Source organism: Ylistrum balloti, unplaced genomic scaffold (genome assembly GCF_031769215.1).
Source record: "Ylistrum balloti isolate Yb309-2 unplaced genomic scaffold, AGI_CSIRO_Ybal_v1 Utg370212, whole genome shotgun sequence".
Lineage (NCBI taxonomy): Eukaryota > Metazoa > Mollusca > Bivalvia > Pectinida > Pectinidae > Ylistrum > Ylistrum balloti.
In genome coordinates, this window is record NW_026782181.1 from 440,746 (window position 1) to 578,228 (window position 137,483).

Here is a 137,483-nt window from a genome sequence, read left to right on the forward strand (position 1 = left end):
TCCTGAAGACATATAGACATATTCCACAACTGGTCCTTGTAGTGTTGAGTTTCCTTTTTGTCCTTTGTTATGTTTTCTTGTTAAGGAACTCTATTGAATCCTATACAAATCCACTCAAGGACACTACCGCGAAGTTGTAAAATCACAAATACAATGCCCATCAGAGAAACTGAAGATCTCCATACAAGAATAAAATGATGATGAAAATAAGAGGGAAATAGCTCCTCCAAAAAAGATGACTCAAACTGTGCTCAAGAAAACACAAATCAGTTATAAATCCAACAAAAATTCAGGGAAGTTGCTTGAAAACTAATCAAAATCTTCAGACAAGATTTATAATAATAATAAAAAAAAAAAAAAACAAGGGGCAGTAACTCTTCCAAATACAGTTATACAAAACTGCCATTTAGAAAGCACAACTTTGTGTCATGGTGATTAAGCCTACCAAATTGAAAGAGATCTGTTGAACATGGGAGGAGTTTATAATAAATGGACAGACATACCATAATACATTCCACCATTGCATAATCGTTAAGGGAATCTGAAGGGTCTGTTTAGGACATGGCTTCTTTCTGAACTTCAGAAGCACAGGAGGAAGCATTCAGTGTGTAGACTCTTGTTCAGTGTAGATTTCAAGGGGTTCATCTGTACGAAGAAGTGTTTTGTGATGTAGAGTTTCATTGGGTATATTTATTAGATAAAGGACAGATTTTCATGTGATGTATCTGTTGGAGGACTTGTTGGAGAGATGACTATAAGGCCTCTCTATGGCAGAACTTGTTCTGTGTTGGTTAGGATTTTTTAGTATATCCATGAGAAGATATATTCAGTGTTGGTGAGATTTAAAGGGGCTATACATGGGAGGAAATATTCAGTGTTGGTGATGGTTTTAAAGGGGCTATCCATGGGAGGAACTAATCAGTGTTGGCAAGGGTATCACACAGAACCCATCGATGGAGGGTCTATTCAGTGCTGTTGAGGGTTTTACAGAGTCTATCTATGGGAGATCTATTCAGCATTGGTGAAGGTTTTACAGAGTCTATGTACGGGAAAAGACCACAGGTAATTAACACTAAAAACAAAACACAAAGTCTTGATCTACATAAATATATATGTATTCATGAGTTTTGTAAAACAAGTGCGAATCAAATTTAATATTTCTTAAATGATAAAATTCCCCAAAACATTTCTCTATGAAATTTCAATAGATTCCTACAGAATAGACTAATGGTATAAGATCACATTATACAGAATCTGTACTCATGTGTAACATTACAATCACCAAACTTACAAACTATATGGTCCTAAATATTCTCGCCTCATTTAAACATTTCAAATAATACACATGTACAAAGTTTTTAAGTTATCAATTTTTCACACTTATTACACAAAACATCAATTCATCAATTGTAAGAAGTTATAAATAGTTTACATTTTAATCTACTTACTGTATAAATCTTAAATATAAATATAACAACCTCTCGTACACATTACCTTAACATGTTGGTAGATGTAGTAAGGAAAAACCACCCATGATTCTATGTTCTATAAGTTCATGTGTATGCTATAACTTCACTTGCTAGCTTTTAGGAGGATATCTAGTCATATACAGAGCTCTCTAAATATGAATAAATAAAACTCAGAAGAGCAGTATCTAAAGTCAAGTTTCCTGACAGTATATTCTTCTTCCAACAACCAGCAGCAGTGATAGAAAATACACTTCTTAGAAACTCGCTACACTATATCATATTCCTTACATAATCATTTTAATTAGTGAAACAAAGAAACACTTATTCATTTGACATAATTGCATCAAATGTAAAGAAACTCTATACTTAATTTTCCAGAAATATATATAAATAGAGTTTTTATCGTCCTTTGTTAGACAGACCAACAATAACATACTTATTGATTATAGCCCAAAGAAAAAAGTATGATACCACAGACAGACTTGGCCAGTATGTAAGGTATAGACTAGATAACTAAAGAAGGACAGGGTCAGACATCCTATCACTTTATAAAGCTACTGAAATACACATAATGTAGCGAAACATTCAGAAAATTACTGTCAGGTACTCATCACAGCACAATCCATCCTCCTCCAAATAAATGTAACATTTCAGCTAATTTAAAAAGTGCTCTCATTTTACCGTCAAATCAGTCCATTTTTATCTTGCTAATCATATTACTGAACACATGCATTTATCTTTTGTTCAATTAACTGATGAAATATTCTTCTTTGCTGTTACATTTTCAAAGTTTAAACAAATATTGTGCTGTTTTATTGACAAGAAACCAGAAAAAATCCCCTTTTTAAAATATTACTTGAATTGGTAACCATATTTTAGAACGAGAAATAAACTACTTAATCTCATCAACCCACTTCATTATTTGACAGATTTCTTATGATAGAGAAAGAGATGTTAGCACTTATTACCATAGAACACACAGAAGACTTGCAGAAGTGAAAATTGCAATGTTGTTCTGTAAGACAATCTAGTTCCGTATCACAATGGTGTTAACATATTGTTCTACTTGTTGGAATATATCAACTTCATGTACAAACACATAATACAAACTGAATTACATCTGAGGTGAAAAATATCTTATAAGATATAATAAATCTATTATAATCCATTGCTTTAATTCAAAATTCAGAAGTTAACAACCTTTCAGCTACCCACTCTTAATTTTACGAGCATTATCCTGATATCAGATTTTAAATCAAACACTACCTTTTGTAAAATAGTGAGATTTTGGATTAATTGTCCTAAAAAGTACAGTATGATAAGATTTTAAATAAAAACCAGCATGCATAATAGTAAACATGACAGACAAATACATATAATATTTAGTGTATCCATTATACAAATCAACTGTTTTACATTTGACGGGTAAACACCCACTAGTTATAAGTGAAGAAATCTTTTCTTCTTTTATTTTTTTCATTCACAATAGATAGATATTTCCCTTAATGAATACTTTTTTGTAGAAATAATTTCTGTTCCACTTCAGAAATCTAAAGACTTTAGTCTAGTGATGAAGTCGAATGACATCCACGTAATAAGTAAAATGTACCATAAATCCTTGTTAGGAATTCCGTATTTTTGTAATACAGAGTTGTCTGCTCTTTGAGAAGGTATCTGTTGTTCATCATTTGTTTGTGAGAGTAATACCATAACTTTGTGAGAAAACAGCAAAATATTCTCACATAAACTAATGACGTAACAACCAATACCTCTACTGACAAGAGCAGATAACTCTGTACTGCAAAACGACAGAATATTTCAATATAGTACAGATAAAATAATTCTATAGGCAGTTTATATGAAATAATGCAGAAACTACTCTGAAGAATATTCTCTTAATCTATTAGGTAATATAACAAATTATCTTGATTATTTTTGAGCCATTTTTTCACAACTCTTTACATCAATGAGCACAGGTCACAATATCTAGCTAAACATTTCATTTCACTTTTCATACATCTTTTTAAACAAGTGAGAAGCTGAATTTGATCAAACTTTCACAAAAGTTTATACATCCGATATACTCCATTTTAATCTGCAGACTTAAATGTCCAGTTATAGATGAAGAGACAGTATATTAAGTGGTTACACAACCTTATTTATACACTAAATATTTACTAAACCTTACAACTTATGATTTTTCTGTTAATATTAAATGTTAAGGTAATAAGAGAAACATCAGAAGTGCAGAAGTAGCAAACAGTTTTGTTGAAAAATATGGCGAAATTCTCCGCACATTTTATACATTAAATATTTTATTTTGGCAGACATTTTAGAAATAGGTACATGTTATTGAATAATCTGCACCACCAAATACATTTCTCCTCTTTGTTGAATACACAGATATGAAATATATTTGGTGTTTCACGGAAAATTATTTAATATCAAATAGATATTTAAACAGTTTATACAATAAAAGAACACGTGGTAGCTAAAACATCTGAATTAAATTGACTTACACTAAGTTCAATCAAATTTTGAATAATTGTTTGGACAATGTTATTATTTCTTGTTTCTGAATATCAAAAGGTTCGAAGATAGATAGAGTAAAACTTTGTGTTTGAGGTGAAGGATTGTAACCACTTTGGCCCTGTTGCTAGTCTTGTACAATGGAATTAAAGATGAGATCAAAATTGTGATCAGTGATGACATAATGAACGTGATCTATCACAGTAAATATGTACTGTTACCACAGGCTTTTTATCAACAGTAATCATCTCTACAAATCTACATCACATTTATTCTAGTAAAAGTTGATTCTCCAATAATAAATACCCATCATCCTTAAAAATATAAACACATGAAATGGAGTGAATTTCTGTGTTGATTCAACAGTATAGTTTCATTAATAGACTGTCTAAGCATGCTCAATGATAAATATTATTCTACTGGCCAAACCCCCTTTTAAAATATAACAAGCCTAAACAGCCATTTAGTATAATAAATACAGTATTTCAGTAGACAGATATACTTATGTAAATAAAACATGCGATTTTTTATCAATACAAACCATCGATCTAAAGAAGCAGTGTTACTGCATGTCTCGACCAAGACACATTCAACACATAAGACTAGTACCAATATTATATACCTTGGTAGGCCCTACATTATAAACTTTAAACTATAAATATGAAATATATTAAACACTATTGCTATGCAATTGAACCTGGTATATGCTTGGCCACATCCTTTGATTTGATGGGCTCGGTATTTGGAGCTAGTTTTACCCTGTCAATAGATGCAGATGTCCTACCATATTCCAGTGGTGACCCTTTTAATTCATGATCTGTATTGGAAACACTAGAGTCTCGGTCACTACTGGATAAAGCACCTACACAGTTGAAAGACACAGGCGAAATAACAGTTGTCTCCCCTTGAGCAAGATCCCCAGCACTCTGGGAAGCTTCAGCTGAAAGGAGTTGAGAATGGAATGTATGACTAGTACTATCAAGTTTTCCCAACTGGGATCCTTTATATCCCCAGTTTGGAGTAGTCCGGCTACCCAGCAAATTTTGGGCACCAACAAATTTCACAGATCCAGTCGATCCATTTAAAGAAGTGATTTCTGAAGATAAAGACAAACCACTAAACAGTCTGCTTGCTTCAAAACTTGGACTAAGGTTTGAGATCTTAGGCTGAGTTACTAATGAGTCAATAGAGATGCTTCTGCCTGCAGGCCTTCCTGGTGAAGGAAAGGGAGACAACTTTCCTAAGAGTCTATCCATTGAGGTAGTATGTAATATCATAGCCGTTGGAAGGCTACGTCGTCGAATGTACTGAGTATGAGGTAGACTGTCTCGACGAATAGTCACACAAGTAATTTCTTTCTGTAAGTATGCCGGAGGCATACTGTGCCTGCGTATCTCTGGGTTCCACTGGTTTTCAGGAATTTCACGTAAAGGAGATAGACTACGACAGCTTCCCCGTCTACTCCCATTACTTGATGAACTGCATTCGTCTTCATTCACCAGGTGAGTGAAAGTTAACGGTAATCGTGCTTCCTGCACAAAGTCATTTTCCTCATCAGTATTATTATTCACTTCTTCCTCATTTTCCTCCTCTTTCGTCTCTCCTTTTTCCTCCTCTACCAGATCTTCCTGAATTTCCACCTTAACTTTTTCTGCAGTTTCCTCTTTCATAATTTCTTTCCATCGTGCTTGATTTGATTTCATATTTTTTAACATTGTCTCACTGAGCTGTGTTGGAAGAAACCGGTACCATTCTTGAAACAAAGGATTCACTACAAACTCTATGAAACCTGTAATATAGAAAAATATATATAAGTAAAGGCTATCTGTATTAGATACATGTAAAATACCTGAAGTATATACGGTACATGTTGTCTTGAAATATTATCCTTCGAGCTGATTTACATGGAGTTGCAAGTTTTATTCCCACACTACAATGTTGATAGAACAAACCTCTGTAGTTGCAGATTTCAGTTAACTGAAGTCAAGCTTTGGGCATTTTGATGAATGATTTCCTACAACTTCATAGACTTTACAGGAAGTATTTCTTATAAATCTGCTTTGGTTTCATCACCCTCAAAACAATAGTTTAATTTAGTTATTGTGAATTGTCACATGGTATCGTAATGAACCATTTTTGCATGATTTAAACGTTTTGTAACTGGAGATTGAAATAACTAAACCTAAGTGTAATGACTGATTATAAAAAAAAATAGGGTCTGTCACGGTGAAGACCATACAGGAAACATTTATCTATCTAAATGGAAAACAAGGTAAAATAACTCTCAACAAGGATGTCCAACATCATATTCAATGCTTCCCATGCTGGTGTGATGGAATGGCAGCTAGGCAACACTACATACAATGAATATACCCCAGCCTATCATAATAATTTGTATGCACTAAAGGGACCCACATTCTGTATAACACAAATTTTATTTGACCAAGTGATGCTGTATGCAACAACAATTGGTCAAATAACTTTGTGTCATCGCACTATATAATTATCTCATGTTCCACAAATGATTTGACTCTTTGTAATTACCATGTTTAATGGCATCAATAACTGTAAACTCATTTGTATTTAACTACAGCTATCATCCATTAGTGATATTTCTATCTACCACGTTTTACTAACCTGCTTGTATTTTGGCGACTGTGTTAGCTTTTCTGTCACACATTGGTGTTACTGGGATGTGAAGACGATATTCATAGTCTCCTGTCAACAGAAATCATGTCATTTAAGCAAATGGAAGTACAGTCATCAAAAACTAAGTCACTTTAATCACGTTTAGGTAGTCAGCAGAAACCATGTCACTTTAACCATATTTAGGTCGCTTTAACCACATTTAAGTACAGTCATCAAAAACTAAGTCACTTTAACCACATTTAGGTACAGTCATCAAAAACTAAGTCACTTTAACCACATTTAGGTACAGTCATCAAAAACTAAGTCACTTTAACCACATTTAGGTACAGTCATCAAAAACTAAGTCACTTTAATCACGTTTAGATATAGTCAGCAGAAACCATGTTTCTTTAACCACATTTAGGTATATTTATTAGAAACTCAATATCTGTATTGGAGCAATTAACTCAAAGGTTCTGTGAAGTACCAACATTTCAAACTTTTCTTAAAGTCACAAGTCCAAGCCCTTTTCATGCTGAATGAAACTCACAGGTCCATTTTTGAATACATTTGTGTATATGTATAGCATTTTTTCTCTATTGGTGCCAAGGACAAGTTAAGTACTGTCATAACACATGTCCAGTACAAATTTTGTTGCAAGATCTTCACTTTTTCATTGGAATTAAAAACATGCAGTCTTAAAGGGCTTCAAAGAATTTTTTGTTATAATAATCTTGATAATGAAAAATGCCTTTAGCCTTTGACTAATACCTTGTCGGAAAAACTCCTCACAGACGTTTTCACTCCACTGACGACTGATGTCCCACATACGACATGGGTTAGAGATATCAGCACACTTAAGGGCTATCTGTAATACAACGAAGTATGTCACATTTACATCAGCATACATGTATGTAATTCCCTTATACTATCTGTTACACATCCATTAGGATGCGGTTCCTTCTCTGCCCCTATTTGTCACCAAACCCAACTAACATACATATATCTTCTACTTGCTATATTCCTTACAAATCCGTACATTCCAGAAATTCCCTTCTCCCATTGTGTACAGCCTTCTACTCCCAATTTCATACAATATTCTGTCCATTCCAGACAGTTTTTCTTACTACTATAAGTACTTCACTCCTGTTTTCATACAGTATCATTAGTCCTCGTTTCCTGATAATCAGTTATACAGTCCAAGAATCTTTAGTTAAACATGAGAAAGAAGTTTTTTTTTTACCTGCAACATAAAATGTCGATGTGATGGATTTCTGACTGCGTCATATTCTCCGCTGTCTAGATATTTCTGTAAACAACAAATTAAACAATGATAAAAATGTCCGCAGAAATGGATACTGACTCTACATCTTATGAGGGTAAGTAGAAAAACATCTTACACAGTAGACCAAAAATGTTACAGTGGCTGATACGTGTCACTTTTCTACCCTAATGTTATATCAGGGCTGTAATTAGAGATGGAAGGAGACCATATTTATATAATGTGTACACACAAAACACGAATTATTCGAAAACAACATAGTTCACCAATTGATGACATATTATATATGAATATGAATTTCTTCTTAATTTCTTAAACGCTATTTAGGTCTTATAAAGGTGACTGTGTGGTCATTGAAACGTCACACTCTAATCTTCTACTGGTTGTGTTATAAGATTTAGGTGACCGTGTTGTCATCTAAACATAATATTCTAATCTTCTACTGGTTGTGTTATAAGATGAAGGTGACCGCAATGAGATAACATGCATGCATACTCATTAAGACTTCTCACCTTTCCGACATGACCAATATGTAAACATCAATGTTTGCAAGTCAAAATTTTAGATAACTGCTCGACGCAGAGGAATTTCAGTCATAACACCTCTGTTTACATACTTTACAGATTGGCCATAAGTACACTACATTTCAATTTATCAGAAGTCAGTACTGATCAACTTGATCAGCTGAAAATTGCATGTAAATTAGCAAGTCAAAAGGTCAATCACATGTAAATTTTTATGTCATAGGTCATTTACATTCAGTGGCAAAAGATTGAAAAAAAGTTTTAGAAATTTAGGATGTAAAAATCCTCATAAAGCCACTAATCTCGTAGAATATTTGCTTTTTCTGTCCAAGAATTTTCCACAAAAGGTTGAGATCAACAATCAGATGATGTAGACGGAAATCTTCTCACAATTTTCAGTTTTGTACTAGACGGATTGTTTATGTATTTATGTATTTTATCTCCACAGAGTTGATCTGGAAATCCTACACCTATTCAGTTCACTTACCTTAAAACGTGTTAGAAATTCCTGCTGACGAGTGATATCTGTGGCCAATATAAGTGACTTGATTTGTGATTCCATCTGCTCCCTAATACAAAGAGTAAATGTTAAAATATTCAAATTACTATGAATACAAACAAATTTTAAGTTTTTAGTAAAAAAATAAGTCTTTTGTAAGCATCAACATTTATCATAATATGAATTTAGGTCGAGCGATATTCTTTTAGCTGTGAAATAAAACGAACCAATAAAAATTTCCTTACCATTCCATGACACTAAGATGACTAAACAACCCTGTTTCGAGAAGGACACCAATTGCTGACCTCCAGTGATGGTTTTCCAGCACAGATGTGTTCTGAAATACACAATATTAATTGATAACACTGCTCAATATATCACAATACTCATGTAAGAGTCTTTAGCAACTTCTAAGACAAATTTAGTATGTTATATTTTGATTCTAAATAATTCATGCTAAAATATCGACAAAAGCCAACATGTACTTGAAAATGAGATATGATAAAAGAGGAAAATAAGAAATATTTGTTTGGTCCATGAACTTTGTTTACAAACAGTAGTTCCAAAGTATGACATATAAAACATAAGGTACATAAACTGCACTACAAAAATTTACAGATCACTTCTATAACATTTATTAAAATATAATATACAGTATTCTGTCGCATTACATAATTGCAAAAATGATTACCATTTTGAAGAAAATCACAGGATTTCATCCTAACCTTTGGCACAATTTATGAAGTAAAAGGTGAAAACATTATCAGAGGAGTTTTCTTTTCAAACATCTTCATTTATCATTTCTTTTTTTCGCTTTTTGTTTTTGATTTTTTTTTCCATAGGTAACTTTACCTCATATAATGCAGCAAGATGGTTAGCAGTGGCTATCAGGAACGCCTGGTTCACTCCAGGGTGATCAACGTCATGTGTCATGGCAGCCAATAAGCTGGTCATGATTTCAAACGGAGGTATAGTATTTTGCAACTGTGAAAATGTAAGACAATTCAATATATTAAAAACTATGTAAAAAGATCATCTATATAAAAAAAACTTTCAAATAATCCTAGAGAGCAATTTTCAAATTTCATAAAATAGCAGATGATGTGACATTGCAGCTCATTTTATCTTCTCCATCATCTTTATAATATAATATATAATACTATCAATTTCAGGTAAGTAGGAGTTGTTTCCCTTGTATGGTATTGAATTATTATAATTTATTGACTGTAATGTAAGTTAATATATTTTATCTTGAACTACTGTGTTGCTATGTGTCAGAAAGGACTGAAATGGGCTCCATTTGATGTCTTACCCTTTGTAATATATGTATTTATGTCAACAAAATTCTTTGAAATTGAAATCAATAAGAGTCCTTCAGTATCCCAAAGTTTACAACAAAGGAGTCCTACAGCATCCCAAGATAGACAACAATACAGTCCTTCAGTATTCTAAGACTACAAACACAGGAGTCTTTCAGTATCCCAAGTCTTACAACAAAGCAGTTCTACAGTATCCCAAGTCTTACAATAAGCGAGTCTTTCAGTATCCCAAGTCTTACAACACAGGAGTCTTTCAGTTTCCCAAGTCTTACAACAAAGCAGTTCTTCAGTATCCCAAGTCTTACAATAAGGGAGTCTTTCAGTATCCCAAGTCTTAAAACACAGGAGTCTTTCAGTATCCCAAGTCTTACAACAAAGCAGTTCTTCAGTATCCCAAGTCTTACAACAAAGGTGTCTTTCAGTATCCCAAGTCTTACAACAAAGGAGTCCTTCAGTATCCCAAGTCTTACAATAAAGGAGTCCTTCAGTATCCCAAGTCTTACAATAAAGGAGTCCTACAGCATCCAAAATCTTACAACAAAACAGTCCTTCAGTATCCCAAGTCTTACATCTAAGGAGTCCTACAGTATCACAAGTCTTACAATAAAGCAGTCCTTCAGTATCCCAAGTCTTACAACAAAGGAGTCCTTCAGTATCCCAAGTCTTACAATAAAGCAGTTCTTCAGTATCCCAAGTCTTACAACAAAGCAGTCCTTCAGTATCCCAAGTCTTACAACAAAGCAGTCCTTCAGTATCCCAAGTCTTACAATAAAGCAGTTCTTCAGTATCCCAAGTCTTACAACAAAGCAGTCCTTCAGTATCCCAAGTCTTACAACAAAGCAGTTCTACAGTATCCCAAGTCTTACAACAAAGCAGTTCTACAGTATCCCAAGTCTTACAACAAAGCAGTTCTTCAGTATCCCAAGTCTTACAATAAAGGAGTCCTTCAGTATCCCAAGTCTTACAATAAAGCAGTTCTTCAGTATCCCAAGTCTTACAATAAAGCAGTTCTTCAGTATCCCAAGTCTTACAACAAAGCAGTCCTTTAGTATCCCAAGTCTTACAACAAAGCAGTCCTTCAGTATCCCAAGTCTTACAATAAAGCAGTTCTTCAGTATCCCAAGTTTCAGTATCCCAAGTCTTACAACAAAGGAGTCCTTCAGTATCCCAAGTCTTACAATAAAGCAGTTCTACAGTATCCCAAGTCTTACAACAAAGGAGTCCTTCAGTATCCCAAGTCTTACAATAAAGCAGTTCTACAGTATCCCAAGTCTTACAATAAAGCAGTTCTACAGTATCCCAAGTCTTACAATAAAGGAGTCCTTCAGTATCCCAAGTCTTACAATAAAGGAGTCCTTCAGTATCCCAAGTCTTACAACAAAGGAGTTCTACAGTTTTATCAGCAAATATATAGTCTTACAATAAAGCAAGTTTAGGTGTATCCTGGTTTACACAGGGTCTTACACAGTTTAAAGTATGTTTAGTCTCACCTGTTTCTCCTGAAGGTAACAAGTCTTACACAGCTGCATGAAAATTGTGGTAGTGTTTCATGGTAATCCCAAAGTCTTACAAATAAAACATAGTAGTTATGTATCCCAAGTCTTACAACAAAGGAGTCCTTACAGATTATGTGCAAGTCTTAAAAATTAAAGAAAAGACACTGAAGTCTATATCTAGATATCATGAGGAATTCAACATTTAAGGAATTTTTATTCAGTTCAAGATTACAAATCGACCTAGTATAAAGAAACAGAGCAGGGAAGACAGAGAAAATAAAATTCCACAGGTCCATAGAAGAAGTTTTCTTCAACTGCCCCTTTACATCAAACTCAAAGAAAGCCACTAACATTTTAGGTGGACCAAACTACAATCTAGTTGTATTAGACAAACATGGATGAAAATAAAAGTCTATTGATATAACAGACTCATACTTCCATGCAAGTATGTTTAATACAACTAGGAAAGGTGAAAACTTATATTGAAGTGAATGGCCTCATGAATAAAGCTGAACATAACTCTGAAATAACGTATCAGGAGATAAGGTTCCATGTCAGATATATTTTCATTACCTTATCTAACTGATAGCTGTGCCTTTTTGATACAAGTTGTTTCACTAACAAAACTATCTGGATGAACCCCAGAAATTGTGCAGGATAAAATGATGATAATTATAAGAACAATGCAAGTTTTTAAATTCACATTTTATAATATCATACATTCAAACATCCTACCTTAAAAAAACATAAGAGACACACAGTGTATGATAATGATTTGGAAATGAAGTAACTGAGTACTATGACAGATTGAAAAACATGGATAACCTCGAACTGTACCACAGATAACTTACTGAGTACTGTACCACAGATAACTTACTGAGTACTGTACCACAGATAACATACTGAGTACTGTACCACAGATAACTTACGGAGTACTGTACCATAGAGAACTTACTGAGTACTGTATCACAGATAACTTACTGAGTACTGTACCACAGATAACTTACTGAGTACTGTACAACAGATAACTTACTGAGTACTGTACCACAGATAACTTACTGAGTACTGTACCACAGATAAACTGTACTGAGATTACTTACTGAGTACTGTACCACAGATAACTTACTGAGTACTGTACCACAGAGAACTTACTGAGTACTGTACCACAGATAACTTACTGAGTACTGTACCACAGATAACTTACTGAGTACTGTACCACAGATAACTTACTGAGTACTGTACCACAGATAACTTACTGAGTACTGTACCACAGATAACTTACTGAAAACTGTACCACAGAGAACTTACTGAGTACTGTACCACAGATTACTTACTGAGTACTGTACCAAGGATAACTTAGTGAGTACTGTACCACAGATAACTTACTGAAAACTGTACCACAGAGAACTTACTGAGTACTGTACCACAGATAACTTACTGAGTACTGTACCACAGATAACTTACTGAGTATTGTACCACAGATAACTTACTGAATACTGTACCACAGACTGAGTACTGTACCACAGATAACTTACTGAGTACTGTACCACAGATAACTTACTGAGTACTGTACCACAGATAACTTACTGAGTACTGTACCACAGAAAACTTACTGAGTACTGTACCACAGATAACTTACTGAGTACTGTACCACAGAGAACTTACTGTACCACAGATACCTTACAGAACTGAACTGTACTGTACCACAGATAACTTACTGAGTACTGTACCTCAGATAACTTACTGAGTACTGTACCACAGATAACTTACTGAGTACTGTACCACAGATAACTTACTGAGTACTGTACCACAGATAACTTACTGAGTACTGTACCACAGAGAACTTACTGAGTACTGTACCACAGATAACTTACTGAGTACTGTACCACAGATAACAGATAACTTACTGAGTACTGTACTTGTACCACAGATAACTTACTGAGTACTGTACCACAGATAACTTACTGAGTACTGTACCACAGAGAACTTACTGACTTCTGTACCACAGTGATATTTCTGATCAGTCTAGCTCTGTACCACAGATAACTTACTGAGTACTGTACCACAGATAACTTACTGAGTACTGTACCGCAGATAACTTACTGAGTACTGTACCGCAGATAACTTACTGAGTACTGTACCACAGATAACTTACTGAGTACTGTACCACAGATAACTTACTGAGTACTGTACCACAGATAACTTACTGAGTACTGTACCACAGAGAACTTACTGAGTACTGTACCACAGATAACTTACTGAGTACTGTACCACAGATAACTTACTGAGTACTGTACCACAGATAACTTACTGAGTACTGTACCACAGAGAACTTACTGAGTACTGTACCACAGATAACTTACTGAGTACTGTACCACAGATAACTTACTGAGTACTGTACCACAGATAACTTACTGAGTACTGTACAACAGATAACTTACTGAGTACTGTACCACAGATAACTTACTGAAAACTGTACCACAGATAACTTACTGAGATAACTTACTGTACCACAGATAACTTACTGAGTACTACCACAGTAACCACAGATAACTTACTGAGTACTGTACCACAGATAACTTACTGAGTACTGTACCACAGATAACTTACTGAGTACTGTACCACAGATAACTTACTGAGTACTGTACCACAGATAACTTACTGAGTACTGTACCACAGATAACTTACTGAGTACTGTACCACAGATAACTTACTGAGTACTGTACAACAGATAACTTACTGAGTACTGTACCACAGATAACTTACTGAGTACTGTACCACAGATAACTTACTGAGTACTGTACCACAGATAACTTACTGAGTACTGTACCGCAGATAACTTACTGAGTACTGTACCACAGATAACTTACTGAGTACTGTACCACAGATAACTTACTGAGTACTGTACCACAGAGAACTTACTGAGTACTGTACCACAGATAACTTACTGAGTACTGTACCACAGATAACTTATTGAGTATTGTACCACAGTTTACTGAGTACTGTACCACAGATAACTTACTGAGTACTGTACCACAGATAACTTACTGAGTACTGTACCACAGATAACTTACTGAGTACTGTACCACAGATAACTTACTGAAAACTGTACCACAGATAACTTACTCAGTACTGTACCGCAGATAACTTACTAAGTACTGTACCACAGATAACTTACTGAGTACTGTACCACAGATAACTTACTGAGTACTGTACCACAGATAACTGTACCACAGATAACTTACTGAGTACTGTACCACAGATAACTTACTGAGTACTGTACCACAGATAACTTACTTACTGAGTACTGTACCACAGATAACTTACTGAGTACTGTACCACAGATAACTTATTGAGTATTGTACCACAGTTTACTGAGTACTGTACCACAGATAACTTACTGAGTACTGTACTGTACCACAGATAACTTACTGAGTACTGTACCACAGATAACTTACTGAGTACTGTACCACAGATAACTTACTGAGTACTGTACCACAGATAACTTTACTGTACCACAGATAACTTACTGAGTACTGTACCACAGATAACTTACTGAGTACTGTACCACAGATAACTTACTGAGTACTGTACCACAGATAAGTACTGTACCACAGATAACTTACTGAGTACTGTACCACAGATAACTTACTGAGTACTGTACCACAGAACTTAGAACTTACTGAGTACTGTACCACAGATAACTTACTGAGTACTGTACCATAGAGAACTTACTGAGTACTGTATCACAGATAACTTACTGAGTACTGTACCACAGATAACTTACTGAGTACTGTACAACAGATAACTTACTGAGTACTGTACAACAGATAACTTACTGAGTACTGTACCACAGATAACTTACTGTACCACAGATAACTTACTGTAGTACTGTACAGATAACTTACTGAGTACTGTACCACAGATAACTTACTGAGTACTGTACCACAGATAACTTACTGAGTACTGTACCACAGATAACTTACTGAGTACTGTACCACAGATAACTTACTGAGTACTGTACCACAGATAACTTACTGAGTACTGTACCACAGATAACTTACTGAGTATTGTACCACAGATAACTTACTGAATACTGTACCACAGATTTCTTACCGAGTACTGTACCACAGATAACTTACTGAGTACTGTACCGCAGATAACTTACTGAGTACTGTACCACAGATAACTTACTGAGTACTGTACCACAGATAACTTACTGAGTACTGTACCACAGATAACTTACTGAGTACTGTACCACAGATAACTTACTGAGTATTGTACCACAGTTTACTGAGTACTGTACCACAGATAACTTACTGAGTACTGTACCATGGATAACTTAGTGAGTATTGTACCACAGATAACTTACTGAGTATTGTACCTTGGATAACTTACTGAGTATTGTACCACAGATAACTTACTGAATACTGTACCACAGATTACTTACCGAGTACTGTACCACAGATAACTTACTGAGTACTGTACCACAGAGAACTTACTGAGTACTGTACCACAGATAACTTACTGAGTACTGTACCACAGATAACTTACTGAGTACTGTACCACAGAGAACTTACTGAGTACTGTACCACAGATAACTTACTGAGTACTGTACCACAGAGAACTTACTGAGTACTGTACCACAGATAACTTACTGAGTACTGTACCGCAGATAACTTACTGAGTACTGTACCACAGATAGCTTACTGAGTACTGTACCACAGATAACTTACTGAGTACTGTACCGCAGATAACTTACTGAGTACTGTACCACAGATAACTTACTGAATATTGTACCACAGATAACTTACTGAGTACCATAAAATAGATGACTGAAACACAGCTGATTCTGTGTTGATGTTTAGAACTTGTATGATATTATTAAATGATCTCATCACATGATAATAATCGTGACATAAACACTTACAAAATGTCCTCAGCAGCTTCATGACATCAAGATTGAAAGTCTCTATCAGGTTGTAATGCTGGAATAGGTGAAAAGCAACATGGAAGAGCGGGCGACCTGAAACACAGAAATGGAGGGGACAATGTACAGGTATGTAAATGCTTTATTAAAACTTTATACAACAGATGTCCTATCAGAAAAGTTATACAACTGCTGTTTGATCAGAAATGTTATACAATTGATTGTCATATCAGGAATGTTATACAATAGTTGTCATATCAGGAATGTTATACAATAGTTGTCAAATCAGGAATGTTATACAATAGTTGTCAAATCAGGAATGTTATACAATAGTTGTCAAATCAGGAATGTTATACAATAGTTGTCATATCAGGAATGTTATACAATAGTTGTCAAATCAGGAATGTTATACAATAGTTGTCATATCAGGAATGTTATACAATAGTTGTCAAATCAGGAATGTTATACAATAGTTGTCAAATCAGGAATGTTATACAATAGTTGTCAAATCAGGAATGTTATACAATAGTTGTCATATCAGGAATGTTATACAATAGTTGTCAAATCAGGAATGTTATACAATAGTTGTCAAATCAGGAATGTTATACAATAGTTGTCAAATCAGGAATGTTATACAATAGTTGTCAAATCAGGAATGTTATACAATAGTTGTCAAATCAGGAATGTTATACAATAGTTGTCAAATCAGGAATGTTATACAATAGTTGTCAAATCAGGAATGTTATACAATAGTTGTCAAATCAGGAATGTTATACAATAGTTGTCAAATCAGGAATGTTATACAATAGTTGTCATATCAGGAATGTTATACAATAGTTGTCAAATCAGGAATGTTATACAATAGTTGTCAAATCAGGAATGTTATACAATAGTTGTCAAATCAGGAATGTTATACAATAGTTGTCAAATCAGGAATGTTATACAATAGTTGTCATATCAGGAATGTTATACAATAGTTGTCAAATCAGGAATGTTATACAATAGTTGTCAAATCAGGAGTGTAACACACCATCTCTGATTTCTGTTTCAGAGTGGTGATGTTGTGTGTACTGCAGCAGCCACTACATCAGGAACAGCTCTGATTGTTATGTTAAAGACATACTAGTTAGTGTAAAATTGCTTTGTAATGATTTACAGCAGAAATACCATACATCATGTTTAACATTCTATACGATATCATGATAACTATTATGTTTAAAACTCCTATTACAGTATTCATATGTTATGAAATGTTATTGGACAGTTTTCATACATGTTATGATAAAGCTGTTAGCAATTTTAATATTAACTAGTAAGATTATTACATAACATTTAGAACTGTTCCCTGAACAATGACTGCTGTAGTACATTACTCTGAAACAGAACACAGACAGACCCACTAATATGTTAATGGAAAGCAATTATCATTTCTAGATAAAATCACATTCACCATACAGCACTTAATTTGATTGATGTAGATAAATTGATGTGTACAAATGAAACAGACTGACATTACATAACAACAATACACAGACCAAAACACCATCAAAGCAGGCATACTTGTATACCACACAGATAATGTTGTAGAATGAAAAATGTTTGTATTCTGAGAAATACAACAGTGACTCAAATATCATCTATTAATGTACTCACCGCACATTGTATATCTGATGTACTCACAACACATGTAAATACTGTACTCATCATATACAGAATTCATGTACTCACAACACATAGAACTCATGTACTCACAACACATGTAAATACTGTACTCACCACATACAGAATTCATGTACTCACAACACATAGAACTCATGTACTCACAACACATGTATATACTGTACTCATCATATACAGAATTCATGTACTCACAACACATAGAACTCATGTACTCACAACACATGTAAATACTGTACTCACCATATACAGAATTCATGTACTCACAACACATAGAACTCATGTACTTACTACATACATAACGCATGTACTCACAACATACATAACTCATGTACTCACCACACATATAACTTTTGTACTCGTCACACACATTACTAATGTACTCATCACATGTATAGCTGATGTACTCATCACATGTATAGCTGATGTACTCACTAACATTTACATAATATATAACTCATGTACTCGTCACTTGATATTATATACTGAACTGATGTACTCATCACGTTATCATACCTACAGAACTGATGTACTCGTCACGTCACCATACCTACAGAACTGATGTACTCATCACGTTACCATACCTACAGAACTGATGTACTCATCATACCTACAGAACTGATGTACTCATCACGTTACCATACCTACAGAACTGATGTACTCATCATACCTACAGAACTGATGTACTCATCACATTATCATACCTACAGAACTGATGTACTCATCATACCTACAGAACTGATGTACTCATCACGTTACCATACCTACAGAACTGATGTACTCATCATACCTACAGAACTGATGTACTCGTCACGTCACCATACCTACAGAACTGATGTACTCATCACGTTACCATACCTACAGAACTGATGTACTCATCATACCTACAGAACTGATGTACTCATCACGTTATCATACCTACAGAACTGATGTACTCATCACGTTACCATACCTACAGAACTGATGTACTCATCATACCTACAGAACTGATGTACTCATCACATTATCATACCTACAGAACTGATGTACTCGTCACGTTATCATACCTACAGAACTGATGTACTCGTCACATTATCATACCTACAGAACTGATGTACTCATCATACCTACAGAACTGATGTACTCATCACGTTACCATACCTACAGAACTGATGTACTCGTCACGTTATCATACCTACAGAACTGATGTACTCGTCACGTTATCATACCTACAGAACTGATGTACTCATCATACCTACAGAACTGATGTACTCATCACGTTACCATACCTACAGAACTGATGTACTCGTCACGTTATCATACCTACAGAACTGATGTACTCGTCACGTTATCATACCTACAGAACTGATGTACTCATCATACCTACAGAACTGATGTACTCATCACGTTACCATACCTACAGAACTGATGTACTCGTCACGTTATCATACCTACAGAACTGATGTACTCATCATACCTACAGAACTGATGTACTCATCACGTCACGTTATCATACCTACAGAACTGATGTACTCATCATACCTACAGAACTGATGTACTCGTCACGTTATCATACCTACAGAACTACCTACAGAACTGATGTACTCGTCACGTTATCATACCTACTGAACTGATGTACTCATCACGTTATCATATCCACAGAACTGATGTACTCATCACGTTATCATACCTACAGAACTGATGTACTCATCACGTTATCATACCTACAGAACTGATGTACTCATCACGTTACCATACCTACAGAACTGATGTACTCATCACGTTACCATACCTACAGAACTGATGTACTCATCATACCTACAGAACTGATGTACTCGTCATGTTATCATACCTACAGAACTGATGTACTCGTCACGTTATCATACCTACTGAACTGATGTACTCATCACGTTATCATATCCACAGAACTGATGTACTCATCACGTTATCATACCTACAGAACTGATGTACTCATCACGTTATCATATCCACAGAACTGATGTACTCATCACGTTATCATACCTACAGAACTGATGTATTCGTCACGTTATCATACCTACAGAACTGATGTACTCATCACGTTATCATATCCACAGAACTGATGTACTCATCACGTTATCATACCTACAGAACTGATGTACTCATCACGTTATCATACCTACAGAACTGATGTACTCATCACGTTATCATACCTACAGAACTGATGTACTCATCACGTTATCATACCTACAGAACTGATGTACTCATCACGTTACCATACCTACAGAACTGATGTACTCATCACGTTATCATACCTACAGAACTGATGTATTCGTCACGTTATCATACCTACAGAACTGATGTACTCATCACGTTATCATATCCACAGAACTGATGTACTCATCACGTTACCATACCTACAGAACTGATGTACTCATCACGTTATCATACCTACAGAACTGATGTATTCGTCACGTTATCATACCTACAGAACTGATGTACTCATCACGTTACCATACCTACAGAACTGATGTACTCATCACGTTATCATACCTACAGAACTGATGTATTCGTCACGTTATCATACCTACAGAACTGATGTACTCATCACGTTATCATATCCACAGAACTGATGTACTCATCACGTTATCATACCTACAGAACTGATGTACTCATCACGTTATCATACCTACAGAACTGATGTACTCATCACGTTATCATACCTACAGAACTGATGTACTCATCACGTTATCATACCTACAGAACTGATGTACTCATCACGTTATCATATCCACAGAACTGATGTACTCATCACGTTATCATACCTACTGAACTGATGTACTCATCACGTTATCATATCCACAGAACTGATGTACTCATCACGTTATCATATCCACAGAACTGATGTACTCATCACGTTATCATATCCACAGAACTGATGTACTCATCACGTTATCATATCCACAGAACTGATGTACTCATCACGTTATCATATCCACAGAACTGATGTACTCATCACGTTATCATACCTACAGAACTGATGTACTCATCACGTTATCATACCTACAGAACTGATGTACTCATCATACCTACAGAACTGATGTACTCATCACGTTATCATACCTACAGAACTGATGTACTCATCACGTTATCATACCTACAGAACTGATGTACTCATCATGTTATCATACCTACAGAACTGATGTACTCATCATACCTACAGAACTGATGTACTCGTCACGTTATCATACCTACAGAACTGATGTACTCATCACGTTATCATACCTACAGAACTGATGTACTCATCACGTTATCATACCTACAGAACTGATGTACTCATCACGTTATCATATCCACAGAACTGATGTACTCATCACGTTATCATATCCACAGAACTGATGTACTCATCACGTTATCATACCTACAGAACTGATGTACTCATCACGTTATCATACCTACTGAACTGATGTACTCATCACGTTATCATATCCACAGAACTGATGTACTCATCACGTTATCATATCCACAGAACTGATGTACTCATCACGTTATCATACCTACAGAACTGATGTACTCATCACGTTACCATACCTACAGAACTGATGTACTCGTCACATTATCATACCTACAGAACTGATGTACTCATCACGTTACCATACCTACAGAACTGATGTACTCGTCACATTATCATACCTACAGAACTGATGTACTCATCATACCTACAGAACTGATGTACTCATCATACCTACAGAACTGATGTACTCATCACGTTACCATACCTACAGAACTGATGTACTCATCACGTTATCATACCTACAGAACTGATGTACTCGTCACATTATCATACCTACAGAACTGATGTACTCATCATACCTACAGAACTGATGTACTCATCACGTTACCATACCTACAGAACTGATGTACTCGTCACATTATCATACCTACAGAACTGATGTACTCATCATACCTACAGAACTGATGTACTCATCATACCTACAGAACTGATGTACTCATCACGTTACCATACCTACAGAACTGATGTACTCATCACGTTATCATACCTACAGAACTGATGTACTCACTAACATTATTTTAACTACAAAACTCTGTACTTACCACAAGTGATTATATCCAGATGGAACATGTTCACGCTCCAGCAGTCCAGTCTGGTCATCAAACACTGACATTCAAAACAGAATATGATTATACTCAACTTACAAAACTATTATCAGCAATGTACAAAAACTAACTCCAACAAAAGTATTCAATCTCATGTGTTTTTAGTAAAAGATTTTTGCAATATAACTGTATGATTTCATGAAATAAATGCAACAACACTTGCTGAAATTTAGTACATCAGCTTGCCAATTAGACAAATAGTTGAAAAAGAATAAAGTTTCAAATGACAGGAGTAAATTTTTACATTTGAGGAACTTGAGTTAAGACAATCATTAAGACTGTGACTGACTGGTTGAATGTGATAAGTATGCCTACCTGTGCCTGTTTATCGTATAGCTGGTCCAGCAATGAATTACTTTCTTGTGTCATTTTCAGCATCGGTCGATGTCGTCGTCTTGTTTTATGTAAACTCTGAAATCTGGATCCCCATCGTATTTTGAAGTCTTTCGACGATACTTCTGTAACAATAATCATTATCATGAGTGTAATGAAGGTGTTCATTGCTGCCACTTTAATTTGTTTAAGTTTGCTGTCATACTACAAGAAATCAATAATGATTTTTTATGATATCAATAGTACACTTGACAGCTAAATACCTGGAAGGACTTTTACTTATAGCTGTACAATAGAATACAACAAAACAATACGTCTACAATATATATAAATGATCTCTAACAATAAAACCATCTTGCTAAATTTGGTGACTGTTGTTTAATGATAGGCATCATTTGAGAAAGCTTTTCAAACATAAACTTTCAACATTACGAGATGAACAAAATATTAGTTTCTGTGTACCAATAAGAATATTAATATTCCTTATCAAATCAATTTTCACAAATGAAACAAAAAAATTAAGATTTTTTTTATATATTCTGCTAGATAAATAAGAATCTAGACCAATGCTGAAGATATTTCTCCCAAAAGTAGAATTATCAAATATGAAATTTTTTTGAAAAGATATATACAAAATTATATCAAATATAGCATTTCACCGTACTGACATTTAATTGTTGGAACAATCAGAAATGACTGGGGCTGTAAGTGTGCAGATGTCCAAAAGGGTTGGTTTCAGTTTTATAATGTTTAATATCTTATACAGTCACTAAAGGATGCATCCAAATGAAAGAAAGAAAAAAACAAACATAAAAAAGTCTTAAAAGATGTTGAAATATAGCAGAATTACTCTAATAATCCACTGATTTTTTTTCAATTTGGATTGGTTTATAACTTTTATGTCCTATCAACAGCTAGGGTAAATTATGGACCATCTCCCAGTGTTTGTCAAGTAAGTATGTAGTTGTAGGAAGCTTCGATATATACAAATACTATATTGACGGTGGGCAAACTCTACGCCAAAATGCTAATATAGAGAAGTAACTACAATTTTGAAAGATGCTGGTATTTCTCAGTCAGGAAACAGAACCAAAAACTTTCCTCACATGGGAGAATGATCAAAACAAGGCAGAACAGCAGTGTGAAGGCATTAGATACCTCATATATCATACAATAGGGGGCAAAAGGTACAATTCTTATGCTCTACCTGCAGGGCAGCTAATTATTTTGAATGGTGCATATTGTTATATCAATATCAAACAGCAGTGTATAGTATCAACTCTGCCCTTGATCCTCATTTAGGACCTCGCTTGAATGAAATTAATTTATTGATTAATTAATTAATATAATAATTATAATAATAATACAATAAATTAATATTTATTTTTATTTTTCGAAGCTGCCTCCAGGCATTGTTATGGTGCACAAGTTCTTTCAAAAGTTCCCAATACTCATCTTTTCAGTTTGAACACCTATCTTAAACTACTCACTGTCCAATAGTTTGAGGTCGGACACAGCCACATTATTAGACCGCCGTTCTGAATAGCATTCCAGCTTGGATTTCATCTGGACATCGCCTACAACACAAAAATTAATCAAAGTTCAAATTATCTCCTATAAGAAATTGCCTACACCACAGGCCAATGTAATGATCTTGGTAATAAATTTCTGTATCGTCCTTCCAAAATACCAGCGATAACCACCATATGTTCACATAAAATTGATAATGACTGCTGTTAATACAATGTACTAGTGTGATGTCACAAAGGAACCACATTTCAGTACACAATGTACTAGTGTGATGTCAGACTAAGGAACCACATTTCAGTACACAATGTACTAATGTGATGTCAGACTAAGGTACCACATTTCAGTACACAATGTACTAATGTGATGTCAGACTAAGGAACCACCTTTCAGTACACAATGTACTAGTGTGATGTCAGACTAAGGAACCACATTTCAGTACACAATGTACTAGTGTGATGTCAGACTAAGGAACCACATTTCAGTACACAATGTACTAATGTGATGTCAGACTAAGGTACCACATTTCAGTACACAATGTACTAGTGTGATGTCAGACTAAGGAACCACATTTCAGTACACAATGTACTAATGTGATGTCAGACTAAGGAACCACATTTCAGTACACAATGTACTAATGTGATGTCAGACTAAGGAACCACATTTCAGTACACAATGTACTAGTGTGATGTCACAAAGGAACCACATTTCAGTACACAATGTACTAGTGTGATGTCAGACTAAGGAACCACATTTCAGTACACAATGTACTAGTGTGATGTCAGACTAAGGAACCACATTTCAGTACACAATGTACTAATGTGATGTCAGACTAAGGAACCACATTTCAGTACACAATGTACTAATGTGATGTCAGACTAAGGAACCACATTTCAGTACACAATGTACTAATGTAATGTCAGAGTAAGGAACAACATTTCAGTACACAATGTACTAATGTGATGTCAGACTAAGGAACCACATTTCAGTACACAATGTACTAATGTGATGTCAGACTAAGGAACCACATTTCAGTACACAATGTACTAGTGTGATGTCAGACTAAGGAACCACATTTCAGTACACAATGTACTTGTGTGATGTCAGACTAAGGAACCACATTTCAGTACACAATGTACTAATGTGATGTCAGACTAAGGAACCACATTTCAGTACACAATGTACTAGTGTGATGTCACAAAGGAACCACATTTCAGTACACAATGTACTAATGTGATGTCAGACTAAGGAACCACATTTCAGTACACAATGTACTAGTGTGATGTCAGACTAAGGAACCACATTTCAGTACACAATGTACCAGTGTGATGTCAGACTAAGGAACCACATTTCAGTACACAATGTACTAGTGTGATGTCAGACTAAGGAACCACATTTCAGTACACAATGTACCAGTGTGATGTCAGACTAAGGAACCACATTTCAGTACACAATGTACTAGTGTGATGTCAGACTAAGGAACCACATTTCAGTACACAATGTACCAGTGTGATGTCAGACTAAGGAACCACATTTCAGTACACAATGTACTAGTGTGATGTCACAAAGGAACCACATTTCAGTACACAATGTACTAGTGTGATGTCAGACTAAGGAACCACAGTTAAATATATATAGAGTGTCAGCAAGTGTGAGTACATACGCACTAGAATTTCAGAAGTTAATCACAACACTTACAACAAACTCCAATTTGCTAATTACAACACTTACCATAAATTATGATTGTCTTATTGCCACACTGCTAACAACAAAGTACATTTGTCCAATTAGAACAAGTACTAAAATTGTTTAATTTAATATTACACAAAACTGCAATTGACCAATCACAGCACTTTCAACAAACTACAATTGGTTCATTAAAACACTTTCAACAAATTACAATTAGTTAATAACAACACCACTTACAACAAATTACAACACTTTCAACATCTTACAATTGTCTCATTACAACACAAACTACAATTGTCTTATTACAACACACACTACAATTGTCTTATTACAACACAAACTACAATTGTCTCATTACAACACAAACTACAATTGTCTTATTACAACACACACTACAATTGTCTCATTACAACACAAACTACAATTGTCTCATTACAACACAAACTACAATTGTCTCATTACAACACAAACTACAATTGTCTCATTACAACACAAACTATAATTGTGATTGATTACAACACCACTTAAAATTGACACAAACTACAATTGTCTTATTACAACACAAACTACAATTGTCTTATTACAACACAAACTACAATTGTCTTATTACAACACACACTACAATTGTCTCATTACAACACAAACTATAATTGTCTTATTACAACACACACTACAATTGTCTCATTACAACACAAACTATAATTGTGATTGATTACAACACCACTTAAAATTGACTATAACTACAATTGTCTTATTACAACACAAACTACAATTGTCTAATTACAACACAAACTTCAATTGTCTTATTACAACACAAACTTCAATTGTCTTATTACAACTAACTTTTCAGTAGCTACAACACAAACTTTGTCTCATTACAACACACACTACAATTGTCTCATTACAACAAACAAAATCTAAATCAGCTAAAGAAACAAAATCTAAATCAAAGACGAGATGCTCCATGCTTATCAAACAATGTAACTTAATATCCGTTTAAACTGATACTATCAATCTAACTAATGAAATGTTTGTGCAAGCTGCAGCCTAGAAATTAACCCTGTATCTTATGATACAGAGCATCAAACATGAACTGAAATGCCACGAGTGGACAGAGTTAATAATTCAGACTATTAATTATTACTAATTTGTTAAAACAGAAGCTGATATCAATTAAGGCATTTACAAACAAGTTGTTTAAGACAATTCAAAATCTTTCTGCAAGGAGGTAAAATACAAAATTTCATTTATATAAGTTACAGACCCCCAACGTTTTCAAATATAAATGCCCACAGCATACACATCTGCACTAAAAATGGCAAGATGGATCGCTTGTGGGATTTATGTGGTGACAGACAGCAGTATAAAGTGGAGATTGAAGACCTAGGTGCCTCGTGATAAAACCACAATTCCTGATAAATAGGTATCACAAAGTTACCAAAAGTCATCAATTCATCAAAACATCTACAGCTAGTTCACAAGGTACTAGATACGTACCTGTTCCAGTGTTCCATGTACTAGCAGCATTACAGGTGGAGAAAGAAGTTTTACCCTTACCTTAACTGCAGTATGTGTAATTAGATAAGAGTGTTTCTTTGTTGGATTTATTGACATAGAGTGAGCTAGGATCATTTTGAGGTGGGATCTCCTCGTACACAGTAACTACCTCACAGATCACTGATCAACATAAGGGAGGCCCATATGTCATTCAGATCAGCTGTAAAATATGGCAGGCTCATTGCATGCCGTTTAAAACCAATTTGTCTTGTCCATCGGACATAATCTATAAGATAATTTCAGACGTGATCTCTATAGGATTTCTGTGAGATTATCTCCATACCTATAGAAACACTACTAAATTACATAACAATTTGGTGGCTTAAATGTGAAATTTATGTCTCTTTAGACAGGTATGAATACAATTGCTTGGATTTTAAAGACAAATTTATGACATAAATGCCATAATATGATCAAATCATAAACCCTCCACATTATTAAAACGTAGTAAAATTTTAGTCCTTGGATTTAATAGTTCTCATATCAATGTGCTTGCACTTGCAAGCCTTTGAGTATAAACCTAGATGTAATGCCTGACTGGTTTGGTTGTGTGTATGACGTCAGTTCCTATTGTTGCAGGTCTACAGGTATACTGTAGTTAATGACCTCAGAAGACAATCTACCTCACAGATTTACTATGGCCCTGAGAGATAGGCTGGGCTTACCATTATCTGTATACACACAAGAAACAACACTGTTTTGGGTCTTTGTGATATACTGAGCACCTGCTCCTAGTCTTGTTACTGTAAAAAAACCCTGATTACCATCATCAATTGTAAACTCGTATACATGATGTATGTGTTTGTCACAACCAAGTCAAGTACACAATGTGCCCTTATGATCAACACATTTTGATATTTATACGTGCCTCACTTTAGATAGGTCATTCATTTTGTTCATTGGCAAAAATCTTATTTAGATCAAACATAACATCAACTGTATTCAACAAAATGTAAATATCTATTTAATAATCACTTTCATGTCAATGATAAGTTTTGATAAGTTTTAATGCATCTTGCTTATAGTACCTTATTCTTTATGTGTGACTGATAACTATTCTCAGCCACAAACTGATGAGAACATGCCATATCTGATTGTGGTAGACGAGCAAACATTAGTGAAAAAGACCAGTCTTACTGATCACAACACCAGGCATATGTTTTGTTGATAACCGACAGGTTTTTTTAAAAAAAGATTTATGAGAAATGGACACAGTGAGATGCCCTAGATTTCACAACAAGATGTCATAATTTGGCACTGATTTGTAAACAGAGACAAATAACCATATTTTTGAACAGAAACGTATAATAGCAGACATCCTCAAAATTACTTCACAAACAAAATGGAGGCATCCTGTCCTATATCTGTGTCATTATCTGCTCTCTGATTTTGGTTCCACCTGTAAAATCTGCTTTGTGCTTCCTTAAGGGAACTCATTATTTATAACAAACAACCATCCCTTTCATTGTTTCCTATGGTTAGATGTAATCTCATTTATAACTACAACTAGATGTAATCTCATTTATAACCACAACTTGATGTAATCTCATTTATAACCACAACTGATGTGACCTCATTTATAACAACAACTTGATGTAATCTCATAACCACAACTTGATGTTATCTCATTTATAACCACAACTAGATGTAATTTCATTTATAACCACGATTAGATGTAATCTCATTTATAACCACAACTAGATGTTATCTCATTTATAACCACAACTAGATGTGACCTCATTTATAACCACAACTAGATGTGACCTCATTTATAACCACAACTAGATGTAATCTCATAACCACAACTAGATGTAATCTCATAACCACAACTAGATGTGACCTCATTTATACCCAAAACTGGATGTGGTCTCACTTATACCAATAACTACATGTATACATTTCACGTGTGATCTCATTCATGTCTACGACTAGGTTTGACCTCATTTATACCCACAAGTAGATGTGACCTCATTGATAGTCACAACCAGATGTGACCTCATTGATTCACAACTACATGTATACATTTCACATGTGACCTCATTCATGTCTACAACTAGGTTTGACCTCATTTATACCCACGAGTAGATGTGACCTCATTGATAGTCACAACTACATGTATACATTTCAAGTGTGACCTCATTTATGTCTACAACTAGGCTTGACCTCATTCATGTCTACAACTAGGTGTGACCTCATTTATACCCACAACTAGATGTGACCTCATTGATAGTCACAACTACATGTATACATTTTATGTGTGACCTCATTTATGTCTACAACTAGGTTTGACCTCATTTATACCCACAACTAGATATGACCTCATTTATACCCACAACTAGATATGACCTCATTTATACCCACAACTAGATGTGACCTCATTGATTCACAACTATATATATACATTTCAAGTGTGACCTCATTCATGCCTACAACAAGGTGTGACCTCATTTATACCCACAACTAGATGTGACCTCATTGATAGTCACAACTACATGTATACATTTCACGTGTGACCTAATCCATGTCTACAACCAGGTGTGACCTCATTTATACCAACAATAAACAGCAGCTAACAAATTTCCACACTTTCATGAAAACTGACTGTAACAGGAGTGTCTAACAATACAAGCTGCTAATACTCCACACAGTCACTCCATGTATACCTACAACACAGACACCAGCCATGTTGGCCGACAATGCTGAAGTAGATTTCCATAAATTTGGCACTACGATATAACGGTGGGAACTGGCTTGGTTTTACTGGGTTTAAACTAAAACCGTAATAAGACGCCAGACGCATGCAGAAATCATGTTTACAAAATACATTTTTTTACTTTTTTTTTCTGCTAACCTTCTGCTTAAACTAGCTATTTTTGTTCAGTATATCTACCAGCCTATAACATTCAAAGCTTTCTAAATCAACAACACACACAACGCCATGACCCAAAAATCTTTACTCATCATTAGTACCTTTTTCTAACTACCATCAATACGGGTGATGTCTATATTTAATGTTTTGTTGTTCTTTCTGTTTTGTCAAATTACATTTAGTCTTAAATTCATCTGAATCATCAATGAATTTTTGTATGTTATCTAATGTTTTATGTACATGAGCGATATTATCAAGTTTTATAATCAGTACTGACAGTCATACAGGTTTTTCCTTAATCAACATTAGATTTACCTGGCCAATCTGACTGGAAACACCTCAAGAAGCTTGAGAAAGACTCAATAAATTCTGTCTTCAATTTTTTGTTAAAATAGTTTTTGCTTTTATTTTTCTATCTATTTACGTTCTTTTTTTTTTAAGAATTTCTTTGATTTCCAAACTCAACATTTATTTTGAAGCTGCAAAGTCATAAACAATGTCTAAAAGAGTATAAATTTACAAAAGTTGTTTACAACAAGCAAAAGTCAAGATACATAGGTACATGAAATACAAGAAATTCACCAAATTTACTGCTTTTTATGGGACACATAAAATACAAAGATATCAAAATGAGACTGTCTTGACTTTCTGAGGGAGTTCCCAACCTGATAAAAGCCAAAATAAAACCCAGAGTTTATCCTTTAAATTAATTAACTTCAGTAACGCACACTGCCTTCGACACTTATCTTACAGAATATTATGGTCCTGGATTATTCACAACAGTATCATTACAAGTCGCTGAACTAACAAGGTTCTATATGAAACATAAATTATTCTATATTTTTATTAAATCACAAAAAGGTCTACACTGTAAGTATAAGATGGTAATTCAAATGTTGGCAGAGAGATGCCCCGACTACCAGACGCAGCTTCCTAGCCTAATGGCTGCATATTACAGCCTGATAATTACAATATCATGTATAGACTGCTAGTTTACAGGTTGTTTTTTGTTGCAGTACTAGAGAATATACACTGATCATGACGAATACACAGTGTTATTTGCTAAAACACAAATTTCCATGTATGTCTTAAAGGCTATGCATTGTATATGTACAGATGGTAGTGATAGATAGGAGGAAGGAATAGACATACAACTCATTTAAACATACCTAAGATGTTAGGAGATACTGTAGAGTAGCTCCTGGGATCAAGTGATCCTTCCAAAGTGTTGGCACGCTCTATTACACTAGATCTCTCAGCACTGCACATCTACTCCAAAGTAAGTGCAGCCACCATAATTCCATTGACCTCCACAGCTTCAGATTTTTGTTGACAGGCTATGATTTATCTTTCCTCGCACTTGTTCACTGCTGACAGAACCCTATATGAATGATTCCTGTTCTCTTACAGCAGGCTACCCCGTTGATATTGCTGCTTGTAGTCAATGGCACACTTTTGACCAGTGGGTCAGTTACTGAGTGACCATACCACATGCAGATCATCTACAGGTACTCAGATAATTATGATTGATGCCCCGCCTGTCAATGTGTCAAAGGTTCATCACTTTAGCAGAGGTAGATGTAAGTTTGCAGGTCAAGGTCAATACACTGGCCAACCATCACTGCCCTGGTAAGTCCAGCTAATACTACTGATAGGAAACCAAATAGTACATCCTTGTCAGAATAATGGACATCAGACTAGTCACCAGACACACAGGTGAAGGGCAACACCTGATGGGTTTAGCTGTCCTGACCAGTGTGATTACTACATTGCCTATAAGGTGCTATCAGCTCTATCTTGCCTATAGGTACACGTTAGTCGGTTATCGTGTATTGGTCCTTCGCCCATCTATGACGTACATACAGGCACTGCTTACTGCATTGTAGTATTTTCATGCCTGACAATCAAACGGCTCCATAACAGATAACAAACCCCACACATACCCGACGACCCATGCGTAATACTTACAAACTCTACACACAACAACCCATGTGTAATACACTCATGCATAATTACTAATAAACCCTACAAACACACAACAAGCCATGTACACTAATAACAAAACTTACATACACAATCAAACACCCATGTGTGTAATAAACTCATGTATAGTACTAACAGTCCTACACACATCCAATCACACATGTGTGTAATACACTCATGTGAAGTACTAACAGCCCTACACACATCCAACCATCCATGCGTGTAATAAACTCATGTGTAGTACTAACAGTCCTACACATCCAACCACTCATGTGTGTAATAAACTCATGTGTAGTACTAACAGTCCTAACACATCCAACCACTCATGTGTGTAATACACTCATGTGTATTATATTTATGTGTTAAACTAACATTACCTTGCACACACCTGATCACCCAAGTGTAATACACTTATGTGTATAATACCAACAAACACTAAAAACACCTGCCCACCAATTTTAGTAAAATATGTTCATGTGTAATTACTAACAAACTTTAAACACACCTAATCACCCATGTGTGTAATACTGACAAACCCTAAACACACATGATAACCCATGTACGATAAATACACTTATGTGTAATAGTGAAAAACCCTAAACACACATGTGTAATACCAGATCCCCACCAACAGCACTAGGGTTATAACAGACCAGCTCATTGTTTTTACACCAGGTTTAAATATCACTCTGTGTATTTCAGACATACATCACCAACAGCTTACCCACAGTCTTGAGTGTGATATTACATGTATTGCATCACAATAGACAGATACAGGTCACACAATGTTTACCTTTAAGCCATAATCCCCGATATAATTTGTATTTTAACTGATTCTATTGCCCGTTTTTTCACATCCACCGTATTCATCTATGATGAACAAAAATAGAAATGTATGTCCTAACACTCCAGCTTCATTTTCGTAAACACATAAAATTCATAATGTGTACATCTTCAATTATATAAACCTTATATTAAAACTTAGATACTTTTATAAAGAAATTATACAAAATCTTAACTGGTACACTTTGATGACATCACAATGCATCGTTGTGATAATTGATACAATCCCATGAACCTTCAGCCAATCACAGCTCTGCTAGGTCATAAAACACATGAGTAATAACACAATTTTATAATATGGATATTATTACACTGACATCAGGACGGATATAGATTCCTGTAAGGCTTATGTGCAGAAAATATTTTCATATATTTAGATGTATTTTTATGCCGTCTTTGTAATCACAGAACTAATTACCGACTAAGGTTGATAAGTAACCACAAAGTAAAATTTTGCTTTACAGAGTCTGGGTCGTGAATGAACAGGGTAAAGTTCATTAACGGAAATATTTCAAAATAAGACTGAATACATACAGGAAAAAGTATAAGTTTATAAAATTGTCTACAACTAATTTTACTGGATACATGCTTCATATAAAAGTCAAGAGTACAACTGATCCAATCAATACAATATGTAGGGAATCATTGAATGGAAAAAAAAATCTTATAAAACATTACCAACCCACTAATGAGATACGGTGAACTTTGTCCCATTTCAATCTAAACTTGACACAAATTTTAAAATAAGAATGACATCTTTTCTGTTTCAATAGGCAAATTTAGATTTAAAAATAAAATGGAGAAAAGTATTGTTAACATTTGTGTATAAATTCCTTCAGGTCTACGCTACTTTTAGCGATAGACATCATTATACCTTCCCTCAAAATGTATTTTGGACACAAATCACATAAACAGTTATCAACATGTCGGCTTGATCTTTTACAAAATAGTGTTATTTCTGTCTCAAAAAAGCACATTATAATTTTGTACTTTCAATCATACAATTGTTTAACAATCAAAAGTAGATGATATGAATGAAAAAAACAGGTGTAAAAAATTGATCTGAAAGCCGCTATAGTATGAGGAAGTTTATCATAGAATAACATGACATTTGTAGACACTGGTACAGATTGCATTGGTAAATAAACTGACATTAGAAGAAGGCTGGGAAAAGAACAGGTGATTTGGTATTTGATTGTCTCCATTTTATCAATACAATCATAATATATTGTTTACACCTTATCTGACCGTATGTCCACCATCCGTTTATCAGAGTTTAATACATTATCACTCCCCACACACCTGATGTCAGTTATTTAATACGTTAACATTCTCAGCCTACGTCCATGGTCAGTTGGCTGACACATTCTCCCACCAGACCTGAAGTCTACAGTCAGTTGTCTGTCATTCTCCCACCAGACCTGATGTCCACTGTCTGTTGTCTGTAATCCTCTCACCAGACCTGATGTCTGTCATACTCTCACCAGACCTGAAGTCTACAGTCAGTTGTCTGTCATTCTCCCACCAGACCTGAAGTCTACAGTCAGTTGTCTGTCATTCTCCCACCAGACCTGATGTCTACAGTCAGTTGTCTGTCATTCTCCCACCAGACCTGATGTCTGCGGTCAGTTGTCTGTCATTCTCCCACCAAACCTGATGTCTCCGGTCAGTTGTCTGTCATTCTCCCACCAGAACTGATGTCTGCGGTCAGTTGTCTCTCATTCTCCCACCAGATCTGATGTCTACAGTCAATTGTCTGTCATTCTCCCACCAGACCTGAAGTTTACAGTCAGTTGTCTGTCATTCTCCCACCAGACCTAATGTCTACAGTCAGTTGTCTGTCATTCTCCCACCAGACCTGATGTCTACAGTCAGTTGTCTGTCATTCTCCCACCAGACCTGATGTCCACAGTCAATTGTCTGTCATTCTCCCACCAGACCTGAAGTCTACAGTCAGTTGTCTGTCATTCTCCCACCAGACCTGAAGTCTACAGTCAGTTGTCTGTCATTCTCCCACCAGACCTGATGTCTACAGTCAGTTGTCTGTCATTCTCCCACCAGACCTGATGTCTACAGTCAGTTGTCTGTCATTCTCCCACCAGACCTGATGTCTACAGTCAGTTGTCTGTCATTCTCCCACCAGACCTGATGTCTACAGTCAGTTGTCTGTCATTCTCCCACCTGACATGATGTCTACGGTCAGTTGGCTATCACATTCTCCCACCAGACCTGATGTCTACAGTCAGTTGTCTGTCATTCTCCCACCAGACCTGATGTCTACGGTCAGTTGTCTCTCATTCTCCCACCAGACCTGATGTCTACGGTCAGTTGTCTATCATTCTCCCACCTGACATGATGTCTACGGTCAGTTGGCTATCACATTCTCCCACCAGACCTGGTGTCTACAGTCAGTTGTCTGTCGTTCTCCCACCAGACCTGATGTCTACAGTCAGTTGTCTGTCATTCTCCCACCAGACCTGATGTCTACAGTCAGTTGTCTATCATTCTCCCACCAGACCTGATGTCTACGGTCAGTTGTCTGTCATTCTCCCACCAGACCTGATGTCTACAGTCAGTTGTCTCTCATTCTCCCACCAGACCTGATGTCTACGGTCAGTTGTCTGTCATTCTCCCACCAGACATGATGTCTAGGGTCAGTTGGCTAACACAATATTCCTACAAACCTAATGCTAGCACTTATCAAGAAATGAGATATGTCATTACACTACACCATCGATCATGTGTATTTGACCAATACCATATACAATGTTTGCTTGACAGGTATGGAGACCTATTATTGAATAGATTTGGCTGACCACCAGTCAAATTAGCACCTGGAATGATTTTGTTTTGAGATGAACAAAGGACAAACAAACAGGTGAAAATAGGACAATTAGAACCTACAATTAGACACGGTAAATGTCTAATGATTGTCTTGGTTCATACTAAAATGGTATTGGAAGAATATTTCTTTGTAAACAAGTGTCACCAACCACCTGTCCTGCTAGTCAGCGAGTGACAATTGTCTCATTGTTTGGTAAAATATTCTCATGAAAGTTTGACATGTAAAAGGTCTGGCTGAACTAAATTTTATTTGATAAATAACAGCTTCATTTTATTAAATGGGGAGAAAATCTGATATCTTTTATAAATAGTTTTAAATCATAGCGAGAAGTTTTTTTTTCATTTTTTTTTAGTTTTTAATGAATAACAGATGCACTCATTAACTGAATAAAAACTCTGATCTTTCATCAAGAGTGCATAGCCAGAATAAACGCATGAGATTTTCCACCCAACAATTCAAATAATGAATACCAATTTTAAAAAGGTCAACTGATTGTTTTATAGTGTTTCATGTATCTCATAGTAGGCTTTATCCAATATGGCTAATTCATACATTATACACCATTGTTTTATAGTGTTTCATGTATCTCATAGTAGGCTTTATCCAATATGGCTAATTCATACATTATACACCATTGTTTTATAGTGTTTCATGTATCTCATAGTAGGCTTTATCCAATATGGCTAATTCATACATTATACACCATTGTTTTATAGTGTTTCATGTATCTCATAGTAGGCTTTATCCAATATGGCTAATTCATACATTATACACCATTGTTTTATAGTGTTTCATGTATCTCATAGTAGGCTTTATCCAATATGGCTAATTCATACATTATACACCATTGTTTTATAGTGTTTCATGTATCTCATAGTAGGCTTTATCCAATATGGCTAATTCATACATTATACACCATTGTTTTATAGTGTTTCATGTATCTCATAGTAGGCTTTATCCAATATGGCTAATTCATACATTATACACCATTGTTTTATAGTGTTTCATGTATCTCATAGTAGGCTTTATCCAATATGGCTAATTCATACATTATACACCATTGTTTTATAGTGTTTCATGTATCTCATAGTAGGCTTTATCCAATATGGCTAATTCATACATTATACACCATTGTTTTATAGTGTTTCATGTATCTCATAGTAGGCTTTATCCAATATGGCTAATTCATACATTATACACCATTGTTTTATAGTGTTTCATGTATCTCATAGTAGGCTTTATCCAATATGGCTAATTCATACATTATACACCATTGTTTTATAGTGTTTCATGTATCTCATAGTAGGCTTTATCCAATATGGCTAATTCATACATTATACACCATTGTTTTAGATACATTTGAGTGAAATTGTTTAACAGGTTTATTACAACATTTAAGTACATTTATACAAAATTCAAATAAATGTTAAAGTCTCAGTGAAATCAAAGTTACATGCGGCTTTTGCAATTTTTGACAAAATCAAAAGTTAGTTCCAATAAAAAGAATAATGTCCTTGACATGTTACCATGATTCAGATAAAAACAAACATACCAAGCATTCTGACATAGATGGCATTCTTGTCTTTTCTATCAAAGGAAATCCCTCCTCGTCTCTGGAAAAGAAATTAAATACACATGTTAAACACTATTCACAATATTTGTATTGCACTACAGTACTTACAATGATGCATGCAATGAAAACCAGAGTGTCAGGGGAAAAAAAATCACACAATATTACAGCAGGTCTCTACACCTGTTCAGGACAGCTCTCACACAAGAGGCCCACAAGGTCTGTATCGCTCACATGTCTTTGTTCAGCTAAAACTGTTCCATCCTAACAAAAGGAAAAGGAATTCTATGGGTTTATATATGTATTTCTCCATTGGGCTCCACTCTTCTGCCTCAGTTGATTCCCTTTTACAGAAGGATGCTTCAGTGCAAAATAGGGACAGAATCCTGGCATTTCCATAAAGGAGGAATGACTTTGAAGAATTTCTCTATTTCCCTTTATGTGTGCAGCCCCTACTACGCCAGGGATTAGATATCTACCATTTATACAAAATTGATTCCCCTCCACCCAAGGCTGCCTCAGACCAAATTAGGGACAGAACCCTGACAATCCTAATAAAGAAGGATATTAAAGAATTTCCTCTTTTGTATTTGAACTAATTAGCACACCTGCCCCCATACAAGCACCTCCCACCTTCTTCGAAGGAAAAAAAATGAGTGTGCTTATTAAAATCTATAGCTGACCTGGATAGACGATTGCGTTACTTGCTCAATCAGTGTGTTGCATAGAAAGGATATTGCACACAAAATACATAAACATCAAACATAGAATGAGAATATTTAACTCATTTGCTAAAACAGTCTTCTGTTCTGAAATTGTTTGGTTTTTATAGGGTTGTTTACGCTAACAACAAAATGGTAGACTTGTTTTTACTTTCTATTTCTGGTCATACTGATAATGGGAAAAACTGAAGATTACTAGTAAAACATCTAAATATAAACAAATCATGTGCTAATCAACAAAATCAAACAAGACCGTATCAAAATGAGTTATAATCGTCGGTTGATTGAGTCATAAGTTTACCCTATCTTACATTAAGTGGTACAGTGAGCTGATAAACACTCCCACTTTCTGTCATTCTAATGAACAATTCTGTTGTATTTTCTCATAGATATTAAGTAAGTATGTTTCTACTTAATTCCTTCAATAAATAGCAACAAATAAATGGCAATATACCAAACCTATAACACAGCTCTAAATCATCCTTTAATCAGAACAGATTCATTTCACCATGTGCTCTGTAAAACATCATATGTAGAAGACTACCTTATAATCACTTTCAGGAACAAAACGGAAATGAGTACAGAAAATGTTAATCCAGAGCACTCATTTTGTGTTTTCACAAATGCACAGAGCACTAATTAGGTAAAATACGGTATTTCCTCTCTTGGGGCACTGTCCCTCACGTGCCTAGCAGGAAAGACCCATTGATCGTTTATAGAAGACTGAATCCCCTTTACCAAAGAATTTTCAGACCAAATCTGAAGAACCCATGCAGGACAACTCACTCACACAGTAATACAACAGGTTTCCACTCCAGTATGAGGACAAATCTAACACAGTAATACAGCGAGTCTCTAATTCTTTATGAGGAAAACTCTCACACAGTAATCCAGCAGGTCTCTACTCCTTTATGAGGAAAACTCTCACACAGTAATCCAGCAGGTCTCTACTCCTTTATGAGGAAAACTCTCACACAGTAATACAGCAGGTCTCTACTCCTTTGTGAGGAAAACCCTCGCATAGTAATACAGCAGGTCTCTACTCCTTTATGAGGAAAACCCTCGCACAGTAATACAGCGAGTCTCTACTCCTTTATGAGGAAAACCCTCGCACAGTAATACAGCGAGTCTCTACTCCTTTATGAGGAAAAGCCTTGCACAGTAATCCAGCAGGTCTCCTTTCCTGTATGACGATAATTCTCGCACACTATTACAGCAGGTCTCCATTCAACTCACAACTAATTATAAATTATTGTATTTGTATTCGGTTTTAACCGAGACCTGATTTTGTTGAACGATATATACCTGACCATATGTAGGTGAAGAGCTTGGTCAATGACCTCATGAGGTTAATCTTTTTACAGGTAATTGGTCAATAGTGTATGGCAATTAGAGAGATTTTGATAGTGTTATTTCAATAATGCGGCGACAATGAAAAAGTTTAAGTATTATCTGATTAAAGTTGTATTATTTATACCATTCAATTCCTTAACCTTTTTTTATCAAAGCAGACAAAGAAAATATATTAGTTGAGTTTTAGTGAATATATCATCCAAAATGAGACTCAAAACCAATTTTCATTTATATGAGAGTTTTTCAAACAAGTATATGAAATTATTTTTTCATGAACATTGCCAAACTAAAAAAACAAAACTTCCTGAATCTCATTTGAAATAAAATAAATTTTTATCACATCCCTCATTTTGAGAGGTTTTAAAGGTCAAAATGTGGAGAACAAAATCAAGCAGAGGCAGTCAGTTTGTTGTGCCATTCTCAAATCATGATGTACCAGTTCAGCCAATGGAAAACGCCCTAAGGTATCATTACACTACCAACATATACACAAAATATTACAGAAGTTATTATCTGGATAACAGACAGATTAAAGGATGAAACTGATTTTTCTATTTAAATAAGCTCTGTTGATAAAGAGAATGATATACACTCTTTGGTACCTACTTGACCAAACAAAGTGGGAATACCTAGATTAGAACTTCCTTCTGTTTTCTTCTTAACTAGGGCCCATTATACTGATCAAAATCAACTTACTATAGCAAACTTACAGATTATGGATTTCATCTTTCTCTAAATATTTTTGGTGTCTTGTCAGAAAGATTAAGGACTAATATTTCTTGTAACAAATACTGGGAAAAGTATGCTAGTATGTAGCATCACAGCATGTAACATCAAAGTAACACACAAGAATGAAGTAACACAACTCCATGTAGCATCACAGCATGTAACTTCAAAGTAACACATAAGAATGAAGTAACACAACTCCATGTACAATCACAGTATGTGATTCCATTAATACAGTACTGAAAATTTAAGAGGTGAGTAGCATATCACATACAATTTATAGCACCATTTAGTATCACAAGTCTATAGCACCATGTAGTATCACAAGTCTATAGCACCATGTAGTATCACAAGTCTATAGCACCATGTAGTATCATAAGTCTATAGCACCATGTAGTATCACCATGTAGTATCACAAGTCTATAGCACCATGTAGTATCACAAGTCTATAGCACCATGTAGTATCACAAGTCTACAGCATCATGTAGTATCACAAGTCTATAGCACCATGTAGTATCACAAGTCTACAGCATCATGTAGTATCACAAGTCTATAGCACCGTGTAGTATCATAAGTCTATAGCACCGTATAGTATCACAAGTCTATAGCACCATGTAGTATCATAAGTCTACAGCACCATGTAGTATCACAAGTCTACAGCACCATGTAGTATCACAAGTCTACAGCACCATGTAGTATCATAAGTTTATAGCACCATGTAGTATCATAAGTCTATAGCACCATGTAGTATCACAAGTCTACAGCACCATGTAGTATCACAAGTCTATAGCACTGTGTAGTATCATAAGTTTATAGCACCATGTAGTATCATAAGTTTATAGCACCATGTAGTATCACAAGTCTATAGCACAATGTACTAACACAAGTGCTGCAGCACCATGTAGTATCACAAGTCTATAGCACCATCTTGTATCATAAGTCTATAGCACCATGTAGTATCACAAGTCTAAAGCACCATGTAGTATCATAATTCTATAGCACCATGTAATATCACAGGTCTATAGCACCATGTAGTATCACAAGTCTATAGCACCATGTAATATCACAGGTCTATAGCACCATGTAGTATCATAAGTTCATAGCACCATGTAATATCACAGGTCTATAGCACCATGTAGTATCACAAGTCTATAGCACCATGTAGTATCATAAGTCTATATCACCATGTAGTATCATAAGTCTATAGCACCATGTAGTATCATAAGTCTACAGCACCATGTAGTATTATAAGTTCAGAGCACCATGTAGTATCATAAGTTCATAGCACTATAAAAGTATCACAAGATTGTATGATGTACAGTACCTTTCAGCATAAGCCAAACATTTCTTACAACTGAATTAGAAATAACCACATGCAATATGCACTAATAATTGAGCCAACTCATAAACAGCTTCTTTCTCTTTTCAACATCTGTCTTTTAAGTAACAGGGCATAAGATACCACAATGTTACCTAGCAGGATCACACAGCTGGTAAGTGATATTAGTCTAGCCAGCATCATCTATTGGTCATTCATGTAGAGGTTTGCTCTGAAGTCTCCATTAAACATCTTGAACTAGGTGCCTATATAAGTTATTGAACAGTAGCTGCAACTTCTATTTAGTACTATCATGCATGAATAACCTCAAAATTAAGCAGAAATATATTTTATTTGAGACAACCAATTCAACTTCCAATTGAAATTGGGGTTTTTTTTTCACAATTTAATGCTGTTAACAATTAAGTCTCCCCATGAATCAATTTTTAGTTTACAATTGCTGTATAACATGTTCTCATTTGAGACTCTGACACGACTTGGATTTACCAAGATTTACATGGTGGGTGACACCAAGTGTAATCGAATTTGAATTATGATTTATAAATATGTTGACATGTTGGTATTGTCTTGTTGTTTTTATGTCAAAATCAACCTTAGAATGCTAATATTCCTTTGTTGACGGAAGTCCAAAGACAGTGGTGTGACCCTCTCTATATATCTACGGTAAAATTAGAGTATTTATGCTATTCCAATGTTCAAATCGATCGTCCTGAGGTTAATATAAAAATTTTATTTGATAAACTTGCTTAGAGGGATTAACGTCTCCCGCTGGTGAAGAATTATCCTCATATTTACATACGAAAAGCTAGAAATTGTATGTATACACAAGGATTGCTTATAAATACAATAGTACTGCTTACATAATATCATACATAGGATCTTCATGAGGTTCCAGTTAATATGAACATTTTTTAATTTTTCATATTAGTGAGCATTTAGCAAGCTAAAAACAAAAAACACATGAGTTTCATCAATCACATATCAAATGGAAACAAACTTTAGATCCTGTTTATCACAAGATCAATTTTTCAAGGTAATATGAATCAAAACAGATACTTTTAACATCAGCTTTGAAGTCGTGTCTGCTCTTCATCTATGGTGTTAATTGTACGTAATGTCTATTCATTATGTGTATTCACCGAATAACAAGACACTCCTGATAATATGGAAATATTTCATGATACAGAATATGTGTAATACGATATTTTACAATAGTTACATATAATCACTATAATACTTCATACTACAGATATATCTTCTTGTTTGTGATTAGACAAAACCATATCATGTGATCAAAATTTCTTGTTACATATCACTGAAAAAATTCTAAAGATCCTCCTATTAATCAAAAATTTCGAAAATCAAATGTCCCATCTTCCATTATTAACCATCTAAATCATGTTGACCTCTTGAACCTCTGATGCCTTGTGTTCCCGAACCTTCAGAACTGTAAATTCAATCAACTCCCCTCATATATGTTGTAAAGATGGCAGCAGTGGGCATAAGGCTTTGCAAGAAACTTTTGGATCAATGAAGACTCTCAAAAACATGAAAAAGAGTCATTTCTGGAGCGATGGGAAGTTTCTTGTTATCTACAGGCCAACATCTAGAACTTTGAAATGGAAACACTACACAGTCACATTGGTGAATTTAATGGTGAAGTGTAGGCATTTGTTGGCAGATCTATCTGTGATAGCTTCAAAAAAGAAAGAAAAAAATTATCTATATTTTGCTGGATAAAAGGGTTGTTTTTCAGCACAATATAACAACTATTGCTTCTGTTCTAGAGCAATCAAAATAGTGTGAGTAGGAGTTCACAAAGACATACCCTGGCTACCATCCTCACTTTCCTTTTTCTTACTGTATCTGTTGATGGAATCATATCTAGTATATAAGTATCCATTTCAAATGTGATCAAATGTTACCTTTGACCTTTAAGCTTGACCAATGAGCACTAAAATCTAATCAGGATTAAAACTTGATGGTGTGATGCTATTGAATAGGAACTTTATCTGCTAAGGCGTTTATACATACATATTCTCATTGACTTCTTATTTCAATGACCACTAATATCTACATCACTTTATATGAATAACCTTGTAAGGCATTGAAAGATGTTGCAAAGGTCAGAAAGGCTTACTAACTAACTTACCCCATACCTTTTCACATCCAATCAGGGAATCCAACTCATAGCCTAGGTTATAGGCGAGTGTGTTACCACTGCACCATCTATATAGTACCTGTTTCTGTATTGTTTTTTATAAAATGACAACGAAATGACATTACACCTGGCAGATCACACTGACTTGATATCTAAGCAATAAAAAGGAATAAAGTGAGTTTTCCATGATATTTGAAAAAATAATGATACTTTGATAAAACAGATCTTATATTGATTTCATTTCATGCAAATTAAGTGAAAATCATCACAAAATTAGATAAGTTTCCCATTGAATCATTTCTACAGAGCTTTATCATAGTTTTCAGAAAAGATCATGTTAGGTTTAATGAAAATAAACACATAGTATACAGTAATGCATTAGGGCATCCTCAGCAGCAGAACCACCACATTTTGAAGATGGCAGTTGTTATGCAACGTCAGATTTCCTCATGAATCATGATTTCCTCAATACAAAGTATGGAGATCAAATTAATAATCACCCAAACGGGCTGTTTATTAAGTATTTAAACTATCAGACTTACTAGATCATCCTCAGTTGATTCATAGACAATTTTTGCATTGCCTTGCACCACCCTCCATGCACGAGATTGTCCCTTACGCTGACGGTAACAGAAGCACGACATGAAGGGCATCATATTGAATTTGTGGTGCTGAGGATCAGATTGTTAATGGTACCTATATCCATCCACTACACACGGAGACTATCCATCGCTTAACCACTTTTTCACACCAGTACAAAATAACAATGTTACCTAATGTTTGCCTCGGTGTAGATGTGCTGGCATTCCTATCAACCTTGTTTACAGTGTATCAATCCACATGTACTAATGAGTTCACATCCATACTAATGCCTGCACTCGCTGACCGTTTGTCTTTTGATCTTTAGTGACAATCTAACTCCACTTCATCAATGTAAAAAGCCTCGGCCAATTCTACACACAGCCATTGCTGTGGTGAAATTATAACACAATTTGCCACCATGGTGTAAATTCCATTCATATGATTGGGATTACTGAGGTAGGGACAAGTGGATACAGCAGCAAGTGAAAATGTGTGGTGTGTGTGGTATGTGTGATCCACTGTGCTTCTCCAGGCTGATCACCCTACCAGATACACACAACATCCACACCTAAAGCCAACATTACAAAACAACCCTTCCGTCAATAAGACTCCTCTTCAAGTGGAATTTTCTGGTGGAATTTATTATCTTAAAACCAAGAATGACCTAACGTCTCTGGTCCAAACATGGTTTTAACAAAAACATCGGTGTACAACAGAGATGCGGCAGGTACTATGGGGAATAGTTCGTAGTGGTAGACAAGTGTATAAGATGTTTCAGCAAATTAATTATACTGTACGACTGAATAAGTGATTGATTTCCAATTCAAGAATCTTAAAATGTGTCAAGATATGATGAAAGACAAAGAATGTCCCGATTCTAAGTACACATTAATTAACATATTTCATTTTAGAATCATTTCTGTTCACTAATCTGGTAAAACTTTACAGAGAAGTGTATCTAATTTGTTTCCTTAATCAATAAGCTGATATTCACTGTCCAACAGTGTAATACTATGTGCTGTATCCAGACTGGGTCATGATGGGAAAGCACTGACTGGTGACAATGCTAACTAACACTATTTAGCCACCACAATGGCAGCCTGCTGCTCAGCAATCCACCACACTTCCTATTTATTCAATCACAATGAATTGACCATACATATTTACCGTTAGCGGCTTCTGCTGTCAGATCACTGTTACATACATCATTACTCAACACTCTCCGGCTCTCTGTAAGTGTATACTACACACTTTCATTTCACATTTTTTTTTAATCATCTAAGCACACAATTATATTATGAAATATTAGTAACTTACAGTGAATATCAAACCGAGATCCAATTAAAACATTAATAGAGAGAGCCAACAAGATGAATTATCTACACCTCCATGTTGTTGTAAGAATATGTATATCACAACATACAATACATTTTATCATAATGACTTACTCCTAAAAGCTGAATTAATATTCCTTTTCTGTATTACTAACTTTAAATTACGTTTAAAAAAAATAAAAAAGTACCTGAGGGTAAAGCTATGTAAGGTTAACTTTGAAGTCCAGTTGATACTTTAACCCCAATTTCTGGGCATCCCTGGAAACCCCAATTTCTGGGCATCCCTGGAAAGAGTCTAGTAAACGCTAGACAGATTGACATAGGAGAGTAATTATAATTCCACAAGTTTTAAACAACAGCTTTTATAAAGAAATCTTTGTGTCCTCCACCACATCGTCTGTATTAGTTTTATTAAATTGTACAATTTCTTTTCCTTTAAAATTATCTTACCTCATAATGATTTGTTTGTATTCAATTATATTCATTGTTATTATTGTTGAAAAACCATAATCTCTTTACTGTAAGTTTAAAATTACCCCTGAAGTGCACTTAAAGAAATATTTAAAAAGAATCTTTGTCCAAATTCAACATAGCCTCTTTCTGCATCTCATGCAGTCGCAAAAATGAACATGGAAGACTAAGTTCTAAAGTGAACTCATTAACAGTATCTGCAAGACAATTGTTCTTTGTGACAAAAAAATAGGCAATACAAAAATTAATAAATGTCTAAATCCAAGATAGTAACCTGGCAGTAATTTCAGCTTTCTGACCAATCTTCAAGTTCTTGAGATGGCCCCGAGGGAAACTAACGTATGAAATTTGAAAAAGATCTGTGCAATCTGAGAAATCGTAAGTAAAGGCTAATTTTGTTAAACACCAAGATGATAGGATATCAGCTATTTTGTTTTTTTTTTATGATCATCGGTCCAAATATTAATAATGATTAACTAGGAACAAAGCCTTTGAGAATGATTTAAATAGAATTCCTCAAGAAAAAGCAAAAACAGACTTTTAACAGAAAATATCCAAATGGTTAACCTTTTACTCATGCACCAATAGACCAAGGGGAATATATATAAGTACAGTATATGAAACCAGAGAATGATCGTGCCAATAATTCCCAAGAAATGATGGGCATTCTATTCTTCTAATCATAGTCATAAAATTGACTATGCACAATCATGGTACCCAGGGGAACCCACAAATGAAATTTGAAAATAATCCATTTACTGCTATAATCAAGTGTGATAGTAATCTATGTGAATTGTCAATATCTAAGATGGCCACCTGACAGCCATTTTGTTTTCACAATCAGTCCCCAAGAGAATTCATCCATTGCTCCTAGTGATAATGAAAATTGCTCTGATCACTAAATCGATTCCATTACATATTTAAGCTGAAATTATAACTATTGTGTCATCTAACAATATAAAATAATGCAAGACATGTTTAAGAAAGAAATGTTTCCCATGAAGAAGACTACAGATTCCATTTCATGTGATATTTAAAGAAATAAGTGTACAATTTTTTTTCCCTTTCTTGAGCCTCTGTTGAGATGCAAAAAAAAAAAATTTGCGACAACAGTTTCATCAATCCCACTTGAAATGGAATTGGAAGTAAAATTTTGTATATCACACGATTGTGATATTTTTCTCCATTCATTAAACTTATGTAAAAATCTGAATTGGAGATATTCTTTCTCTATTAATGGTTTGTCTTATTAGGTGACATCACGAGACATTTGATGTCATGATTTTATGGTGTAATTACAAGCGTAATCATACTAAATTTATGTCGAGAGTGTCATTACGTTCCAAACAGGACAGTTAAGTGATAAGTAACATTATGCAATGTATATACGAAATGGCACTATATATCTTGTCTTTGACAATCATTGCTGACAATTCTGGACATACTCAGTCGGCCATCAGAGTCATTTACATCCAGCTACTTATAATACAAATAAATCATCTTATATCAGACAATTAATTAAAACCAGGCTTTTTATACGGCTGTATATGATAAAATGATAAAATAGTATTACTTTTCAGTAATTTTTATTGAAACTTACCTCCTCAACAAACAGTCAACACTCTATCATCCATCACAGCTGAAGCACATCTTCAAACCTAAGTTTTAAATTAATGATTTGAGAATAACTTTGAATCAGATTTCTATGTTTAACCAATTTTACACTGTTTTCTTTCACATTACAGATGTCCAGTCTGTGATGTGCCCGTTATCGACCAGTCCCTTTAGTACAAGTCAAACTAAGTATAGGGTGAGGCGACTTTTGTCTCTTTATCTTCATGTAACCTACGTTAAATAGAGGAAGTTTCCTTTACTCTCCACCGAGGTCATGAGAGATTACCGTGATTCAATATATAACGTGTAGAAATGTACCACACTAAGAGGCCGATAGCTCAGTGTTTGGCACTCTCATACTTACCAATGCAGGTATATTCATGCAGGTAACACCATATCAACTTCATATCTTACAGTTCTAAAGAGGCTTAAATACAAAACTTCTATGTGTAAACCTTGTACACCACTGGTCCATGCAGGTTACAAGGGTCAGTATGTAGACTTATTTATCCCACATGTTCCCTAGGTCAGGATACACATGTTATCATAACCTTATGTATGCATTTTGTATATAACTGCCAAATTGTATTACCATATTTCACACAGAAGCAAATTTTTTTTTTAAACATTTACATAAATTAATATGTTTATAGAACTCCAATAGGAATTCCTATCAATAGGAAAGAATTTGATTAATATTTCATAACATTCCTTTTTTAAATGTGACAGGAAAATAAAATTGTAATGTGATCAATCTTTCGGCTCTTGATTGCCATTAATTTATGAACCATTGAACTTCTCTATGACTAATTTTAAATAAGGAATTCTGAACTTGTGCTCTATTTACATGTAAATGAATACGGTAAAGAAAATGCGTAAAAAATGAATAGCCACCAACCTGATCCCTTTACAGAACCTTTACCAATATTTTTGACAGGAAACTGCCTAGTCATCAAAAAAGTCAGTTAACATCGATAAAAAGAAATAAAAAGTTATAAATTTTTATTTAATAAAAAGGTCATTTGCATCCAGAATGACAGATCTACATTTTCAAATGATCACACACAAAATCATGTTTTCTTTATTCCTTATAGCTAAAGTGTGTTGAGACAGTATCGTCACCAAATACATTAAACAATACAGATATAAACATGACTATGTAAGGCTGAATTAGAACAGAATAACTAATGAATATCTTAAAATTTTGTTAAAACAAGTTTTAATAATAATATGAATCACATTGTCCAAAATCGACCCCTGACAGTCCTAAAACACAGGGCCATCTTAACTCCAAGCAATCAAATGTTTCAGCACCTATACTGAAAGTGTAGTGATAACATGCCCATGAATGCTTGTGTTTCATTGGTAGAATCTAAATGATCATAAGTAAAACAATTGTTTGCACTTACCAAATATGAAGATGAAAACACGTTATCTAATTTGACATCAAAAAAGTAGAGCTGTGCCTTTGTGGAAACTAATAAATATACACTTTTCAACAACAACTGTAAAACAATTACCGCGGTATTTATCAACTAAGGAAGAGTGGTGAAACAAATATTAGAACTTTACCAAATAAATACTTATTTCCTGAACATTCGAATTGTGAAATGGTATTTGAATGTTTGGAACAATTTACATTCCACTATCGAAAACATGGAAGAACCTTTAAGATGGGTCTGGTAAATTTTTCTGATTAAATTCTGAGAAATCTAAAGCTCAATATAAGCTTTGCTGAGCAATTTTGTCCGATGACAGTTTGTCATCTCCAGGACATCTGCCCTATCAATTCAGGGTAATGAACATCAGAATGACAGAAATGCTTACGTTTAGCCTAGTTTGTTACAAGCATCTAACTGACTGATGAATATTCACCACCAGCCACACAGGTGCATGTAATAGAATCAATATGTAAATGTATGGTGCAGATTTTATTTCCCGAATTTAAAAACAAATCGCTCTTTTGACAATGAAACAAAGATGAGCAAGTCGGCCCCACAGGTAGACCTCTGATGAACAATCCACTTTTGGTCTTGCTTATGTGTTTCCTATTTCTAATTAAAAAAAATTTTTATTGTAATCAAACGTGAAACCTCTGACATATTTTTTTCCATTCATAAGATATATAAAGAAATAACAATTAATTTTTTTCTTTGTTTGTATGAAAAATGCAGCTGTCTGATTTGCTAATTTTTTCTTTTTGTTTCTCAATGAAACAAAAATTGAAGCTCCGCCCACTGCCACCTTGTGACAAGTCTGTATGAATGGAATATCTGTAGACATACACCTGGTATGTGGATCTCTGTTATTCAATGATGTAAACAAAAAACAAACTACTACAACATCACACAAGAAGCCAAGTAACCAAAACAGTCACCCGAGGAAACTCACAAACCAAAACGATTGGGATGAATGTGTAGTATAGAGAATGAAAATGAGAAATGCCATTTGTATAGGGACAGAAGAATTTTATCTCAAGACCATTCCATCCGTGATGAGTACATGATTCTATTCTATTTTGGTATTGAAAAGATTTTTGACATTTCAGTCAATTTTTGTCTTTTTGGTCACACCCATCAGCCCCTAGGGTAAGCCAGTGTAAAGCAATACCATACGACGCTTCCATACATTTATTTTATTTTTTCATATTTTAGTATTGCAAAGAAGATTTTTGAAATTTCAGTCCATACAACTTTTTGGCCCACCCTTAAGCCCCTGTGGGTTGGGGACCACATAATTTACAATTCTTATTTAAGTTTGGTCATGAAAGTTACAGCTGTTTCATTAAAATTGGTCCAGGGATTTTACCACAAGATGTGAATAATGTATCAAATCTATGGACACATGATTAATGATGGACAATAAGGGATGGATGCCGTAGGACAAAAGGTCTTTGCAATAGGAACACGTCGTCATGAGTGTTTGTCTCACGTGACCTAAAAATGTTTATATATCTTATAATGTACATGAAAAATAAGCAACAAAATCCAATAAATGCACAATCAAGGGAAAAAAATCTGTGGTTTTATATTTTGACACATTTTGAACTTCAGACCGAAAGTAAGGTTACATTACCGTGTCTTTGGCTATGATGCCAAGAACAATTTTCTGAATGGGGAATTAGATGATGATCTAGCAAACATCAGCAACACCTTGTGTCAGGATCAGCACGGAGTGTTAGCCAAGTTGTTCTTCTTCCACTCACCACTGTCACAAATCACTACTGCTTACCATTCAACATCACTATTTCTGACTAACGATGTAAACAAACCACCTGTCATGCATGTGCTCTCAGAGTCCCTTCGTCCACTGTCTGACACTATACAATTTCATTTGGAATGTGACGAGCCAACTCATTAATGAATCCTGAATGACTGAATATGGCACGAATAAGCTGTCAATGATAACACGTTATGTCATGCATGCTCTTACATAGTAATTGGTTATAAAAATAATCCTTCATTAATATAATCAAATTCATACATTTAGGACTTATTTTTGTTGTTATTTATATGTCTATGCACATAATTGTCAACATACTATTCAAATATTCGAATATTATTTGAATACATAAAAACTAATATTCGAATAACAAAATATGCCATTCATTTCAGCCCAACTAAGAAATCATGCAGAGGTCTTTTTATGGGATTCATGAATATTCATGACACATAATTATCATGAACTCACTTTGAACTTTGATAAATAGTTAACAGATTCAATAACACTTATGGAAGGTCTTGAGTAACGTGATTATGAACAATTATAAGTAATTGAAATTCATCAAAATTAATCAAAGTGAAGTAAATCTATCTGATAACAATTCAAATGAATTTTAATGAATTTTAATGAAGCTAATATACAAATTTTTAAGAAAGTATGAACAAATTGTTGAAAATAACACTATTATATTCACTTAAATAAAGCAAGCTCTTTTTATTCATCTAAACTGACATCAATGGAGTATTCTTTTGATAATATCACGATTATAAACTCTTTTTCCCTTATCTATACTAACATCTCTGGAGTAAGCTCTATTCCTTTGTCTATACTGATATTATCACGATTATAAGCTCTATTCCCCTATCTATACTAACATCTCTGGAGTAAGCTCTATTCCTTTGTCTATACTGATATTATCACGATTATAAGCTCTATTCCCCTATCTATACTAACATCTCTGGAGTAAGCTCTATTCCTTTGTCTATACTGATATTATCACAATTATAAGCTCTATTCCCCTATCTATACTAACATCTCTGGAGTAAGCTCTATTCCTTTGTCTATACTGATATTATCACCATTATAAGCTCTATTACTTTATTTATACTAACATCTTCAGAATAAACTTTACTGATATCTCCAGAGTAAGCTCTAATCCATTATCTAAAAAGCCTTCCCTCAGTAAGCCTTAATCCCAAATATACATGAACATCTCTGGAGTAAGCTCTATTCCTTTGTCTATACTGATATTATCACCATTATAAGCTCTATTCCCTTATCTATACTAACATCTCCAGAGTAAAATTTATTCCTTTATCTACATAGTCATCTCCTTGTAAGCTCTATTCCTTAATCTACACTGATATCTCCAGAATAAGCTCTATTCCATTATCTAGACAGTCTGCTCTCGGTAAGCCCTAATCCTAAATATATACTGACATCTCCATAGTAAGCTCTATTCCTTTAGCTAAACATACATCTCTAAATTTAATTCTATACCTTCATCTACATGAACATCACTGGAGTAAACACTATTCCTACAGCAACACCAATATCTACGGAATAAAATCTATTCTACATGTACACTAACATCTCCACAGTAAAGTCTATTCTACATGTACACTAACATCTCCACAGTAAAGTCTATCTGACATCTACACTAACATCTTCACAGTAAAGTCTATTCTACATCTACACTAACATCTCCACAGTAAAGTCTATCTGACATCTACACTATCATCTCCACAGTAAGCTCTACTCCTTTATATCTATACTGTGTTCGGAGTAATTAGCTTAATTATGTCTCTGTTAATAAACGCTGCTATTTATCACAGACAATAGAGGTATTTTTATGATGGCAGAAAGACTTGATTCATTGGAACACAGGTACTTGATAGTTTGCTATAAATGTCACCAGTCATTTTCACGTTAAAAATTAAATATCATCTGTAGAAAGTATTTGAAGAACCTTCAAGTAAAATGAAATGTAAATTAAGGCAACATGCAGATAAAATGTTGAGTCATTCAAATATGATAACTTTAACATCAAACCTTTTCACAGGAGAAACATTCTAAAGCAAACAATAATTCATTTGGTGAGAGCAAAGGTCTACGTAACCTCAGGTGAAAGGTCAGAGGTTAATGAATTGACACTCCTTATCCATGTCAGTTTGTGCTTCAGGAAGCTGAAAAACTGACCTGTCTGTGCTGACCTTGGTTGTGTCCTTGGGCAAGACATTTAACTCTAAATGTTCTGGATGGCATGTAACAAGCCTCCTGTATGTGGTCCAGTGAGGCAGCTCTACAACGACTATAATCAACCACCTAAAAATTCCCACAACTACAGGGTGTTCAATCCTAAAAATCCAGCAAAATTTTTCCTGTATGGAAACCATCCATGAACTCCAGAGATTCAAGGAAAGGAAATTTTCTGTTCTAATTTAGGCAGAATGAGCAGTTTCATCACATTATCCCTTGATAATTTTATTAATAAATGAAAGCATGTATCCAATTAGACCTAATTACACTACCTGGTACTTATGATTGACAGAGATGTTTTCGTCAAGTTTAGAAAAACTAATCAGAGTGGATCTCTATGGTATGTCTTTGGCCACTGACCTTTGGTTTTGTTTATGATCCTGTGAGCTGAAGCAATCTCTGAACTTGATTCAAGACCATTGATTGATTAAAAAAAAAAATTTATCCCACAAAATATTAAGATAGGATCATTTTGCTAAATTATTGTTTTCAACATCAATGCAGGCTTTACTTACATTTTAAGGCAAATAAATATAGGCAACAGTATTACACTTAAAAGACTGTTGACATGTTGGCCATAGGCTCGAAAACTTTGATAAAGGTAGCCCTACTTACTATCATCAACTGTTATAATGGACAACCTACAGGCACGGACATCTTGATAAGTATTCAGACAGGCAGCAATTTCTCCTGACCTCAATATTTAAATTTACCTCTTTATCATTTATGTGATAAATATTAAATCTGACAGTTTCATGATTATGAAGAATGAATATCTATACATACCTAGTGCCTAGAGATACATGTTTAGTACCCAACTACGAAACACAAACCTTTTGTCGTTAACTGCGAGCATATGGCCAAACAAACCTGTGCTAACTCCATGACCCAACCCTCATATAATGTCAACTTTCATGGGTGTCATAGTTAGAGTTACATGTATATAAGTATGTACCTAAAATAGCATAGAAAAACCAGAGGGAAAGGTGTGGAAAATGTAAATCTAGTCATTAGGTACTTGTTGTTATTTAAATGACAGAACTTTTCAGAAAAATCTATTGATAAAAGTTTTTCTGCTGCAAAGCTTTGTCATTTATAACAACTATGAATACTGTTGGACGATTTAAATGCTAAGAACAAATAGCAGGATGTCTCAGCAACTTGGATTTCGAATGAAACATTATGCTTATACAGTGCAACTTGCCCAAACCGATCCTTCTCAGAACCGATCACCTTTTGAAACTGAAAGAAACAGTGATGTACAGAGTGATTTCCCCTTCATCGTTAGTACCAAAAGGCTCATGGGCCTGAACAGTCATCTGACTATGAAGACATCTATATGATATAACAACAGGATTGTCACGATCTCAGGATTATCTCAGACAAGTTTAAGCTCAATCCTGTTAGAAAAACTTAAGTTTAAAATAGGTTTTGTTCAGGGAACTACCACTATTGCATGGTCATGTTACAACTAAATGACTGCCATGACTACCATATTAACTTTTGACGAGGATGAAAAATTTGGAAAATCTGTAACTATGTTGGTTTCCCTTCCTTAACATTCCCACCAATTTTCAGCTCAATGGCACCAGTAGAACTTGAGCAGAAGTTTAAAATATGTTACTGAAGATGGTGGTCATGGCAGACCAACCTGCAAAATATTTATATTTTGTCAGAATTGTCTCAGGATCAGTTCTCTTAAGTTTTAGCTCAATCTCATGGGTTGAAGTTGAGAAAATTAGTGTGCGGTTTTCAAGATTACAACCATTGGTGGCCATATTGGATTTAATACCAACCCCCCCACAAAAAACAGGACTTGGTCAGGGCTATCTCAGTATCATTTCAGGCAAGTTTCAGCGCAATCCCATTAGTGAAACTTGAGATGAAGTTTAAATCCTAAAAAGTTTATGCACAGTAGATGGCACACGACAAAGGACAAAACATGAAGGTTATAGTCATCCTGACCCTTCAGGTCAGATGACCTAAAATCTACTTAATACTCAATACATTTCCAGTCTGAACATCAAACAGATATTGTGTCAAGTTAAAATGATCAAAAGATACTGAGAATTAACTCTGTAAACCAATCTTACCTGAGCAATCAAAAACAAGAGTTTCAACCAGCGGACCGCGAAATCAACAACTGAATCAACAATCTTAAGCTTAGTGCCTTGGGCACATATTTAGTGCAGGCAGGCTTTGTACACAATACCTACCTGGATCAGGAGGATGATATTTAAAATGATATATAATTATAACAAATGACAAGATAAAACCATGTCAAACGAGTACATTATTTCAATAAAGTACAGAAGGAATGAACAGAGTAAAATAAGGACTTAGCAAAGCTAGAAAGCCTTAGGGTCAGATTCATAGCTAAGATTTGAGTTATGGGATATGATATTGTAACACATAAGTATTAATAAAGTGCTGTTCTAAAAGAAAACTTCATCACACTGACCAATGAAAACAAGAGTTCATCAAATTTATTGGTTGTGAACACTTTCAGATAAACCATTCTCCTAACAGGTAGCCAAATTAGGTTGGGTCGAATTTGCCAACTTCGCAGTGCAATGCGCAAATTTCTTTTGTGGGTTAAGTCACAAATTGTATATATGTTTCCCTGTTTTATTCATTCTGTAACGAAGCTGGACATATGAAGGGTAAATGCTTAAAGTGAACAGAATGGTAAATGTAATGTATACATCTAGATCGGAATCCGATCAACTGGTCAAGTTTGTTCACTTCTACAAACCAAACCCTCCCTAAACCAACCAAATATTCATGTCCCATGCATGACCAGTTTGGTGAAGTTCTGCTGTAATACCGAATATAAACCAGAACAAATTTTAGAAAAGATATTTTTACAAATACACTAATGAAGGTAGAAAAATAATAATTCTTAATTGGATATGTTTCTGATCAAAACCAAATATGTTTAATTCATGAAACTAATCAATCAGTTTCTGTATAACATTTGGAAAAATGTCAAAAAGCCTTACTAACTTCTACCCATAAATGAGTAATGAATTTATTCACTATGATTCATCACAGGTGTCATACATCAAATAATGGTTAAATCAGAGAAAATCTAACATCAATCATAATGTATACTTTCAAACAAAAGTAAATGCATTATCTGTCTAGATATAATTATCAATTGGCACAAGGTCAAAGTAGACAAACAAGGTCACTCAATCTATAAACACACACAAGATCTGTGTCAATAAACAACACCTCCTCAGTACACACAAGATCTGTGTCAATAAACAACACCTCCTCAGTACACACAAGATCTGTATCAGTAAACAACACCTCCCCAGTACACACAAGATTTGTATCAGTAAACAACACCTCCCTAGTACACACAAGATCTGTATCAGGAAACATCACCTCCCCAGTACACACAAGATCTGTGTCAATAAACAACACCTCCTCAGTACACACAAGATCTGTATGTATCTCCTTGGTACATACAAGATTTGTATAAACAAACAAAATCTCCTTGGTACATGCAAGATCTCTGTGAAAAAAACCAAATCTCATCAGTATACAAAAGATCTGTGTCAATAGTCAATAGACAAAATGATGTCAGTAAATCCAAGATCTGTACAGAGAAATACAGAATCCCACACCAGAAGCTATATGTAGTTGCAAATTTGCTTTCATAATTAGTCCTGAGCCTTATTATGAAATTGACTTTTTAGGAACTGACCAGAAGCTCTTTTGATTTAGGCTTGTAGATACTTAAAGTCACCTTGGATTTGTGGGTAAAGACTAGAATCTTGTGACCTCAGATTATGTCAGTTCAGAAGTAAGGACCTGAAGCTTATTGTGACCTTGGTTTGTAGGTTACTAATTCTGAAATTTACCAAGATCTTCAATAAGTAGGTACAAGCCTGATGCTTTCTGTGTCATTGATTTTGTTGGTACAGTCAGGAAGCTTTTTGTGACATTGGCTTATTGTGACATTGGTTTGTAGGTACAAAACAAAAACTTACTGTTATGTTAACATTTTACATACAGTTCTGAAGTATATTGTGGCCTTAGCTTGGTAGGTGTTGACCTGAAGCTTATTGTTATCTTGGTTGTTAAGGTAACAAACCTGGAGCTTATTGTGACCATGCCTTTGTAGGCACAGACCTTAAGCTTATTTTTATCTTGGCTTTGAAGGTAACAAACCTGGAGCTTATTGTGACCATACCTTTGTAGGCACAGACCTGAAGCTTAATGTTATCTTGGCTTTGAAGGTAACAAACTTGGAGCTTATTGTGACCATACCTTTGTAGGCACAGACCTGAAGCTTAATGTTATCTTGGCTTTGAAGGTAACAAACTTGGAGCTTATTGTGACCATACCTTTGTAGGCACAGACCTGAAGCTTAATGTTATCTTGGCTTTGAAGGTAACAAACCTGGAGCTTATTGTGACCATGCCTTTGTAGGCACAGACCTGAAGCTTAATGTTATCTTGGCTTTGAAGGTAACAAACCTGGAGCTTATTGTGACCATGCCTTTGTAGGCACAGACCTGAAGCTTATTATAACACAAACTTTAACCTTAATTATTGTTACTTTTAGCTTTGTAGGTACAAACCTGGAGCTGCTTACTTGTAACATTGGCTGAGATGTAATTATTAACTTGAAGCTTATTTTGACCTTGACTTTGAAGATATGGACCTAAAGCTTATTGTGACCTTAGTTTTGTAGGTATTGACCTAAAGCTTGTTGTAACCTTGACTTTGTATGTACAGACTTAATGTTCATTGTGACATTGATTTTGCAGGTACAGACCTGAAGCTAATTTTGACTATGCCTTTCTGGGTATGGGCCTGGTACTTATTTTGAGCTTTGTTTTAAAGGTATGAACTTAAAGCTTCTCTTGACCTTGGCTTTGTAAGTAGAGACCTAAAGCTTACTGTGGCCTTGGTTTGTAGGTTACTGATTCTGAAATTTATTGTGAAATTTGCTTTGAAGGTATTGACATGAAACTAATTTGACCTTGACTTTATAGGTACAAACCTGAAGCTTATTGTGACTCTGGTTTTGTAGGTATTGACCTGAAGACTCTGCGGCCAAGACTTTGATATGGGAACTGACCAGAAGTTTATTATACAATGACAATGTATTGTTGTAGTTTACCTTTATATGAAATATCTATTAGAATACGGTGTATGATTTGAGGTGTAACAGGAAGGAAAGACATGGCTAACCTTACAACCTCCATAAAGCAGAGTGGCATAAAAACAATATTTATTGTACAACTGTGTATCTAAATACCAAAAACCTAAATCTGAATTCATTCACTGTGAAAAGGTGCATCAGAGAGAAGGAAACATTGACAGTATATATCTAAATAGGTTTCATGCTGAAATATCACTAAAGAAACCAGCTATTCTTTACATCTCATTTATTTGCTGTTACAAAAATCTATTTAATAAGCATAACAATATGCTTTCAAGATATGGGACAGCATATAATGTTTACACAACATATCTGTCTCTGAATCAAATGACAGGTAAGGTAATGATTACACTGCCTTCTGTCACCAGTCTGATAGATGACATAGTACATGCTATGTTAACCTTGTTATCAATTGTCACATTCTTACATCATTCATATTCCATTTAGTAATCAAATCTAGCACTACAGGAATGGCAGGAATGTAAAGGCAGTGTTAACCTTATTCAGAATCTGGAAAAGGAGGAAAGGAGAAACAAATGGGAGGTATAAGGTGGAATTATCCTGATGGAGAAACACAAATGGGAGGTATAGGGTGGAATTATCCTGATGGAGAAACACAAATGGGAGGAATACTCTTATACTTGTATAGGGTAGCATTATCCTTATGTAGGATCAGTGAAAGGTAGTTATATGGTAGCATTATCCTTATGTAGGATCAGTGAAAGGTAGTTATATGGTAGCATTATCCTTATGTAGGATCAGTGAAAGGTAGTTACAGGGTAGCATTTTCCTTATGTAGGATCAGTGAAAGGTGGGGGAGGGTAGCATTATCCTTATGTAGGATCAGTGAAAGGTGGGGGAGTGAAAGGTGAAAGGTAGTTACAGGGTAGCATTATCCTTATGTAGGATCAGTGAAAGGTGGGGGAGGGTAGCATTATCCTGATGTAGGATCAGTGAAAGGTGGGGGAGGGTAGCATTATCCTTATGTAGGATCAGTGAAAGGTAGGTATAGGGTAGCATTATCCTTATGTACATGTAGGATCAGTGAAAGGTGGGGGAGGTATAGATTATCCATATGTAGGATCAGTGAAAGGTGGTGGAGGGTAGCATTATCCTTATGTAGGATCAGTGAAAGGTAGGTATAGGGTAGCATTATCCTTATGTAGGATCAGTGAAAGGTGGGTATAGGGTAGCATTATCCTTATGTAGGATCAGTGAAAGGTAGTTATAGGGTAGCATTATCCTTATGTAGGATCAGTGAAAGGTAGGTATAGGGTAGCATTATCCTTATGTAGGATCAGTGAAAGGTGGGTATAGGGTAGCATTATCCTTATGTAGGATCAGTGAAAGGTTGGGGAGGGTAGCATTATCCTTATGTAGGATCAGTGAAAGGTAGGTATAGGGTAGCATTATCCTTATGTAGGATCAGTGAAAGGTGGGGGAGGGTATATATTATCCTTATGTAGGATCAGTGAAAGGTTGGGGAGGGTAGCATTATCCTTATGTAGGATCAGTGAAAGGTAGGTATAGGGTAGCATTATCCTTATGTAGGATCAGTGAAAGGTGGGGGAGGGTATAGATTATCCTTATGTAGGATCAGTGAAAGGTAGGTATAGGGTAGCATTATCCTTATGTACATGTAGGATCCGTGAAAGGTGGGGGAGGGTATAGATTATCCATATGTAGGATCAGTGAAAGGTGGTGGAGGGTAGCATTATCCTTATGTAGGATCAGTGAAAGGTAGGTATAGGGTAGCATTATCCTTATGTAGGATCAGTGAAAGGTAGTTACAGGGTAGCATTATCCTTATGTAGGATCAGTGAAAGGTAGGTATAGGGTAGCATTATCCTTATGTAGGATCAGTGAAAGGTAGGTATAGGGTAGCATTATCCTTATGTAGGATCAGTGAAAGGTGGGGAGGGTAGCATTATCCTTATGTAGGATCAGTGAAAGGTGGGTATAGGGTAGCATTATCCTTATGTAGGATCAGTGAAAGGTGGGTATAGGGTAGCATTATCCTTATGTAGGATCAGTGAAAGGTGGGGGAGGGTATAGATTATCTTATCAATACTTCTTTTCTCACTCAAGTCAGAGTGTGTGTTAAGAAATCTAACAGACATGGACTTGATAATTTCCAGATAAATACAGGCATGCTCGTTGTGTATAAGTGAAGAGTGTTAGCAAACACATCTCACATCTTTGAACTTTTAAGTGGACCAAATTAAAAAAAATATTTAAATAAATTTGATAGTGAGTAAACTCACACTACATTGGCCAAATATTATGCTTTTCACAATCACCATGAACCTCTCGTTACTTGTGATATTTAATCTTCAAACAAAACAAATGCCAACCATTTATTGAGTATTCTGTATGTACAGTCAGCCCTTTACTGACTATTTCATATGTACATTGTACATATAATACTGTTTCAGGGTTAGCAAACACTCCTTTTATATCACCAAATTGTTTACCTTGGTTTTCTTTACTATTTTCATATCATGTTCAAAAGAAAAGAATCTAACTCCAGGTAGATAGGTTATATACCATTAAGTTCACAAAGTAAAGATCTTTGTGGGGTAGGTGAGCAGGGATGAAAATTAAAGTACATACATACTTTAACTTACATATTTTTATGGACTCCAAATGTTTGGCAAGCTTTTGAATGTTTCAAATAAGGTTTTTATAACATACCTTATCAACATGCAATTGCATGCAGGAGTCAGTCTCCTATCATGAACTTTGTGTCTGTTCCATGTAGACCCTGACAGTTCACAGGCTGATAAACTCAGCATCCATGTTCCACGATGAACTATCATCATATCATCATCTCATCAAAAATTTAAAAATTTAAATCGTATCATTTAGAAATTCAATGAATTCATTAATCAAATGAAATTACTGTACCCAAATCAATCAACCACCTAAAATATTTATATGCTTATCATAATCTGCATCGTAACTATTACACGCAGCCCCAGGGCTTAAACAGTCACCTGGGTGAACTCACAAATGGAAACGATTGGAAAATGAGAAATGCAATTTGTACAGGGACAGATGAGTTTTACCATAAGACCAGAGCTTTCATCCATCAAAAGTATTTGATTCTACCATATTTGGGAATTGAGAAGATTTGTGAAATTTGAGTCCATATGACGCTTTTTGTCCAGCTATTCAGCCCCAGGGTGTCAGCCAAGGTCAATATACACGTGACATTGAAAAGTCATCCTGTTACTAACAATTCTAACCAAGTTTGACCTATTTCCAATAGAAAATGAAATAAAATTCTGCTCAAAAATGTAATTCTCCTTTATCACCTTTGGTTTACCTTTACCCCCTCACAGGGGGAAATGTGAGATCCTGGGGTTATGAAATTTACAAATTTGGCAAAACATTTTGAGACACTTCCATATATGAAGAATATTTGATTCTACCTTATTTCAATAATATGAAAAGAAGATTTTCAAAATTTGAGTCAATGTGACCCTTTCAGAGCCTTGCGGTTTGGGACCAATTAAAAGGTACAATTTTGGTTTACGGTTGGCAATGGACTGTGAAATTTTGTTTTTTCTGTTCGTATCTGCAAAACCATTGAAGGTTTCTCATATGTTTCATTGAAATCGGTTCAGGGGTTTCGAGACGTCAAGAAGAAGTCAGAAGTAAAAAGTTTACAGATGCATGATGCACACTGGACGAAGGAAGATGGTGGACAAAACAGTATCACCATAAGTCACCATGAGACCTTGTCTGAGGTGACATAATAAATGAAGGTTATAATGCAGATACATTTCAAACAGAATTTCTTTCCACCTGAAAAAGTGGAATAAATAAAGTGCATTAAAAACAGTTCAAGGCATTAAGTGAACATAATTTTACATAACATCACTAACACCATTTAGTTCAGCAGGACTTGTCTTTGTAATATGTGGTAATCTCTTCCTTCCCAGAACTAAATAATGTTACCTACAGACTATATGCAGTTGCCATTCACCTCTCTATAAACATAATTAAATTTTCGGTTATAGTTGTCAACCTCAAGTCATTCAACCTCAATTACTGTTTTTTATGTATTATTAAAAAGGCTCTTTTAAACCTTGGTAATATATTGTCTTTTTAGAATTCCATCCATTAAGAATAAAATATACCTGCTGTTAAATATTTCATGTGGCGTGATGAATTTTATGCAAGAAATTTTAACTGACATGGACATTTTTCAGAATTTATTATCTCATGCTATAAAAAGGGGCCGAATATTGGTACTCAAAATGAATACAAGATATTTCAGCAAATTACAGTCCCCAACAGATGCACTACCTTATCCAGGTGAACCCATACACCAAGTATGATGAGCCAGTAGTGACCAATAGTGTATGAGATAGAGCCAGGTCAATCTTTATCTTTTATATAGGTCAAAGGTCAAAATGTAAGTCAGGATGACCTACTTTTGATACATGGTACAATGCCTCACCAAGGTTAACCCATGCACAAAGTATAACGTTCCAGTGACTAGTGGTGTAGGAGATACAGCCCAGACAGACTTCTTGTTGCACTGAGAGAGATCAGGCTACGAAAGGGGGGTCCAACACAGGTAATCAGAATAGGTAGAATGAAGGGATACAGAGGGTCCCAATACAGCAATGCAGAAGGGATAGGATAAAGGGATACAAGGGGGCCCAATCCAGTGAATCAGAAGGGGTAGGATAAAGGGATACAAGGGGGCCCTATCCAGTTTATCAGAAGGGGTAGGATAAAGGGATACAGGGGGGGGGGCCCTATCCAGTTTATCAGAAGGGGTAGGATAAAGGGATACAGGGGGGCCCAATCCAGTTTATCAGAATGGGTAGGATAAAGGGATACAGGGGGGCCCTATCCAGTTTATCAGAAGGGGTAGGATAAAGGGATACAGGGGGCCCTATCCAGTTTATCAGAGGGGATAGGATAAAGGGATACAGGGGGCCCGATCCAGCTAATCAGAAGGGGTAGGATAAAGGGATACAGGGGGTCCCATCCAGTTTATCAGAAGGGGTAGGATAAAGGGATACAGGGGGCCCGATCAAGTTAATCAGAAGGGATAGGATAAAGGGATACAGGGGGCCCGATCAAGTTAATCAGAAGGGGTAGGATAAAGGGAAACATAGGGTCTGGAACAGGTGATCAGAGAAGGCAGGATAAAATGATACCAGAAACATCCCAGTCATAATGAGAATATTTTGAAGGGTAGAACATGTGAATTCAGTAAATGAGATGCTGTTATTTAGATCATGATAATGATCTAGCTATGCAATGACGTTAGTATGACATTTACCAAGTAATGTAATACAGGAGCTACACTTTAAAAAAATTACACACAAGTGCAGACCCATACAGCCTTGGAAACACTGCTGCATCATGTACAAAAACCTCCTTGTTACTTACATACATATGTACAATAAATGATTACAGTTAAATCCTAGTGAGCTTAATAAGTTTAACTCAAAGATCTTGATTTCGATAATTTAAACCGAGTATTATATCCTAGATGAAATACATTTAAAAGATTACTTGTTTAGCAAACTAATCAGAGATCTGACAAGTAGGAGTGTAGAAAATGACTACATCACATTGTAAAAATTTATAGATACTAACAATGACTGTCACCATGACGCATGACATCACAAACAGCAGCTCATATCACAGACGGGAAAAAAATCACCACAAAAGATGTAAAATCCTTGACTAGACACATGTCATCCACTGTCAATACATACCCACATGATATATAGACTTCAGTGGTGTTAAACCTTGGAACCACACAAAACAAGATCTACAATAATTCACCACAAGTTATCACCTGGTTTGACAATGAAGCCATTCACGGCCACAAATTGACCAATCCCAATCAGTTTAACATTGATGTGCTCTTAAGACAATATCAACTTGATATAGAATTTATCAAAAACGTGCTTCAGGGACCGTTTCAAATCTTCAGATACTGTTTCAAATCCTAACTTATTGCACCACAGAAGCACAGTGTTTAGTTGATAGTTTTTGACTACAACTTTTGTGAGGTTGTCAGCTGCAAAATATTGACATAAGGGTGGCTATTATCCATGTAGCAATATTGAAATTTATCATTTTCTTAAGCACATACCTATCACAACTTCAACTAAAAAGTCTGCAGCAGTCAAACCAAGTGATTTGTATACAGAAAGATGAGGATGTGAAAACGATTTAGATATTCCACCTGTGTACCTGTGTTAAAATCCTACCTTTCATCATAGCAGACGTCCCAGTACTGAACTAATCCATATATGTGTAGGTAGGTTTCCTACCTATAACCTGAGGCCTTGATCGGGATGAACTCTTGAATGATGGGTGACTTTCCTGTGTGCCAAATAAACATAGAGTGTCTTTGTGTAGACAAATTATATACCATACCTTTACAATGGCATGCTTGTACTTACTGTGGATTCAGATCATTTCCGCATTGGAAGGCAATGCCCATGAAATTTATCAAATAGATAGGCACACTCACACACATGCATATATATACATAAGCTCAAAGTTGTGTTAATGATGATATATACACACTGACCTATAGCCAGGGGCAAGGATAAAGGTAAACTTTTAGCTACAATCTAATTTACATCAAGTCCTGAAACTCTACATTGTACAACTTTCTCTTTACCTTTCACCTGATAATAACTGAGCCCGAACCTATTGTTAGACAAATTCATTTAGATAATGATGGGGAAAATAGGTTACCCAAGAATTCAATGAGATGTTATACCTTAATACTTGTATGTACATGAAACAGAAATGACCAGGTTATCAGGAAACTGACCATTAGTGCTTGCCAGTTAATGACAGTTGTCCATCACTACGTCATTGAGATAAACACACCTTGGTCATAGAGTCATATCCTGCTATAAGGTCAATGATAAATCTACATGGCAGTCCCCAATTCCGGACTTGTAGAAATTTAACTGAAATTTCTTGAAATACTAAAATTTTACATTGCGGGATCCATTGATTTTAGCAGTTAAGTTGAAAAGGATTCCTGATAATAAATTGTAGACTGATCATGTCAACTTGTTTCTCTCTCTCTCTCTGTCTCTCTCTTTCTCTGTCTCTTTCTCTCTCTCTCTCTCACTACTGGTATTTTGTGGTATTTTTATCTTAGAACGCAACACAATTGCAAAGTAAGAGTCTCCATGATCATGTAATAAAATTCTGAACTTTTTGAAAAATTTTACATGAAAATCTTCTAATTTTCATTACAATCAGATAAAAGAAAATCAATATGCTGTATCTGGTAAAAAGATTGCCAAGTCTCCTAACCAAACCACTCTTTATAAAATTTACTAGCTGGAGAAAAAAATCTGCCTTCAATGAGTTGTAATTCATTTAGTGTTTGATATATGATGTGTCTGTCATAGGTGTAAGTAGTAATCAGATGTGATCTCACATGTATAAATGCCTGTCGTTAATAACAAGGTGAAGAGACACTTCATGATACAACTTTATGGTAGATATATATCCTTCTACAGTCGTAAGTAACATCTCAAAGTCGTTAAACCCTCATGTGATCACAGGTACACGCTCCTCAATCTCGTCCTAATAGAGCCGCATGTACAGAATCACTTCAGTAAACTGCAAAACTTTATCCAAAATTTTGTGCTTGGTAAAAATTTTATAGAAATTAAAGAGCTATTAAGAAAATTGCGGTTATATAAACCAATATATATATTAAAAGAGAGCTGGACTCTACATTATGACCACTCTCACATATATATGTCAGGAATGTATGGTAGATGACCATAACTATACAAAATAGCATATGTGTCACGGACTTAATGGGATGTGGATGTACTTCTGATAGGTCTATCATAAATAATAAGAGAAGACATGTCCCACGGAATTAAGACACTGTAAGATATAACAAATCTACAGGATGTCATCTATTATTTCTACGTCAAATAAAAACGTTTTTTTTCATCTTCCTTAGTAGATGACCATCTATAATAAAACATGTTTATTATAAATTCCACAGGACCTGAGGAAATAGTGTGCTATAGCTCTAATTTGTTATAGGTTTGAAGCAGTTAAATAGGACAGTTCTCAAAAAACAAAGGACCAAAAATATAAAGACATTTATCAAATTTTCTTAAAACAGTTACTGATCTTTGTTTTTCACATTTTTCTTTTTCAGAATACAAAATTATGCAAACTTTCAATGCATTTTAAAGCAAACTTAGTTTTTTATGAAAACAACAGGTTCATCGTTGTCCTCCTTACTCATTGTGTAGCTAGTTCTGTTCTTGAACGATGTAAATTTCTCATTGTCTCGCAACCAAAGGAGGTTACAACATTACCATCAATACAAACAGAATTATCCTGACTTAACTCTCCTTCTGTCGTAAAACATTTACCAATGCATTCTTCTGTCAATCATTAAATTATGCATTGTTATGTACCCTTTCTTGGACACTAACTTTCACTTTCAAAGTGAGAATAGAGTTAGAACTTCCAGAAATTCGCTAAAGGTGCACATATTTTCAACCATGGGAATATTTTACTTCGTATCAACAGAAAATTTGTTATATTTTGCAAAGTAAGTAATGATAAAGAAGAGCCAAATAAGGAAATTCAAATTTATTTTGTATTGGACTGAAATTTGTACTTGTCTTTGGAATTTTTTAACTTCACTATAATGCCTAGGTTGTCTTCTTCTCAGTTTGACACTTTTAAGAAATATGTTTATTGTAACATCAAATATATAACTTCAAACTAAAAACAACACCCTCTAATTGAAAACTTGAGAACAAAACAACACCCTCTAATTGAAAACTTGAGAACAAAACAACACCCTCTAACTGAGAACAAAACAACACCCTCTAACTGAGAACAAAACAACACCCTCTAACTGAGAACAAAACAACACCCTCTAACTGAGAACAAAACAACACCCTCTAACTGAGAACAAAACAACACCCTCTAACTGAGAACATGAGAACAAAACAACGCCCTTTGACTCTAGTTATTATTCAATAGTATTCACTTGATCCAGGAGTTATTATTCAACAGAATTCACTAGACCAAGGAGTTATTATTCAACAGTATTCACTTGATCCAGGAGTTATTATTCAACAGAATTCACTAGACCAAGGAGTTATTATTCAACAGTATTCACTAGACCAAGGAGTTATTATTCAACAGTATTCACTAGACCAAGGAGTTATTATTCAACAGTATTCACTAGACCAAGGAGTTATTATTCAACAGGAGAATTATTATTCAACAGTATTCACTAGACCCAAGAGTTATTATTCAACAGTATTCACTAGACCCAAGAGTTATTATTCAACAGTATTCACTAGACCAAGACCAAGGAATTATTATTCAACAGTATTCACTAGACCAAGGAGTTATTATTCAACAGTATTCACTAGACCAAGGAGTTATTATTCAACAGTATTCACTAGATCCAAGAATTATTATTCAACGGTATTCACTAGATCCAAGAATTATTATTTAACAGTATTCACTAGACCAAGGAATTATTATTCAACAGTATTCACTAGACCAAGGAGTTATTATTCAACAGTATTCACTAGACCAAGGAGTTATTATTCAACAGTATTCACTAGACCAAGGAATTATTATTCAACAGTATTCACTAGACCAAGGAGTTATTATTCAACAGTATTCACTTGATCCAGGAGTTATTATTCAACAGTATTCACTAGACCAAGGAGTTATTATTCAACAGTATTCACTAGACCAAGGAGTTATTATTCAACAGTATTCACTAGATCCAAGAATTATTATTCAACAGTATTCACTAGACCCAAGAGTTATTATTCAACAGTATTCACTAGACCAAGGAGTTATTATTCAACAGTATTCACTAGATCCAAGAATTATTATTCAACAGTATTCACTAGACCAAGGAGTTATTATTCAACAGTATTCACTAGACCAAGGAGTTATTATTCAACAGTATTCACTAGATCCAAGAATTATTATTCAACAGTATTCACTAGATCCAAGAATTATTATTCAACAGTATTCACTAGACCAAGGAATTATTATTCAACAGTATTCACTAGATCCAAGAATTATTATTCAACAGTATTCACTAGACCAAGGAGTTATTATTCAACGGTATTCACTAGATCCAAGAATTATTATTCAACAATATTTATGAGACCCAGGAGTTTCTAGATACCCTAAAGTATTTACTAAATGCAGGCATTCCTTGATATTCACCAATAACTACCAGACCCAGTAGGCCCTAGATATCCACCACTATTAATCATATATTCCTGGAAATCTGAAATACTTGACTGTAATGCTACTGGTAATATTGACACATGGTACTACCTATTGGTGAAACAAAATTCATGGTTTTAAGAATCGATAATGAACTTTAAAAAATGTTCATGAACACAAACTCCAGTAGATCTATGTTCATGAAAGTCCATAAATGTTCATGAACTGATTGGCTGTTGAACTACTTGTTCATGAACTAAGTGGTCACTTCTTTTTCATCGGACTGTTCATGAAAAATTCATGAAATTTTCACTGAGGTTAAAATATCAACCCCTTGTCCCTGGTACTACAGATTCTGAGGAGCTGACTCAGTTTCTGATTATGGGAGAGACATCATTTATAAAATTCTGAGTACAGAATATCCCATTTGAACTCCTACCAATAAAAAGAAAGGGCTGGAGATGTTTTTTATTCCCTCAAATACCTTTAAACAACTTGGCTCCTTTCCTTCGTGTAAACCCGAAAAAAAATGTCCTCTTGATTAATGATTTCCTGGACACCACTATCACTGAATGGTTTTGGGACAGAAATGCTGATGTGTACTGATTGTATGTACCACAAGAAATCTGATAACAGAAATATTTTTATTAATTTAATTTATCAATTAGTGCAGATTTCTGATTCAATATTTAGTCCATATGGTAAGCATCACATTAATAACTACACTCATAATTAGCATCACATTTTCAAGATAATCATAATCACATTATTGCTTAAATGTTATTCTAACTCAGCTATGAACAATTGTAAACTTTCGTTCTATGGTGATGACTAGCTGTAAAGTAAAAATACAAAATATAGAAGCTTTAAGATGTACTCCTTTGAAAATTACAAAAATATCTGTATTAACTTTCCGTCTGGTGATGATTTTCTGAAATGTTACACTTTTGAAAGAAATTAAAAAAGCAAAAATTCAAGATGTTGCTGCACTTCTGATACAGGCCTCAGAAAATTTGTAACAGGATATAATTCATTTTCTGGTATCATTCTTCACTTTTCACTAAATAACAAGACATTCTTTCTTATTTTGGCTACTTATCTTTTCAAAATAAATGTTTTTCTTTCGTTAAAAGATGATAATATGATATGTACTTGGATATTAAGTAAAAATAATGCGAAAATTCTAATTTTTCATTTGATTTAATAAGCTTTACAGCTGCATAGCAGCCAAAAATGAAAGTTTTGAAAAATGGAAAATCTTTCCTTTGATCATCTTCTAGTATATATAAAAATAAGATTTTGTGCTTAAAGAAATTTATGATGGTATTTTCATTTTTTAAAAAGAGGAAGTCACCATGCCTTCATTTTCGCAATTTCCATTCAAATAGTCAGTTTTTTAAACTGTAATATTTGTTTACAGATTCTAAAATCAGGAAAAGTGGTTCATCAAGATGGAATTCATGGATTTGAAACCTCTGTAATATGGAGAAAAATTGTGCAAAATAAGGCTGAATCTACATACAAATTCAATAGTTATACCGGTATTCAAGAGAAGAACCTTAGCAACGAGAAATTGTTGAAATCGTTGACGATATTTACTAAATCTTGCCGTTCACTATGTCATCATAAAATGTACTGTATTATCCTGTATTATAAGCCACATCTTTTTTCTTTGTGTGAGTAGTAGTCCACGAGCAAAAGTTCTTCAAAACATCGTATAAAGTGCCCAAATAGGTTTATAAGTACAACTGCAGATAACAAAGTGTATAAAATCACCAAAGTCCATTGTATTACACAGGAATTCAGTAAATACTGAATTTTGTCTAACACCAAGTCAATCATCAGAAGGGTACTTCCTTAATGTTGATACACTTCAAGTCTATATATTTATTATATTTTACTTGTAATTGTATATGTCTACATATCAACGAACAAAGGTATATGATAAGTGCAAGTACTTAACATGTGCCTTTAAGTCTTTAGATGTTATATACATGTATATATATATATGTCACCGAAGTAAAACAATAAAGGTTAAGTAGTGATTTTGACCTTTAACCTCAACCAATGATCATGGCCACCAAAATCTTAATCTTTAAGTATAAAATTTGATGCTTTGGTGTAAATATCAAATACATCTTTCGAGATAGAGATCAATGAGAAATCTTCAGATTTCATTTCAAAATCAGTTAAGTGTGACCATTGACCTTTGACCTTAACCATGACTGATGATACACTACAATATACCATAATTAGGTATAGAACTTGATGGTATGATGCTATATGTTACGAATATGAACTAAATCTTTTCTGCAATTTATGGAATTTTATCATATATGTTTTATAAATATCAAAATTGGTTAATAGTGACCTTTGCCCTTTTAGCCTTGACCACTAAATCCTAATTAGATGTAGAATTTGATGGTGTGTGGTATGATGTGAATACAAACAAAATCTGTCCAGGAGTTCACGAGAGTTCAAATTAATGTTCAAATATCCACTATAGTGTCAAACGCATAATACACATATCACATCATAAAATATGCCCAGCCCAAACTGGCTTACTATAGACATTTCATTACATAGTAAAATATCAAACAGTATCAACACTTTCCATATGCATTTGATTCATTCTAACGTTATCATAATAGGAATAAAACATTAAGCTTGACTTATAATTGTTTTCCTCCACATACCCAACGGTAAGACAAAATTTGTTTGCCAAGTTTCTGAATATCTAGCTCTGACATTATATATCTTACCTATTCAAACTGGTTTATATTATTAAAATATTCACACAAATTGCTCACTTCAGATAAAATTGCAAATCAAAGATCTTCTGACTTAATGATCTATACAATCCATTAAAAATGATACTAAATTTTCTGTATCAGCATAACATAATTTACATAATTTTAATAGTTAACAGGTAACCCAATCACTGGTATCATGAGATACCATGTACACAAGCTTTGCACACATGGATTCAAAAACAGATGAACGGACTGAGGCACAAATTCGATCAATGTAAAGGTAAACTCTTCTAAACTTAGTGGAGAGCAAACACAATTCAACCATCAGTTCAGGCGGTGATGTGACATTTAATATTGGGACTGTTTAGTATTGCTAATTCACATAACCGGGGTCTTTTCATACTACAGAGTTATCTGCTCTTGTGAGAAGGTATTGAATTTTACGCCACTTATTTGTGAGAAAACAAGTTCATAAATTTATGAGGATATGATGTCATTTTCTCACACATGCTAGTGATATACCAATCAATAGCTGCTCACAAGAGCAGATAACTCTGTATTACAAAGAGACAGAAGTTTACCAGGTGACATGGATACATATTTGATAATAAATTATTATAACTTGTATGGATTCAACATGTGCTCTAGACATTACCCAGATATACTTTTCAAATGATCACTGATGTTCACTTTATCCTATGATAAAATGGCATGGCTAATTTCCAGGAGCTCTGATTCAGAGTCTGATTAGAATGAAAGATCCATCATTTTGTCATACCTTGTTCATTATTTGATGTTGCTGATGTCAAGTATGTATTTTCTAGATGATTGATCGTGATCCTTTACTATTTCAAAGCCTTTCTTTTTTAAAAACTTTTCTAGTTTAATCATGTTTCTTGAAGTTTTAATTTTTTGTTTAATGTGTGTGCTTGGTTTTTCATTGGACTTTTATTGTTTAGTTTTTCCCACTGAATTCAAACAAAGCGAAACAATAATGGGGAAGTTGGCAATAAATTATATCATTATCATCCTATTCAATTTGTCAAAAATGTTCAATGATCCCATAAACTACTCGGTCTTCACCTGCAATTTAAAGGTTATGACGTTGATATTTCCTTACTTATTATGCAGTGATGCTAAATCATGTATATGTAGATATTGCTATAGCCTTGAACAATATGTACAAGACCTCTCAGTGAGGTAGGAGTTGAGAGTACAGGTCAGGTCGTGTGAATTTCACTTTAATCAAGCAGTAGAGTGTCCGGCTAAGTCTCAAAACATGCGATTTTAAAATTTAACTAAAACAAACAAAAAATTAAAATTACAAATTCTCTTTTTCCAAGGAAAAGAATTTTAACTAGAGATGAATAATACAGATACATTATATTGTCTCGAGATTGGTTGATGTCCACTGTATATATCGGTGTAGCCATTTTGTTGAACTGTATATTACATAAACTATATACATATGTGACCATGTGATTATGGTTCCTGTATCATTGGATGCTTCTCAAAAATTGTGATTAAATCCATTCATCGTAAAACATTATGACTATTTGCTTCATTGGAAAATTTAGGTACTTTTTCTTAATGTACATATTTACATGCTAAACATCCTTCCAGCTCACTGTCAATCCATATTCAAATGTCAGTATTTTGTTGTCATCTATCAAGGTAATAAAATCAGCCATGAATAATAGGCCACGCCTCCTTGCAATTTTTTTGCCACAAAAGTCTAACCATGTGCATCTTATATCGGGAAAATGATGATTTTAAAAGGATCACTTTTGATGACTTTCTGATTTGAATTATCAAATGAGTTGTAGACTGGCTCATGAGAAAATAACCTTATTTGTAAAGGAAGAAATGTGGCACAATTAAGAAAAAAAATTTTTTAAATGAAATCTTAGCCTTTATAAAAGGTGCACACATAGACATCGATAACCACTATTTTCTTGGCATGATTTTGTTTTGATTTTTTTTCATTGAAATGTCATTTTTTTTCTAAATGATAATTTTACGTGAAATTTGTGCACTTCTGGGCCACTGTTAAACTGGCTCTAACACCTCTGTGCTTAAGTTCTATCACCAGAAATAGAATGGAAGATATGTTTCCAATACACATGTCTGTCATTTCAGGTGAACGAATTTAAGGTCATGTTTGTGGATATATCTTTTAGGAAAATATCGGTGTTTCACCGATTAATTTAATGAATACATTTCAATACATTTATGTATTTATTGGGTTGCAACTCATCAACGAAGCATTGCTACTGAGATACAATTATCCTGGTGTCTGAAACTAATGCTCATACCTGCCAGCTTTCCTGATTCAATTGGGAGTTTTTCCAATTTTCACTACCCAGCCTCGCACCCCGATTGTATTGATCGAAATCGGGGTAATATCAGAGATCCTGCTGGGTAAGTCATAAGTAACCTTTCTATATTTGTCAAATTTGTAAGGCTGAACGGTATATTTAATACAGATTTGTGGTCCATTTTGGCACTTTTTAGGTCCTTTTCAGTCATTTCGGCACAGTTCATTCATTGCCATATCAGTATAGTATATTGTACATCACTTTTTAACACTGTAATTTTTGTAATATGTGACAGATCTTTACACAAATAAAATCATTAACTATAAGTAACTGCATTCGAGAAAGAAACGACGATTTCTACAATAATCTGGAACTGAAGTGTGATCAAAGTTTCTTTTATGTCAATTATCATGATAAATTTTCATTTACAGTGTTTTACCGAAAACTTCAAGGGAGATAATCTTCGTATCTCGTAAGGGAAACAAGGAAATCCCCCACCCCTCGTTCGCCTACTAGTAGTCTGTTTAATTGAAGTTTCATTCTTAAAACTGGTAAATTGACGACATCGATAAATTTGTTGTCAAATTAAAAGAAGTAAGTGGATACTTACCCCAAGTCTTGGTCTGTAATGATGAGTGCTACTGGAAGCATATGATATGCCTCCTCGTCTAGTTAGAAACTGTGCAGGTACGTTTACGTCTAATGGTAATGCAGGGAGGTTGTAAACATTCAGGACACTCATTTTGCGTAGTTGCATCCTATGTCAACTTGTTAAAATAATTCTTGATGAGTGCATTAGCGAAAACAGACGGGTACCATCGGGTACCTGTCAATACACACTAGCCGATCATGGTCACGGAAGTTAAGCGGTGTCAGGGGAAATTCACACCTAGAGACACTGTAGAATATATATTTAAGGTTTCTCACCCCGTACTTATGCTAAAACAGTCTAAATATATTACAACGTAAATGTCTATATTTAACAATGGTTATATTGAAAATGTTGTTCTAATTCTATTTTGAGATACATAAGACACTGGTAAAGTAAATGTAACATATACATTTATGTAATTCAGAATTGGGATCTATACTGTGTATACTCTGTATATATAAGGTATTGTGCTCACCCACACTACCCGTAGGATATAAATAAATGTACCTACACATGTTATGCATATGCATGAACAGTCACGTGACTGATCTACATTTGTGCTGTCCAGCAATACAAGCATTTTCCATGTCTTGTACACATGATGTATATATATGAAGTAATATCGACAGTACGGACAAGCGAATGATCAAATTTCCGAGGCAACCTGCCCCTTTACCAAATCACAAATATTACATAAATTGCATCTCGTACATAGAACATAGAACAAATACAAAGTTATATATCTAAATCGAGAGAGGTGGTGTAAATTAAGGTGTCTTGATAATCCCTTCGGCCGATGGACGCCGAAGGCTCTTTGTAACGGATAAAAAAAGCCATCCCAAGTTGTTGTATGGAAGATGATGATTAACATTTCAAATAGGTTTTATATCAATCTCGATATGAGCGTATCTGAAAAATCAGAAGTAAGGGGACTGTGGCGAGAGTAAGAGTGTTTGTGTCACTTTAACAAAACCTAGAAGTGCTAGATACATGATAATGGTAAGTTTCTTTCTTTTTATAATTAATATCATTTAGTTGTCTAATGGCGGTAATGATGTCATTTAAAACTGTAAGGTGGCTGAATTTAAACTAACATTGAATCTAGTGATTTATTAACAAGTGGTTGATTGTGACCGTAATACAACAAAGAAAGTCTCATAGTAATGCAAGAAACAAAAAACAAACAAAAAAACAAATTTGTAGTTACTTTTTAAAAGTAAATTTTTATGGTTGTTGAAGCATTGAGACTTGTTTTACCTCGATGAGGTCAAATTTGATGTAAAATTACTGATAAATGATTTTCTTTGATTTTATAGTCGTTAAGGTAACAACCATTTGGTCATTTTAAGACTAATCACAGTGATCGGTGGTGACCCTTAACCTATAGTCCGGGTAAGTAACGTTTCTATCTTAACAATGTTGAAATGGGCCGTTATTATTTTTCAATGCTGTCATAGTGTTATGGAATATAATTTGTATGGTTGAAATTTCTAGTAAGTTTCGATCATATTACAACAATATAGGCTATTATCTTTTACCTATCAATGAAACAATTTTATTACCTCCCCTTGTTGTATCCTATGTGATATTCTGCATTACTAGTCTAACAGATGAAGATTAGTGTTTGTAATTTACTATGTGTGTGAATGTAGGGGGTGGGGGTGGCGTGGGTTACAGGGTAAGTATTATGGAAATATTCGATTTTTTTCCTGATGTACACAAATACAAAACAGACTGTTCTCAGTATTTTCAGAACAAATACTGTCGTGATGTCATCAATTTCGAGCTTGGATTAAACATGTCTATATAAACTAATGTGAATAACATGCATACTTAGTGTCCCTCGATCATACCACATATAACTAATTAAGAATTCAATAAACGGATGTTAAAAAGGCCTGTTGGAACCACGCATACAGATTAACATCATGCACAGAAAAGAACGGAAATAAATTGATAAGTACCATAGACTAAAGACAAGTTTTACAAGCCTACACAAAAACCTCAAGAGCGTATCGAAATTCAGCAGAATGTAACGGACTTAGCACGTCCGAATTCTTAAAAGCAAGCGATAAGGAATATAGGTACAAAAAGAGCACAATATTCGGGAGCTTTGTTCATGTCACAACCCAGACTTGCCAGGAAAATCACACTTGGCTTTGTTATGAAGACGTTTTGAAAATCTGCTTTAGTATTCTGTATATACAACAGGAAAAAATCTTAAAGGCGGTGTTTCAAACCATCCATGTCAAAATACACTATTTTAAGAATCCTAACGAAAGGTAACGTATATTTCACGTATGTAAAACACATCCACTTCACCAGAATCAATTATCTTCAAAATCTTCCCATGCTTCAGCTTTTTTTCCCCTTTGATTTTTTTTTTGCAAAAATATTGCTACGTAGTTGTTTTTTCAAACTTAAACACCTCTCAAAAAGTTGCTTTTATTCGTTGCATTGAATTTTAAGTGGAACAGCACAATGTATGCTAATGACTCTACACCAACATACACGTCTTTATGAAAACAATACGAGAAATACGCCTAAGGGAGGACGGTAGGAGTTACTTTGTCTCAAAATGGAACATTTAAACGTCACAAATTATACAACATATTTAAATGAGTTATTTAAATATGCAAATTCGATTTTAACCGATATTTCCGGTCGACGCTGGATCGGATAATACATATTATAAAAAAAGGTAATTAACAAGGACTAGAAAGGTTAGTTTTTAATTTGCGAGTGATTGGAACATGTGTATGTGTGGAAGAGCATGTCAATCCGAGTTATTGATGCATAGATTTTAATATGTTATTGATATACATGTAGTTTGACAATAGCCCTAAAGGTTTCATATTGCATGAAGACGGCTGTTTGTCATTAATGTATTTTTAATAGAGTATTGCAAGGTCATACAGTATACAATATTTAGATCTGCATTTCATATGTACCGGAAAAACACGATGATGAAATAAAATCATCATATTTAGTTAGGTCATAATGGAACTAAAACAAGTTATCAGGTCTCTTTGATCCTTAAGAACTCTACCAACTGAGCCGAAGAAGCATTTTCTGTCATCTGAGTGAGTGCTAGAGACGGTGTTTATTTATTTACCTCATTTCCATATAAAACATTAAGAAAACTACGCCATTTCATCATAAATGATGTTGACTGATAAAGGTGATGATCATATGTTCGTCAAACATTTAAATGAGTCGTTCAATATTGACTATGATTATCAGAGAAGGTTCAAGGTTAAATTAGTTGAAATTTTCACACACAGTTTCATAATTTACACATCGTCACACACAACTTCATCATTTACACATCGTCACACACAACTTCATCATTTACACATCGTCACACACAACTTCATCATTACAACATCATCACACAATTTCATAATTTACGCATCGTCACACACAACTTCATCGTTTACACCTCATCACACACAATTTCATCATTTACACATCATCACACACAGCTTCATCATTTACACATCATCACACACAGTTTCATCATTACAACATCATCACACATAACTTCATCATTTACACATCATCACACACAGCTTCATCATTACAGCATCATCACACATAACTTCATCATTTACACATCATCACACACAGCTTCATCATTACAGCATCATCACACATAACTTCATCATTTACACATCATCACACACAGCTTCATCATTACAGCATCATCACACACAGCTTCATCATTACAGCATCATCACACACAGCTTCATCATTACAGCATCATCACACATAACTTCATCATTTACACATCATCACACACAGCTTCATCATTACAGCATCATCACACATAACTTTATCATTCGGCAACGATTACACAGAATTTTATTTTTAATTTACGCGTTATCACACACAATTTCATAATTTACACACGGTCACACACAGCTTTATCTGTCACACATGGTCACACACAGCTTCATCTGTCACACATGGTCACACATAACTTCATCTGTCACACATGGTCACACAGCTTCATCTGTCACACATGGTCACACACAGCTTCATCTGTCATACATGGTCACACAGCTTCATCTGTCACACATGGTCACACAGCTTCATCTGTCACACATGGTCACACACAGCTTCATCTGTCACACATGGTCACACAGCTTCATCTGTCACACATGGACACACAGCTTCATCTGTCACACATGGTCACATACAGCTTCATCTGTCATACACAGCTTTATCTGTCACACATGGTCACACACAGCTTTATCTGTCACACATGGTCACACACAGTTTTATCTGTCACGCAACATCACCAACAGTTTCATTGTATTTTATTGTAAATATACAAGCCAGGACACATGATACTATATTTTACATCTCTGGCAAAACTGACCTCGCCTCTTTTACTGTGAAACAATTGAAAGCTCAGTCCTGAAAAAACACGATCTGTCGTAGATATCGGAAACAGATAAATAAGATATATTTTTACGGGTGGTCATACACTAATTTCCTTTTTTATGTCATTTTCCTGACTCCATATAGTTTTGATATTTTGGTTCAATTATGCCGTTGATATGCGTTGTCTAAGTAACATCGGTGTGACACGTACCTGATAATATCAACATTGTAAAACATCAGTAATTTCACAACATATTTTGGACCGATTCCCATATTCTTGCACATCCCTACGAGAGAAAGATTTACAAACAACTAAAGGTATCATTCGTCCTCCTGCGTTAAATTTGATGATACAATGATACCGATGATATCATAAAACTGAAGACTTTGTATTAAGTAACATGACAATATGTCGGCATTCCACACAAGTGACACAGGGCGCTTTCAGCACAAACAGACGACACAAAAATATAAAAATACAAAGGTAATTAATTAATATTCAAATGCTTCAAAATACTATATGTTCTCAAAGACTATTAAAGTAATTAATACCTAGCATACGAAGCGGTTCAGTGGCTAATTCATATTTGACTAGGGATCTCTGACTGACCACGCAGGACGATCGAGGTCCAAAGTGAATGCAGCCAAATTTGTCGTGGAAAATCAGAGAAAGGTAGGCAAATAAGATAATAATAACTGCACGTGTGAATTTCTTGTTAAAGTCGTTGTCACCGAGTTGATTATTTGTGACGGGACGATGATTCTGGTGGACAGGAAATGGGTTTTTTTTTTAATTCCGTGTGTAATTTTTCCTATCTCAGAGCTTCTAAATTATGTCCACCTGAATGCTGTATTTTTTTTATCGTCAATGGAAATCATATTAAACAGGTGTATGAGATATTTGGTCGTGACGGTATCCCCGACCAAGTATTGATGAACAGTGCGAAGGCCTTGTTGATATTGACCAAAGTATCATTATTTATTGAATACTATACATGGATTGAATAAGAGCAAATGTTTCATCCGTCTTCAAGAAAAGGGATTTGCATCTTGTCAAGATCGACCGCAATATATCATTGCATGCCACATGATTATTGAACACATAACTTGTAAATATAGATATGCATCTATAGATCGTTTTGCCGAGACCCAATGCTGGACAAGTTATAAATCTCCGCTTCGGTACAAGATTTGTTTTTTGTGAGACACAGCTAATAAGCACAACACACGATCATCTGAATACACGATATGTGTGTCTTTACTGGTATATAAGTGTACACTCTTCGAAAGCCATTGACGTTGTGCTTTATCAAAATAGAGTTTGAATCAGAAAGCTGTGATATCAGGATGTCATTTGCTGACTGAGACAACCTTTCACAACATTTATATATTGGTACAGGCCGAATAGAGAGACAATCAGAAAAAAAAACTGATTTTACAAGATTACACGAGAGTTACATGTCCCTGTAATTTATATATTTGATTCAGTCGTGCACTAAACTTGGTAAAATTGATAACTTACATATAATTTCAAGTTATTGCGATAATAAAGAATTTTTATACACTGTTTTACTATACAGAAAAGAACAACCCACTTTTCAGAAATAAGCAAAATTTAATTAAAGACTAAGATAATGCATTTCAGGAACTAGTAGTACACAGCAAAGTTCAAAACAAATGTACGTGTTGATGCACGGTATATTTAGGACATATTACGAAGATTCGTGTTATACACTAAATGGGCCCGTATTATTATCTGGTACTGTAATGACCCTCATATATGAGATAGTAAAACTACGAAGATGGAGGTAATTAAGGATTCATATGCATTTTAAACATTGAAGATAACACATGCACAACAGTAAAGTTCAAACATGTTCCATGGTACACGATACCGGTACCACTTGTAAGGATCCTATCTTGGCCCCTAGCACCTGCGAACAACCGTTGTTTCAAGCAGGGTTTGTGCCATGCATATGGACTGTTGTTCTCTTACTTTGATTGTAGATTGCGTTGTTTTCTCTCTTTCTAGATTCTCATCGTGGCATGTTTAAAGACGAATATCATAAATATTTATGAAAATGAAATTGAAGGACTTGGCAAGGACTTTGTGCTGTTGATTAGCTTTTCGATAAAGCCAGTCTTGTATGAAATCATAAACAAGTCACTCAGAGAGGAGAACGATTTGTTTCCATGGTAATTCAATTCATCTGCTGGAGAATCTTTTCACCAAATTAAATACACACATATATATATTGTCAATCTGAAACTCGAAAATTCTTCCAGTTTTATCTTAGGTGTATTTCCTCTTGACTCTAGACGTACTTTTTACGAAATATAATCCAGTAAATATCAACACGAGGGCATCAGTACAACATATCCTGGCACCGACAGTAAAATGGCAAATACACAGACATTAAACATTATTCAAACCAATGTAATGTTGAACTTCTTCTTCGTGCAACCAGAACATGCTCTTCTTAATCTCCTAATTGCTTTTGGTTGCAAGTGTAATGACTGTTGAAAACATGATATGTATTTTGAATGCCAACAATGCCAATTCCTTTTCTGTTTTAATAAGCTATATATGTGTTTGCCCCTCTCCCGACCGACTTGTCTGACTTTATTGATAAGCGTGATGAATTTGATTTCCCTTTTGTGAATTTTCCAGTTCTAGACAGGATCGTGGCCGCACCAAAGTACCAAATTTAGAGATACCTATTGCAGTTTGGACAAGTTGAATCCGTTGTTCCTGTGTATGTTGAGTAATGTGTGTTTGCACTGGCGTTAGTGTCATACGCCATCGTACCAACACTGAAAAAGGTCGACGTTCAAAAAAAATCTTTCCGTATATAATCAGGCACAAACAGAACTGCAGTAAGAGAACTACAGATTTAATTATCGACGATCGTTGGAGGTAAAAAAATCACGGATGATGAACTTTTAGGTCTAAGTATGGAAACAACTAAATTATTACACAAAGGTGAAACTTTCTGCTATTTGTTGTAACATGAGGGAGAAGGCAGTAGACTCTTAGAAAAAAACGTTATTACCAGGATAGCATACACTTTACTGACGGCAGTGTAAAAGTTACATCCCAGAACACTCGGGTTATTGGAACTGTCAAAAAAAGCTTCGCCATCAAGATATTCTAAGTACACAACAGACAAACCATTTACGCGATGTTAATGTGAGTTGTATTCAGCATCGTTTTCGAAAACCTTATCTAAAGATGTTTAAGATCAAATAAACAGCTTAACAAAGGGATCGAAGAAGAGATCATCAGAAACATTGCCCTTAATGTACAATGGAATGTACGGACAAAAACAAAACATCTCTTCACTCTGTTTTGGAAAAGAAATTCGGAGGGAGAATCTGAGTGGATTTCCAAATCCGGACCTTGCTTATATCCGGACCTTGCTTGTATCCGGCCCTTGCTTGTTTTCCATCGCTTTTGTTGCGTTTTGCGAGATTTTATTACTACAACATGATATCAACTTAGCACGCGTAAAAGATGGCAATCATCCTCACTTCAAACGTCTAAAGACTTTTGTTCAAGGATTCTTATCCAAGATTTATTTTCTGTTCATCCAAAGTACGTAATGGGCAAACTTGCTCTTCACATTGTCTTTTGACTAGAGATTCTTCTGAATCCTTGTCGTTATAATTTTTACAACGTTTATTACAAATATGAATTAATGTTACTGAAAGGTGCCAATTTCCTTCTCCTCTTTCACTGACCTCATACACTTATTGAATTTGACCTAGTGGTACACCATGTCCAACATCTCGGACATTGTACATCCATGCAAGCGGATACGGTTCATTTCCCAAAGTCGTTGTATTACGGAATTTTCATCCGGCCGTCAGCTCCCAGCTACTACCAATAAGTCTCAAGAGATGACGTGTCACACATCAGCACATACTCGTGCATCATCTAATTGTCCTCTTAAAGTAATTGGTTTTATGGTGGTTTGCTTCATCGAGAAACAAAGCTTGTACTAGACAAATCACGAGACATTTCTCTATCAGGATAACGTAGGTTTAGTTAAGAAAACATTTAAAGATCTTATCTAAGGGACAATGAGGCAAGACCAGAATCCTTACGTTTTCTAAAGTACCACAAACCCATTAACATAATTATTAAAAAATCGAAGTTCAACTATGCTGTTCTGAAGTATCTTTTCCCATAAACATATCTACATGTGACGTTGATGTGTTCTTTTGATACATATAAGTTTTCTTTCTGTCAAGCTTTGTGTGAGGGGAAAAAGACATTTCGGAAGTAATGTCATCCATTCCAGATTTAGAACAATATTAATTACATCAAGCTACATTAATGTTTCTAATGCAACATTATGAAGTAAAATATTGTAATGGAACATACAAAAAATGTAGATTCACATGTAAATACTAAAACCGTCCTGTTTCACAAAGATTTTCTCAAAAACTTTTAACGTACTTCAATTCTCAGACCGCCGAGATAGCTCATTAAAACTGATTCATTTTCTCCAAAATTCTTCAATCTCCCATTTTTAGATTAACAATGAGTATTTGTTTAACAAGCGACATCTTGGTGTGTTTCATCTTATGAATTTATCAAGACGATGCACAAATTTTTTTCATGGCTTTCTTAAATCAAAAATAACGCCGTCGGCATCAAGTCTGGCGTCATTATCGCTTTGCTGTTTACTTCAGTATTTCAAACCTTAAATGAATTTTGGTTTCAAAATTGAAAATTTTAAATGACGAAAGATTTATAACAGTATTAACTTGCCATATCGGAATTCTGATCCCTACACTATTCATGTATACTGCATTGATTCAGCGATAGAAATTGTATCGACACCGTTTGCCTGTCGACACCTTCATTTTAGCGAGATTCTCCGGGGAAATTGTGAAGCAACGTCAGCGTTCTAATCGTGACAGTGACGTGGTTTGGACGAATAATTGCCCCAGAACCTCGTGCCATCGATTGACATGCTATGTTTTCTGCATTAATTACTTAGCAGTACAAAAATCAATAGGACTTCATTCATTTCAGTTTCTTTAATGAAAGAATTGAAAGCGATATCATTCGATATATATATACTATTTAATTGTTATCATTCGTTAATGACAATTGTCGTATATATACAGTGTGTGTGTAGTGTTGTAACCACAGACACGTGTATCTACAATCAATATCGGGACAAAAATCATGATATCACCGTTGATGACTAAACGTTAATGTACAAGTGTGGTTGATAAACATCTAACTTGATATGTCATTCATTTACGTTGTAAATGACAGTCCAGCGGAAATAGACATAAACCATCATTAATTATGTCGAAATCGTGGCTTTTGCTGTTTCATCTTTTCTCATTTGATTTGAATTATTATATCGGTTTTGTGATTCTGTGAATGGACAGTCATATTAAGCCCCCAGGTATCCTGGTAGGAATAATCCACGTTGTCTGCTGTACCGCCACTGTTTCTATGGCTGCAATAATGACGCCGGATAGTCAGGAGAGTGGCTAGTGGCGAAATATCAAATAACAGACATGTAAATATTGGAGGATGAATATGGTTATCAATGATGAGTAAATACGATCGCCACGACGAGCGCGTGCGATAAACAGCAGTTTTATCTCACGGACTTGTTAGAGTGGTTATCACGGGAATATGTGTGATTTCTACAGGAATGTACGTGTGTTTATCACGGGAATGTAAGTGTGATTTTCACGGAAATGTAAGAGTGATTATCGCTAGAATGTAAGTGTGATTTTCACGGGAATGTAAGTGTGATTATCACGGGAATGTAAGATTGATTATCACGGAAATGTAAGAGTGATTATCGCGAGAATGTAAGTGTGATTATCACGGAAATGTAAGTGTGATTATCGTGAGAATGTAAGAGTGATTATCGTGAGAATGTAAGAGTGATTATCACGAGAATGTTAGTGTGATTATCACGGGAATGTAAGTGTGATTATCACGGTAATGTAAGTGTGATTATCGTGAGAATGTAAGTATGATTATCACGGGAATGTAAGTGTGATTATCACGGGAATGTAAGTGTAAATATCACTGGAATGTAAGTGTGATTATCACGGGAATGTAAGTGTGATTATCGCGGTAATGTAGGTGTGATTATCGTGAGAATGTAAGTATGATTATCACGGGAATGTAAGTGTGATTATCGTGAGAATGTAAGTATGATTATCACGGGAATGTAAGTGTGATTATCGCAAGAATGTTAGTGTGATTATCACGGGAATGTAAGTGTGATTATCACGGGAATGTAAGTGTGATTATCACGAGAATGTAAGTGTGATTATCACGGGAATGTAAGTGTGATTATCCCGGGAATGTAAGTGTAATTATCACGGGAATGTAAGTGTGATTATCACGGGAATGTAAGTGTGATTATCACGAGAACGTAAGTGTGATTATCAAGGGAATGTAAGTGTGATTATCACGGGAGTGTAAGTGTGATTATCAAGAGATGTAAGAGAGATTATCGCGAGAATGTAAGTGTGATTTTCACATTAATGTAAGTGTGATTATCACGGGAATGTAAGTGTGATTATAACCAGAATGTAAGTGTGATTATCACGGGAATGTAAGTGTGATTATAAACAGAATGTAAGTGTGATTATCCCGGGAATGTAAGTGTAATTATCACTGGAATGTAAGTGTGATTATCACGAGAATGTAAGTGTGATTATAACCAGAATGTAAGTGTAATTATCACGGGAATGTAAGTGTGTTTATCACGGGAATGTAAGGGTGATTATGACCAGAATGTAAGTGTGATTATCACGGGAATGTAAGTGTGATTATCACGGGAATGTAAGTGTGATTATCACGGGAATGTAAGTGTGATTATAACCAGAATGTAAGTGTGATTATCACGGGAATGTAAGTGTGATTATCACGGGAATGTAAGTGTGATTATAACCAGAATGTAAGTGTGATTATCACGGGAATGTAAGTGTGATTATCACGGGAATGTAAGTGTGATTATCACGGGAATGTAAGTGTGATTATCACGGGATTGTGAGTGTGATTATAAACAGAATGTAAGTGTGATTGTCACGGGAATGTAAGTGTGATTATCACGGGAATGTAAGTGTGATTGTCACGGGATTGTGAGTGTGATTATAACCAGAATGTAAGTGTGATTATCCCGGAAATGTAAGTGTGATTATCACGGGAATGTAAGGGTGATTATCACGGGAATGTAAGTGTGGTTATAACCAGAATGTAAGTGTAATTATCACGGGAATGTAAGTGTAATTATTACGGGAATGTAAGTGTGATTATCCCGGGAATGTGAGTGTAATTATCACGGGAATGTAAGTGTGATTATCACGGGAATGTAAGTGTAATTATCACGGGAATGTAAGTGTAATTATTACGGGAATGTAAGTGTGATTATCCCGGGAATGTGAGGGTGATTATCACGGGAATGTTAATGTAATCATCACGGGAATGTAAGGGTGATTATCACGGGAATGTTAGAGTAATCATCACGGGAATGTAAGTGTAATTATCACGGGAATGTAAGTGTAATTATCACGGAAATGTAAGATGTAAGTACGTAGGTATGAACTATCAATATTTCCTTTTTTTAATCGGGTCAATATGGCGTTTTTAACAAGACTTATTCTTCCGTACCTATCAGAATATCTAGTAAAACTTGTGTCACCAGCAGAACTAGCGGTATTAATTACGACGTCATTGCACACTCGTTAATGGTTAATTTTGAAAATAAATTTTAAAAAATCCTTTCACTGCTTTACACGCTTTAATTAAGATGGTGATGTCTGGAATGAAAAGAAAGTGTTCCTGTTGAACATGAATCAGATTTCCAAATTTAACATGGTGAGATGTTTTAAATGTGACATGTATGTAAATGTACGTGCCTCGGTAAAACACTTACAATCAATAATATGTTAAATACATCTCTATTGCTATTATTATTACAAAAATCAAAGATTGGTTTTGTTTCTTTATCTTCAAAATTACTGATTGTCAGTTTTGATGTAGAGAAATTCCCATATTGCTGCTCGAAAGGTATCATTTTTCCGTAAAAACGATACTAATAATTATAAATCTATTGCTTTAAGTTTTTTTTCTAAAATAAATGTATTTACAGGTGTTGTAAACTAAAGATTACTACAATGGTCCGAGCGGCATGACATGATAACCGATGTCCAGCTCAGGTTTAAGCTGGTGATGGCATCAACGATATTGTTTTTGCTTGCAAAATTCGTGATTTTTACAGTTGTTTTGTAGAATACCATAAGGCTTTTAACAATGTAAACAGAACCAAACTGTTATTAAAAGTGTCGATAGCGTGAACAGAAATAAATTGTCGACGATTTTTTTTTCGAGGGAGAAAGAGGAAAATCATTGAAAGTTTTGAAATACGTTTGTGAAGGCTTAAAGTCGTGCTTTAGATACAAAGAGTTATCTTAAGTAAATATACCGACAAAGTTTGGTGGCGGACGAGGAGTTACCTCCCCTGTCACATGATGCACTCGTTAGAAGGATACGTCTTCGTTTTTGTTGAAGTGCGCTGATGATTCTGTCCCTTTGTCCAAGTCATCTTCTGGTTTATAAAAGGTGTTAGACTCCTTAAAACGATAAAGTGAGAAATGACAATTGACTTATAACTGAAATTGTTGTATTATGATAGAATGTAAGATAGGTATTTCTATTACTAATAATCTTCTTTTGAAAACAATGAAAATTGTGAAAGGTTTAAGTTATATTGGAGTCATACTGAACCTTAATCGTAAAATGTGTTAAAACTCGGTTTACGTTTTCTAATCAAGGATATAAAGTTATGTTTATTATCTTAATATTTGCTGCAAACTAGTTCTAAATGTTGAAACTAAGCTGAATGGTTTTTGTGTTTATGTTTCTGCTGTCCTTCATTCTATTGTGAAGTTTGGAATGTTATCCAAGTTAATCAGATAGAAAAAAGAACAATAAATTCTAAAAATAGTACATCATCTTTTATGGTATACTTCCAGCTATAATATATGTTTCTAATTTGCATATTACCCGGAGGTATCGAATAAGTACAAACTTGTTGAATTTAGTACAGTCAAACCTGTCTTAAAGGTCACCTGTCTATGAAGGCCACTTTTTGTTTCCTATGTAATGCAACCCATACTGATTAAACCTTTATATTAAGGTCACTCGTGCATAAAGGTCACCTGTCTATGAAGGCCACTTTTTGTTTCCTATGGAATGCGGCCCATACTGATTAAACCTTCATATTAAGGTCACTCGTGCATAAAGGTCACCTGTCTATGAAGGTCACTTTTTGTTTGCTATGTAATGCAATCTATAGTGATGAAACCTTTATATAATGTCACCTGTGTATAAAAGTCACTTTAATCTGCTACCTAGAGTGGTCTTCATAGACAGGTTTGACTGTATAATGAAGTTGGTATATGAAAATATGACGAATGTAAACACAAGAAATCTAACTTGTTTGACAGGTCATAAATTAATTATTGTCAACTAGTTTGGGTTAAGTTTGATTAAAATCATCGCATCAAGAACGAAAACGTGTTTTACAATACCTGAATCAACGCTTACATGATATCCGTGTTTCAACACATACTGAATTGATTTAAAGTTCGTCGAGGGTATATTTGCATGAATTCTTGATAGAATCTTTAGTAGAAAACGAGGTTCATTTCATTTAAATTTGTCAAATCTGTAAATTTGACGGAAAGAGATTACCAAAAATATTATTGGAAGCGCCCGTCATCATTCAATCTTGTTCAATTGGAAACATATCATATTGTTTGCGCACTGACTTTGTAAATGTGAAAAACTGGTGTAAAACAAACAAAATGGTTATAAATACAGACAAAACCAAAGTTATTCTTGTAGGCAGTAAACAGGAAAAAAATCAAAGGAATTATGTATTGAATGTACTGATTCTAGTGATCTTACGTTGGAAAATGTTAAACATGGAAAAACTCTTAGGTGTGTGTATTGATGATACCCTTACTTGGAACAAACATGTCCAGGATGTCATCAAAATGGTCAATTTCAAAATATATCAGTTATGCAGAATTAAAAAGTTCTTACCTGTTTCATCAAGAATCACCTATTTCAATTGTTTCATTCTACCTTACCTAGATTATTGTTAAAATATTTGGGGACATTGTTCTCAGACATATATTAAAAAGCTAGAAAGATTACAAAAAAGAGTTTTACGTATAATTATGGATGCTGACTACTCTGTATCAGGGGATGAAATATTCACCAAACTCAAATGGTTACCTTTTAGCAAAAGAGTGAACTACAATTATTGTATACTAATGTATAAAGTAGCTAACAAACTGTATCCAAACTACTTGGACTGTAATATGCTTGTGTCCAGTGTACACAGTATACAAACTAGGGCATCTACTGCTGGTAACTATATCATACCTAAACACAAAACTGAAAAGTTTAAAAATTCCTTCCTGTATACTGGGCCAACTTTGTGGAATCAGCTTCCAGAAAATATCAGACAATATGGAACCTTACCAACTTTTAAATTTCATTGTAAAAAATTCATCTCCAATTTACCACCCTAGATCCACATTTTTATGCCAGTCTTATTTTAGCCCTAAGATAATATGGTACCTTTATGAATGTTGCCAATTAATTGTTTTAATTATCAGTCCTTTATCCCTTTTATTATATTATTAGTCACTCTATAACCATTTTATATACCTCTTCACAATGTGCCTTTATCATTACATTTGTTTTATTGATGTACATCTTAGTCCTTCATGATTATGCTAGTTTACTGTGATATTTGTGATTTTTATATCATATGTGGTGCTGTAATCTTAACTCTTAAATAAAGTCATTTATCATTATTATTATTATAAAAGAAGTTCGTATGCGACTGAGGTAAATATTTAAACCAAGTTTACTTTATTACGTTAAACATATGAAGTTTGATATAATCTTTAATCATCCTGTAATATTTAATGCTAGTTTCCTCCTGACAACAATAATAATATACGGGGTGATATTGTTTTACTATTATTACCTTCCCGTCTTTCAAAACATGCTTGATATGGTTTTTGATTTTCATAATAGCACATAAACCGGCGATTTTCTTTTATGTATCTTGTAACCTATAAATAAGCACTCAACTGTCTGCCAATAAATCTCAACTTTTCTTCCTTATTGACCAATAATTCGTATGCAAGTGTTTCCTTAAGTGACATCTTTATATCTCAAACAGAGCTAAAAGTACCGTATAATTCTTCAAATTTGTCCGGTATAAAATATTTAGTTTGCATATACAGCGTCTTCGAAAAAGCAACAATATCCTTAGCTTGTATGCCGGTTGAATGGGAAAAGTTTGCTCAATGTCGTTAGAGTTATCCCCCTTGGATCGGAATCCGCCTGTTTGAATTGTTAAGAAACTCTCATAAAGTTCGTTTACTGCATCGGTGTGTGATTTACCGTTTGAGTGTTGAGATAAGGTTACACAAATCCATCACTCAAGTTGAAACTTAATTTAGAACCAAAAGAAACGACACATGGAAAATGACATCATTATTTACATGTTTGGAGCTTACGTGTATCATTTAAACCATAAAGTGAAAATTCAATTAGTGAAAGCGATTTGTTAATAACATATTCTTTAGAATTTTTTATTTGATGGCTGAGGCAGCATATAACTAGTCCAAGGGAAGGAACATTCATAAGGTACTTGATTCTTGTGGTTTTCTAGAGACTCGCTACGGCGGACCGCGCCATTTTGTGTGAGCTTGGCTTACAAGTTCGTTTGACAACCCAACGAAATTAAAATGACAGCCATTGAAAACGATGTAATTAAACAGTAGATTTAATGGATATAAGTAGATTGCAATAAAAGATATTTCACAACTCAATCATATTCAAATCCGGTAGCCATAGATTTTAATTTAGTCTTGCAGAGCAGGTGAGATTATCTTACTGTCTATCCTTTCATTCCCTGTGTTTCTACCAAACCTACACCCAGTCCTATCACATCCCTTTCTAGAAAGACGTGTCATAAGTGGTTTATTATTATTATTATTTTTTTTGTAAGACAAAGTATACAAGATGTATATTCTTTCCTGACTGGCACAATGAAACGACACTTAAGAGGAGCGCGAATGTACATTTTAGCATGGTTATTTGGTACGAGCCTATATATGGACAATTTGAACAGACGAAATGACTGGAATGTGTAGTTAGTATAAGACAGACATATCTGTTACATGTTATATATGACTATGTAATACATATTGTTGTACATGATGAGAATTGTGGTATAACATTCTTGCCATTTCGCTGCACTTTCAACCTGTTTCTTCGTTCTCTCGTATAAAACACACACACACACACACACACATATATATATCTATTGTTAAAGTCACATTGTTAATTAAATTGTAGAGAAGAGGGTTTCTATAAATTGTCCTAACCCAGTCATCTTGCTTATTTTAGAAACAATATAATATGTTTAAACTAAACTCAATAATATAATATAAGACTTTCACGTATTCATGGTCAGGATAAAATTGATCGATTTTGTAGTATCGATGATATCGATCTATCATTTAACCATGACTACGCTAATCGACCGTCTAATCTGATGTAGATGTTCTTACTGTGTTCCACCGTATTGTTACCAGTATCATTACTGGATGTTTGAATATCATTGTAATTGACTTATAGTGTTAGATATATCACAGGAAATTGTTATTATATGAAATATATTTATTTTTGCAAGTTGTACATAGCATTACAAAATATAGTAAACATGTAAACAACATATCGATTGGAAATGATCAAACTCCTGATATTTTCATGTAGTCTGATCAACACATTCAGTTATATAATATCTTACATCGAGTATGTTTTGAGGAATTCATTATTAAAAAGGTAATATACATGGTGTCTCACTCTGTTGAAGTACGGAGGCATATTGGCATAATAGAAACTGTGTAGTTGACGAATCTGTGTACATTGAAGAGATTCTCTCGGCGATGGTTAAACACATAGTTATCACATTCACCGATACGGTACACAAATACACTACAAAAAAGTACTTATGAGTTTCCGTAATTAATGACAAACTCTCCACAGATTGTGTATATAAGTTACACTGTTTTACAATATATTACTCTACCTAGTATCACATAAGATTATCTAACTTTTGCACATTTTTTTTATGTTTCTCTATCGTACAAATCTCTTTACCGAAGAATAAAAGAATTGATTGACTGATTGATTAAATCAAAAGAGAACACCGGATCCATTACACAATTATACAAACATTGATTAACATAACAATACTTATATGATAATTAGTCACGTGGTATTTAACACCATTACAAAGGAAACAAGCCTTTCATATGATAATATCCTGCCTGTCATCGATTACTTTAAACACTGTCTACAATGATGAAGGATTATTTTAAGGGTAGCAATGTCGTTTTTCATCTCGTTAGACTAAATGCATTTGATTGAATACAAAAAAAAGAAAAACAGTTTTGCAATTAACAACAGGCATATTGATAATATTTTTCTTAGCTGAATGTAGCACCATTTCAGATTTTGGGCGTCGTCAATTAACTTTTGAAGTAAAACGCACACTTACTGATCATGCTATTTTTCACACTAATCTCTTTTGATATCTCCGAGTTAACTCCCTTACTCCAGTGTTCATGTTTGCCGTGACTTTAACACTTGTTATTTGTCTCGTTAGACCGCAATAAGATCATTGGCACGTTTTATCGAGACACGTGACTTGTTTTAACAAGACAGCTACGTCGTTTCCACCAAATAAATACTACGTTTTAACAAAATAACAGGTTTGAAAAGGTAACTTAGTCGTTTAAACAAGGCAACTACGTTTTAGTTCGTTATAATTAATTTTTAAAGTTTGATAATTATCGCGTTCAAACGAAAAGGGTTTTTACTTCTTAGAAAGCTGAGAAACGGACCAGTCTGTCTGTGCTGAAGTGGTTGACACATGCGCAAAACACTTAACCCTGACTGCTTTGTACAAGCTTGCGACGGGCCTTCTGTATGTTATTCAGTGAGGTAGCCACCAGCTACCACTACGTAACTTCGCATCAAAAATCACATTGGCTGTTCACGGGGAAATAAACCCAGAAATAAAGAAAAAGATAAAAAAAATCACAATTACCGTTATATTTTGTAATGTACACGGCGAAATCATAACGAGGTCTGTTCGTTTATCACGTGTACCAACACAGAGCCTTGCTTGGAGGTCTGACTTTCACATGTTTTGGGAGGAGACTCTGTATCTTCGTCATAATTCAGCTGCAATCCCGAATCATTCGTCTCATCACTTGCACTGTTTGCACGAAAAAGCAACTCCTGTCTCTCCTCATTCACTCCCTCAATCAATTTTGTTGGTATTTTCTTTTTTTCAAATTCCTCTGCGAAAGTATTCTTCTTTGTAGTGAAACTGGAGATTGTGCCTACCAGCTTTTCCCTCCTATCGTTTTTGCGTAGCACCGCCATTTCCTTTAAGTAGACCCGAAGCTGGTTGTCCTGCTTATTTTTACGAATATGCGACGCGATCATCATCACTATTGAAAAACCATAGATAAACACAACGGCTACAACATAATAAAGAGCTCCGATATCATCCGAATCACTCTTCCGAATGGTTTCAACCACAGCTTCCATTGTATGATTGTTTGTTCGAATGCGCAAGCGCAGGTTACTCGTGAAGTCCATCATATTTCTGAAATGAATAAAATACGATATTTTAAAACAAATATAAGCGGTTTAATACTATCTAACGAATGACTGAGGAAATGACGGAAATGAGAAACGGACAAATAAAACAAAATGATACTGAAACAACATGAAGAAATAAGTAAAATTCCACCATAGAAATCTGCGATAATATTCCTATCAACCAAAGGTGTTCCTATAATTCAAAATATGACAAAAGTACTGATGTATTAAATAAAAAATGTAAAATAACAAAGAAAACAACATGTCAACAGAATCTTATTTCAAATTCAATAAGGGAAGGTTAGGATATAAACAAAACTAATATATTTACACGGAAACTACTGAAAAAAGTTCAAACAGAATAGGAACACGAGTTCCAGAAGAGTAAGCGTCTTCTGCTTCATTGGCGACACCAGCCGTGTAATTCTTGGTCAACTAAGTAGGTAATGTCACGTTCCTTACTGAGAACAAAACATCACTCTGTCTTAAAAAGTGGTCGGTACCTTGACAACGACGACGACGACGATGACGACGACGACGACGACGACGACGATGATGATGATGATGATGATGATGATGATGATGATGATGATGATGATGATGATGAAATCAAGTAAACAAAATAACTTTTAGAACCAATTGATGTTCGAATTAACGTTAGTTCCAAAAGGGTAAATTTTTAAATCATACAAGAGAATGTAATGGTTTTTTACACTGCACTTATCCTTATCGAGTTCTGTCTAGTTTCATGTTGACACCTCTTATAGTTTTTGTGATATGCTCTGGACAAAATTATGACGAATGGACGAACGGACAAACGGACGAACGAATGGAAGGACAACGCAACAACAAGAGTCCTAGCGGCCTTGATGGTCACCTGAAATAAGCAACATTGAATATAAAGGTTAAAGGGTAAGTAGCTGTCAAGTGCCATGAAACAGAAATTGTACTATTGATGATAGTAAGCCAATGTCAATAGCTGCATACTATCAAAACTGTCATCCAAATTTACAATAAAAATACAGTTAAGTTTACCTCCTCCCAAGCAAGAAACGTGAGACCCATGCTGGTGATTGAAGTGCCTTAAGATTATACTCCCATCCACGAAGAGCATTTGATTCTATCATTCTTGGCTTTTTGAGAAGAGTTTTGAACTTTAAGTAAATCTGACCCCTCCATTCATATCGTCTAACCGTCATCCCTCGCTCATAATTGTAAACAAGTTTGAAATATTTAAAAATTTCAAATGGAAATTAAACAAATTATGCTCAAAATTATTTTTCCTATATAAACCATGGTAATCTTTACCCCCTCCCCGCGGTGAAACATGAGACCCTGGGGCCATGAAATTCACATTTTGGTAAAGCAACTAAAGATGCATCCATCCATGAAGTATATTTGATTCTTCAATATCCGGGTGTTGAGAAGTTTTTTCTTGTAATTTGAGTCTCTTTGACACTTATGGCCTCCCTCTCAACACTATGGATAGTGATAACACAACACGGGGAATATTGATACAACAACACTAGGGGATATTGATACAACAACACTAGGGACATTGATACAACAACACCAGGGACATTGATACAACAACACTAGGGATATTGATACAACAACACTAGGGATATTGATACAACAACACTAGGGACATTGATACAACAACACTAGGGGCATTGATACAACAACACTAGGGATATTGATACAACAACACGGTGGATCTTGATACAACAACACTAAGGACATTGATACAACAACACTAGGGATATTGATACAACAACACGGGGGATATTGATACAACAACACTAGGGATATTGATACAACAACACCAGGGACATTGATACAACAACACTGGGGATATTGAAACAACAACACTAAGGATATTGATAAAACAACACTAGGGATATTGATACAACAACACTAGGTATATTGATACAACAACACTAGGGATATTGATACAACAACACTAGGGATATTGATACAACAACACTAGGGATATTGATACAACAACACTAGGGACATTGATACAACAACACTAGGGATATTGATACAACAACACGGGTGATATTGATACAACAACACTAGGGATAGTGATACAACAACACTAGGGACATTGATACAACAACACTAGGGATATTGATACAACATTACTAGGGACATTGATACAACAACAACAGGGACATTGATACAACAGCACTAGGGATATTGATACAACAACACTAGGGATATTGATACAACAACACTAGGTATATTGATACAACAACACTAGGGATAGTGATACAACAACACGGGGGGATATTCATACAACAACACTAGGGATATTGATACAACAACACTAGGGATATTGATACAACAACACTAGGGATATTGATACAACAACACTAGGGATATTGATACAACAACACTAGGGATATTGATACAACAACACTAGGGACATTGATACAACAACACTAGGGACATTGATACAACAACACTAGGGACATTGATACAACAACACTAGGGATATTGATACAACACTAGGGATATTGAAACAACAACACTAGGGATATTGATACAACAACATCAGGGATATTGATACAACAACACGGGGATATTGATACAACAACACTAGGGATATTGATACAACAACACTAGGGATATTGATACAATAATACTAGGGATAATGATACACAACATTAGGGAGATATTGATACAACAACACTAGGGATATTGATACAACAACACTAGGGATATTGATACAACAACACTAGGGAGATATTGATACAACAACACTAGGGATATTGATACAACAACACGGTGGATATTGATACAACAACACTAAGGACATTGATACAACAACACTAGGGATATTGATACAACAACACGGGGGATATTGATACAACAACACTAGGGATATTGATACAACAACACTAGGGATATTGATACAACAACACTAGGGATATTGATACAACAACACTAGGGATATTGATACAACAACATAGGGATATTGATACAACAAACTAGGGATATTGATAACAACACTAGGGATATTGATACAACAACACTAGGGATAGTGATACAACAACACGGGGGATATTGATACAACAACACTAGGGATATTGATACAACAACACCAGGGACATTGATACAACAACACTAGGGATATTGATACAACAACACTAGGTATATTGATACAACAACACGGGGGATATTGATACATCAACACTAGGGATATTGATACAACAACACTAGGGACATTGATACAACAACACTAGGGATATTGATACAATAACACTGGGGACATTGATACAACAACACTAGGGATATTGATACAACAACACAGGGACAACAACAACTAGGGATATTGATACAACACTAGGGATATTGATACAACAGCACTAGGGGATATTGATACAACAACATGGGGAATATTGATACAACAACACTAGGGATATTGATACAACAACACTAGGGATATTGATACAACAACACTAGGGGATATTGATACAACAACATAGGGATATTGATACAACAACACTAGGGATATTGATACAACAACACTAGGGGCATTGATACAACAACACTAGGGATATTGATACAACAACACTAGGGATATTGATACAACAACACGGGGGGATATTCATACAACAACACTAGGGATAGTGATACAACAACTTTAGGGATATTGATACAACAACACTAGGGATATTGATACAACAACACTAGGGATATTGATACAACAACACTAGGGATATTGATACAACAACACTAGGGATATTGATACAACATTACTAGGGATATTGATACAACAACACTAGGGATATTGATACAACAACACTAGGGATATTGATACAACAACACGGGTGATATTGATACAACAACACTAGGGATATTGATACAACAACACTAGGGATATTGATACAACAACACTAGGGGCATTGATACAACAACACTAGGGATATTGATACAACAACACTAGGGATATTGATACAACAACACGGGGGATATTGATACAACATTACTAGGGATATTGATACAACAACATCAGGGACATTGATACAACAACACTAGGGATAGTGATACAACAACTTTAGGGATATTGATACAACAACACTAGGGATATTGATACAACAACATCAGGGACATTGACATTGATACAACAACACTAGGGATATTGATACAACAACACTAGGGGATATTGATACAACAACATGGGGAATATTGAAATACAACACTAGGGATATTGATACAACAACACTAGGGGATATTGATACAACAACACTAGGGATATTGATACAACAACACTAGGGATATTGATACAACATTACTAGGGACATTGATACAACAACACTAGGGACATTGATACAACAACACTAGGGATATTGATACAACAACACTAGGGACATTGATACAACAACACTAGGGATATTGATACAACAACACTAGGGATATTGATACAACAACACTAGGGATATTGATAAAACAACAGGAAAATAGAAGTTCACGAATACATATGGTACAGCAAAACTAGAGATAAAGGTGTAATAATACTATGTACAACAGTAGGAATGATGTCGAAGAAACAGTAGACATTACAGTAAGACAGATTAATAAGAAACGTTGACTTTAAGGGCCACAAATACTAGATATATCTGGATTTCGGCAAAAACATTCTGTAGTGACAAGCACAATACACGCGAGAGAACTGCTGTTTAAATTACCAAGGTCGACCCAATAAACATCCCTAACAAGATACGATCGTAACCTCCATACACTTACCGCAGACCTCTAACGCACAGCTAGATGTAATCAAAAGAAGAACACAGTCCAATGAAGTAAATGACGTGGTATGTTTGTCACCCAAGTCGTTAGATTGGCACAGCAATGGAATCCACAAAACGTGCCCTGTCCATTACAGCACGTTATAAATTGTCGGCAGAATTATACCTCATACTACACGCTTTGATTTCAGTTTGTTCAATATCTACGTTCGCTGTCAACGCCAGTCACTGACGACAGGCGACACCATATATGTCCAGGTTAAGCGTCCCTATATTATATCGGATAACATAATTTACTAAATCTTGTTTAAATGATAATGCTGGAGTCTGAATTTTTAATTTAAAATAATCTATCATTTAAATGACAAATTGATCAGGTTCAACGAATAAAAACACAAGTGAATACCGTTTGTTTACAATCCGCTTTTTCGATGGTCTTATAAATGCTTTGATCATTTCATGAAGTTGGTTGTAGGAAGAGATGTGAGAAACAATTCCTTGATAACTATTAGAAATCGACCTTAATGCATGTTCCAGACTAAACTGCCTTTTAACAGTGCCAGGATATTTTCAGTTTTATTCTTTGGCACGCCTGTGAGACAGTCAATGTGATATTTAAACAAATAACATGGTGAAAGGTTCCTGATGAGAGCATTTGGTTTCGAGGACAACGGACGATTGTTCGCTGTTGGACAATTATACCAAGTGGCTACTTTGCTAGATATTGGATTTTCTTTAAAAGAAAAAAATGACAGTCGTCGAGCAATATCTAGCTAAAACATAAACTTAGAAGTTAAAGCATATACTGTATCATGGTAAACAAAGGAAGAATTTTTTAAGGATGCCTGGTCTTATACAATTAAGTACATCTATATCTTTAGTAGTACATGTACACTGGTTTAAAGTACATACAAAGTGTGTCTGAAGAGAGGGTTAGGACAATGACATGTCTCTAGTGATTACTAGTACATGTAATTTAAGTAAGTATATCTGACGATCTACATGCGGGTCGTGTAACGGCGTTCAGCGACACCTGGCGTGAGTTTGCGTGTTTGTTATTAAGATTGAAGAATGATTAAGATTTTTTTTTGGAGACACTGTGTTATTTATACCGGTTCAAATTCGATCTATCAGAAATCAGAGGGAAAATTATTACTTATCACAACCACGTTGGCTGACATATGACCGGTGTAACAGCCCGTCTTCAGCTCAGATGTCTATGACGTACCGTTACAGCCATAAAACAATGAATACACTTATGAACAACACGACATATGGTTGGCATCTAATAACGTTTCAGAGCTTCTTTCAATCTGATTAGAAGACTGAAAAAAATGCAGAAATAAAAAGATATATTCCCTTCTTAGAATGTCAAAATGTAGCATATCCATTCTTCATGACAAAAGTAGCATTTAAAAGATTTTAAAGTGATGATATTCGTGTGATAGGTTACCACTAAAACAATCAGATTGGTGGTTATCGCTATCAAATGTGGCCGTTATATAGAACCACTACATGAAACATCACACCAAATCAATAACGCACTCAAAGTGAAATTGAAATTTAAGTAGGCAAAAATATGTACATACAGTCTGAAGTGTTTAAAATCATACGAGAAATTCATTGTGTAATGCACATACAGTGTCATAATTAATGGTTCTGTACAAGAACGTCTCCATGTACAGGCTATTTCCATTTATTTTGCACTGATATGTTTTTTCTATAAAATTCTATCATTCTCCACTGTATCATGATATAGAAAAGATTAAATCTTGCGAGACTGTTCCATTTAAATCAGACTTTCTCATGCACGCAACAGATTAGAAAAAATATTCTGCATGTCAACGACGTCATTAACACTGTGAGATTGTTTTCAATCAATCATTATTTCCACATTGTTCGAAAACAATCTCAAAACTAGATTAATATTAATTAGCTTTATACGCGATAGAGGTGAAAAAGTCAAGGGTGTACCGAAGGGACGGTAACTGTAGTTGGTTTACACCTTAAATGGGGATAGGCCGATATTTAAGATGTACATGGTATCTTTAAAGCAACATAGCTTGCCACGCATGACATCATGGAACTCATAGTTATCACAGTCGTCAAGTCCTAGAAGGATGTAAGGCGCTACTCGCTTTTGTGTCATGTTAACACATTTAGGAAGAAAATGTGCAAAATAAACAAGTGCAGTGAACTCTAGATTCCCCAGATAACCATTCTTAAATATTAGAAACATTTTATAAAATGTTATCAATCCAGAAGCGATTTACAGTGTATCCCTAAAATTAAACCGTGATTTATATGTAAATACTCATACAAAAATATATTTCGACATATCCAACTTGAGTAAAACAGTAACCACTATTCCAAATAAAATGACAACATATTATAAATAAAATATTATGCATTATACCGCTCTACATTATGGACAATTATTTATTTAACTGCACGATAAGAGTGATAAGTTCAATTTCCAATTTGTGAATTTACCATTTCCACACAGTAACAATCCCTCTTCCTCAGTATATGGTGTTAACATGTAGCGTTTCATTCGATGTTATAGGACGTGTTCCTATTATCAATATCTCCATAACAGATGTGGACAGCTGAAGGAGAAGCATACAACACTTGTCCGCATGATCTCTTGTGAAAAAAAAAGAATCCTGGTGCGGTATAACGTTTGATGTGTGTGATGTTTGTTTATATCGTGACATTACTTAATTTTTTGTGTTGCCGATGAAGTAGAGGCACTTCAGCTTTCGGAGCTCCTGGTCTAATCTTTCTTGTACATTTGCTATGGTCTCTGAATCACACATATATAAATATAAATCTCGTTTTATTCTCGTTTAATCGATATTTCTCTAGTTGATTTTGTGTCGAATTAGAAAGGTGACGCTGAAAATATAAGCAACGTATTCTTTATAAGAGGCGAATTATAATGTAGCTCCAGAACTGGAGGTCATGGAAGGTGTTCTTATTGCAAATACTATGTTACGTATGACAATAGAATCGACAAAGTAATAACACACAAAGAAGGCCTGAATACTTCAGACTTTTTATGCTTCTAAATAAACCTAAAAAATAGGAACCATTTCATCTGCTTTATCTATTGTTCGTGTACTTTACGATAAAACGCGTCAAGTAAGATGCTATCTTTGTTAGCTGGGCGAATGTCTGATTGGAGAATTACAAGCTTTGGCATTACATCTCGGCAATCAATCGGAACTAAGCCATTGTAGCTCTGTTTTAGCTGAATATGGTGAACTCTCTAGACTGTAAAATCTTGACATTCTAGTTTCTTATGTCATCAATATTTCATTTTTTAAAAAGCATCATTTGATTACATGCTGTAAAGGATATTTTTTGGTAAAATCTGATGATAAAACGACAGGCAGTAAGGTTGACTGAAGCGTTTTAAAAAGTGAACAGATGCCCAACAGGAAACAGTGGTGCTCTCTGTCAATACATTGTGATAATTCCATTGTAAAAAGTCTGATACCGAGGCCATTCACTTCATCATCAATTCATTTCCATGCTTTAAAAATCTTTATACAAACACCGCTATAATGGGAACAGAACAGGGTAATGATAAGCCATTAATGGCCTTCTGACTCGTCTGTAATCTGAACAAATAAGCTCTCAATGAAATTAGGTCAGACCACGACACAGTAAAAATTACTGAAACAATATCAAAAAGAAATCTGCAGTTAAGTTGGATCTTTTGTATCAAGTTTTAAGTATGAATCGGTTGGTTTTTGGCTTATAGATTGTCAAACTTCAAAAAAATTGCAATAAAGCTTTGTTAAGTAATTAGTTTAAGATACAGGTTTTAAAAAACACTAAATTAATTTGTAGGCGGAACCTGTACCAGTGTGGCTAGTGAAGATCTGTAAATTTACAGTCTGATCAGTATCACAAAAATGCATACGAATTATGACAACTGACAATTCGGGCAGATTTAGTTACAATGAAATAATCAATTTCGTTTTCTCTTGCTCTTAACCTGGCAAGCGGACCTACGCGATATCTTTTGATTTCAATTTTTTTTTTAAAGTTTCAAGTCTCAATATAGGACAAAAAATGGAATACATTAATCATAATAACACGAAGACGTTGGAAAAATTGCAAGGAGCATAATAACACGTGTCCCGAATGTGGCTTATTATCCACGAAACCAGCAAGCATCAAAATGAGCATTGAAAGCGTCAATCTTCCAATCTCACGAGGAAACAGTGACAATATCATGGCAACCATCATACATTATTCTCATGAGCTTTATATATCTGCATCTCTCGAAATAGTGTTTTTTTTTTAAATCTCAGCGGTCGACATTCAAATATGATTTTCGAAACAAATCCGTAGATTTCGAACCAACTGCTGCAATTAAACTCTCTGTGATATAAAAGCGGGGATATCACTATCAAGAAAAGGAAATCGCGCTTGCCAGATAACTTAGTGAAAAGCTGACGAAGTTGGATGCATTGTAATTAAATATAGAGTTACCTGCGCTAAATCTATTTGATGATAGGAAACCATTTCGTTATTTTCATTCTGTTATCCAATATAGCCACATCCTTTTGTAAATTTAAACAATTCTAGCTGTGTCGTGCTTAAGAAATGCGCACTTGTCATAAAAGAAAATTTATAGAGAATAAGTGGTCAGTGTATATAAGCTGGCTTGGGTGAATAGAGTCAAAAGTGGTTCGCCAGAGTTCCGAGTCAAAATACAGCTTACATTTTTAAGACACTGGTCATGTATTCTATTTATACTGCAACATTGATTGAAAATCAGACTATTGAAACAAACACTTTTGTTTAATCTGTGTTTTCCTGGCATTGACATTACGTTGAATTTTGCCTGATGATAGAAGCCAAAATAATTGCTGTTTTCCGTCACTGGCGAATACAGCATAAATATATGTGGCAGGTGTATTCCGACAATGGCAGTGCCAGTTGCAGGATAAAAATATGTGTGGATCTATAATAGCGAAAAAGTTCGAAAGATAAAAAAACACATGTACGTTTGCAAAAATTAATCCCTCGGAAAAGAAATCTACCTACGATATTTTGGAGGTATGAAAATCTATATGTAATGAATCTGATTGTACCAATATCTACACTTTATCTTAAATATTCCAGTGGGAATATTTCATTGGAATGTAATCTCTATCATATCGATAATTCATCGTATTACTGTGATCGTATTACTACCAATAATATAGATTATAGATAATCTATCTCCATATGTGCCCATGGTGGAAGGTTAAGTGCCTGGCATTTCACCAAGCCCTTAGGCCAACAATACCGATTTAACTTTAGTGGGGTGCTGACCTCATCATGTCTTCGTCATGCCAGTAAATAAGGCCACTAACGAGGACAGTTCCCCGCGCTACATCAAGCAACACCGAGCAGGTACTTTATTCCATTAATAATGGCAGCATTTACACGTGACAATGGGTCTCTAAAACCAATAAAATCGGAAACGACTCGGGATTAGGAACAATAGCACGAACTCCAGAAATAATAATGCACTTCAGTACATTAAAATTATTTGTTATCTTAGTATAACTTTCTTCATTTAAAAAAATGCGATGTCTTTACTATCTTCATTTACACACTATTCAGAAAACAAACATATATTGCTTATGGCATTTTAAAAACAAACAAAATAAGAAATAAGGCATTCTAATGTACGAAGACATTTTGGTTCCAATTAGCCAAGTGTTTTTGGTTAGCATGTGTATTGCAACATTTATCATCAAAATCCAATTTAAATTTCCATTTATGTTTACTTCATATAGATTCTTCAAAAAACGCGTTTTCTGTACAAGAGAATTAGCAGAAGGATTGATTTAAAAGAGGAGGATAAAAATATGGGCAATGGAAGGAAAGGTTAGGGTGGTATTTTGCTTTTGTATTTTGACAACTTGGTTCTCTGTCTGAAATGGGAACGGGAAGATCAAATCATATTTATTAAAAACAATACATAGAAGATAAAAACAGAATGGCAGTGCTTCCTTCTAAATAAATAAATCTAAACTTTGTATCATTTCTTTTCGATACATGTGTATGAGTCTGTGAAGCTGTTACCAGTATAAATAGTAAGTGATACTTATAACAATCATACGACTGGTGCTTCAGTACTAAACGTACCAAGGCGTCTTTGCAAAATGTGATTAGTGCTTCATTGCAAAATGTGATTGGTGCTTCATTGCAAAATGTGATGAATGCTTCATTGCGAAATGTGATTGGTGCTTTATTGTGAAATGTGATTAGTGCTTCATTGCAAAATGTGATTGGTGCTTCATTGCAAAATGTGATGAATGCTTCATTGCGAAATGTGATTGGTGCTTTATTGTGAAATGTGATTAGTGCTTCATTGCAAAATGTGATTGGTGCTTCATTGCAAAATGTGATGAATGCTTCATTGTGAAATGTGATTGGCGCTTCATCGCGAAATGTGGTTACTAAACGTGACAGGCTCTGTAACTGGTGCTTCATTACTAAATGTGACCGCCTCTGTAACTTGTACTTCATTAGTAAATGTGATTGACTCTGTGACAGGCTATGTAACTAGTGCTTCATCACTTAATGTGATTGACTCTGTAACTGGTGCTTCATTACTTAATGTGACAGGCTATGTAACTGGTACCACATTAGTAAACGCAAGGAAATCTTTATTAAGAAATGTTGCCAGAGATATACTACTTTATGTGACTGCTTCTTCTAAATGATTGGACTTGTGTTTCAGAAGTAAATGTGGCTGTTGTTTAGGAACTGAATTCAAGTCTGGCTTCATTACTTAAAGTGACTGGCACTTTCATCACTAAATGTGACGAGAGTTTTATCATTAGATGTGACTGCCACTTCCTGTACGTAGGAAACATTTCCGTTTACATGCAACACATTTATCTCTTACCAATGTTTGAATGGGCAATAAAAACAGCCAGACGCATAAAGCACACCGATGCGGTCGTAGAAAAACGAAAGGCGATGTTCACCTGAAAATAAAACGAGAAATAGGTTTCAGGACTACAAGTACAACAAGGGGACGTAACTCTATTATAGTCTCTCTCTTCTCACTGGTTATTTAACAACTACACGTCTGTTTGATTTAGGTAGAATTTTACAAAATATTTTGTGAGTATACCACTGATTGGTTGATTTCATTTGAATATAAAGAAGAGAAAGAGATAGGTAGAGGTTTCATTTTGTTTGCAATTTGTTTTCTTTTGTTCGTGCAAATTAAGAAATAGCTGACTGACTTGGCAATCATAAGAACGAGATATTCTGCCAGCGTTACTCTACTAGATCGAGGGTCTAATACGGTTATACTCGTGTTCATCTCCGGACCAGATTACAGTAAAGCGTGTCGTGTCAGAACAAAGGCACCACATTTTAATACCGGTATAAGGTCTCATTTTCACCGTAATTCAATATCACAGTTCTGTCACCATCTAGTTATTGTCTGAGAAATATGAAGACTTCAGTTATAAATCAATATACAATTTGTTTTAATGGATTAATACCTAATCCGTCTATTATTTCAATCCATAGAGGGAATATAAACGAACATAATAAAATTATTTCAATTTATTAAAACAGCTTTTACCATAAGGTACATCCAAAATATCCATCGTATATATTTACCAGAATTGGCAAATAAAGGACACGACAGATTCGTCTACCTAAATCGTTTACCGACTGGGATAACTTTCCACCAAACGGCTTTATATAATGGTGATTTCAATATTCTTTTTCTAGATAGCAACATACCTGCATCCCAAACCTATGGTGTTTACATACAATAATTGATTCAATATTCAAGTACCAATTAACAAAATCCCGATTTTCGTGTAGGATTCGACAGCTTACAGACACACTCACGTCATAAGGTTTCAAGAGGTAGGTGGATGAAGATTATTGGAGGGTTTTACGATCATCATAATGATCTCGATGAGAAAAAAACATTTGTGTGACATTGAATCGGACGTATTTAATTCTCATTAGTTTGCCTGGCTGTTCCGTTCTTGTTAGCCTAATCATCACCGGGAACAAGACATTAATTATAATTTCGACTGTTTGATCTAAGATTCTACTGACATGTCGACATTTTCTTGTTTTTTTTTTCTCTCCAAAAATACGATCATAAACAGTGTTCAAAATAATCTTGTTTGTAGAACGTTAATGCCTCTTTGTAGGTGTTCTTCTCACATAGACGTTCACAGTGTTCTTCTCTTTTCTTTCGTAACAGCTAAATGTATCTATATATGTTTCCTATATATGTAATCTTATTGTACCTATATTTTGAATTAAAGAAAAAATTACATAGAAACAAGATATCCTCCGTTGCAAGAGGAAGCCACACACTACACGTTCAGACGACGAGAAGGAAGCACTATAGTAAGCGAAATCATGTAGCTAACAGAACAGCGCTAACATTTCCAGGGCGTCAAACACAAAAATGCCATTTAATTATTGCTCGGAAACAAACTATCATAAGACTTCATCCCAGTGAAGTACCGATGAACACTTCAAGGTCCTCAGCGTTTGTTGCACGCTAAGTGAACACTAACAATGGCGATTAGAGATAAATACGTAGATGATGTTTTCTACGGATAGTCATAGATACAAACACTTAATCGTTCTGAACAAAGTATTTAAGGGAAACATTTTACATTTTACTAAAAAAATCTTTATAGAATTTCGTTGACACAGTTGCACAGAATGCAATTTTCAAGCAATGCTGACATTGCTTTTTGACCAGAGCATACAGAGAAGCCATTTTCTGAAGGTGCTTTCTACAGAAAAACGAATAATAATATTATATAAAAGTAGAAGTCAGACGCGTAAAAGAGAAAGAGACTTCCGGTAATTCAATCGAATTCGCAGAATTAAACAGAATTTGAATAAATTCCATTTACGGTAATATTGACCTTTGATCTTTTGTATGAAAAACAATCTCAGCTTCATTGGCAAGCCTTTATTTGGTTTATTGTGTGAATACCAATTTTCTTTCTTGATAAACGTTTATCCATAATTGTTCAAAAGTCACACATAGTAGTGCCAAATAATGAATTAAACTGTACCATACAGCTGATTCGTCCTTCTAGGACTCGCCAGTGATGATAAAGGCACAATTTTCCAAACCTAGAGGCTGACTGAGGAAAATTAAACGTGACAAAAAAAACCCACAAAAATCTAAATTTAGATTTGGAGGTACACTAGCCCCTTAATTCAATAAACAGAGTAATTTTAATACGTCACAAAAGGTCATCTAATGGCCGTGTTGATCACCAAATCTCGAGAACATGATGGAAAATATTTAATAGGAGTTACATTTAGATGAGGTTTAAGAGGCATATTATCAACTGACTTCAGATATTGATACGTAGAAAAAGTCACCGATTACAAAAACTGGATTGCATCACCGCAGATCTGTTTCTTCTTCCTAACGCGGTTACTCTCGTTTTATGGGACAGTAGAACCGTACTATGTTATTTGGAAAATTGAAAAACATATCACAACGCATAAACCACATTTATTCAAATTAAAGTTTTGAAAAACAAAAAACAAAAAACAAAAAACGACGTCACACGAACATCAGAAGGAAAGCTGTTCGCAATAGTGTGGTGACTATCGATTGGTAAATCGTGCAAACAGGAGATCCTATGACTTACGGAACAATCATTACCGGGAATCGTGGTATTTGGTTTGGACAAAGCAGAGAGACGGGAGTTAAGGGTCCATAGATAATAGATACAGATTTGTTAACAATGAAAAAAAAACTTACAATGATAAATTGGAATTTTGATACTTTAGACAAGTATTAAACAGTAATGGAGTGAGCGGTATATGTATAAAACGTGTGATTTGTTTAATAATGATTCAGTCGTTCTGGTGACGTGGTAGTACACGTGCAGATACTATACATATATCAGCGAGTCTTACTATCATTGGAACGAGAAAAGTGGAAAGAGCGACTTAAAACCAAATGCAATGTGACTCTATGAGATGTTAAATTATGTTTTTATTATAACCGTGACTGTTATCTCGATCTTTGTCTCCTTAAGATACACTAACTATCTGATGTTAAATCGGATACAAGTTATTTTCGGCAATAAATTACATAAATTTACACACGTACACACCAACACGCACATACATATAAATCAGAGTGTGAAATAGGGGATAGGATTAAAGTAACTGAATTGAATATCTGACATGTTAATAACATGGCACCATAATTCGTCTCTAATGCATGCATTTGCATCACAATTTAGAACAATATGAGTTATAGAATCATTGTAAAATTTTCCACAAACATGACACAATTCCGTATTGGTAGATCTGCGAGAGGTTACACACCATCTTAAAATACAATGTATAGATCTAGAGTACTGAGGATATTTTGCAGCAAGTTTCCATAAGCAATGTGACTCTAGCTTGTTATGAATCGACGCGAACCGGAAGAAGTCACTGTCATTTGACATTCTTTGTTTATATACGTACTTATTTACCAATGTTTTCCACTGTTGTTTACCAGGTAACGAGCCCGTTCATATACAATCTCATTTTCTTCATGTAAATTTATCCATTTCGCTTTAAACTCTCTTTTTCTGTACTCTCAGCTTTGAGGAATAAAGAATGATGATGTATACTTTCGTAGGATCCGTACAATATCTGGTATGAACCCACTTTGTTTTGCAGTACTCGTATTAAACATAAAAAATCTAGTGGCAAATATTTTATATACCAAAGTGCTAATGTTCATACTATATATTCGCCTCAAAAATAGTAACTTTCTTATATCAAGATAAGCCTCCAAGAAAGTTTTTTTTATAAATCAAATGTTCGTTTGATACAGGAAGCTAATATCAATGTTTCAATAATTTGAAATATTACCAATCAACTTATAACAGATTTGGAGACACCAAACTGCTTGGTAAGTCCGTCTCATAACGTCATCAATTCAACATAGTAATATTATATCCATCCACACACGTAAACAGTCACCTTGTACATGCTGTGAAGGTCACTGCATGCTGTCAAAATTACAGAAACGTGAGGTCTCAATCAAGATTGTGGAAAGCCAATTACCATATGATTATGTAGTTTAAACAAGAATTAGGCAATACACAGCTGACGGCTATATATAATTAGGAGGGAGACGGGGATTCCGATAACAACAACAAAATTTTCGATCGTTTTGCCAAACAAAATTCGAGATATCTGTTTAAAGCTTTCTCGATTTTGACACATTGAAATATTCAACATTTGTGAAAGGATATATTATTTAAATTTCGATTTTTTTTTGGTTATTTTCTATCTTACATCAAAGTTTGTATTTTCTACTTTAGTTAAATATCTCTCTTTATGACCAACTATTTATGAACTGATCAACGGAACCCGACTTACTCGCTCGTTAAGAAATTGGTTTCACGAAAATAAAGGAATGATATGAACTGATATTACGGAAGCAGTTTTGTGCAAATGCGATTGCAGATTCATGAGGAGATGTCCTTGTATCAAAAAGTCGCGAAAAGGCCATCATTGAAGTGATATTTCTCCTCGTTTTAATAGTAAAAAATTATCATACTTGAAATTTCAGTTATAGAAACTATGCCTAATTGGTATAGTAAACAAATATTTCATGTTCTTAGCCTAACTTTAAAACGTTACAATGATCGCCAGGCAATGAAATGGTTCACAACTGAACCAATTAATGTACCTTTGTCAAAATAATAACAAAATAAATGCGTTTTCTAGATTCTTCCCTAAGTTTTCATTATCTTGAGAACAGCTTGACAGAAGTCATTATTTTCCTTACATTATTATGTAATACGGTGTATGAGTATCCTTTACCGACACTCATTAACGACAATTAGCGATTTTTTTTCATACTCTGCGCAAACAATTTTACTCTGGAGTATTTGTGATAATGTATAATTAAAAGTGAAATCAAAAGTCAAGAGTGAAAACCTTCTCCGTAATCGTCATTATTTCAAGACATGGATATTAGCTCCGGGGCTTTGATCTTACATCAACCACTGGACTAGAATCTCATTTCCTCATCGAGATCGAGAATAAATTCGACTCCATTAGAGAGTTTAAAAAATCGACAACAAGTGGTTTACCGATTCTCCGTTTTGGAATAATTACGGTCTGTGGAAACATTCCTTCATTTAATAAAAACAGAATGATGTCAACCAGAATCTCGTTCACGTTGGTACATTACATGCGTTTGTTGTGATATCGCCGCTAATGGGGACACACTATTTATACACAAAGTTTAGTCTGTATCCAGTAATTATTTCTGTTCAGTATTGTGGACCCTACCATGTTTATCAAATTTTCATATAATGGTCTTTTTCAGGTGTTCCGTATTTAGACTACAGGTCGTAGAGGCTTTCCATATTGGGACTATTGTGCCTACAAGTATATCCACATTTACAATTGCCCCTGCTTCCATATTCAGACTATTGTCTCTAATATAATTTCCATATTCGGACAAAAGTTTCAATCAGGTTTGAATACTCATATCATGGTCTCCATCAGACTATAGTCCTAATCAATTTTTCCGTATTTAGACTATAGTCCCTATCAGGTTTCCGTATACAGACTAGTGTCCCTATCAGATTTCCGTATTTAGACTATAGTCCCTATCAGATTTCCGTGTTTATACTATAGTCCCTATCAATTTTTCCGTATTTAGACTATAGTCCCCATAAGGTTTCCATTTTAATACTATAGTCCCCATCAGGTTTTGTATATCTACAGTAAAGTCCCTTTAAAACTTTCTGTATTTAATACAGCCCCATCAAGTTTTCCATATTCAGAATATAGTCCCATCAGATATTCCATATATCAAATTCTCCATATCTAATACAGTCCATATCAAGCTTTCCATATTCAGAATATAGTCCCATCAGATATTCCATATATAGATTATAGTTACTCTCATGTTTCCCATATTTACTTTTACCTCATTACGTTTCCCATATTAACCCCATCATGTTTCCCATATTTACTTTTACCCCATCATGTTTCCCATATTTACTTTTACCCCATCATGCTTCCCATATTTACTTTTACCCCATCATGTTTCCCATATTAACCCCATCATGTTTCCCATATTTACCCCATCATGTTTCCCATATTTACCCCATCCTGTTTCCCATATTTACTTTTACCCCATCATGTTTCCCATATTAACACCACCATGTTTCCCATATTTACCCCATCATGTTTCCCATATTAACCCCATCATGTTTCCCATATTTACCCCATCATGTTTCCCATATTTACTTTTACCCCATCATGTTTCCCATATTTACCCTATCATGTTTCCCATATTTACTTTTACCCCATCATGTTTCCCATATTAACACCACCATGTTTCCCATATTTACCCCATCATGTTTCCCATATTTACCCCATCATGTTTCCCATATTTACCCCATCATGTTTCCCATATTTACCCCATCATGTTTCCCATATTTACCCCATCATGTTTCCCATATTTACTTTTACCCCACCATGTTTCCCATATTTACCCCACGATGTTTCCCATATTTACCCCACCATGTTTCCCATATTTACCCCATCATGTTTCCCATATTTACTTTAACCCCACCATGTTTCCCATATTTATCCCGTCATGTTTCCCATATTTACTTTTACCCCATCATGTTTCCCATATTTACCCCATCATGTTTCCCATATTTACCCCATCGTGCTTCCCATATTTACTTTTACCCCATCATGTTTCCCATATTTACCCCATCATGTTTCCCATATTTACTTTTACCCCACCATGTTTCCCATATTTACCCCACGATGTTTCCCATATTTACCCCACCATGTTTCCCATATTTACCCCATCATGTTTCCCATATTAACCCCATCATGTTTCCCATATTTACCCCATCATGTTTCCCATATTTACCCCATCCTGTTTCCCATATTTACTTTTACCCCCCCATCATGTTTCCCATATTATTTACCCCATCATGTTTCCCATATTTACCCCACCATGTTTCCCATATTTACCCCATCATGTTTCCCATATTTACTTTTACCCCATCATGTTTCCCATATTTACCCCATCGTGCTTCCCATATTTACTTTTACCCCATCATGTTTCCCATATTTCCCATATTTACCCCATCATGTTTCCCATATTTACCCCATCATGTTTCCCATATCTACTTTTACCCTATCATGTTTCCCATATTTACCCCATCATGTTTCCCATATTTACCCCATCATGTTTCCCATATTTACTTTTACCCCACCATGTTTCCCATATTTACCCCACGATGTTTCCCATATTTACCCCACCATGTTTCCCATATTTACCCTATCATGTTTCCCATATTTACTTTTACCCCACCATGTTTCCCATATTTACCCCATCATGTTTCCCATATTTACTTTTACCCCATCATGTTTCCCATATTTACTTTTACCCCATCATGTTTCCCATATTTACCCCATCATGTTTCCCATATTTACTTTTACCCCACCATGTTTCCCATATTTACCCCATCATGTTTCCCATATTTACTTTTACCCCATCATGTTTCCCATATTTACCCCATCGTGCTTCCCATATTTACTTTTACCCCACCATGTTTCCCATATTTACCCCATCGTGCTTCCCATATTTACTTTTACCCCATCATGTTTCCCATATTTACCCCATCATGTTTCCCATATTTACCCCATCATGTTTCCCATATTTACCCCATCATGTTTCCCATATTTACCCCATCATGTTTCCCATATTTACCCCATCATGTTTCCTATACATATTTTTGCTCTATCAGGTTTTCCATGTCTTCTATATTCCCTATTAGGTTTTCCGTATTTAAACGATAGTTCTTATCAGTTTTTCCATATTCAGACTTCAGTCCTTATCAGTTTGTCTGTCAATCAGATTCACTAGTATAACATTAGTATTGTATATAATCGATAGATTTAAAAACGGCAATTAAGTGTTTGCGTGCTAATTATCATGTACAATATATGACTACTTTCAATTATGTATTACTCACAAATGAAATGCAACGGAAAATATGTCCCACTAACTCATTCTTTTCATGCTGGGTGATTATTGCATTTAATGTCCAAACTTTTATCAATAGTAACATTTAATCTAAAGTTATATTTCCAAATGAACTAACTATTCCCGATTTATAAAACATTATCAAGATCTTCATATGCTTTATTTATTGGTATGCTTTCCTTTAACTTACCTTATCTCCGACATTCTAGCATGATTTGCTCACTGAAAGTACTTTTTTACGTATCTTCGAATACTTCAAACAGGAATCCCTAAGTATTTACCGTTACTATATATAGTTACATATGTATCTATCGGTACTGTTATCGGAACTACCGTTACTATATATAGCTACATTTGTATCTATCAGTTCTCGTTATCGGGATTACCGTTACTATATATAGCTACATATGTATCTTTCGGTTCTCGTAATCGGGATTACCTCTACTATATATAACTACATATGTATCTATCGGTTCTCGTTATCGGAATTACCCCTACTATATATAGCTACATATGTATCTATCGGTTCTCGTAATCAGGATTACCTCTACTATATATAGTTACATATGTATCTATCGGTTCTTGTTATCGGGATTACCCCTACTATATATAGCTACATATGTATCTATCGGTTCTCGTTATCGGGATTACCTCTACTATATATAGCTACATATGAATACATCACGTTTGTTTCAGTACATCCATCCAATTACCGTTAATGATGTATTATGCTGTTTTCAAGACAGTTTAAATGCTGTTATATTCGAAATTATCTCGGCTTCCACAGATTGCATTAGCTTACATAAGATCAATCACGGGTGAGATAAGGGCCGGTTTCCCCTACAGCTTAGACTACCTTAAAGTACGGTAATTTTCTTATTATTGAAAGAGGAAATTAAAACTGCCCCAAAAAGAACTGTACTTTTTGTAATTCTCAACAAGGGATCTTAGGATCTGACTCATAAAGAGCTGTGTCAAGCAGCATTAAATGCTGAAATCTAGGTCAATGTTTTCAACAGAAAATAGTAATGCTCTGTTAAGGCCAGCTTTTTGAATTGTACAAGCTTTGTAAAGGTCATCAACACGAATTGTACAAGCTTTGTAAAGGTCATCTACACGAATTGTACAAGCTTTGTAAAGGTCATCTACACGAATTGTACAAGCTTTGTAAAGGTCATCTACACGAATTGTACAAGCTTTGTAAAGGCCATCTACACGAATTGTACAAACTTTGTAAAGGTCATCTACACGAATTGTACAAGCTTTGTAAAGACCGTCTACATGAATGGTACAAGCTTTGTAAAGGTCATCTACACTAATTGCACAAGTTTGTAAAGGTCATCTACACTAATTGTACAGGCTTTGTAAAGGTCATCTACACTAATTGTACAAGCTTTGTAAAGGTGTAATGTTATTGAGCTAAGAATACAAACGCTTCCATCAGGCACCTCTCTTATGCTATTGAGCTAAGGGTACAAACCTTCCATCAGGCACCCTCTTATGTTATTGAGCTAAGAGAACAAACGCTTCCATCAGGCACCTCTCTAATGTTATTGAGCTAAGAGCACAAACACTTCCATCAGGCACCTCTCTGGTGTTACTAGGATACGAGTACAAACACTTCCATCAGGCACCTCTTCTACGTTACTAGGATACGAGTACAAACACTTCCATCAGGCACCTCTTCTATGTTACTAGGATACGAGTACAAACACTTCCATCAGGCACCTCTCTGGTGTTACTAGGATACGAGTACAAACACTTCCATCAGGCACCTCTCTGGTGTTACTGAGCTAAGAATACAGACACTCCCATAAGGCACTTCATGCCTTTTGACAAAAATCACACGCAGACAGACTTCAAACATAACTATTGTGTCACAATTTATTCAGAATCATTCAATCGTGAATAATAATCAACATAACGTCGGATGTTTTAACCATGATAAAATATTCTGATCTGTTGTACAGTACTTATGTAAAACCGCCGAGAAAATACTACATTGTAAATAAAAGTTGAAACAAATCGTTCGACAACAACGAAATTAAGCCGCTAACTCATTAGACCATAAAATCAAATTAAACTTTTAACGGAAATTCTCCTAGTAATTACGGACTGACGGCCACAACTCGAAACTTGCGACTACAGATGGCGCACTCCCGATCCCGCTAAAATATCTATTCAACCAACTGTCAAAATCTTTTTTATAGAACCTATCAAGATTTGAAAGCAGCCATTCAGAAAGGTGTCGCCAGACACAGCATGCCTCCAGGAATCTTTGGGGTACACATCTCGCGGCGGCTCTAGCTGTAAGTCGCCACCAATTCAATCGACGATGCTATGCGAGACGCTCGTTAATGTTGATGAAAACAATTACTGCAAACACTTTTTGGCGGTCGGTGACATTTAGCTCCTCCAAAGCACATTTATTTCTAAATAAGCAGCCATTAATCGACACATCAAATCAACGAAAGCATTCCTTAAAGATTAAGAGAAAATGTCTTAAATTCTGTGTTCGTTGTAAAGTCAACAAAATTGAGCTGTTTTCTCAGCAGCAGCAAAAGCTCGTGTGATCAGCATGGCTCTGTTAGATCGCTCTGCTAATGTCGCTTCTAGTTCGTATGACACATTTTACTGTATTTTTACTGTACGGATTTCCCTTAAGGTTATCTTAATTATGACACGTATATATCATTTAACTGTGAGAGAGATAGTGAGATATTCATCCTCTCGAATGGCCAGGTGGCATTGGTACCTGTACTGTACTTTGTTGGTGCAGCGTATCAAATTAACGGGATTGTGTGGTGACGAGAGATAACCGGACGGGTCACGTGTATTGGAGGGAGACAACATGATAAGGATCACATGCGGTGACAGGAAACAACATGGCCGTGTCACGTGTTGACGAGAGACAACAGGGCTGGGGTCAGATGTGTTGACTGGAGACTATATGGGGGATCAAATATTCTGACGGAAAACAACATGACGAGGATTGCATGTAGTGACGGAACCCAACCTGACGGGGGTCACATGTAGTGACGGGATACAACCTGTCGGGGGTCACATGTAGTGACGGGAGACAACCTAGCGTGGTCACATGTAGTGACAAGAGACAACCTGACAGGGGTAACATGTAGTGACGGGAGACAACCTGAAGGGGGTCACATGTAGTGACAGGAGACATTCTGACGGGGGTCTCATGTAGTGACAGGAGACAACCTGACGGGGGTCACATGTGGTGACAGGACACAACCTGACGTTGGTGACATGTAGTGACAGGAAACAACCTGACGGGGTCACATGTAGTGACGGGAGACAACCTGACGGTGGTCACATGTAGTGACGGGAAACAACCTGACGGGGTCACATGTAGTGACGGGAGACAACCTGAAGGGGGTCACATGTAGTGACAGGAGACAACCTGACGGGGGTAACATGTAGTGATGGGAGACAACCTGACGGTGGTCACATGTAGTGACGGGAAAAAACCTAACGCGGGCAATGTGTAGTTACAGGAGACAACAGAACGAGGGTCATATGTGGTGACGGGAGGCAATAGACAAGAAACATAGGACGACAACGTGACGTATGGTGAGACTTTGCGTTATCGTTAAAAAAGACACGATGTCTTCATTTCAGATATATCAACCGGTATAAATAAGGATTTTGGGATAAACAGTGGGTATTCAGTATGCTCTAGGGCATCAAGCAACTCTGACGCCTGAAATCTCATTTACTTTTTGTATTCCGTGTCCTCTAGAGCCACAGCTCAGGTCGATACAGGCGTGGTCGAGTATGTACATCACAGTGATTAACAAGGCGGAGATGGAAAAGACACATTTTTCATAATGATACCTGTCCTATTGGATTCGTCAGCGGTGTTATTCCCTTGACGTTAAATCGGCGACATTGACATGTTTAGCGGAAGAAGAAAAAAAACTGAAATCCCACCACACGTAATCTGGTTAAATGCTGGATATCTGAAGTCACATGCCGACGTTGTCACCGAGGACGTGGCAATTAATGCTATTTCCACGTGCCACCGTAGTGACATGTAACTACGGTCTGTACTTCAACTACCAGGTCTGGAAATGTCCACGAATTGTCACCTAGAATGAAAGCTTTTGATAAAGATTCACTCAGAAATTTTTATTATCGTCAGTCCTTTCCTCTCCAACAGACTCCTCAGAAACTGATATTATCGTCAGCCTTTTCCTCTCCAACATACTCTTCAGAAATTTATATTATCGTCAGTCCTTCCCTCTCCAACAGACTCTTCAGAAATTTATATTATCGTCAGTCCTTCCCTCTCCAACAGACTCTTCAGAAATTTATATTATCGTCAGTCCTTTCCTCTCCAACAGACTCTTCAGAAATTTATATTATCGTCAGTCCTTTCCTCTCCAACAGACTCTTCAGAAATTGATATTATCGTCAGCCTTTTCCTCTCCAACAGACTCTTCAGAATATATATATTATCGCCAGTCCTTCCCTCTTCAACAGACTCTTCAGAAATCAAAAACTTTCATGTCATGGAGACTGATGGCACTGTGCGTTAAATGTCCAGAAAGTATTTTCCTCAGTTACCGGAAACATAAATAATATGTTTGCATGGTGAGCGTGAAGACAACATCAGTAGAATGATATTGCGGTATTGTGTGATTATAAAACATAACTTGATTCTATAATTACATATATATAACGTACGTATCACTAATATTGATATTAAAACGGATTTCAGCATTTCATCTGAGGTCCGTCATTTTCGTGAAGACATCGAAATCAAAGAGCAGATGAGAAAACCTCACATCAACTATTTGATATTTGATCATCCACGTTAATTTGTACGTGGACCTAAATTTACATGGTATCATTTTCATGGTACACCATTGATCAATTGCCATTGCAAATTGTAACCTAAACCATTTTGTTGCATACTTCATACCTCTCACAATGAAAAATCACTTGCTTCCACAGTCCATTGCACACATTATCCCCTTTAATTGGTAATCACGATTACATGACCATGAAAGTCGCTGTGTACACTGGACTGTGGTAACAAATATGTACTGAAGTGGGGTACATGATTATCAATACAACTAGCAATGATTATGTCCGTCATTACAGAATCAATTTCAATAATACCATTTATACATGTTCATGCATAACAATAACATCATAATTGATTGATTTTCAGATATTTTACACAGGGTAATCTTTAACATTTCCTTATCACGGGTATGATAAACATCCCCCTTCTCTTTTGTCTGGATAAGCGTGTTAAAATCCACAGAAACTAGGTTGTTAGGGGGTAAGGTGTAGCAATGGTAACGCCCTTGCCTGTCACCTCGACGTCCGGGGTTCGATTCCATGGACGAACGTAAAAAAGAATGACTGTCCACGTGGGTTTTCCCCAGGTACTACGGTGTCCTCCCACGGTAAGACCTCTCGCGCGCTTACATTCGAGCCAGTAAGAATGATTGGTCTAATCTGACAACTTGTTTCGCAATAGTTGTATTATTATAAGTAAATCTTATATTTTACATTTCAATCCCCATGTACTACGAGCGGAAAACCTCGTGTAGGTAAATATTCTGCATCTCAAACTCAGCGTGTACAACGTGCTCCTGTTTTCCTCTCTGTTTCCACCTCGATAACAAATTGTTCCCTGTAATATCCAATACTTTGTTCTTTCTCTAACTCTGGTGTTTCTGTTAATGCAATTAACCAGACCTCATACTTTCATATTTTCATCTTCTCGAAATTTTTTTGTGATGAAACATTCATTTTACATCTACCTGATCTTTAAGCTCCAAAATTCCACAAATCATCCTTTTTGGAAAATAATCCTTGTCTATTTCATTTAATAAATGACAAGAGTTCTCTGGTAAAGAGAAATACTCACCCATACATGTACAGATAAATCATACAAAAAGCAATTTAGAGTTGGTATATAGAGGTGAGTTTTTTCACTTCCTCTTTCTGTTTGTTCGAGGTGAGAAGATGGGGACAATGTGCGTGTTTTTCAAGAATTGTTGCATTATTTTTTGTCACTCTCCAATATCTATTTTTGGAGAAATCATAAAAAAACTCCCAAGATTTGGGTATTAATTTTGAAACGTTGATGTAAGTCGTTGGATTAAAGGATAGCCAATTTCAACTGAATGACCTCTTGTTCGAAGATGAATTACACAGCTGTTGTTTTAACTTTTACTGGATGTTAAAATAAATATATGTATGTGAAAAAATAAAAAGGCCACAATCAGTTAATCTTATCCTACTGCAGGATTAAAGTAAACATCAAACGTAGAATGTGTCGTTAAAATCGATCTTGGTCGTGCTGATACTAATAGGACCGGAAACAGAGTTACGGAAACGCCTGGTTTGATAGGGCTATTGTTGACTGACTTCCGGTTTGGAATTATGCAGTGTAATTATCCGAACGTGACGGCGTTTGATTTTTATCCCAGATATTTCTGAATTGAAAAAAAATCACGACTTGGACGATAACAATCAAAGCTCGGCTTAGACAATATTACTGCTGGCGTTCTTCACTGACTGATTAGGAAATCCATTTGAACCAAGCATCGACATTGTTGTAAGGCAGATCCAGTAATGACGCCAACACACGGACATATACAATGTAATATAATTACTGGACATAAAACATACAGAATATAAACAACTGTATTCCCAAGTTCCCTATGATCTGTACATTGCAAATGTTTATCAAGCAGCATCGAGAGTAATTCATTAATACATCTGATACGCAGGCCGAATGACATTCGTTGTCGGCTACACTCAAACGCAATTATGTTCTTCCATTATGTACAATGTATTTCTTTTTAAAGAATACTATATCCCGGAATAGAAATAGAATTTTGGTAAAGTTGAAGTCTGCATTTAGACTGTAAATATTTAGGGTCTGCAGTGCTAAAGGCCTGACAACGCTAGTCGTTTGTCCTGGATTTGGTCCTGCGCTAGTCTTCACTCGTGTAGGGTCCAGTGGTCTCCTGTGTTGGGTGTCCTGCTCTAGTGGTCTCTCGTGTGAATCTTGTGTGGGCGGCTCGATTCTAGGCGTCTGTTGTGTTGACAGTTCCATGCTATTTGTGTTCTGTGTGGGCGGCTCAATGCTAGCCGTTTCCTGTGTTGACAATTCCATGGTAGTCGTCTCTCCTATATTGGTCTAACACTCTGTTTTTTTCTTTGTTTTTCTTGGCGGCCCGATGCTGTTCGTCGCCTATGAAGGCGGTCAGACCCTAGTAGTCTCCTGATTTTACGGTTCCGTAGTAATCACTTCCTGTATGGGACTGTTTTTGGCGATCCCATGCTAGTCGCTTTTAATGACGATGGCCTCATTCAATCCTCTCTTGTGCTAATTGTCATAGGCAAGTCTTCAGTGGTTGGTCCCACAGTTGTAGTCTCCCTCGTGAGGTTTCATGTTGTTTTTTGTTCTGTGTTGGTGATCTCACGTTTGTCGTCTCCGTTCATGGCCGGTCCATGCTTGCCCTGTCCTGATTTGGCGGGCCCACGCATTCCCTGGGGTGGCATCCCGTGCTTGTCTTCTGTTTTATTGGCGATACAAAATGTAATGACTCCTATCTCTTTTGTTTTTAGATATTGTGTTGGATTTATCGATGAGAAATCGGGCCAGGACTCTATAACGGGTAATACGATCTTGTGCGTATGAAAATTGAAATACATTATCTGTGAAAAACAAATCAAGGTAACAACGAGAAATGATGTTACGGGTAGACAACTGTGCTAGGTATTTGAATTGATGCCTAGATACAAAATTCAGTTGAACGAGATGAATCAAAGGACACTGTATCCTCCCTGGGTACTTCTGACAATTCTCTAATCATAGATAATGCAATTTAGTTTACTCGTGATAATCATACCGATGAGAGGACAAATTGATTAATCAATTCCTGATATTATCATCCCCTAACGGTTATCATTGGAAAGTTCTCCATTAATACAAATAGGTTTACAAACGAATTCTCTCCTTTGAACAGAGACAATTTTATACAGTATTATATTTCAAGTTGTTCATGAAGCGCTATGGCCTTCATTATATAATGTTGATTTTCGTTTGCATGTATTAGAATCAGTTCCCTTAGGTAGATTTTTGTGACGTGAATTCTACTGGAGTGGTAACATAGTGGCTGCCCATACCGATGTCTCCACGGACCCTGCACTAGTTGAACTTATTGAAATGGAAACAATGAAATTTAAGATCTTCAGTAATAAATTGTACCTACAATACATTGAACCTACATAACCATTCATTGTACCTACATTATTATACATTGTAGCTACATTATCATACACTGTACCTACATTATCTACACTGTACCTACATTATCACACACTGTACCAACATTATTATACACTGTACCTACATTATCTACACTGTACCTACATTATCATTCACTGTACCTACATTATCTATACTGTACCTACACTGTACCTACATTATCATACAGTGTACTACATTCTCTACACTGTACCTATATTAACTACACTGTACCTGCATTATCTACACTGTACCTACATTATCATACCCTGTACCTACATCATCTACACTGTACCTACATTATCTACACTGTACCTACATTATCATACACAGTACCTACATTATCTACACTGTACCTACACTGTACCTACATTATCATACACTGTAACTACATTATCTACACTGTACCTACATTATCATACACTGTACCTACATTATCATACACTGTACCTACATTATCTACACTGTACCTACATTATCATACACTGTACCTACATTATCTTCACTGTACCTACATTATCATACTCTGTACCTACATTATCATTCATTTTACCTACATTATCTACACTGTACCTACATTATATACACTGTACCTACATTATCATACACTGTACCTACATTATCATACATTGTACCTACATTATCATACACTGTACCTACACTGTACCTACATTATCATACAATGTACTACATTATCATACACTGTACCTACATTATCTACACTGTACCTACATTATCATACACTGTACCTACATTATCTTCACTGTACCTACATTATCATACTCTGTACCTACATCATCATACAGTGTACCTACATTATCTACACTGTACCTACATTATCAACACTGTACCTACATTATCACACACTGTACCTACATTATCTACATTGTACCTACATTATCATACATTGTAACTACATTATCATACACTGTACCTACATTATCTACACTGTACCTACATTATCATACAGTGTACCTACATTATCATACACTGTACCTACACTGTACCTACATTATCATACAATGTACTACATTATCATACACTGTACCTACATTATCATACACTATACCTACATTATCTACACTGTACCTACATTATCATACAGTGTACCTACATTATCATACACTGTACCTACACTGTACCTACATTATCATACACTGTACCTTCATTATTTACACTGTACCTACATTATCATACACTGTACCTACATTATCTACACTGTACCTACATTATCATACACTGTACCTACATTATCATACACTGTACCTACATTATCTACACTGTACCTACATTATCTACACTGTACCTACATTATCATACACTGTACCTACATTATCATACACTGTACCTACATTATCTACACTGTACCTACATTATCATACACTGTACCTACATTATCTACACTGTACCTACATTATCATACACTGTACCTACATTATCTACACTGTACCTACATTATCATACATTGTACCTACATTATCATACACTGTACCTACATTATCTACACTGTACCTACATTATCATACACTGTACCTACATTATCATACACTGTACCTACATTATCTACACTGTACCTACATTATCATACACTGTACCTAAATATCTACACTGTACATTATCATACACTGTACCTACATTATCATACACTGTACCTACATTACCTACATTATCTACACTGTACCTACATTATCATACACTGTACCTACATTATCTACACTGTACCTACATTATCATACTCTGTACCTCATCATCACTGTACCTACATTATCTACACTGTACCTACATTATCATACACTGTACCTACATTATCATACACTGTACCTACACACTGTACCTACATTATCTACACTGTACCTACATTATCTACACTGTACCTACATTATCTACACTGTACCTACATTATCATACACTGTACCTACATTATCTACACTGTACCTACATTATCATACACTGTACCTACATTATCTTCACTGTACCTACATTATCATACTCTGTACCTACATCATCATACAGTGTACCTACATTATCATACACTGTACCTACATTATCATACACTGTACCTACATTATCATACACTGTACCTACATTATCTACACTGTACCTACATTATCATACACTGTACCTACATTATCATACACTGTACCTACATTATCATTACACTGTACCTACATTATACACCTACATTATGTACACTGTACACTGTACCATTACCTACATTATCATACACTGTACCTACATTATCATACACTGTACCTACATTATATACACTGTACCTACATTATCTACATTGTACCTACATTATCATACACTGTACCTACATTATCATACACTGTACCTACATTATCTACACTGTACCTACATTATCTACACTGTACCTACATTATCATACAGTGTACTACATTATCATACACTGTACCTGCATTATCATACACTGTACCTACATTATCTACACTGTACCTACATTATCTACACTGTACTACATTATCATACACTGTACCTACATTATCATACACTGTACCTACATTATCATTCATTTTACCTACATTATCTACACTGTACCTACATTATATACACTGTACCTACATTATCATACACTGTACCTATAATATCATACACTGTATCTACATTATCTACACTGTACCTACATTATCATACACTGTACCTACATTATCTACACTGTACCTACACTATCTACACTGTACCTACATTATCTACACTGTACCTACATTATCTACACTGTACCTACATTATATACACTGTACCTACATTATCTACACTGTACCTACATTATCATACACTGTACCTACATTATCTTCACTGTACCTACATTATCATACTCTGTACCTACATCATCATACACTGTACCTACATTATCATACAGTGTACCTACATTATCTACACTGTACTACATTATCATTATACACTGTACCTACATTATCATACACTGTACCTATATTATCTACACTGTACCTACATTATCATACACTGTACCTACATTATTTTCACTGTACCTACATTATCTACTCACCTACATCATCATACACTGTACCTACATTATCACACACTGTACCTACATTATCTACATTGTACCTACATTATCATACATTGTAACTACATTATCATACACTGTACCTACATTATCTACACTGTACCTACATTATCCACACTGTACCTACATTATCTACATTGTACCTACATTATCATACATTGTACCTACATTATCATACACTGTACCTACATTATCATACACTGTACCTACATTATCTACACTGTACCTACATTATCTACACTGTACCTACATTATCATACACTGTACCTACATTATCATACACTGTACCTACATTATCATACACTGTACCTACATTATCATACACTGTACCTACATTATCATACACTGTACCTACATTATCATACACTGTACCTACATTATCTACACTGTACCTACATTATCAACACTGTACTACATCATCATACACTGTACCTACATTATCATACAATGTACTACATTATCATACACCGTACCTACATTATCATGCACTGTACCTACACTGTACCTACATTATCTACACTGTACCTACATTATCATACACTGTACCTACATTATCATACACTGTACCTACATTATCTACACTGTACCTACATTATCATACACTGTACCTACATTATCTACACTGTACCTACATTATCTACACTGTACCTACATTATATACACTGTACCTACATTATCATACACTGTACCTACATTATCTACACTGTACCTACATTATATACACTGTACCTACATTATCATACACTGTACCTACATTATCATACACAGTACCTACATTATCATACACTGTACCTACATTATCATACACTGTACCTACATTATCATACACTGTACCTACATTATCATACACTGTACCTACATTATCTACACTGTACCTACATTATATACACTGTACCTACATTATCATACACTGTACCTACATTATCATACACAGTACCTACATTATCATACACTGTACCTACATTATCATACACTGTACCTATAATATCATACACTGTATCTACATTATCTACACTGTACCTACATTATCATACACTGTACCTACATTATCTACACTGTACTACATTATCATACACTGTACCTACATTATCATACACTGTACCTACATTATATACACTGTACCTACATTATCTACATTGTACCTACATTATCATACATTGTACCTACATTATCATACACTGTACCTACATTATCATACACTGTACCATTATACACTGTACCTACATGTATCATTATACACTGTACCTGCATTATCATACACTGTACCTACATTATCTACACTGTACCTACATTATCTACACTGTACTACATTATCATACACTGTACCTACATTATCATACACTGTACCTACATTATCTACACTGTACCTACATTATCTACACTGTACCTACATTATCATACACTGTACCTACATTATCATACACTGTACCTACATTATCTACACTGTATCTATATTATCTACACTGTACTACTAGATTACCTTTATACCACTGCCCGGTATACTATAGTTGACGTGGAGACTTGAACTCGCGTGATGCTACAATCTATGAAGAAATTCTTGTGACCAGTACCCTAAAAATTCTTGAACTGGACTTTTACGTTCTTACAGATATACATGTAACGCAAGCTTAATTTGAGAAAAGGTTGACTGATGTCCAATGACATATCATGTGATGACTTTGGCGTTCTGGCTTATACATACATGTATGCTATCGTCCTCCTTTTATGTAACCACTGAAAAAAAGTTATTTTTTTACTTGACATGTCGGTAAAAACCACTTTTTAAAACTGTTTTATACCCCTTCTTTCCTTTCGATAAAATAGCCTTCTGAATGTCCACTTAACGGTCCCCAAAGTGGTAAGATCGGCTCTCTTGTTAATAACACTACAGTTTTCGTGTGTTGAAGTAATCAGTACTATTGGTAACCATGATAACGATATTGACGTTTTCAAACTAATTCATAATTAACAATAATTATCACCTATGTATGCACTAGAACATTTTAATACCGAATACATATATATTATTTCTACAATTGACACCCACGAAAGTATTTGAATTACAATCAAGGTGAACATATCACTTTATCAGACATTTTGTCACTATGATCATGTTTAGAATTCCCAGCTTTCTATCAGTACGACCTCCAAACATCCTTTTATGTGTATGTCGTGGTGGTGTATTGGTACGCAGTTTAGCATTTCTTGGCTGGGTGATTTGGTATCGTAAATCGTGAGTTCGATGCCCGTTCAGAGCAGGAGTGAAAAACTGTCTTCCTTTGTCAGTTGGTGTACATACCATGTTATAACAATAGTCTATTATATGTATATAACCTCGCACAACTGGTCCATTGCTACATACCTAAACTACTTCACCACAACTGGTTCATAGCTATTTTCCTAAACTACCTCACCACAACTGGTCCGTGGTTACATACCTAAACTATCTCACCACAACTGGTCCATTTCTACATACCTAAACTACATAACCACAACTGGTCCGTGGCTACATACCTAAACTGTCTGACCACAACTGGTCCGTGGCTACATACCTAAACTGTCTGACCACAACTGGTCCGTGGCTACATACCTAAACTACCTCACCACAACTGGTCCGTGGCTACATACCTAAACTACCTCACCACAACTGGTCCGTGGCTACATATCTAAACTGTCTGACCACAACTGGTCCGTGGCTACATACCTAAACTGTCTGACCACAACTGGTCATTGGCTACATACCTAAACTACCTCACCACAACTGGTCCGTGGCTACATACCTAAACTACCTCACCACAACTGGTCCGTGGCTACATACCTAAACTGTCTGAACACAACTGGTCCGTGGCTACATACCTAACTATCTCACCACAACTGGTCCATTGCTACATACCTAAACTACTTCACCACAACTGGTCCGTGGCTACATACCTAAACTACCCCGCCACAACTGGTCCGTGGCTACATACCTAAACTACCTCACCACAACTGGTCCGTGGCTACATACCTAAACTACCTCACTACAACTGGTCCGTGGGTACATACCTAAACTACCTCACCACAACTGGTCCGTGGCTACATACCTAAACTACCTCACCAAAACTGGTCCGTGGCTACATACCTAAACTACCTCACCACAACTGGTCCGTGGCTACATACCTAAACTACCTCACCACAACTGGTCCGTGGCTACATACCTAAACTACCTCACCAAAACTGGTCCGTGGCTACATACCTAAACTACCTCACACCAACTGGTCCGTGGCTACATACCTAAACTACCTCACCACAACTGGTCCGTGGCTACATACCTAAACTACCTCACCACAACTGGTCCATGGCTACATACCTAAACTACCTCACCACAACAGGTCCGTTGCTACATACCTAAACTACCTCGCCACAACTGGTCCGTGGCTACATACCTAAACTACCTCACCACAACTGGTCCGTGGCTACATACCTAAACTACCTCACCACAACTGGTCCGTGGCTACATACCTAAACTGTCTGAACACAACTGATCCGTGGCTACATACCTAAACTACCTCACCACAACTGGTCCGTGGCTACATACCTAAACTACCTCACCACAACTGGTCCGTGGCTACATACCTAAACTACCTCACCACAACTGGTCCATGGCTACATACCTAAACTACCTCACCACAACTGGCTACATACCTAAACTGTAGGACCACAACTGGTCCGTGGCTACATACCTAAACTACCTCACCACAACTGGTCCGTGGCTACATACCTGAACTACCCAACCACAACTGGTCCGTGGCTACATACCTAAACTACCTCACCACAACTGGTCCGTGGCTACATACCTAAACTGTCTGACCACAACTGGTCCGTGGCTACATACCTAAACTACCTCACCACAACTGGTCCGTGGCTACATACCTAAACTACCTCACCACAACTGGTCCGTGGCTACATACCTGAACTACCCAACCACAACTGGTCCGTGGCTACATACCTAAACTATCTCAACACAACTGGTCCGTGGCTACATACCTAACTACCTCACCACAACTGGTCCGTGGCTACATACCTAAACTACCTCACCACAACTGGTCCGTGGCTACATACCTAAACTACCTCACCACAACTGGTCCGTGTCTACATACCTAAACAACCTCACCACAACTGGTCCGTAGCTACATACATAAACTACCTCATAACACATGGTCCGCGGCTACATACCTATTATAACTCACCACAACTGGTCCGTGGCTACATACCTAAACTACCTTCCCACAACTGATCCGTGGCTACATACCTAAACTATCTCACCACAACTGGTCCATTGCTACATACCTAAACTACCTCACACCAACTGGTCCGTGGCTACATACCTAAACTACTTCACCACAACTAATCCAATGTTACATACATAAACTACCACACCACAACTGGTCCGTGGCTACATACCTAAACTACCTCACACCAACTGGTCCGTGGTTACATACCTAAACTACCTCACCACAACTGGTCCGTGGCTACATACCTAAACTACCTCACCACAACTGGTCCACTGCTACATACCTAAACTACCTCACCACAACTGGTCCGTGGCCACATTGAAAACTACCTCAACACACCTGGTCTGTGGCTACATACCTAAACTACCTCAACACAACTGGTCCGTGGCTACCTACCTAAACTACCTCACCACAACTGGTCCGTGGCTACATACCTAAACTACCTCACCACAACTGGTCTGTGGCTACATACCTAAACTACCTCACCACAACTGATGCGTGGCTGGATACCTAAACTGTCTGACCACACCAACTGGTCAGTGGCTACTTATCTAAACTACCTCACCACAACTGGTCCGTGGCTACATATCTAAACTGTCTAACCACAACTGGTCCGTGGCTACATACCTAAACTGTCTGACCACAACTGGTCATTGGCTACATACCTAAACTGTCTGACCACAACTGGTCCGTGGCTACATACCTAACTACCTCACCACAACTGGTCCGTGGCTACATACCTAAACTGTCTGAACACAACTGGTCCGTGGCTACATACCTAACTATCTCACCACAACTGGTCCATGGCTACATACCTAAACTACCTCACCACAACTGGTCCGTGGCTACATACCTAAACTACCTCACCACAACTGGTCCGTGGCTACATATCTAAACTGTCTAACCACAACTGGTCCGTGGCTACATACCTAAACTGTCTAAACACAACTGGTCCGTGGCTACATACCTAAACTGTCTGACCACAACTGGTCCGTGGCTACATACCTAAACTACCTCACCACAACTGGTCCGTGGCTACATACCTAAACTACCTCACCACAACTGGTCCGTGGCTACATACCTAAACTACCTCACCACAACTGGTCCGTGGCTACATACCTAAACTACCTCACCACAACTGGTCCGTGGCTACATACCTAACTACCTCACCACAACTGGTCCGTGGCTACATACCTAAACTACCTCACCACAACTGGTCCGTGGCTACTAACCTAAACTACCTCACCACAACTGGTCCGTGGCTACATACCTAAACTACCTCACCACAACTGGTCCGTGTCTACATACCTAAACTACCTCACCACAACTGGTCCGTGGCTACATACCTAAACTACCTCACCACAACTGGTCCGTGGCTACATACCTAAACTACCTTACCACAACTGGTCCGTGGCTACATACCTAAATTTACTCACCACAACTGATTCGTGGCTACATAACTAACTTACCTCACCACCACTGGTCCGTGGCTACATACCTAAACTACCTCACTACAACTGGTCCGTGGCTACATACCTAAACTACCTCACCACAACTGGTCCGTGGCTACATACCTAAACTGTCTGACCACAACTGTTCCGTGGCTACATACCTAAATACCTCACCACAACTGCTTCGTGGCTACATTCCTAAACTACCCCACCACAACTGGTCCGTGGCTACATACCTAAACTACCTCACCACAACTGGTCCGTGGCTACATACCTAAACTACCTCACCACAACTGGTCCGTGGCTACATACCTAAACTGTCTCACCACAACTGGTCCGTGGCTACATACCTAACTACCTCACCACAACTGGTCCGTGGCTACATATCTAAACTACTTCACCACAACTGTTTCATAGCTATTTTCCTAAACTACCCCGCCACAACTGGTCCGTGGCTACATACCTAAACTACCTCACCACAACTGGTCCGTGGCTACATACCTAAACTACCTCACCACAACTGGTCCGTGGCTACATACCTAAACTACCTCACCACAACTGGTCCGTGGCTACATACCTAAACTACCTCACCACAACTGGTCCGTGGCTACATACCTAAACTACCTCACCACAACTGGTCCGTGGCTACATACCTAAACTACCTCACCACAACTGGTCCGTGGCTACATACCTAAACTACCACCCCACAACTGGTCCGTGGCTACATACCTAAACTACCTCACCACAACTGGTCCGTGGCTACATACCTAAACTACCTCACCACAACTGATCCGTGGCTACATACCTAAACTACCTCACCACAACTGGTCCGTGGCTACATACCTAAACTACCTCACCACAACTGGTTCGTGGCTGAATACCTAAATTACCTCACCAAAACTGGTCCGGCGCTACATACCTAACTTACCTCACCACAACTGGTCCTTTCCTACATACCTAAACTACCTCACACCAACTGGTCCGTGGCTACATACCTAAACTACCTCACCACAACTGATCCACTGTTACATACCTAAACTACCTCACCACAACTGGTCCGTGGCTACATACCTAAACTACCTCACCACAACTGGTCCGTGGCTACATACCTAAACTACCACACCACAACTTGTCCGTGTCTACATACCTAAACTACCTCAGCACAACTGGTCCGTGGCTACATACCTAAACTACCTCACCACAACTGGTCCGTGGCTACATACCAAACTACCTCACCACAACTGGTCCGTGGCTACATACCTAAACTACCTCACCACAACTGGTCCGTGGCTACATACCTGAACTACCCAACCACAACTGGTCCGTGGCTACATACCTAAACTACCTCACCACAACTGGTCCGTGGCTACATACCTAAACTACCTCACCACAACTGGACCGTGGCTACATTCCTGAACTACCTCACCAAAACTGGTCCATGGCTACATACCTAAACTACCTCACACCAACTGGTCCGTGGCTACATACCTAAACTACCTCACCACAACTGGTCCGTGGCTACATACCTAAACTACCTCACCACAACTGGTCCGTGGCTACATACCTAAACTACCTCACCACAACTGGTCCGTGGCTACATACCTAACTACCTCACCACAACTGGTCCGTGGCTACATACCTAACTACCTCACCACAACTGGTCCGTGGCTACATACCTAAACTACCTCACCACAACTGGTCCGTGGCTACATACCTAAACTACCCCGCCACAACTGGTCCGTGGCTACATATCTAAACTGTCTAACCACAACTGGTCCGTGGCTACATACCTAAACTGTCTGACCACAACTGGTCATTGGCTACATACCTAAACTGTCTGACCACAACTGGTCCGTGGCTACATACCTAAACTACCTCACCACAACTGGTCCGTGGCTACATACCTAAACTACCTCACCACAACTGGTCCGTGGCTACATACCTAAACTACCTCACCACAACTGGTCCGTGGCTACATACCTAAACTACCTCACCACAACTGGTTCGTGGCTACATACCTAAACTACCTCACCACAACTGGTCCGTGGCTACATACCTAAACTACCTGACCACAACTGGTCCGTGGTTACATACCTAAGCTACTCCACACGAACTGGTCCGTGGCTACATACCTAAACAACCTCACCACAACTGGTCCGTAGCTACATACCTAAACTACCTCATAACACATGGTCCGCGGCTACATACCTAAAATACCTCACCACAACTGGTCCGTGGCTACATACCTAAACTACCTCACCACAACTGGTCCATGGCTACATACCTAAACTACCTCACCACAACTGGTCCATTGCTACATACCTAAACTACTTCACCACAACTGGTTCATAGCTATTTTCCTAAACTCCCCCAACACAGCTGGTCCGTGGCTACATACCTAAACTGTCTGACCACAACTGGTCATTGGCTACATACCTAAACTGTCTGACCACAACTGGTCCGTGGCTACATACCTAAACTACCTCACCACAACTGGTCCGTGGCTACATACCTAAACTACCTCACCACAACTGGTCCGTGGCTACATACCTAAACTACCTCACCACAACTGGTCCGTGGCTACATACCTAAACTACCTCACCACAACTGGTCCGTGGTTACATACCTAAACTACCTCACCACAACTGGTCTGTGGCCACATACCAAACTACCTCACCACATCTGGTCCGTGGCTACAAACGGAAACTACCCCGCCACAACTGGTCCGTGGCTACATATCTAACTACCTCACCACAACTGGTCCGTGGCTACATACCTAAACTACCTCACCACAACTGGTCCGTGGCTACATACCTAAACTACCTCACCACAACTGGTCCGTGGCTACATACCTAAACTACCTCACCACAACTGGTCCGTGGCTACATACCTAAACTACCTCACCACAACTGGTCCGTGGCTACATACCTAAACTACCTCACCACAACTGGTCCGTGGCTACATACCTAAACTACCTCACCACAACTGGTCCGTGGCTACATACCTAAACTACCTCACCACAACTGGTCCGTGGCTACATACCTAACTACCTCACCACAACTGGTCCGTGGCTACATACCTAACTACCTCACCACAACTGGTCCATGGCTACATATCAAACTACCTCACCACAACCGATCCGTGGCTACATACCTAAACTACCTCACCACAACTGGTCCGTGGCTACATACCTAAACTACCTCACCACAACTGGTCCGTGTCTACATACCTAAACTACCTCATCACAACTGGTCCGTGGTTACATACCTAAACTACCTCACCACAACTGGTCCGTTGCTACATAACTAAACTACCCCGCCACAACTGGTCCGTGGTTACATACTTAAACTTACTCACCACAACTGGTCCGTGGCTACATACCTAAACTACCTCACCACAACTGGTCCGTGGCTACATACATAAACTACCTCACCACAACTGGTCCGTGGCTACATACCTAAACTACCTCACCACAACTGGTCCGTGGCTACATACCTAAACTACCTCACCACAACTGGTCCGTGGCTACATATCTAAACTGCCTAACCACAACTGGTCCGTGGCTACATACATAAATTGTCTGCCCACAACAGGTCTGTGGCTACATACTTAACTACCTCACCACAACTGGTCCGTGGCAACATACCTAAACTATCCCACCACAACTGGTCCATGGCTACATACCTAAACTGCCTGAACACAACTGGTCCGTGGCTACATACATAACTACCTCACCACAACTGGTCCGTGGCTACATACCTAAACTACCTCACCACAACTGGTTCATGGCTACATACCTAAACTACCTCACCACAACTGGTCCGTGGCTACATACCTAAACTACCTCACCACAACTGGTCCGTGGCTACATACCTAAACTACCTCACCACAACTGGTCCGTGGCTACATACCTAACTTACCTCACCACAACTGGTCCATTCCTACATACCTAAACTACCTCACATCAACTGCTCCGTGGTTGCATACCTAAACTACCTCACCACAACTGGTCCTTGGTTACATACCTAAACTACCTCACCACAACTGGTCCGTGGCTACATACCTAAACTACCTCACCACAACTGGTCCGTGGCTACATACCTAAACTACCTCACCACAACTGGTCCGTGGCTACATACCTAAACTACCTCACCACAACTGGTCCATTCCTACATACCTAAACTACCCCACACCAACTGGTCCGTGGTTACATACCTAAACTACCTCACCACAACTGGTCCGTGGCTACATACCTAAACTACCTCACCACAACTGGTCCGTGGCTACATACCTAAACTACCTCACCACAACTGGTCCGTGGCTACATACCTAAACTACCTCACCACAACTGGTCCGTGGTCCGTGGCTACATACCTAAACTACCTCACCACAACTGGTCCGTGGCTACATACCTAAACTACCTCACCACAACTGGTCCGTGGCTACATACCTAAACTACATCACCACAACTGGTCCGTGGCTACATACCTAAACTACCTCACCACAACTGGACCGTGGCTACATTCCTGAACTACCTCACCACAACTGGTCCATGGCTACATACCTAAACTACCTTACACCAACTGGTCCGTGGCTACATACCTAAACTACCTCACCACAACTGGTCCGTGACTACATACATAAACTACCTCACCACAACTGGTCCTTGGCTACATACCTAAACTACCTAACCACCACTGGTCCGTGGCTACATACCTAAACTCTGACACAACTGGTCCGTGGCTACATACCTAAACTACCTCACCACAACTGGTCCGTGGCTACATACCTAAACTACCTCACCACAACTGGTCCGTGGCTACATACCTAACTACCTCACCACAACTGGTCCGTGGCTACATACCTAAACTACCTCAACACAACTGGTCCGTGGCTACATACCTAAACTACCTCACCACAACTGGTCCGTGGCTACATACCTAAACTACCTCACCACAACTGGTCCGTGGCTACATACCTAAACTACCTCACCACAACTGGTCCGTGGCTACATACCTAAACTACCTCACCACAACTGGTCCGTTGCTACATACCTAAACTACCCCGCCACAACTGGTCCGTGGCTACATATCTAAACTGTCTGATCACAACTGGTCCGTGGCTACATACCTAAACTACCTCACCACAACTGGTCCGTGGCTACATACCTAAACTACCTCACCACAACTGGTCCATGGCTACATACCTAAACTACCTCACCACAACTGGTCCGTGGCTACATACCTAAACTACCTCACCACAACTGGTCCGTGGCTACATACCTAAACTACCTCACCACAACTGATGCGTGGCTACATACCTAAACTGTCTGACCACAACTGGTCAGTGGCTACTTACCTAAACTACCTCACCACAACTGGTCCGTGGCTACATACCTAAACTACCTCACCACAACTGGTCCGTGGCTACATACCTAAACTACCTCCCCACAACTGGTCCGTGGCTACATACCTAAACTACCTCGCCACAACTGGTCCGTGGCTACATACCTAAAATTACTCACCACAACTGGTTCGTGGCTACATAACAAACTTACCTCACCACAACTGGTCCGTGATTATATACCTAAACTACCTCACCACAACTGGTCCGTGGCTACATACCTAAACTACCTCACCACAACTGGTCCATGGCTACATACCTAAACTGTCTGAACACAACTGGTCCGTGGCTACATACCTAACTACCTCACCACAACTGGTCCGTGGCTACATACCTAAACTACCTCACCACAACTGGTCCGTGGCTACATACCTAAACTACCTCACCACAACTGGTCCGTGGCTACATACCTAAACTGTCTGACCACAACTGGTCCGTGGCAACATACCTAAACTATCTCACCACAACTGGTCCGTGGCTACATACCAAACTACCTCACCACAACCGGTCCGTGGCTACATACCTAAACTACCTCACCACAACTGGTCCATGGCTACATACCTAAACTACCTCACCACAACTGGTCCGTGGCTACATACCTAAACTACCTCACCACAACTGGTCCATGGCTACATACCTAAACTACCCCACCACAACTGGTCCGTGGCTACATACCTAAACTGTCTGACCACAACTAGTCCGTGGCTACATACCTAAACTACCTCATTACACATGGTCCGCGGCTACTTACCTAAACTACCTCACCACAACTGGTCCATGGCTACATACCTAAACTACCTCACCACAACTGGTCCGTGGCTACATACCTAAACTACCTCACCACAACTGGTCCGTGGCTACATACCTAAACTACCTCACCACAACTGGTCCATGGCTACATACCTAAACTACCTCACCACAACTGGTCCGTGGCTACATACCTAAACTACCTCACCACAACTGGTCCGTGGCTACATACCTAAACTGTCTGAACACAACTGGTCCGTGGATACATACCTAAACTACCTCACCACAACGTGGTACCTCGTGTCCGTGGCTACATACCTAAACTACCTCACCACAACTGGTCCGTGGCTACATACCTAAACTACCTCACCACAACTGGTCCGTGGCTACATACCTAACTACCTCACCACAACTGGTCCGTGGCTACATACCTAACTTACCTCACCACAACTGGTCCATTCCTACATACCTAAACTACCTCACACCAACTGGTCCGTGGTTACATACCTAAACTGTCTGACCACAACTGGTCCGTGGCTACATACTTAAACTACCTCAGCACAACTGATCCGTGGCTACATACCTAAACTGTATGACCACAACTGGTCGGTGGCTACTTACCTAAACTGT

General features: G+C 36.1%; 2 protein-coding genes across 2 annotated transcripts; both read right to left on the reverse strand.

Annotated features, from left to right (window-relative positions):
* Positions 1–1,099: 1,099 nt before the first annotated feature.
* On the reverse strand, positions 1,100–74,771 carry LOC132551752 (high affinity cAMP-specific 3',5'-cyclic phosphodiesterase 7A-like). The gene is made up of 14 exons (XM_060215886.1): positions 74,606–74,771; positions 37,689–37,749; positions 24,314–24,400; positions 22,806–22,948; positions 22,428–22,491; positions 16,591–16,772; positions 11,741–11,764; positions 9,784–9,915; positions 9,177–9,268; positions 8,920–9,001; positions 7,870–7,935; positions 7,398–7,494; positions 6,636–6,716; positions 1,100–5,787 (listed from the first exon to the last, which is right to left on the reverse strand). Exons 1-14 carry the CDS (start codon positions 74,750–74,752, stop codon positions 4,682–4,684), a joined length of 2,364 nt encoding a protein of 787 aa, XP_060071869.1. The 5' UTR covers positions 74,753–74,771; the 3' UTR covers positions 1,100–4,681.
* Positions 74,772–93,266: 18,495 nt separating this feature from the next.
* On the reverse strand, positions 93,267–93,800 carry LOC132551751 (uncharacterized). Its single transcript, XM_060215885.1, has one exon. The coding sequence runs from the start codon at positions 93,798–93,800 to the stop codon at positions 93,267–93,269; it is 534 nt and encodes a 177-aa protein (XP_060071868.1).
* Positions 93,801–137,483: the final 43,683 nt, after the last annotated feature.

What these genes read in the sequence shown, in the direction of transcription:
- LOC132551751 (XM_060215885.1), bottom strand. Translation starts at nt 93,800, where the DNA reads ATGATGGACTTCACGAGTAACCTGCGCTTGCGCATTCGAACAAACAAT.
- LOC132551752 (XM_060215886.1), bottom strand. Translation starts at nt 74,752, where the DNA reads ATGCAACTACGCAAAATGAGTGTCCTGAATGTTTACAACCTCCCTGCA. An exon ending in ATTACAGACCAAGACTTGGG is followed by an intron (nt 37,750 to 74,605) that starts GTAAGTATCCAC and finishes TTTCTTTTCCAG; the next exon opens with AGACGAGGAGGGATTTCCTT. An exon ending in GTTACCTTCAGGAGAAACAG is followed by an intron (nt 9,916 to 11,740) that starts GTGAGACTAAAC and finishes ACATTTTCACAG; the next exon opens with TTGCAAAATACTATACCTCC.